This window comes from Manihot esculenta, chromosome 3, assembly GCF_001659605.2.
Source record: "Manihot esculenta cultivar AM560-2 chromosome 3, M.esculenta_v8, whole genome shotgun sequence".
Lineage (NCBI taxonomy): Eukaryota > Viridiplantae > Streptophyta > Magnoliopsida > Malpighiales > Euphorbiaceae > Manihot > Manihot esculenta.
In genome coordinates, this window is record NC_035163.2 from 22650830 (window position 1) to 22790910 (window position 140081).

The window sequence follows — 140081 nt, forward strand, 5'->3', positions numbered from 1 at the left end:
GACAGATGTAAAAATAACACTTCGCCTTTGACAGACGAGCTTAGCAAATGAGGAGATGATAAAAAAAACTTTTAAATTTTCAAACGCCTCCACACACTCTTCTCTCCCACACACATAAAAATTTATTTTTGCTTTTTAAGACTTTAAAGAACGGAGACGCCTCCTGGTCAAGTATGATATAAACTAGCCAAGAACTGTGACCCGCCCATTTAATTTTTATATATCATTTATTGATTTGGGTATCTTCATGTCTTAGATAGTTTTAATTTTTTTTCGAGTTTGCTTCTATGCCTCTTTCGAAAACTATATACCCTAAAAATTTTCCTACCTTTATCCCAAAGATATATTTTTCAAGATTAAGCTTCATACCAGCCTTATTTAGTACGTCAAACACCATTTGGATGTTACCTGAGTGATCTTCTAAGGACTGGCTTTTCACTACCATAACATCTACGTATATTTCAACTGTTGTTCCCACTAAATTGTTAAAGATGTCTGACACTAGCTTTTGATAGGTCGCCCCTGCATTTTTTAGTCCAAATGGCATCATCTTGTAACAAAAAAACTCCTTCATCGGTGATGAAAGTAGTTTTTTTTTCTGCATTTTTAGCGTCCATCAAAATCTGGTAGAAACCTGAAATAGCATCTAGGAAAAAACCACTGCATTTTTCAAGATAGATTCTACTAATCTGTTAATGTATAGGAGTGGATAGTGATCTTTTGGACATGCCTTGTTTAAGTCGATAAAGTCCATATACATCCTCCACTTTCTGTTTACCTTCTTAACCAGTACTACATTGGCGAGTCATGTAGGATATTGGACCTTATCAATTCTGCACTTAAGAGTTTATTAACCTCCTCTTTAGTCACCTACTACCTCTTCAGTGCAAACTTTATTTTCTTTTGTTGTACTGGTTTTATTGTCTCGTCGATAGACAACTTATGGGTGATAAGAGTCGAGTCAACACTTGTTACATCTTTCAGAGACCAAGTAAAAGTGGTCACTTTGCATTTTAGCAATTCTATTAAATTATGTTTTATTTCATCACTTGACGCAGTTTTAAATCGTACCTTTTCATCGATTTCTAGCTAGACTTCTTTCAATGTGTCTTCTAACTCTGGCTTTGTGTGGGAATCCAGTTTTTTCAACAGATCGATGGGCATTGTCGCCTTTTCGAGGTTCTTTATGGAGTGTTTTGTATCATTCCTGTGCTGATTTCTGGTTGCTTCGAACAACAGCTAATCCTCCTGGAGCTAGTAGCTTTAGACACATAGCACTTTTGTTAATAACTATCCCGTGATAATTTAAGACTAGGCGACCAAGTATTAGGTTGTAGGCGAGTGGAACATCAACCACTGGAAACTCTGCATACATCTCCGGCTTGTGTTTCTCATCACCCAACATAAAGGGGAGATTAATGTTCCCTAATCCCACTAACGAGTAGGAGACCTTAGCAAGGTTATTCTTGTCTAATCATAACTTATTAAAAACATCTAAGGTGATGAGATTGACAGAGCTACCTGTGTCGACCAAGACCCGCCTCACGTCATACATGTTTAATTGGACATTGATGACTAACGGGTCATTATGGAAAAACCCCATTGCCCTACTGCAGGTCTGAACTTTATCTCCTATTTTGCCCATAGTTCCTGCTCTACAAACAAGACATCTTTAGCGACACGCTTGTTCTTTCCCATGCCATCATTAGGGCCTCTTGCAATCACATGTATGATCCCCATGGGTTCACTGACAATGGTATTTTCAGGAATTCTTACCTCAAACTTAGGTCTCCTCTCCTCTCTATCTTTTTTGGCGAACTTTCGAAGCGTTTCGTCTCTTATCAATCTCTTGATTTCGTTCTTTAGCTGCTGGCATTTCTCCATTGTATGCCCGTAATCTTTATGGAAATGACAATACTTGGTCCTATCTCGTTTGTCGGCTTTCTCAGGATTGAGCTTAGAGAGTTATCTGACCTCTTTATTATTTTTTCTGATCCATATTAAAATGTGTGTCCGTAAGTCATACAATAGAGTGTAACTCTCATACTTACCTCAGTTATCCCTTCCTCGAGACACTGGATAATTCTTGCGGACTTCTTCATATGCTGGCATATTCAGCTTCTGGATTTGCTTTTGACTCGTCCTCTTATCTTTTCTCTGCGTCTAGACTTCTTCATCAAGCCTTATATACTTTTTGAGCTTTATCCATAAGTTGTTGATAGGTAGCAACAAGATTTTTTATCAATAAATCCATGGATTTAATGTTGTAAGTTCCCTTTTTCAACGCCTCGCATACTATTTTATGATTTAGTTCTTCCACCTATATCGCTTGAGTATTGAAACGTGAAATGAAACTCCTTAAAGTCTCACCCTCTTCTTGGCGGATCTTTCGTAAGTTAGAGAAGAGTTTTTTAGGAGGAATATAGGTGATAATTCTGATTTTAAACATAATAGCAAATTGAGTAAAATTTAGAATAGAACCTCAGCTCAAATGTTGGTACCACTTCTAAGCCAAACCATTGACGTCTTGAAACTGCATCGTTGCTCTGAAAATCACCAGGTGACTCCTAAGGTCTGTTGTTCTATCATATTTGTCCAAACTTGACTACTTGAATTTAGTAGAGAAGATTTCTACTAGGATTTCCTCTGACAAGGCCAATGCATTGTCCAGGCCATAGTCATCCTCTTACTCCTTTTAGTACCTTTGCACGACACAGATCAGCTTACAGTCGATATCTTTTGGAGCCGCATCCGATGACTTCTCATCCTCCAGCTTAGCTTTCCTTTTGGATTGTGTTTGGATCACTTCTGTCAGAGTCTTTGGGGTCTCGATAGAAGCTTCCTCCCTTATTATGGGAGCCATAAATGAGGTATCCTCCTGAGCCTTATACTGCTCGAGAGTTATTTGCAGTTTTTTAATGTACTGGAGTCTGCACATTATTCAGGTTAAGTTTCGTCTCATTGACCATCAATGGTGTGTTTTACTTACTGCCAGGAGTAGAAAAAATGCCCCTTTTGTAATACCCGGCTAGATTCCGGCATCGGAATCCCTACTTTCCGGCGAAATCTCCGTCAGAATCTGAAATTCAAAGATGCCGGAGCCTTCTAGAAGGGTGAAAGGTGTTTTCTAAAATGTTTTCACATGATTTTATGGTTTTAATGCAAAAGAAATTGAGTTTTGAAGAGATCAGAGTTTTGAAAGAAAAGGCCATGGAGGCGGAACCCAGGTTCGGCCGCCGAACCTCAAGTTCGGCCGCCGAACATAGGGGTGTTTCGGGAGCTAGTTTGGCTTCCGAAGGTGTTTTGCTTAGCCACCTATAAAAGGCCCCCAGACCGAAAATGGGCGAGTTTTCACCCCATTCTCGAGCTAAGGTGAGTTCATGCCCTCCTTTGGTTGATTTCATGTTTTTCCTTTAACCTCCCAAGGTTTTTATGAGTTTTATCGTTGTTTTGAAGAGTTTTAAATTTAGATTAAGATTTTGGAACTTGGAGACCTTCGGAGCTCTTGTCCTCCACATCTCCACGTTCGGGTCGCACCAACCCTCGATCTTCAAGAGGTAAGTGTAGATCCTTGCCTTCCTTTATGTTTTAATGAAGTTTTAAGAAGTTTTGATGCTTGTGTGTGGGTAGATGTGCATGTTAGGGTTTATGTGGATTTTATGCCCAATGTATGTTTATGTGATATTTGTGTTGGGGGTTTAAGCTAGTTTATGCCCTATATGCATGTGGGAGTGTGTATGCATGTTTGGAAGAGAGCATGTGAGGTCTTGGGTTGTTTTGGGGTTGGTTTTGCTTGTGACAGATTCAGACCTGCCGTTCGGAGGGAACCAAGTTCGGCCGTCGAACTTGCATGAGAGGCAGCCTTTGGCCGCCTAACATACCCCCGAAGGCCAGGACTTTCGAATCTGTTGTGGGGTTTCGGCCGCCGAAAGTGCCCCCGAAAGTGCCTGACTTTCGGATCTGGGAGAACCTTCGGCCGCCGAACCTGCCCCCGAAGGTGCATGGCTTTCGGCTCTGGAAGGGACTTTCGGCCGCTGAAGGTGCCGCCGAAAGTGCCCTGTCCAGCCCTTTCTTGGGAGTTTTCTATGCATGTTTTGGTAATGTTTTGGGGGGGGTTTTGGGGAGTTGTTTATGAGTTATTTTGAGTCTTGTTAGAGTGTGTTTGGTCCTTCATTTGAGTCCACCTGTGTAGGATCGGACCCGAGGAACCGAGGAGGCCAGCAGTGTTAGCTGTTGTAGAGTCAGTCCAGCGTCTGCCAAAGGTGAGTAGAACTAACTAATCAGATGTTTTAAGCATGTTCACGCATCATGAATACCAGGTATATGTATTAGGTTGCTTGCATTAGATTTTACAAAGATGCTGCATTGCATAATTTGTTGTTGATGTGGATGGACCGAGGCGATACACTAGCCCTAATTATGATATGTTAATGAAGTCCTGAGGAGTCCCACCGAGGGCCGAGCACCATGATGATAATGAAGTCCTGAGGAGCTCCTTCGAGGGCCGGGCATAGATCAGAGGGAGTTTTGGGTCATGTCCATCCGTGATGTGAAATGTTTGATCTATGACGCATTCCATGATAGCATATAATTTATTAAACTGTTTTCCCTGTTCTGCTCACTGGGCTTTCTAGCTCACCCCTCTCCCCTAACCCCAGGTTTGCAGGTCAGAGGTAGTCCAGGAAGACGTCAAGGGTAAAGGTTATGGCTATGTAATAGATTAGCAGTGGATATGTGATGTAAAGTAGTGTAAGATAGAGATATGTTGTAAGAATGATTTAATGTAGTGACTTGAGGATTAGTTGTGTGCTTGGCCCTAATGTATGGTTAATCCCTTCTTATACATGATTAGTATGTTATGTTTTTAATAATGTCATATGAGAAACCAGGCTTGACTTATGTAATGTTGACCACACTAGGGCTTTGATGAGGGCTCTGGTGTGGGTTATATGTTTATAGTATATTGTATGTTCAGGTCAAGCTTGGTATGGTAAATGTTTTAAAGTTTTCATGGAATGTTTGATCATGTGTGGGATTATACCAGTTATACAGGATGTATGTTAGGCTTGCTACGGGTCCCGGCGGCCTTAAGCCGATCTGGATCCTAGCGCCGGTAGCGGTCCGGTTTCCGGGTCGTTACACCTTTGTTGACAGCAGATTTAGCAGCAGCTCGTGAATGTTCATCCATTTGGGAGAAAAGAAGGAAAAGTGAATAGGAATTCGGATTTAATCCAAATGAATAGGAAGAATTCAATGGAGTTCCTGGCAATGGAATCAAATGATGTGGCCGGAAATAGAGTTGACTGCGATTGGTCGATCTATAAAAGAGAATATGTGAGGTGGTTGGCGTCTATGGGTAGTCAATCCGATACTCAAGTTAGTAAACTAATAGAATGGACGAATGTAATGAATTGCTTTTAACTTATAATGAGTGTATAAGAATGCGTATCTTGATCCCTGTATTCATTAGTTTTTATAATATAAGAATATGAAGTTGGTTACTAACTCTCATAGAAATCTGACTGACACTGGCTAGTAGATAGAAAATCTCATATTTGTAGATGTAGCGGGGATCTGCTATATTATATCCACTAATGGTAACTTTTCATGAACACTCGATTTGCTCACGAGAGGGTGAGTGTCGGTAAAGAATTGAGTGTTACAATATCCTGGTTGTCCTTTCTATAGGTAAAACCTTTGCGATCGTATATCAGTTTATCAGATTATTGCTACATGACTTTAGTTTTATAGTAAGAGTTTGTAATCTATTTTGAACAATTATTATGTAGTATCAGAAATAATAATAATAAAAAATAGTAAGTTTCATTATTATTTTTTAAGCATATGGTTAATTATTTATCATCTAAATAAATATTTTAATTTTAAATTGATTAATGCTAATATTATCAATAAATTTTTCAAATATTTAAATTAATGGATTTATATTTTATTATTTAGTTGCATATATAAGTTCTATTTGTTTATTTAAATATTTATTAATTTTATAAACTTTATAAATTTCTCAAATAAACAAGATAATTTTAAAGGGAGCAAATCAATACTACACATTCAAATTTCCACAGAAGTTTATATCTTGTTATTATTTTATTGCTCAATGATATAAGTTAATGTTGAAAGATACAAGTATAGAAACTCTATTAAAAATAAATATAATTAAAATTTAAAAAAATTAAAAGATTCAAAATTAAAAAAAAAAAAAGAATTGTTATGATTGCTTGCTTAAGAATAATATTAAGATTTTGGAAAATTAATTTAGTAATTTTTGAATTAAATTGTATTGAATTTTAAAAAGTTAGATTAAATATTAAAATTTTAAAATTTTTTATAAATAAATATTGTTGTGGTCGAAAAGAAAGATAATGTGATCACTCAATTTAAAAAAAGAAGACATAAAAACAGACGAGTCACTTTGATATTTAAATTAATAAATTTTTGAATAAAACATAGAAGAAAACAAGTCACTCCGAAATTTTTAAAGAATGGCAAGTATAAATAAAAATCTTCAACTTGATATTTTTAATTAGAAAAATATTTGTGCTATACACATTTATAATATAAATTTTTTAATTTACTATTTTAATTTTAATAATTATTTATATTTTAATTTTATTTGCTCTTTAAATAATATTAATTTTTTTATTAATATAATTATTATTCAGACTTTTCATTTATTTTTTATTTACTTATATGATAATAATTTAGTACTTCTGTTAATTTTTAATTTTCTAATACTTTTTAAATTAAATATTTATATCAAACTTTATATATGATTCATCATGATTTTAAAAATTTTGATACAAATATTTAATATAAAAATTCTTAAGTGTATTTTTATATAAAATTAAATTGATAAGTTCTTATATATAATCAGCTAAAATGAAATACTTGTATTATGCATAATACTATTATATGTTTTCATTGAGATATATTCTGAAATTTATTTAATTTTTTAAATAATAATAATAATAAAATTAATTTTTATTTAAACGTTTCTAATTTGATTAATTGTGTTAAGTTGTAACAATTTCTAATTCAATAAAATTATAAAGTTGAACTATTCTAAAATTTAATTTATTAATTTAATAAATTATTTTAAAATTAATTAATAATATTTTTGTACTCATTATTTAAAAATTTATAACAATTAATCCCTTTTATTTGAATATTTAAGAATATAATATAAAAAAATCACTGCAGTCGTAAATTCTTGTCCTTGTAGCAAACAGTGCTTATTTCTGAAAACTTTTTACAGATCTTTGTCCCATTGATTAAAAAATGTTGAGATGCACAGGATTTTGTAAACTCGAGCTTTCCATAGCATCAAAAGGCAAATTCAAGCACAATGACACAGCAGAAGAATGTGATGAGTAGAAAACACAAGCCTTTGTTCAAGGAAATACAGCGAACCATTATCCATGAGAGGTCCATTGAAGAGCAGCAAAAAATACCTCAAGGACCTGAAAATCAGGTTGGTGGATGGTTAAACACTACTCTCGCTTTGATCAACCACCACTAAGTTGGGAAAAATAACTATGCCAAGCCATGAAAATAAACTGAAAGCTGACATGAGTTGATGGATAAACAAGGGGCAGACAAAAGGAAAAATCCAGCTTCACGGACTAAGTCTATGTATAATGTTAGTTCTTATCTATTTATTTTGTGAACTTTGCAAAGTAGCGAATGCTTTTACCATTATGTTATGGCCGTTACCGGCTTGCTTTGTTTATCTGTGACTGTGACTGCAATTGAGATACATGCTTCAGATTTTAAGCCTTTCACCACCTGAAAGGCTTCAATTGGATATCTCACCTAGAATTGATTATGCAGCAAGATCCACTGCTAGCTCCTTCACTAGCCTTCTTAGTGTATAAGCAGCCTCTTTGATCCCCTTACTAGCAGCTGAAATGAAGTGCAAGTTCCACATCAAGAGCAGCTGCATGATAAGCACTCAAATGTTAAGAGAGATATAGTTGGTGAGCGAGGAAGAGGAATTTAATTGAAGGGGAAGATTCCCATTTCTGATTAGTTGAACAACAAGAAAAGAATAACTAAATATCATATATTTTACTAGAAGTTATACCAAACAGGGAATACAGACCTCAACTTTTTTCTTCTCCTATTCCCAGTAGCCAATATAGAAAGGCATTTATCAGGAACTCTTATTGTTGATGAAACCTGTTACAAACCGTTGGATACCAGCAAAATCGGATACTATGTTTACATTGAAAAACTTGCCGGGATTATTGTTTTCCATGTAATCTACAAGAACCTTGCATTGCTTCTCCCCATTTGTCTGTAATAAGAAGATAAGGAAATAAGATGAAATAATGTGAAGCAATAAACTCTAGGATAGCCCAAAACACCAGTAATTTAACAAAGCATTAGCAAAAAAGATGGGAGAACTAGAAGAACATTGATCATGTAAATTTCCAAATTTCAAATTGTCATGTTCTGAGATTACCTATGATGAATGATCAATAGAATCAGCATAATAGATCTCACGAAGAAGATGATGATAGAATGAATTTTCAAGAACTTATTTTTGCCATTTTTTGACTTGGGGGATACATGAATAACATAATAAAATTAAGGCCAAAATCATTATTTAGCCCTCAACTATATTGGGGAATACACTTTCAGCCACTGAATTTTAACCGAGATAGATTAAGCCAAATACCTATGTGAAATTAGACAATTACCCTGATCATTAACGAAATTAGAAATAAATCACATGCTGTTAACTGAGAAAATCAAATCCTGGACCCTAAATCACTTTCCCACACAATCCTCTCCATAAAGCTTCCAGAAAGTCCTTTTCCTAACTCCATCAGTAATTCAGCAATCTGTTGCTCAAAAAAAAGTTATTTTAATTTGATTTTGTACTTTTTTTTATTAGCAATTTGATAACAAAATCGGAAAAAAACAAATCTCTCCTTTTTATTTCTTAGTAAAAAAGAATGCCAGTGCCAATTTAGCCTTTCAGCGCCTCTAAGAAGCTTCCTCATTTGCAAGTATGTAAATGGAGGAGAATGAGCAAAACTCACCAACCCAACAGCTGCAATCCCTCTCCACCAACTCCTCCAATTGAAATTGAATTCTAATTAATCATTCTTTCCCTCTCTCAAACCGTAACCTAGTTGTCCAATTGGTAGTTTTATGTTCACGATATTTTGGTTCTTGGGATTCAGGATGATTCCAGATGAGAGGTTTCAGATCATGAAGAGTATTGGACAATAGTACATTCAAAGGAATGAGCTCTTCCGTCTTCTCTCCAAAATGCTCAAACTCATTTGCTATGATGGATTCGAGCTTTCTGGGAGAATGCACATTGTCCAGGTACTTTTTTCACTATTTCCTCAGTTCCAAACTTCAATCATTTAATTTTAAAGTTCTCTTCTTTTAGAATGATGCTGAAAGAGTTTTTTTTTTGTCTTCCTCGTTTATTCTTGATTGATCAATATGATGGCAAAGAAACATGAAACATGATGCTGTCAAGAAGAAAGCTTTGACAGCATAACAGGAGTTGCTGGAACCCTTCTGATTTCTCCTTCTACAATTCTTCTCCTTCATTGTTGTATTCAAAACACTAGGAGGAGAAGGAGCTTCTAACCTGAATTCTACATCTAATTATCAGGCATTATTATCACGTGATGAATAAGGGCTTAATTGACTAATTTTGCATAGATAAAGGCTTGATTGATCCTAACTAAAAATCGGGGGCTAATGCTCACTTCCCCAATAATTGAAGGCTCAATTGTTTGTTTGGACTCAAATTTAATCAACTAAGATATATCAATATCTAACTGTTAGAGTCTGTACATTCACTATTTATCAACTTCCTAAACAGAATAACGCATGTTAAGTTACAGACAATTTGTTTAAGAATGACTACATCAGCTAATTACATGAAGGTATAAAAGAAAAATACACATGCAAATCTAATGAAACTATGTTGATCCACAATATAGCAGACAAAAGCACATTCTTGAATGTAGGAAACCAGATACAATACCTCAAAAACAAAAAAACCTCCAGGTTTCAACATTGAAAGAACTCCATTGCAAAGATGAAGAAGATCATCCATACCACTAACACCACCATCTAATGCAAGCCTCGGTTCGTGTTGACCAACTTCAGCTTGCAACCCAGAGATATCATCACTTGGTATATATGGGGGGTTGCTCACAACACCAGCAAGTTTTCCTTCAACATCCTTTAATGGTTCAAACCAAGATCCTTTTCTTACCTCAATCATATCCTGATTTGCACATAAAAATACAAAGCCTAAAAATGACAACAGATGATGAACTCTAGCAACTGGTGTATAAAAGAGGTCAAATGAACAGTATACAACAAAACAAATGAACTATGATTTTCTAGTTGATAGCTAGCGCAGTCCTTGCTTGTAATAAAATCTTAAGTTGTCTCACTTTTACATTTCGTGCAATATACATAATTATTGCTACAACATTAACTTATCTTCTCTGGAAAAAAGACATTATTTATTGTGTTCTGCTCATAGCATTGTTTTTCAGGAACAAACTACAGCGAGAGGTGTCATGAGCAGGACCATAGTCCGACCAAATGAGCTAGTCCTGGGTGGTACGCTACAGAAAACTTTGAATTACCCTGATTATTACATCATCAACCAATGAAGTTTTCATTTCAAGGCTGAAAATTTGCTACTTCAAGCCAATAATTTCTTGCTCTCCCTGTTTGCACTTGACCAGAACAACTCAATCAATTAAGTTTGTGTGTATATATATGTATTTATTATATCTGTTAGACATTCAACATAAGAAAAGATAATAGTTTATTATCATTTCCATAAAATTACAAAATGCAGGTTGCACATTAAACCTTGCAATTATAATAAATTCACTAACCTGTAGGCCATATCTCAGGACATTATAAGTAGCTACAGCAAGTGCCACTGGGCTTAAATCAGTGGCAATTACTTTTCCTTTACTTCCCAGAATCCTCCCAATACCAATTGCAATAGCTCCACTACCAGTCCCCAAATCTGCCCACAAACCTTCTTTTGACTCTCCACTAGCCAAGGCCACATCTTTCACCAAATCAACAATTAATTCTGTTTCAGGCCTTGGAATCAGGACCCCTTCTTGTACGCTCAAAACCAAATCCCGCCAATGCTCACACCCAACAATGTACTGAAAAGGCCTCCTCTCTTCAATCCTCTGCCTCCAAAGAACATAAAGTTCATCCAAAGGTGCCTTTAGCCTTACATCCATCGCATAATTTTGACTACCCAATTGATATATTAGTGAGGGGTCTTCAAGTGAGTCTTCTAACAGCCATCTGAGTTCTCGACGGAGAGAAGTTGAGTCTGGGCCGTTGTCTAACTGAACAAAAGATGCCCCAACTGAGGAAGCAAGGTTTTTGGCCCAGTGATGCCATTTGTGTAGGTCTGAAATAGAGGTTGAGAATCTGGGAGGGCGTAAAAAAAGTGGGGTTGTGGGTTTCAGAGAAGAAGGAGATGATGATAGTGAAGCAGAGCATATAGGCCTGTAGAGGCTGGCATAGAGAGAGGGGATACGCACCACAGAACATGCAGAAGAAATTAGCTTCATCTTTCTCACGCTCTCGTTTGCCCTTCTGTTTGGCGAGAAAGAAAGTAAATGCTGAAATTCTTTTGTATAAATAAGATATTTTTTTTAAATAATGAAAAAATTATCTTGTTTAATAAATTTACAGTTTTTAAATAATGAAAAATTTTCACATATCATAGTAAATTGATCTCTCTACTAAATTACAATAATTTATTCAAGGAGGTTGCTTATATACATTTTCTTCATGCTACAGTGATCACTGTCTATCTATGCAGTGGCGGAGCCCGAGTTTCTTTTGATAGGGCATTCATTTTCCTTCAACGCATTTTTCGATTGTTAGTAGACACGTTCTCTTTGCTATATCTTCCCTCCGCTCATGTGTCTATGTATCAAATTGATTTTTGCTTTAAAGCAAGTAAATTTTCAAAATTCTTATAGCCCACCTTTTGATAAAAACATAAACATGTAAAAATTAATTTATTATCATAAAATAAAAAAGGACAAATTATGCAATGAAGATCATACATTGCCCTGATCTTCCAATGGAAAATTGAGTAGAATAAAAATAATTAATAAGAATTTTATCTGCTAATTAATCTATAATATCTACACCATAAAATCAGATAACACAACACGCTATACCCAATAATAAAACTCAACATGACACATAAATTACTCCTTTTGTGAATCTCTTAGACCTTGCTACTTTAAAGATCCACTTCCTTCAAATTCCAGTCTCTTTTGTCAACTCCACTGCTACTTCTCTTTGGATGATTCGACTCTTTTCTATTAAATGAGATCGTACAAATCAATTTTAAAAATTTATAGTAATATTTATATAAAAAATTAATTAAAAAGAGAGGAGTGTCTACAATTTTTTTAATGGCACATTATTATTATTTTTTAATTGAAATTCAATATGAGAAAATTTAGAAAAAAATAATGAAAAAAAAAAGAAAATTTTAGTATGTAAGATATGGGAAGAAAAAGAAGAGAAGTAGATGATTTAGCACACCAAATTAATGTTTACTAAACTAGGCAAGTTAGTCGACAAGAGCCATTGTAGTTTGAAGGCATATTGACTTGGGCGAGCTTTCGCAGATTGAGAAATGGACTAGCTTGACCTGGTTATGCTTCAATTTTCATTTGTGGAAGTGGGATTTTTGGTAGGGACTTGGAAAGCTAAGGGAGTTGCAAGAAAATCCAAGAAAGAGAGAGAGAAAAAAAGAAAATTAGTTGCTTTGCGAAATATTTCAGGTGTGCTGAACATTGATTGTATAGAGTTGGCACCACCATCTCCCCACCTGAAATAATAAAAATAAAAGTTATTGTTAAAATTTAAATTAAAAATTATTATTTTTTAATATAATAATTTAAAATAATAATAATAATTAAAAATAATTAAATATTAATAATAACGAAATATATTTTATTTTTAATACAAAGGAAAATTTTAATTTATACTAAGTGTGAATTTATATGATTTACAAATCATATTATTTATTAATTTATAATAATTTTAAATAATATCTTATCTTTAAAAAAATATATTTACACTTTAACCATTTTTAAAACTTAATGTAACAATAATTAATTATATTATTGATGAATATATATTATTAATGAGAAAAAAAATAAATAAATTATTATTATTTTTAGTTTTGAAAATGTTAGTACTTCGCTATTGAATATACACAGTAAATCAAATTATATCATAAATCAATTCCAAGGGATATTACACTTGAATTAGAGATTTTAAAAGAATGGTTTGATTTCTTCAATTAATTTTGTTAACATCTTTAATCCTTTCGTTTAAACTTATTTTTTGTTAGTCAAAACAACACTATCTATGAAAAAATTTATTCTATCAGGATTTTTTTTTTTTTTTACTGTAAACCAATTGAATAATGAAATATGAATTTATTTTAATTTTTTTTTTTTAAAATAAAGATAATGTGCTTCAAATGTGCATTGCTTTTTATGTTTTTTCTCCACATGTGTTATACACTAATTATACCTTTATAATAAAATCTTTTTTCATTTTAAAAAAATACTCCATATCTTTATAATAAAAAATCATTTTTCACCATTTAAAGATTTTATTAAGAGTTTTATATATAAATTTATTAATATATTTAAAGATTTTATTAAGAGTTTTATATATAAATTTATTAATATATTTTTTTAAAATTAAAAATTAAATAATAAAAATAAATTATTTTATTGAAAATTATTTTTTTATAGAAACATATTTTCATAAAAAATATTTTATATAAAAAGTATTTTTCAAATATAAATTATTTTCTATAAATAAATAAATCAACATTTTAAGCTTAAAATAGCTGAAACCTAAACGCTAAAATTTTTCATGTTAGTTTGTTGACTTAGAGATTGTTTGGTACCAAAATTTAGGTTAAAATACACTTTTTGTAAAAAAAATTGAAAAAAAACTGTTTTATTATTTTGATGTGTTTATAATTAAATTATATTAAAATTAATTTTAAATATTTTTAATTATTATTTTGAATAAAGATGTTTTCTTAACAATATTTTCAATATTAATATCAAATGGGTAATTATATTTTATAATATAAAATATAAAACAATAAAATAGTTATAACTATTTTTTAATATATATTTTAAAATAACATTTTTTTATAGATTTTTTAAATTACAATAATAATTAGCATAGTTTGCAAAAAAAATAAATTTAGAAGATAAATTAATTTAAATTACAATAATAATTAGGAATGGGTTGTAGAATAGGCTTACTGTGGGCTTTAATCTTTGGGTTTGATCTTCTAACGGAGTTGTAGGTATAACATCAAATATTTTTAAATACATTTTAATTATAAGAATTTTAAAATAATAAAATCTAATTGTTAAAATTTTTAATAGCAGTAGATTTATTTAACATGGTGTTTTTTTTTCTGTTAAAAAATATATTATACATATTAATTTAAATTATTATGTTTTAAATTAAAATCTTATTTGTTAATAATAAAAGCTCTTAAACAATTACTTTTAAATTTCAGAATATTTAAAATACATTTTTTTCAGAAAAAAGCTTCAAACTAATTCTTTTAGCTTTTAAAACATAAATGACAAAACAAGCATTAATTTTTTTATTAATAAAAAATTCAAAATTTCACATATGAGAAAAAAATATTTATTGCATCACTAAAATGCCATTTCCCCAAGTCCACAGGGGCGATTATGCAATTTTATTTTGGATTTCCTCGCTCAAAACCCTATTTCTCCCTCTCCTGCATAAAACCCCTAAAAACCACCGACTTCCTCCTAGGGTTTCTCTCAGAGAAAAGGAAAATGGCTACTCACCTCTTCACTCGCTCTCTACTCTGCAGGTCGACCTCCGCCAACAAAGCCCTAATCCTTTCTCTTCTATCTCGCTCCTTCTCTTCCCTTCCGACACCTTCTCCTGCCTCTCGCTCTTTCTCTCTCCTCCGTTGTCTCCGCCCCCTCTCCGCTGCTGCCAGCTTTTCCTCCTCTAATCTTTGTCATGCTCTCACGACTCGGTCCTTCGCGACCCGGACTACGACGTCCTCGATTAATGATCCGAGTCCTAACTGGTCTAATAGACCTCCCAAAGAGACCATCTTGTTGGATGGATGCGATTTTGAACATTGGCTTGTGGTTTTGGAGAAACCAGATGACAACCTTACTAGGGATGAAATCATTGATAGTTATATCAAAACACTAGCTATGGTTGTGGGCAGGCATGTTGCTTTTCTCCCAATTTTAAATTAATGGTTTTTGTCATTTTGGTTGGTGAATTGGTATTCTCCGTTATTTTATTTTATTTTATTTTTAAAGAAATTGTTAATGGTATCTGGTTTCTGTAATTGGAAAAGGTATAACTTTTTCTTTTCGTATCTGTAAAATTGTGGTCAATGATCAATGTTCTCTTTGTTTACAGGCAAATCAATTAGCTTTTCTCTGTTCTTAGTGCATCAGTTGTTTTGATTTTATAGGTTTAGATTTTAGACTCTTTTTTGTTCATTGACCAGTAGGCAATATTGTGCGATTAATTGCAATAACTATATTCCATTTTGCTTCGTGCCATAAATTTGGAATAATTTACAGAGAGTAGCTATTCCACGATCAAATTTGAATAACTAGTTCACAAATTGTTGGAATTCAATTTTTTTATACCAACTCCTTTCCACTTGTTTCTATTATGCGAGTTTAATGAAGCTTTACAGTTATATGCTCTGAAATATGGGGTAAAAGAGAAACCTGACTTCATTAACATTATAGTACACTTTTGGTTGAAGATTTATTTTGGCAGATGATATTGTCGCCGTAAATAGTGGTGGAAATTTATGTGAAGTCTTTGTTCCTTCCTTACTGATATTTGACAACTTGCTGTGTTTTATCCGATCCATCATATCTGTCTCCCTCCGTTTGTTGTGTGGTAGGGCCTATTGACACTTTGGTATGCATACAACTTTAGTGGTAGTGTTATTGGCTAATGTTGCTGCATATCATCTTTGAAAGCATGTTTGTATTCTAGCTTACAACTAGCAGCTCAATTTGATGTTTGGGGTCACAATATTAGACTCTTCCTTTAAAGGTTTTTTTTCAAAAATTATTGTCACTCTATCAGTGGAGCCCATGAGTCATGCTTTTTTTTTTGTCATGGAAAGTATAGGAGATCTTGTACTTTATTCATTCAGTGTCTTGCTATGTGCATGCTTGATATCAGTTTATGTGCTAAGCAAAGTGGTCTGGCTAGTCATAATAAGGTGTTTTTTTTCTAAAAAAATATATTTTGTAGTGAGGAAGAAGCAAGGAAGAAGATCTACTCGGTTTCAACTAGATGCTACTTTGCTTTTGGAGCTCTTGTGTCTGAAGAGCTTTCTTATAAGATTAAAGGTATTCTATCTTCCAACTGTCCAATTTATGCTGTTACTGTTTGTAATGGCAGTAGTTGAAGGATGTCTTACGTATTTCTTCCTTCTACTCAGAATTGCCCAGGGTTCGTTGGGTTCTTCCAGATTCATACTTGGATGTTAAGAACAAAGATTATGGAGGTGAGATGTTTTCTTTTAATGAGTTACCAACCTAATTTATGTTGCTGTATTCAGTATAGTGACTGTTCATCATAAAATTGAAGACATCTGGTGCATAGTTTCCTTTTTCCTGGTTTTAAGAAGACTATTATTGTCATGTGAATTGTTTTTGCAACGAGGTTCATATTTTTAATGCCCTTGCTTTTAACTGAAATTAAGAATATTTTGTTATTCACTTGTTTGTACTGATATTCAAAAATTGAGTCTAATAATGTTGTGACAAAGACATGGAAGTTAAAGTCAGTGGAACTTTGTGGATAGTGCTTTACAAATTAAATCATGGGATGAGGCTGCCTTGATGTATTTTGACAATTAGGTCTTCGGTTTGTTGTTTGTTGAAAACACAATGCTCGGTTTATCTTTACTTACATAGACTAAATCCATGGCTCTTATATGAGGCATATGCCTGACATGAAATGGTGGTTGGCTGCTTGCTTTCGCTGCTTTTTATTCTTTTTTGAGAATACAGATACATGGGGCATTGCCTGCATCTTGGCACCTTAGGGTTTTTGCTAATTCTTTTTCCTGAATTACACTTCTAAAATGTTTTAAGCACTAGAAAAGGCTAGTTGCTTTAGTTCCTCCTTTTCCCTCTACCTGGTGAAACTAATTCCGCAACATGTAGAATCTCAGACGCATAGTTTCTTTTGTTTGTTGTTAGCTATTATCACTCTTTAGTACATAATGTGAGCTTTATGGTGCATTTGTTATAGGGGAGCCATTTATTGATGGCAAAGCTGTTCCTTATGATCCAAAGTACCATGAAGAATGGATAAGGAATAATGCAAGGGCAAATGAGAGAAATAGGCGCAACGATAGGCCTCGTAATTTTGACAGGTCAAGAAACTTTGAGAGGAGGAGGGAAAACATGCAGAACCGAGATTTCCAGAACACAAGGGCAGCTCCAATGGATAATCAGGGCATGCAGAACCCTGCATCCAACATGGCTGGAATGCCACAGAACAGTGCGAGTGGACCAGGAGGTCCACCCCCACCACCGCATAACAACTACATGGGCGGGTCACCCCCACCGCCACAAAACAACTACATGGGCGGGTCACCCCCACCGCCTCAAAACAACTACATGGGCAGGCCACCTCCACCCCCACCAAACAATTACATGGGTGGGCCACCACCACCACCGCCACCAAGCAACTACATGGGTGGACCACCACCACCGCCCCCAAACAACTACATGGGTGGGCCGCCACCACCACCACCTCTTAACAACTATATGGGACCGCAGAACACAGGAGGAATTCCTCAGAACAACTATGGAAACTCCTCACCCAACAATGTGGGAGGAATGCCGCAAAGTCCGGGATGGTCTAGTAACATGCAGCAGAACTTCCAGGATGGCCGCAGTGATGGAGGCATGCATCACCAAGGTACACCATCAAACTACCAGAATAACTACTCTCCAAATAGGGATGGAAGCTTTCCTGGTGGAAACCCCTACAATGCTTGAATGATCTTTGGAAGACATTAGGCATGTGGTGTAGATATGCAATGAGGAATTAATTTTTCTTTTCGGAAATCTTTCAACCTAATGGTCTTAATATATTCAGTTGTCTTAACGATGTAGTGATAATTAGTTATCGTTTGCTTTATCTTGTGTTGGATGATGAATTAAACATCGTACGATTTTAAGAATAGAATTGAACCTGTTTTCTCCATTGCAACTTGGTTGTGCTATTATGTAATGCATTGCTGTGTGCACTTGGTAATATCTTTTTTTTTTTTTCTTTTTATTTGTAGTTTTCCTTTGTATTGATTTGAAGGGTTATTTGAAAAGTTGTATGCATGGGTCGAGTCCTGAACAGTAATGAAGGTTCAAATATACTACTAGAGAGGTTCATGATTAATACATTCAAGATGCTGCTTTGTCAATTGTGGCTTAGCTCAAACCATGAAATCAAGTAGATTTTTATGCAAAACTCAGAAATCAAAGGGCTTGTTTTGTCTTATCCAGATAACACCTGATGACCTGAAGGCGGTGGACTGGTTATGGATTCATCCTTCTATCTTGCCAAATATTTTATTTATTTTATATTTTCAGTTACATGTCTCTCGTTGTTGTATTTTTTTTTACTACGGACAATTACAGGCATGCATGCTAACTGGCAACTGCCTACTGCATGCTAACTAATTGTTTGCTCATGCGTGTTGTCTGAAATAATCAGAAAAATCAGGTGCAAATAAATTGTAATAGAATCTAGCTTAATTAATTCTCTCGCTAATATGAAAAAAAATAAGAAACTAATTATCTTCAGTAATTAGTTAGAAATGATATGCTTAATTGTCATATTGTGCTTATTTTTCAAATAAGAAATACATCTGTCATTATATAGAAAGCCAAATTATTATTAGATCTTTAAATTTTTAAAAATTAACTATTTTCTTAAATTACTTGATTAAAATATTTTTATATTTTATAAAATTAAACTGTTTAGTTAAAAAAATGATAATTAATTTATTATCTTAATTAGAGAGATTAAATATATGAATAATTAAATAATTGATATTATTAAAATTATGAAGATTAAATGATATAAATATTAAAAATAAATAATAATTTTTAATTGATTTTATAAAATATAAAACATTTTAATCAATTAATTTTAAAATATAAATAAACTAATGGATTTCTTAAAATATGAACAAAAGTTTTAAGTTGAGGGTTGAATTTTATCTTTTAAAATAAAATCTCTAATTCCACTCATTTCATAAAATTTTTTATCTAAACACATTAAAAATTCAAGTTCTAGCAGAGTAACAAGAAAAAATTTATATGAATAAAAATTTACAAATTGAATCAATTTGCCATATAAAATATTGAATATAAACTTTTGTTTTTCGTTTAATCTGAGTAATTTAATCTATTATCTATAAAAATACTATTTGATTTATTTATATATATTTAAGAATTTTTTAATTTAAATAATCTAACTCATTACCTAAAATTATTTTTTTTCTAGATTTAGAATTTATTTTCTGAAAAAAAAAATCTAAATAAATCCATTAAATAATTTAAGCATTACTCATAAAACTCTTTTTTCAAAAAAATTAAAATTTACTTCTCTAAACTTAAATAGTTTAACATATTTAATATCATAAATAGAGATAAATAAAAAGAATGACCACTTTTTAATAATAATAATGGTGTATAAAAATAAATTAATTAATGACTGAATGGCTTACAAATATTTTTCAAAAAAATCAAATAAATATTTAGGAGTTGAAATCTTTGAAAATTAGAAATAAATTTTCTGAATTGTAGAGGAATGGAGATGGACAGAGACATATGAATGATGATAGTTTCTATAAAAATAGGATTAGGAGGTGAGAATTTGATTTATGGAAGAATTATTATAGATTCCTAATATTTTTAAAAAATTAAAATCAGTAATTTATTTCTATATCAAAATTATTTTATTAAAATATCTCTATATTTTATAAAATTAAATTATTTATTTTATTTATTAAAAAAAGTTAATTAATTTGTTTTAGCTTTATTCAGTTGAGTGCGGAGTGCGAATAAGAAACTTTGTTTAACCAGCTTTCTAAAATATCTCTATTTTATTTTATTTATTTACTCATTTGCATAGGCTAGGATTATATATTAATAAGGGGAAAATATCTGAAATGTATATGTTTGGCTTTATTAATTATTTCCTTTCTTATATCCGACGTTTGCACTTACGTTTATATCCTATATAAATTATTTACTACTTGTCAAGCAAGTAAAATTATTTATTAATTTGTTTACAAGAAAAATAAATAAATAAATATTTATGTAGTTTTCTTTGTGTCCTGAGTCAATAACTCTTATCTTCATGATGACACTCAATATTTAATTTTCTTCCTTTATATAACTTCCTTCTTTTGTTTAAGCTTTGAAGCATATTTGTATGATATGGATTCTCAAAACATTGTCCTTCCGGTGAATTCGGGGCATGCTGCGGATGTAATTCCGGTGACTGAGAAGAAAAAGAAGAGAAGAAGTTGGTTTTTCTTGTGTTGTTCTAATGTGGAGATAGACTCAGAGCAAGATGTCAAAGAGAAGGCACTTGAGCTTTTGAATGATGATAATAACAGCAAGAGTAGATGTTGTTTCATGTCGTGTTTTTCCAATGTTGAGATGTATCAATCGAAAGAGGGCACCATCAGAATCAGGAACTCTGTTTAATTAATAAAAGGTGCTTTCTTCACTGTAATTGATTTTTTTTTTCTAATAATAGATTAGAGTGGATGATGTATTTAAAATATAGAATTGATAATAAAGAACTGGTGGCACTTATAAATTTAGTCTGATAATAAGTGTGTATTAATAAATTTAAAAATTTTTAAATTTTTTTTGTTTCGATTATCAATTTTATTTAAAAAAAATAATTAGAAAAATATAATTCATGTGATAGTATTGTTTTTTATTATTTAAAATATAAAAAATTTTAATATGTTAATTAATATAAAAATTAAAAAAGACATAGAAATAATAAATCATTTTTAAAATAGCAAAATGAAATTTTATAATATAAATAATATTTTTATTATTAAAAGTAACATTTTATTATTTAAAAAATAATATTATATCAAGTGAGAATTTATTTAGGGGTTGAATAAAAATATGTGAATTTAATTGGTTAAATTTAATTAAATTTATATAATAAAAAAATAATAAATATATTAAAAGACAAAGTCATGATACAGAGTCACAATGATAGAAAGAGGCCGAGCCCTCCAAACATCCCAACTTAAAACAGAAATAACAGTTTTTTTTTTTTTTTTTTTTTACTAAGATATTATAGTGGTTTAATATTTTTAAATGTAATTAGAGAAAAAAATTCATAATAATCATCGTCAAAGTTAATAGAAAATTTTCAACAGAGCAATTATAATAAGTTAATAAAATGGAGAAAATTAAAGTAATGAATTAAATTAAAACTATGAGACATAATAAATAATAATAAGAATGTATTATATTCTAATTATACATAATAAAAAACTAATGCATCCTATTCGCCGAATGCACATACATCAAATTAAAATATCGCATCCTATTGGCCGAATGCATATACATCAAATTAAAATATCATTCGATAAATCAAATTGAAAAAATTAAAAATCAAAATTTTAATATTTATATAAATTGAATCAAATAAATTTTGAGCAGAAATCAGATTGAACTGATCTGATTTTCAATTTGATTCGGTTCGATTTAAATTTTTAATAAATTTTTTATTTTTATTTTTTATTTTTAATATTTTAAAATTTAATTAAAATATTTTAATTTTATTATAATCTAATCTCTTTATATTATTGAAAATAATAATAATATATTATTATCATTGATCAATTCAATTTAATTTTTTTAATTTTAATTAAAATTAAATCGAATTAAATAATTAAAAATTTTAAAATTAAAAATTAAAATTTTAAATTAATTCAAATTCTATTGATTTTTTTTAATTTCAACTTAGATGGGGTTAAATAAACTTTCCGTAATTTTCACTAGCACAAAAACTGAGGCTATCTACAATTCTACATCTCATGCAACTCAAACAATCCACACCAAGAAAACAAACTCATCTTCCTACAAAATGGGCTGGCCATCAAAACTAAAAATCCTCCGTGTACCCAAGAAAGTTCCTTTCTCTCTCTCTCTCTCTCTCCTTTCAGCTCCTTCTACATTATCATAATCCGTCATCAGCTTCTATCCAAGACATGGGTTCACAGATTCATGTAATGTTTCTTCCCTACATGGCTCCAGGCCACATGATGCCAATGGTAGACATAGCTAGGCTATTTGCTGCACAAGGTATAAGAGTCACCATCATCACCACCACCATGAATGCCATTGGATTCAAGAATTCCATTGAAAGGGACGTCGAATCTGGTCGAAACATTTCCCTAGAAATCCTTCGTTTTCCTTCTGCAGAGGCTGGCTTGCCTGAAGGCTGTGAAAACTTGTCATCCGCACCAACACCAGAAACGACGATAAAACTCATCCATGGCATTGAGTTGCTTGAACCCCAGATTAAGATTCTATTTCGAGAACGCCGACCTGATTGTATTGCCTCCGATTATATCTTCTGGTGGACTATTGACGTCGCTACTGAACTTGGAATTCCAAGGCTTGCATTCAGTGGTAGTGGTTTCTTCAATCTCTGTGTTGCCAATAGTATTGAATATTATCGACCTCATGATTCTATTGTTTCTGAGACGGAAACTTTTATGGTTCCAGGCTTGCCAGACCAAGTAGAAATCACAAGATCACAGCTGCCGGATCTTGTGAAAAGAAGGACAGAATTCTCTGAATTTTTTGATAAGTTGAAAGAGGCTGAGAGGAAGAGCTTTGGGTTGTTAATGAACAGCTTCTATGAGTTAGAATCAGCCTATTCTGACCATTTCACCAAAGTTACAGGAATCAAAGCTTGGCATTTAGGCCCTGTAAATTTGTTCAGAAGTGTTAATGATAATGCCCTCAGAGGAGACAAGGCTACTATCTCCGAGCAAAGATGCCTGCGTTGGCTTGATTCCAAGGAACCAAATTCTGTGCTTTATGTCTGTTTTGGAAGCACGGCAAGGTTCAGCAAGGCTCAGATATTAGAGATTGGTAATGCACTTGAAGATTCAAGCTACTCATTCATCTGGGTAGTGGGAAAAGTCCTGAAAGAAGACAATAATGAGGATCATCAGCAGCAGGAAGAGTGGTGGTTGCCTGAAGGATACGAGGAGAAATTGAAGGAAAATGGCAAAGGACTTGTAATAAAAGGATGGGCTCCTCAAGTTTTGATATTGCATCATCCAGCAATCGGTGGATTCTTGACTCACTGTGGTTGGAATTCTATTCTTGAAGGGTTATGTGAAGGTTTGCCAATGGTCACATGGCCGATTTTTGCAGAACAATTTTACAATGAGAAGCTGGTAACCCAAGTGCTAAAATTTGGAGAACCTGTCGGAAATAAGACATGGAGAGTGTGGGCGACTGAGGACTCGACATTGATAAGCAGAAGCGAGATTGAGAATGCAATAAGAAGAGTGATGGGTGATGAAAATGAAGCAAAAGAGATGAGAAAAAGAGCAAGAAGATTAGCAGAATGGGCTAAAATGGCAGTGGAAGAAGGTGGATCATCTTGCAATGACATGAAATCTTTAATTGAAGATATCAGAATGTTTAAACGCTTAACAGAGAAAACAACAAAGGAGAGTTAAGAGAATCTTTCATATCACTAGAAGAGCTAGAGAACACCATCAACAAGTAACTGCACCTTGAATTTGTGACCTGCAAATTAAATAGGAATTTTTTTGGTTGCATTAATGTTCATATTGGTCAAAGAGATGAAATTTGCAGGATTTCGTGCAAAAGATAGAAAGAAAAATCACCTTTGGTGCTAGACTCTGTTGACCATGAACTCATATATTTGATCTGACAAAATCTCTTAATCATACAATTCTGTGGTGCAATTTATATTTTGTTCATGCAAATGATAACTTGTTCAAGTCATGATTTTTTTTTTCTTTAATATGTGTATCAATTGAATTAACATGTAATGGAAAATGGGTAAATTGTATCATACATCTCTTATTTTTAGAACTTATCTTGTATGAGACCAACCTAGTAATAATTTCTATTGTAATTAGCAGTAAATAAAAAGAAATTGATGTTGTGGTATTTTGCACCAAACAAAACGGAATGAAGAAAAATAATGGAGTTTTAAAAATTTAATGGTAAAGAAAAATAATGTTGTTGCAATCAATTTACAAAATTTAAAAGGATAAATTATAATTTAGTCTTGAATTTTAATATAATTAATAGATCAGTTCCTATATTTTTAAAATCAAACACTTAAATTCTTCTATAATCAGTGAATTTAAATCAGAGATCCTTCTATTCAAAATTATGTTAGTCAATGGGAGAATTAATATTTTAAATGCTTAAACTACCTTAATGAACACTTAATTTCTGTTAATATAGGTAAAAATAAATTATATTATGTAAATTACATTTTAGTTTCTAAATTTTAATATAATTAATGGATCGCTCTGTGTATTTTTAAAATTAAGTCTTTAAATTTTTTATATTCAATCCATCTAAAACCGCAATTATTCTATTCATTATAAACGGATGTTAAATTTCTATAAATATAATTTTCTTACTCAGATATTCTTTGCAAAGTCTACAGCCAAATTGAAAGTATTTGGTACCATATAAAATGTCTCAATTTGTAAGCTTTATTTTTTTCTAAAAGTTTTTAAAGTTATCAGGTAATGAAATATTTTAATAATGAATGGAAATTAAAAGGTAAAAGGTGTTAAAAATTAATTAAATATGATAATTTAAATAAAAATTAATGGATTTTAAGTGTTTTTTTAAATAAAAAGTTACGGCAAAAAAAATTTATCATTAAATATTAAAAATTAATTGTTAAAAATTATTAATGATTATTTTTTTTACCATTAAGTCATCATTGGAGATTTTTTATTAAAATTTTTTAATGAAAATATTATATATTAGTCGTTAATGCTAATTACTGTTAATAATGTGTACTATAACAAATTAGTTAGTTGTAGTGAGACGTTTTATTTTATATAATTTTGAGTTTTAAATAAAGACTATTATTTGTTATTTATTTTTAGTATTAATTTAATTTAATTTTAAGTAAAGATAAAATTCATGAAATTCGTGCAAATAAAATTATAATGTGGTTATAGTTGTGAGATTTTTACTGTATTTAAATAATATTTTTAAATATTTCTGACCAATATTTTTATCATGATTGGACAGTGATTAGTGTTATTGAGACTGATATATATTATTTTCTTTCTTTTTAGGAAGTAACTAATCTTATAAGTTGTGATATGTGAGATATAGGTACTTATTTTATAAATAATTGCAATGAATTTATCCGTATGAAAAATCCATATAGAAAATAATATATGCCTATAAATTACTTAAGTGATGGTTGTACAAAATTACTTAAGTGATGGTTGTACAAGTGATTTTTGACTTAAAATTAATAAATAATCTTATATATAAATTTTTGTGTTTTGATTAATTTTACAAAATTTAATATATTAGGAATTATACAAAAGTGTTTATGTGATTGAAATAAGATTTATCACCCTAAATTAAATTAGAGAATATCCTATTTATTCTATATTAATTAGCACTAATCATAAAATTCTTGCCTAAAAGAGAATAAAATTTCAAATTGAATGAAATTAGCAAATGAGATTTGAAATTTCATTTAATCAGTCAATAACTAATACATGAGAACTAATATGATTTAATATTACAGATACATTTCATACATCAAATGTTAAATTAGGATATTTGTAATGAAAAAAATATGAATTGCACTGATAAACTATGTACCGAAAAGATTAAATCAAATCAATTTTGACATTCTAAATATTTGGATGGTTTTGATATTTTATTAGATAATTTTATATTAATTAATTAGTTAATTATATTTATTGTAAATATATTTAAAATTTAATGAGTAACACACATAAAGAATTATATAAGAAAATAAGATGAAAAATTAAATTTGTAACGACCCGGAAACCGGACTGCTACCGGCGCTAGGATCCAGATCGGCATAAGGCCGCCGGGACCCATAGTAAGTCTAACATACATCCTGTATACCTGTTAAATCTCATATATGATCAAATATAAACATAAAACTTTAAAATTTCTCTTTCATTTACCAAGCTTAACCTGTGCATGCACAACTCATAATCATAACATTAAACCCCACACTGGAGCCCTCATCAAATGCTCCAATGAGGTAACATATCAAACATTAAGCTTGGTTTACATGAGTATCATTAAAACATTTCATAGATCATGTGCAAAAGGGATTAACCAACATACTAGGGTCAAGCACAACTCTAATCCTCAATAAACATCATTACATTACATTACTGTACTATACATTATATTACTGTACTATACTTTACATTACATTACTTTTATGTCTACATCTAGCTATTACATAAAACATGACTTCTTTACTCTTGCTGACTTCCTGATCTAGCCCGTACCTGTAAACCTGGGGGATTAAGGGAATGGGGTGAGCTACTAGAGCCCAGTGAGCAGAATAATAAAACATTATATTTAAAATTTATACTTTCATGAAATGCATCACATCACAAACAATTCACATTAAGGATGAACTTGTCACCAATAGCCCTCTACATGTCTAATAGTGCCAGAACGTAGAATGGGTCCTAGTCTTTCTCTTACATAATATAGCATAACATTCCAATGTGTCAGGGACGTAGAATGGGTCTTCCTGGACTTTCTCTTACATAGTGTCAGGGACGTAGAATGAGTCTTCCTGGACTTCCGAACCATATCATCATCATATCATATCATACCATACGAAGGCTAATGGATCATCCAATGTTCATCCACATCAACATCATATTATGCAATGCAACATATTCGTGAATTCTAATGCAAACAACCTAATATATCTCATTGCATTCATGATGCGTGAATCATGCTAAAACTTTTATTATTTGCTTTGAAACATAAAGAGTCATTCTACTCACCTCAGGCTAGCTCTGAAAAGACACTGAAGCAGCTATCTCACTGCTGGGGTCCTCGGTTCCTCGGGTTCGAACCTACACAGGTGGACTCAAATGAGGGACCAAACATACATGAACATGACTCTAAACTATTCCCCAGAAACCCCCTAAAACACCTTAAAACAATCATAGAAAACATGCAAATGAAGGCTGAACAAGGCACCTTCGGCGGCAGGTTCGGCGGCCGAAGGTCCCTCCAGAGCCGAAACTCAGCCACTTTCGGCGGCACCTTCGGCAGCCGAAAGTGGTTCCAGAGCCGAAACTCATGCAGGTTCGGCGGCACCTTCGGCGGCCGAAACTCCCTTCCAGAGCCGAAAGTCTAGCTTTCGGGGGCAGGGTTCGGCAGCCGAAAGCTTGCCTCCACAGGCAGGTTCGGCGGTCGAAAGTCCTTCGGCTGCCGAACCTGAGTTCTTCCAAAGGGCAGAACTCAGCCTCCTCATGCACATTTTGCCTCCCAACCCATTCAAACATGCATTTAGCTATTCTACAACATGCATACACAAGCCAATAAGCATTTAGGGGTCTCAAACTATCCTAAACCCCAACACAAACACATAAAGCAACTCAAATAACAAACATTACCCATAACTCAACATTAACCCTAACATGCATTTCTACCCCCATAAACTTTCATAAAACTTGTTTAAAACATACAAGAAAGGTAGGATCTAAGCTTACCTCTTGAAGATCGAGAAGAGAGACGATCCTAACTTGGAGATGGGAGAAATCTAGCTCCTTGGGTCTCCAAGCTCCAAAACTTGATCTTAGCTTCAAAAATCTTCAAAACCAAGTTAAAACTTGAAAGATTTGAGGAAAATCATCAAAACCGACCATGGGAGAGCATGGACTCACCGTTGGCCGAAAATAGAAGAGAAAGCTCGCCCATTTTCGGCCATGGAGCCTTTTTATAGGTGGCTGGCCAGGCCACCTTCGGAAGCCGAAGGCGACTCCAAAACTCATGCATGTTCGGCGGCCGAACATGAGGTTCAGCGGCCGAAAGAAAGCCACTTTCGGAAGCCTAACATGCCCCCTAAACCATCCCATGTTCGGCGGCCGAACTTGAGGTTCGGCGGTCGAACCTGGAAATGCCTCCATGGTCTTTTTTCATTCAAAACTCAATTTCTTTCTTTCTTAAAACCATAAAATACATGAAAACATTTTATAAAAACATGATTTTCCCCTTCTAGAGGTTTCTGACATCCGAGATTCCACCGGGCGGTAGGAATTCCGATACCGGAGTCGAGCCGGGTATTACAAAATTAAGTAAAATTTTAATTGCATATAAATTGATATTGAAATAAAATTGTAATTTAAAAGAATAACAATTTTAATCTAATTAATAAGTAAAGATTTAATTAAAATTATCTAAAATTTATATAGTTTGTTTATTAAAATTCTGTATTATAATTGTAATTTATTTATTTAAATAGTTAAATAAATATTATTATACTGAAACTCTAGAACATTCTATGAAAACCTATACCTCTTAGTAGATAAACACTATTGAGATCCTCTAGAGAAGGATGAGAGATAACGCTCAAAACTTTTTCATTCCTCAATTTCCTAGAACTGTTATGAGATCTTTCAATTGCAATTACGTGTGAATATTATTAGAAATTGAATATTTGGATAGTCACAATCCAAAATCGGATATTTGAATGATTTATAGTATGTCACAATCCAATTAAAATGAATGATCTTGTATTTTGGAATAAAAAAAATAAAAGATATTATTTTCTTTTTAATAATATTATTTTTTTCATTTAAATACGATTTATGTTAGTAAAAATTTTTATTTTTTTATTTTTTTTCTATTTTTAATCCAATTGAAACTTAACAATTACAATGATATTATAATATTAATTATGATTAACAAAATATAAATTTATCATTATTATTAAAGTTTTAACGTCTGAATAAAAATTATCATTAAAATTTAAATAAAAATATTATATTTTATATAATAATTTTAAAATAATGATAATAATTGAAAATAAGTAAATATCGATAATCATTGAGTACTTAATATTTTTAATAAATAGAAAAAATTCAATTTATACTCATTATAAGTTTACATTCTTTATAAATCATATTATTTATTAATTTATAATGATTTTAGATGATGGAAAAAATGTGTACTACGAGAATATTTTATAAAAGTTATTAAAATTTAATATAATAATAATTAATTATATTATTAGTGTTATATATATATTATAAATAAGAGAAAGTTAAATGAGTCGTTATTTTTTTATTATTAAAGCTATATTTTTTATAGTGAATAAAAAATTAAGTGTTTAAATTTTAATAGATAAAAAAATAATGGATAAAATTAAAGTCTTAATATTTTAATTCTAAAGAGAATAATAAAAATATTTTTATTTGCCATATTAGAATTGGAGTTTAGATGAATAGATTATATAAAAATTTAAGTGTTTGGTTTTGAAAATATAGAAATTTATTTGTTAATTATATTACACTTAAAAGAACTAAAGAGTAATTTATGTTTATAATATTAAATTCTGAATAATAGAGGTGATATATTTTTTTTAATTTTTAATTTTTCATGACTATAATTAAAAGATTAAATATTTTTTTAAAAACTTAATGATAAATATAATATAATCTTTATAAATTTTTATTAATAAATTAATTCTTTTAATTTAAAATTTTATATTTAAAAAATAAATATACTTTTGTTTATTTTTTGTCATAAATATTTATTGTAAATCAATTTCTATTATAATAAATAAGGCAATAAATATATTTAAATTTGTTATTATAAAATAATTAAATATTTATGCTCTAACACTATTATAAATATGTGTTGACTAACAGAAATATTTTATTAATTAAATAAAATAGTAATGATTATATTGTAATTTAATATTTTTTTAAAAAAATTTAATTTAATTCTTTGAATAACCGCGTGAGTAAAAGCTAAACATACATTTCATTCTTCACTCAGAAAAACGTCGTGAGAGTGATTATGTTTTTAGTCCATCATGAGTGTTTGTTTTAAAAAAAATATGAATAATTTTAATTTTTTAGATATGACCTATTAATTTATAAAATTTTTACTTAGATTGAAATTAATGTTATTAATTTTAAAAAAAATTAAAATATTAGTAATATTTTTTATTATTAGATTTTGTTATGAAATTAAATATTTAAAATAATAATAAATATCCACCTTATTTTTTAACCAATTAAATAAAAAAAATTATAATTATTATAGATTATTTGAATAAAGAAACGACGACGTTGAGAAGTCGCCTAATTTGATTACTAATAAAATAGCGATAAAACCCTAACTTTGTTGGAAAATTACAAACCAAAACAGCTATAAAATCCTATTGTTATAAAAACTCTTATTCCAAAACACTCCTTTTTCTCTCTCTATCTCTGTATATATGTAAAGCCCAGCGGCTTAGCCAAACTTACCGGCCATGATCATCGGTGATCATTGATGTCCCTTAAATTTTCCCATTCCTGTAATTCAATATCTCCCTGCTTTTCCTTTTTATGTCTCAATTTTTGGTCGCCTTTCATGCGTTGTGTAATGTTTGGTTTTGTTTTGGTTCAGTTCTAGTGTTTATGAGAGGTGAGTTTCTTTCTCTACTTTTGTCAAAAATTGTGTTTTGATATGTTTATTGCTCGCCTGGATTTGTTATGTTATTTTTACTTCTTTTATGTGCATTTATGTTCTGTAATATAGTACAATTGATAGCAAGAAATGGGGAAATTTGAAGGGAAAAGAAACTGTGGTTGAATGGGATTTTATTTAGCTCTGATAAATTGATTAAGTTGATTTCCTAGTGGGATTTTGGTCATATCAATGCTGGTACAGTCATTAGCGAGAAATTTTAACTTCAAGTTTACTTGTAATTTGATATGCCTTTGTATTTGGAGGCTTACAATCTTGAATTTGGCATGAGAGGCTTTTCCCCGTGGGCGTCTGATGTAACTTTTTCCTTTTGGGAGAGTTTGATGCTTATTTTGTTTACCAGTGTAGCTGATAAAGTTGATTGTATAAAGGTATTAAGGGGGAAGAATTAGATTTTTGTTTTATGTTGTAGTGTATTTTGTTCTAAGGATTTGGTTGAACTGAATACAGTATAGATCTTATGTTGGTTTCTTGAATCAAAGTAGAACAGAAACTCTGATAATTTTTTTCTTTGGCATTGTTTTGAAAAGGTTAGGACTTGTGCATAAATGTTCGGCCATTGAATCAATATCTTTCACCTTGATCCAAAGGTTGTGATCCAATGGTCTCACTGCCGTTGGGCTACCTGTCTCTACCATACGGATATGAACGTACGAAAAATATCAGATATCTGCCCCATGCATAACGACTATTTAATTCCCTTCTCCAGTACGCGTGTAAGCAAGCCTGCTGTATATGTGGGCCGGATATCTCTTCTTTTACAGGGCTTCATTATAGATCATAACGTAAGGGGACGGGCCCAAGGGAAATCCAACCTCGAGGTCGGATGATCAAGACCCAATCCTCGTGGCCAAGTGATCCAGGCCGGCCTGTTGAAGGAACATTTTGTTCTTTGGGTAGAGGCTGTCGTTATGGGTCTGACCTTATACCGGACTGAAAAAATTCATCAGTCATAAGAAAATAATATATTATTATCATTGATCGTATAAAAAATAATATATTATTATCATTGATAGGTTTAATTTGATTTTTTTAATATTTTTATTAAAATCGAATCGAATTGATTAATTAAAAATTTTAAAATTAAAAATTAAAATTTTAAATTAATTCAAGTTGGATCGATTTTTTTTAATTTAAACTTTAGATAGGCGTAAAGAAATTTTCCGTAATTTTCACTAGCACAAAAACTGAGGCTATCTACAATTCTACATCTCATGCAACTCAAACAATCCACACCAAGAAAACAAACTCATCTTCCTACAAAATGGGCTGGCCATCAAAACTAAAAATCCTCAGCGTGTACCCAAGAAAGTTCCTTTCCCTCTCTCTCTCTCTCTCCTTTCAGCTCCTTCTACATTATCATAATCTGTCATCAGCTTCTATCCAAGACATGGGTTCACAGATTCATGTAATGTTTCTTCCCTACATGGCTCCAGGCCACATGATGCCAATGGTAGACATAGCTAGGCTATTTGCTGCACAAGGTATAAGAGTCACCATTATCACCACCACCATGAACGCCATTGGATTCAAGAATTCCATTGAAAGGGACGTCGAATCTGGTCGAAACATTTCTCTAGAAATCCTTCGTTTCCCTTCTGCAGAGGCTGGCTTGCCTGAAGGCTGTGAAAATTTGTCATCCGCACCAACACCAGAAGCGACGATAAAACTCATCCATGGCATTGAGTTGCTTGAACCCCAGATTAAGATTCTATTTCGAGAACGCCGACCTGATTGTATTGCCTCCGATTATATCTTCTGGTGGACTATTGACGTCGCTACTGAACTTGGAATTCCAAGGCTTGCATTCAGTGGCAGTGGCTTCTTCAATCTCTGTGTTGCCAATAGTATTGAATGTTATCGACCTCATGATTCTATTGTTTCTGAGACGGAAACTTTTATGGTTCCAGGCTTGCCAGACCAAGTAGAAATCACAAGATCACAGCTGCCGGATCTTGTGAAAAGAAGGACAGAATTCTCTGAATTTTTTGATAAGTTGAAAGAGGCTGAGAGGAAGAGCTTTGGGTTGTTAATGAACAGCTTTTATGGGTTAGAATCAGCCTATTCTGACCATTTCACCAAAGTTACAGGAATCAAAGCTTGGCATTTAGGCCCTGTAAATTTGTTCAGAAGTGTTGATGATAAAGCCCTCGGAGGAGACAAGGCTACTATCTCCGAGCAAAGATGCCTGCGTTGGCTTGATTCCAAGGAACCAAATTCTGTGCTTTATGTCTGTTTTGGAAGCACGGCAAGGTTCAGCAAGGCTCAGATATTAGAGATTGGTAATGCACTTGAAGATTCAAGCTACTCATTCATCTGGGTAGTGGGAAAAGTCCTGAAAGAAGACAATAATGAGGATCATCAGCAGCAGGAAGAGTGGTGGTTGCCTGAAGGATACGAGGAGAAATTGAAGGAAAATGGCAAAGGACTTGTAATAAAAGGATGGGTTCCTCAAGTTTTGATATTGCATCATCCAGCAATCGGTGGATTCTTGACTCACTGTGGTTGGAATTCTATTCTTGAAGGGTTATGTGCAGGTTTGCCAATGGTCACATGGCCGATTTTTGCAGAACAATTTTACAATGAGAAGCTGGTAACCCAAGTGCTCAAATTTGGAGAACCTGTCGGAAATAAGACATGGAGAGTGTGGGCGACTGAGGACTCGACATTGATAAGCAGAAGCGAGATTGAGAATGCAATAAGAAGAGTGATGGGTGATGAAAATGAAGCAAAAGAGATGAGAAAAAGAGCAAGAAGATTAGCAGAATGGGCTAAAATGGCAGTGGAAGAAGGTGGATCATCTTACAATGACATGAAATCTTTAATTGAAGATATCAGAATGTTCAAACGCTTAACAGAGAAAACAACAAAGGAGAGTTAAGAGAATCTTTCATCACTAGAAGAGCTAGAGAAACACCATCAACAAGTAACTGCACCTTGAATTTGTGACCTGCAAATTAAATAGGAATTTTTTTGGTTGCATTAATGTTCATATTGGTCAAAGAGATGAAATTTGCAGGATTTCGTGCAAAAGATAGAAAGAAAAATCACCTTTGGTGCTAGACTCCGTTGACCATGAACTCATATATTTGATCTGACAAAATCTCTTAATCATACAATTCTGTGGTGCAATTTATACTTTGTTCATGCAAATGATTACTTGTTCAAGTCATGATTTTTTTTTTCTTTAATATGTGTATCAATTGAATTAACATGTAATGGAAAATGGGTAAATTGTATCATACATCTCTTATTTTTAGAACTTATCTTGTATGAGACCAACCTAGTAATTATTTCTATTGTAATTAGCAGTAAATAAAAAGAAATTGATGTTGTGGCATTTTGCACCAAACAAAACGGAATGAAGAAAAATAATGGAGTTTTAAAAATTTAATGGTAAAGAAAAATAATGTTGTTACAATCAATTTATAAAATTTAAAAGGATAAATTATAATTTAATATTGAATTTTAATATAATTAATGAATTAATTTCTATATTTTTAAAATTGAACATTTAAATTTATCTATAATCAGTCTCTCTAAATCAAAGATCTAACTGGAGAATAAATATTTTAAATGTCTAAACTACTCTAATGAACATTTAATTTTTATTAATATAAATAAAAATAATTTATATTATGTAAATTACATTTTAGTTCTTAAGTTTTAATATAATTAATGGATTGCTATTGTATTCTTAAAATCAAGTCCTTAAATTTTTTTATATTCAATCCATTTAAAACCACAATTATTCTATTCATTATAAATAAAGTTAGTGGGTGGTCAAATTTCTATAAATATAATTTTCTTACTCAGATATTCTTTGTAAAGTCTACAGCCAAATTGAAAGTATTTGGTACCACATAAAATGTCTCAATTTTTAAGCTTGTTTTTTCCAAAAGTTTTTAAAGTTATTAGGTACTGAAATATTTTAATAATGTATGGAAATTAAAAGATAAAAGTGTTAAAAATTAGTTAAATATGAAAATTTAAATAAAAATTAATGAAATTTAAGTATTTTTTCAAATAAAAAATTACTATAAAAAAATTTATCATTACATATTAAAAATTAATCATTAAAAATTATTAATTATTAATGGCCATTTTATTTCTATCATTAAGTGATTTTTTGTTAAAAATTTTTAATGATAATATTGTATATTAGTCATTAATGCTAATGTGTACTACAACCAATTAATTTGTTGTAATCAGACAATTTATTTTATGTAATTTTGAGTTTCAAATAAAGATTATTATTTGTTATTTATTTTCGGTGTTAATTTAATTTAATTTTAAATAAAGATAAAATCTATAAAACTATATTACTGTACAAATAAAATTATAATGTGGTTATAGTTGTGAGATTCTTACTACGTTTAAATAATATTTTTAAATATTTCTGATTAATATTTTTATAATGATTGAATAATGATTAGAGCTATTGAGACTGATATATATTATGTTATCCTTTTTTAGGGGAGTAACTAATGTTATAGGTTGAGATATTTGAGATATTTAGAATTAATATGTATGTGTTTATTTTATAAATAATTGCACTGAACTTACCCATATGATAAATCTATATAAAAAACAATATATGCCTATGAATTATTTAAGTGATGATTGTGTAAGTGATTTTTTGACTTGAAATCAATAAATAATATTATATTTGATTAATTTTACACATTATTTTGGTTCGTGAGTAATAAAAATCGAATATATTAGGAATTATACAAAAGTGTTTATGTGATTGAAATAAGATTTATCATTCTAAATTAAATTAGAGAATATTCTATTTATTCTCTACTAGCACTAATCATGAAATTTTTGCCTAAAAGAGAATAAAATTTCAAATCGAATGAAATTAGCAAATGAGATTTGGAATTTCATTTAATCGGTCAATAGCTAATACTTGAGAACTAATATGATTTAATATTACAGACACATTTCATACATCAAATATTAAATCAGGGCATTTGTAATGAAAAAATATTAATTGCACTACTAAATCATGCACTGAAAAGATTAAATCAAATCAATTTTGACATTCTGAATACTTGGGTAGGCTTGACGTTTTATTAGACAACTTTATATTAATTAATTAGTTAATTATATTTATTATAAATATATTTGAAATCTAATGAATAACACACATAAAAAAATTACATAAGAAAATAACACAAAAAATTAAATTAAGTAGAATTTTGATTGCATGTAAATTGATGTTGGAATAAAATTGTAATTTAAAAAAATAATAATTTTAATCAAATTAATTAAGTAAAGACTTAATTAAAATTATTTAAAATTTATATGACTTGTTTATTAAAATTTTGTATTATAATTGTAATTTATTTATTTAAATAATTAAATAAATATTATTATATTGAACCCTAGAATTTTAGTATGAGAGAGCATCCTATGAAAACCTATACCTCTTAATAGATAAACACTCTTGAGATCCTCTAGAATTTATAGAGAAGACCGAGAGCTGAGACTCAAAACTTATTCATTTTTCAATTTCTTAGAATTATTATGAGGTTTGCCATTAGTCAGAGTTCAACTGAGATAAATGATCTTATATTTTGGAATAAAAGAAAATAAAAGATATTATTTTCTATTTAATAGTATTGCTTTATTCAACGCGATTTATGTCGGAAAAAAATTTTATTTTCTTAGTTTTTTTTGCTACTTTTAATCCAATCGAAACTCAACAATTACAATAATCCTTCGTTAAAATTATAATAATAATGACAAATTTATCTTTTGTTAACTATAATTAATATAGTCATAAAAATTTAATAACGATAATAAAAATTATTATTAAAATTTAAATAAAAAATATTATTTTTTATATAATAATTTTAAAATAATGATAATAATTAAAAATAAGTAAATATTTATAATAATTGAGTACTTAATATTTTCAATAAATAAAAAATTTAAATTTATATTGATTATAAGTTTACATTATTTATAAGTCATATTATTTATTAATTTATAGTGATTATAAGTGATGAAAAAAATATGTACTTTTATTTTTAATCATCAACACTCTATTCTTAACGAGAATATTTTACAAAGATTATTAAAATTTAACATAATAATAATTAATTATATTATTAGTGTTATATATATATTATAAACAAGAGAAAGTTAAATGAGTTGTTATTTTTTTATTATTAAAGCTATATTTTTTATAGTGAATAAAAAATTAAGTGTTTAAATTTTAATGGATAAAAAAATAATGGATGAAATTAAAGTTTTTTAATATTTTAATTTTAAAGGGGATAATAAAAATATTTTTACTTGCCATTAAAAGGAATGTTAGAATTGAAATATTAGACGAATAGATTATATAAAAATTTAAGTGTTTGATTTTAAAAATATAAAAGTTCATTCGTTTTGATTTTAAAAATATAAAAATTCATTGGTTAATTATATTACACTAAGAATTAAAGAGTAATTTATGTTTATAATATTAAATTTTGAATAATAGAGGTGATATATTTTTTTTAATTTTTAATTTTTCATGACTATAATTAAAAGATTAAATATTTTTTTAAAAACTTAATGATAAATATAATATAATCTCTATAAATTTTTATTAATAAATTAATTCTTTTAATTTAAAATTTTATATTTAAAAAATAAATATACTTTTATTTATTGTAAATCAATTTCTATTATAATAAATAAGGCAATAAATATAAATAAATATATTTAAATTTGTTATTATAAAATAATTAAATATTTATGCTCTAACACTATTATAAATATGTGTTGACTAACAGAAATATTTTATTAATTAAATAAAATAATAATGATTATATTGTAATTTAATATTTTTTTAAAAAAATTTAATTTAATTCTTTGAATAACCGCGTGAGTAAAAGCTAAACATACATTTCATTCTTCACTCAGAAAAACGTCATGAGAGTGATTATGTTTTTAGTCCATCATGAGTGTTTGTTTTAAAAAAAATATGAATAATTTTAATTTTTTAGATATGACCTATTAATTTATAAAATTTTTACTTAGATTGAAATTAATGTTATTAATTTTTAAAAAAATTTTAAAAAATTAATAATATTTTTTATTATTAGATTTTGTTATGAAATTAAATATATAAAATAATAATAAATATCCACCTTATTTTTTAACCAATTAAATAAAAAAATTATAATTATTATAGATTATTTGAATAAAGAAACGACGACGTTGAGAAGTCGCCTAATTTGATTACTAATAAAATAGCGATAAAACCCTAACTTTGTTGGAAAATTACAAACCAAAACAGCTATAAAATCCTATTTTTATAAAAACTCTTATTCCAAAACACTCCTTTTTCTCTCTCTATCTCTGTATATATGTAAAGCCCAGCGGCTGAGCCAAACTTACCGGCCATGATCATCGGTGATCATTGCTGTCCCTTAAATTTTCCCATTCCTGTAATTCAATATCTCCCTGCTTTTCCTTTTTATGTCTCAATTTTTGGTGGCCTTTCATGCGTTGTGTAATGTTTGGTTTTGTTTTGGTTCAGTTCTAGTGTTTATGAGAGGTGAGTTTCTTTCTCTACTTTTGTCAAAAATTGTGTTTTGTTATGTTTATTGCTCGCATGGATTTGTTATGTTATTTTTACTTCTTTTATGTGCATTTATGTTCTGTAATATAGTACAATTGATAGCAAGAAATGGGGAAATTTGAAGGGAAAAGAAACTGTGGTTGAATGGGATTTTATTTAGCTCTGATAAATTGATTAAGTTGATTTCCTAGTGGGATTTTGGTCATATCAATGCTGGTACAGTCATTAGCGAGAAATTTTAACTTCAAGTTTACTTGTAATTTGATATGCCTTTGTATTTGGAGGCTTACAATCTTGAATTTGGCATGAGAGGCTTTTCCCCGTGGGCGTCTGATGTAACTTTTTCCTTTTGGGAGAGTTTAATGCTTATTTTGTTTACCAGTGTAGCTGATAAAGTTGATTGTATAAAGGTATTAAGGGGGAAGAATTAGATTTTTGTTTTATGTTGTATTGTATTTTGTTCTAAGGATTTGGTTGAACTGAATAAACTATAGATTTTATGTTGGTTTCTTGAATCAAAGTAGAACAGAAACTCTGATAATTTTTTTCTTTGGCATTGTTTTGAAAAGGTTAGGACTTGTGCATAAATGTTCGGCCATTGAATCAATATCTTTCACCTTGATCCAAAGGTTGTGATTCTTTTGCACTCTGAATCTTTTCTACTCTCAAAATTCGTAGAAGTTGATTTCTTGAATTTTTTTGTCTGTTTTTTTGGAAACTAGAGATTTACTCTTGCCTTTAGGTGTTCTGGGTGTATCCAAGTTATTTTCATTTTGATATGATTATCTTTTTGAAATTTGATAACTTTATCTATTTGGAATTGGGCTATGTGTCCCAATCCTTGCAGATTAAGAGTCACTGTTGGCATTTAGCATAATACGCATATAATGGATTTAAAATCTAAAGGTATAGCCTGGGTTGGCAACATCTACCAGAGGATTGAAACGATGTGCCATGAAGTGGATAACATTGTTAACCAGGTATTTGTGTTTCTTTTCTTTTCTTTTTTTCTTTTCCTGCTTCCCCTCTGGATTCTAGCCTTGATCATTCTTCTGTCATTCTTGCCGAGAAGTTTAGTGGACATATTTAATTGAACAAATGTAACTTACCTCTACTTGCATCAATATTATATACATGTTTTGGCAAATCCTCTTATACTTGAATTGCTTTCTTGTATAGGATACTGTTCAATATGTTGAAAACCAGGTGCACACAATGGGCCAGAGCATGAAAAAATTTTATTCTGATGTTCAAGGTTTAATTCCTCCTATAGGAGATCCAGTGAAACCTGAAGCTCAGGCAGTGGTCCTAAAAGCAAATGCTGCTGTTAGTACCTGTATTAAATCAGGAATTCACATTGAGGAGGAAGACTATGGATATACGTCTCCTATAAAGCAGTCACTTGTGGAGTCTAGTGATTTTGATACTGTGGAGAATCTTCCCATAAATGATTTTGATACTGTGGAGAATCTGCCCAGAAATGAACTTAGGAGATACCATGTTGTAAATCAATCAAATACTCCAACGTTTGGGGAATCCCTTGAGGCGGTAGAGTCTGACTCTTCTCCAGGAGAAGTTGATGATATTTCAACCAATAATGATCATAGTGTGCACAAACTTGTAAACCAATCTACTTCTCCAGCTTCTGAGGAGTCCCTTTGGGGAGTAGGATCTGACTCAGCACGTGTAAAAATTGATGAGGTTTCACCCAGTATTAAGCTTACTATGCACCACCTGGTTAGCCAATCAAATACTTCAACTTCTAGGGAATCCCTTGAGGAGTCAGAATTTGACTTTGCTCCAACAAAGTTTGATGATGTTTCAGCTAATGAGAACTCTGGTTTTAGGATGAAAGAAATTGCAATAAATGATAAGTCTAATGTACCTGAGGTTTCTGAGTCATTTGATTCTCTTGAGAAAGAATCATTCAAGGCATCACTGTCCGGTGAATTCACTGGTTCTAATAATGAAAGTACATGTGTTTCTATGTCTGAGGTTTCACCTGCAGCTTCATTGCATGTAGAGGAGTCCCAGTCCCCTCAAAAGGTGGAAATGGTTTGTTACATCCCTGCAGCTGCAGATGACTCTGACTCTCTGTCTGTTGCCACAAGTGGTGTTGTTTTGTCTGAAATGGATTTTTCAGTTGCCTCCTCCTCTGGTTCCATATTCACAGAACCTTGTACTCTTTCTGAGAATTCATTTAATGCAAAAGTAGGATCCAATGGTAATCCTGGTAATGTTGATGGTCATGATTCAGATAATTCTAATGTGCTGCTGTCTTCAATGTCTGCTTCAGTTGTATCCATTCATAGAGAGGTAGCTGAGGCAGTATGTACCTGCTCTAATAGTGTCCTGTCATTGGAATCAACAGGTTGGTGTTCCCCATTCCTATTTTATGTGATGCAAACTTTCTCTGTTTGTAGAAAAGATGCCTCCAAATGTGATTATATGGTTATTTTATCTTAGTATGTGTCTTGGATTGTCACTAGGTATCTGGGAATGCAGATAAGGAGACTTGTGCTGTGTTTGTGTACATTATTTTCAAATGTGAACTAAAAAAACTATGTGAAAAAAAATGTTGACTGTTTTCTGGTGAGACATCTCTAGAGACAATAGATCTGCATGGTTTACTATTGTTGAGACAATAGTTTTGTGAATAAAAAGCCCTGTTATTATTGACTTGCATATAAAATTTTATTGGTTCATTAACCTGGAATTATCAGTTTTAAATAGTTGTTTACTTGGTGCGTCTGCATGCAAGCTCAGTCATCTCCATGCATGCTTGTGTGTGCATGTACACTTTAGGCATGTTTTCATAGTCAATGGAAACTGTTGCAATCTTAAACAGAGCAGCATGATTATTTCCATGTAGCAACATCCTTGAGACATGGAGAAACATGACCTTGTGCTGCAATAAATGACAATCATATAATATTCAATCTTCTGTGTGCTTGCGACATGTCATATGCATCTTGTCTAGTAAGATTTACATATAAACAACTGGATATGGTTTTGATGCACATTGCATGGAGCATTTAATTTTATCTGTGACTTGTCAAGGTCATCCTATGACTGTTTCTGAGGTGTAGCATATTGATGCTAATGTGTCCTACATCTTAGAGATACTCAGCATATTAGAATTCATTTAACATCCTTGACTTCCACATTTGGTGATTTTGATGTGTTGACTTGCTTGTGTTATGTTGTTTTTTCTTATCTTTGATGAGCTTTCTAAGAAGAGATCATAAATGACACCTCTTTCATATGTTGAAGGTGTTATCTTCTTACTAATCTTAGAACCATATGCAGAGTGCTCCAATTACTCCAGTAATCTTAGTGACGATATAACAGACTCTGAAATGGAAACCATTGATTTGTTTGACAAGATGAAGCTTGAGGGCAGTTGTGTCTTTGTGGACGACAGTATGCTTTATGAAGTCTCTCGTAGAACCTGCAAACTCAGATCGTACAAGGTTTTATCTCCATCTCTGTCTGCATATTCATTTATGATTGTGTTGTGCTTAAAGGGCTGCGTCCTCTATACATTTTTTGCGTTTTTCTCATTGTTCCACTGAACATGAGGAAGAAGGAAAGGATAGGATCCATACTATATTCTTAAATATAAATTACTCTAGAAATAAAAAAGCATAATTTTCTGCATATCTAGCTAAAGTTGTACTCATTATTTGACAAGTTTAAGTTTGCAATTTGAGCATTGTTTCACTTTTATATCAAGTAGTTCTAATAAGAACAAAGATGTTCATGAATAGTTTGGAAGCACGTTACAGTAAGTTCTTTATTTACCTATATAAGCAAGTATACTGATCCCCTCTTGATTTTATTTTCATAAGAAAAAACTCCTGGATGTCTTTACATCAAAGAAGAGGTTAAGCAAGGAGTACGAGCAATTAGCAATTTGGTTTGGGGACCCTGATATGGAGGTCAGCCAAGATACATTGCAGAGTCAGTTGCAATCTAGCTCGACTGTAATTTTGGACTGTGACTATGGAACACATCATATCCGTGACTCTGAGTGGGAGCTTTTGTAAATAACTTGAGAAGTCCAATGTCAATTACAACCACTGGTTGAACAGCCTATTGCTCAACGTTAAGCAAGTTCAAGATGATCCCCTCCTTGTGACTAGATTATAGTTGATGCCTTCTACTTCTAGTATATAAGTACAGAATAATAATGCAGAAGATGATAGTTCATCAAAATTCTGATATGATAACTTGCTATAAAAATTTAACTTCTTGGTGGTTCTTGCTCCAGTCTCAAGCCAAAAATTGCTTTGACTAGTTCTTAAAGTATCTACATGTAAATACGCCTTTGAGAATCAGTTTTTCGTTCTGTTTTTTCTCCTTGCTAACAAGTTACAAAAAATTTTGATGATTCTGTAACAAATATGCGTACAAAACCTCATTCCATGTATCAGGAACTCCTGGTAAACACCAGTGAATACAATCTGCAAATTTTTTGGGATCAGATCTTTGCTCCTTTGTTAAGAGCTTTCCCTTTCTTTCCCCGTAAATTGTTGTATGAGCATCTTTCCTATACTCTGACAACTGGGTAATATTCAAAAGCGTCACATTGATTTTTAATTGTTGTAAGATATCACCAACTATCTTCATGATCTGGAGATTTGAACCTGTTCCCCAATATGGTCCTTTAATTGGGTAGGATTCATTGAAGCAGTTCTCGTCACTTCCAGGATTCCATTCCCAGCTCCTACAATAGAACGTTTGTTGAGTTTCTCTCAATAAAAATAGGAAGTTCTCTACCATAATCACTGTGCTACAATTACAAGTTCAATGACTCTTTAACACTTTAAATTTATGATATTTATGTAAAGGAAAGAAAAAAAGAGAGAAGAAAGAAACAGAGAATTTTGAGTCTACTCACCACAAGTGTGTTGGGGACATACTCATGAAGAACACCTTCTGCTTCTGAGTGTCAATGTTGGCTTCTAACCAATTTGCCCAAGTTTTTAATGCCAACTCATATGCGGTGGTGACGTTATATTCTTGAATATCATCGACTGATCCATAACTGAAACAAACACAATATGGTTAATAAAACTCTCACAAATATTAAAAAATCAAACAAACTGAATGGATTGAATCCTTACGTGGCGTTGATGAGAGGTTTGTACATCCACCAGACATAGCTTTCAAACACCAAAAAGTCAACTCCTTCCCAGCTCATGCCATGCTTAGCTATGGAGTCAAGATTAACGAGCCTTTTTAGCACAGTGTGATTCGTAGCATGATCTGAAATCGACTCCACGATGAAGGGAGCCCAATAATATTCGATCGACGCATTGAACTCCTGGAAATGAAAAACACGAACATGTTTAATTATAATCATCCTTCTTTCCAAGATTCAAGTTTCATTAATCATATCATCCAGACATACCTCAGCTTTGAAGATCTTCATTGGCGGAATCCTGTGAAAAGATTTTTTCCCTTCAGGAATTGCAGATTGCACCATGCACACCATTGATTCAAATTGGCCTCTCTGCACTGAGTCTCCTATAAACATCAGCCTTTTCCCCCTCAAGACGTCCAGCAGCTTCAGTGGATCAAACCTGGGTGATCATACATACCCATGTCTGAACCATCACTACTATGTTTTAGCGTTTATACAGCAGTATTTTAGCAGTGGTCATAAAATTGTTATTTTAATACTATTAAATTAACGGTTTGACAATAATTTAAAATTATTATAAAAAAAATTCAATTATTAATTATACACGATGATATATTTTAGTAAATTTATTGTAGAAAAATAAGTAAATTATTATTTTATCCGTTAATAACGGAAACAAATATAACCGTTGACATATGACTACCACTGTTTTAGACCTACTTTTATAGTAGTCCATTTTGAGTTATGCAGGAATTCAAAACTTGAATACTAGACTAAAAGGTTATCTGCATTTCATTCAATAGAAATAAAAGGAAAAAGGTGAAATGACCTTGGCAATTTGCATTGGTGAGGCTTCCATCTCCAGTTCTGGTAGAAAGAATCAGGCCTACCATTTCTTTGGCAAGTGGTTTGTTTAACCAAATAAGGGCAGCTTTCTTCTGAATAAAGAGGATGAGATACATTGTCCCACACCCACTGCCCTTGAAACACATTGCAGCCTTCTTCAAACCGATCTTTAGGCAAAACAAAGACTGGATGTTGCCTTCCATTATTGTTATATACTCTGAAAATATGGCTGTGGTTGCTCTTTAGATTATCTAGGACCAATCTTGCAGTTCCAAGAACAAGAATGGAAGCTAATGCCACAGGGAGAAGGGATTGAATCCGGCGATCCAGAGAAGACTGGATCATGTTTTGGGTTAAGGTTAGTGATTGGAGGTGGAGCAAGGAGAAGTGGGTCTGTGTGTGAGTTAGCCATTTTTAGAGAGTTTGTTGCTGTTGGTTGGTGAACTCTGTGAATGTTTATCTTCATATTCAAGTCTTTTGAGGAACACTCCTTGCAACCACCAGTTGGTGTAAGTTTTTTTATTTTTTTAGGTGAAGTGTTCACTTCCTTAATTGTAAACAGAAAATATAAACTTTTTCTTCGTATTTAAATTCATATTAAATAATTAAATTAATCGAGTGAATCACTCTCTCTCAAATTTTAATAGTATTTAAAATAATAATTTACTTAAAATTCATTTTTTATTTAAAAATTTTCGTACTAAATCTATGAAATTTTCAGATTTTATAGATTAAACTACATTATTTAAAAATTTAAAATCATCATTAATAAGTTCTGTATTTTGTTTTAAATTTCAATAAATCTTTAATATTCTTAAACAAAAAATATAAAATTCTTAGATTCCAGCAAAGAACATTTATTATCAAAATATTTAAAGAGTTTTTTTTTTTGGTAAATTACTATAAGGGCTATGTGCTTCATCAAAATTAATGACATAGTCACTATTTCCTAATTATTTAATTAAAATATTTTTGTATTTTTTATAAAATTAAAACTTTTAATTATTTTATCAAATAAAATAATGAGTAAAAGATTCTGAAGTGGTGTTTTTTGTGATCATCGGTTCTCTTTCCGAAGCTATTATTTTGAGAACTAGACTTTCAAGGATATCAATAGGTTTTTAAATGAGTTAATTGTAAAAAAATTTGTAATTTTGATTTTATTATAAATATATTATATTTTCTTAAATTAAATTTTAATTTTTAAATTACTTCAAATATATTTAATTATTTAATTATTATTTATACTATTAAAAAATTAATAAAATTATAACGTCATTTAACATATCAATATCAACGTACACCAGCAAAATTTAAAATTAATTTTCAAAAAAATTTATAATTTATTTTTATTATAATTTTATTTTATTTTTTATATTTTATCAATTAAACTCTATTTTTTTAATATCTAACTAAATGAAACTATCAGTATAAAACTTACAAAATGTAAGAAAAATATATTTTTTTATAGTTAAATACATAATTTTATTAATAGACTATAAAAAATATTTTTTTATATAGAGGATTTCATTTAAAATTATATTATTTTAATTAAAATTATAAAATTTAGTCAGTAGAATAATTATATAAATATATTAACAATTATTAATTAGATATTTATAGTAGTATTTAGTTTAAAAAATTTTATAATTAGATTTTAATTTTAAAAAATATTAATTTCACAATTCAATTTATTATATAATACTACTTTAATAATGATATTAAAAAATATTTATTACTATTTGTGATTTTTAAGTATGTAATTTTCAATTATTTATAATATTTTAAATTTTATAATTATTTTTATTTTAATTATTTAATAATGTTAATTTTTTAAATAATTTATTAGATATTTACACATAAATATTAGTTTAATTTTGTATTTTATATTATTTATTTATATTTTAATATTTCTTCTTATAAATATATAAACCATTTAAAATTAAACTATAATTATAAAACTTTTTATAAATATAATATACTGTCTAATTAATCATTGTTAATATATTTTTATAATTATTATTATTTTTTATATTATGTGTTTAGTTATTAATAATTATATAAATTTTTTTTATAGTTATACTTTAATTTTAAAAAGTATATAATTTTCAACAACTTAATTTATCATATAATATTACTTAAATAATAATATTAAAAAGTTACTTATTATAATAGTTTTATATTAGTTATCTGTTATTTTTATAATAGTTTTATATTAGTTTTCTTGTATTTTTAATAATATAATTTTTAAGTATTGTTTAAATTTTATAACTTTGTATTTAGTTTTTTTTTTAATAATATATGAAGTTATTTATAAATTTACTTAACGAACTAGTTCACGATTTTATTTAAATGAGTCTGCTCCTAAGCCTATTCAGCGAGTTTATTGCGAGCCTGCTCAATGAGCCTAAAAATGAATTAATTCATGAGTTTTAACGAGACAAATACTATTGAGCTAAAATTCGACTCGTTTAGGTGATAAGTCTCAAAATTAAACTCAAACTCGGCTAGTTTAAAAAATAAGTCGAACTCGATCTAACTTTTATCAAGCCGAATATCGAGTAACTCACGTATAACTTGGTTCATTTACGCTCCTATTTGAGGTAGTCAAAAGTCAAAGCAAAAATGCTATAGACACTCTACAAAAATCTTGAAAACGCAATGATACTAATTAATCCGTTAGAAAAAAAATTAATCTGCTAGAAAAAAAATTATCATGATTGATAAGTACGTATATATAGAATGTATAAATGATGAATTTGTGATTATTTATTCATATACATTTACCTTTGGTACAAATTATGATATAGTTGTAAATCAAAAACTTTCATTGTAATACCCGGCTAGACCCTGACACCGGAATTCCTACTTTCCGACGAAATTTCCGTTGGAATCCGGAATTTTTCGGATGTCAGAGCTTTCTGGAAGGGTAAAACAGAGGTTTTTTTCAAAATGTTTTTACATGTTATGGTTTTAAGAAGAGAGGATTTGAGTTTTGAAAGCAAAGGCCAAGGAGGGAAGAATCCAGGTTCGGCCGCCGAACATAGGGCTGTTTGGGAGGCACGTTAGGCTTTCGAAAGTGGCTGCCGAACGTGGAAGAGTTGCGGGAGCAACTTTGGCCGCCGAAGATGATTGACCGGCCACCTATAAAAGGCCCCTTGACCGGAAAATGAGGGAGTTTTCTCTCTCTTTTCGGGTTTAGGTGAGTTCATGCTCTCCTTTGGTTGTTCTCATGCTTTTTCTTCAAATGATCAAACATTTCCATATGAAAGATGTGGAAGAGGCAAATGTGAATTTGGGAGTTAGAATCATAAGGAAGAATGATAGTCCAATGCTATCACAAGAGCATTATGTTGAGAAGTTTCTAAGGAAGTTTGGACATTTTAATGTCAAATCAGTAAGTACCCATTATGATCATAACTGTCAATTAAAGAAAATTAGAGTCTGTTGCATAGATCAAAGAGAGTTTGTTGCATTTAGTGAATTTCTTATCAACACCATCTATATTAATGCGTTGTGATTGTCAAGCTTCAATAGCCATTGCAAAGAATAAAACTTTCAATGGTAAGAATAGACATATTCGTCTAAGATATAATGTTGTTAAGTAGCTGCTGAAAGATGAATTATTTCCATTGATTATGTAAAGTCAGAAGTAAATTTGGCCAATTCTTTGACTAAATCTTTAGAGAGAAAACTAATAGATAAAACATCGATAGGAATGTGACTTAAGCCAGTTTGAACAGTGATGGTAAACATCGAGAGGAATGGGACTTAAGCCAGTTTGAAATTAACAGTGATGGTAACCCAACCTTTGTGATTGGAGATCCCATGAAAAATGTTCATATGGATAATAACAAGTCACCTGTTAGTTCTGATAGCACTATTTACTGTTGTCCCTTTCCATGGTGTGAGAAGTGCTAAACTGCATTAATGAGAGGATGAGATGAAAACTCTTAATGATATTCATATCTCTTATGGGTGATATATAAATTGCAGTATACACTTGATTATATCACCTATATAAGTGTGGAGTGGTGCCGTTTCTATGAGATTGTGGCATAATCTCTAGAGCACTTATGAACTACCAGGCGCGCGCATGGCCCATTAGCGCAAAACGGCATTGACAACAAGATTTGTGGAGTGTTATGAGATTGATGAGAAATTAACATACAAAAAAGAGTTTTGGTTCATAGAAATAAAAGTTTCACCAATTACTCTGTATGTTAAGTCTTATTAATCTAGGTCTGGTTCATAGTCTAAAAGACACTAGATTCGAAACATACACACTAAATTTCTAAATCCAGCAAAGAAAATGTAACAGCCCGAAAACCGAAATGCTACCGGCACTAGGATCCAGATCGGCTTAAGGCCGCCGGGACCCGTAGTAAGCCTGCTGTGAACTCTGTGTACCTGTGAAATCCCATACATGATCATACATTTTCTGTAAACATTAAAACTTTTCTCTATTCCAAGGCTTAACCTATGCATGCACTATCTCTGTACTGTAAAACCCCTGCTAGAGCTCTCATCTTTGCTCTAGGCGGGTCCAATCATATACTGTTAAGCCTGGTTTTTCATACATCTACACTAAAATCATTTTCATAAGAGACCATGTATATATAAAAGGGATTACAACTCATAAGGTCAAGCATCATCTAGACAATATACACTATCTGTTACAAGTACATGTCCACACTAGCTATTACATAACTCTTCTCTTTATCTGTACCCTGCTGACCTCTCTGGACTCTGTACCTGCAAGACTGGGGTTGAGGGAGAGGGGTGAGCTATACTAGCCCAGTGAGTAGTACATATAAAACATGTGATAAAACATGATCTCATGGAATGCATCACAACACAAGTAAATCACATAATCTCAGACGGACTAATTCAAAATTCCCCCACAGTGCCCGGCCCGCGAAGGAGCTTGATACGGATCCAATAGGGCAAATTTCTAACAATGGTGTGGAGCAAACTTATGTCATTCAAATGGATCTAAAAGGAGTTCAAAATCATATTCATATGATCCATATATATTTGGGGCGTGCTTCAACTCATATGGGACAGATTTGGTGCAACACTTGCAATCATAGGCTTAGAGAACCTAATCAAACCTATGGGCTAAAACTACACAAAGGGAAGCCTAAAGTGAAGATCAAGTAAGGTTTTTATGAAGATTCAACTTTGTTATGATGGGCTTGCTATGTTTTATTATTTGAACACTTATTTTATTTTAGCTTTGTTTGGGCTTGTATTCTGGCCATATTTTATCTTTTAAGTTTTAGAGTGTTGGGCCATGTTTTGAGCTTATGTTTTAATACTTATGTGTTATTTTAGTGTGTGATTGGGCTTGGGCCTTATGTGTTTAAGTCAGGCCCAAGAAGAGTGTCTTAGTGTAATACCCGGCTAGATTTTGGCATCGGAATCCCTACCTTCCGGCGGAATCTCTGCTGGAATATGGAATGTTGATGGTGCCAGAGTCTTCTAGAGGGGTAAAATGTGATTTCTAAAATGATTTTTACTGATTTCATGGTTTTAAATGAAAAAGAAGTGAGTTTTGAAAAGAAAAGACCAAGGAGGTTTTTACCAGGTTCGGCCGCTAAAAGTGAAGTTCGGCCGCCGAACATGAGTTGGTTTTGGGAGCGCTTTTGGCCTCCGAAAGCTATGTTTGAACAAACCAGGTTCGGCCGCCGAACATGGGGGGGTTTTGCATGCACATTAGGCCGCCGAAGGAGGTTTGGCTGGCCACCTATAAAAGCCCCTCAGACCGAAAAGGGGCGAGATTTCTCCCCATTCTCGAGCCCAGGTGTGTTCATGTCCTCCTTTGGTCATTTTCATGTTTTCTCTTCATCTCCTTCATATTTTTATGAGTTTCATGGTTGTTTTGAAGAGTTTTCAAGCTTAGATCAGACTTTTGGGAGCTTGGAGACCCAAGGAGTAGTTTCCTCCCATCTCCAAGTTAGAGCTCACACAAACCCTCGATCTTCAAGAGGTAAGTGTGGATCTATGCTTTCTTTTACGTTTCATGAAGTTTTAAGTGAGTTTTAAGAGGTTTTGATGGTTGAGTATGGGTAGATATGCATGTTAGGGTTTATGTGGGTTTTATGCCCAATGTATGATAATGTATGTTCATGTGATGTTTGTGTTGGGGTTTAAGTTAGTTTTCAAGCCCTTTGAGCATATGGGAGAGAGTATGCATGATTGGGAAAGAGTATGTGAGGTTTGGTTTGTTTTGATGGTTTTGGCCTATGTGGGTCATAAACTATCAATGTATGTTTTAGATGTTGTTTTTGGGAGTTTAAGCTTGTTTGAACTCCTTTGTGCATGGTTAAGGATGTATGCATGTGTTTGAGAAGTTGGGTGTTTGTTTTGGGGTGTATGGAAGGTTTGGGAGGCTTGAAATGCACAAAGGCTGAGTTCTGGATGAACTCAGGTTCGGCCGCCGAAGGTGGTTTCGGCCGCCGAACCTGCCTGAGGATGCAGGGATTGGCCGCCTAACCTTGCCCCCGAAAGTTGAGTTTTGGCTTGAAAGCAGACTTTCTGCCGCCGAAGGTAATGTTCGGCCGCCGAAAGTGCCTGACTTTCGTCTCTGGAGAGAGGGTTCGGCCGCCGAAGGTGCCGCCGAAAGTGCCATGTCCAGCCTTTTCATGAGTATGTTCTATGCATGTTTTGAGGATGTTTTAGGGGGTTTTTGGGGAGATGTTTATGTCTATGTTAGAGTTGTTTGGTACCTCATGTGAGTCCACCTGTGTAGGATCGGACCTGAGGAACCGAGGTGTTTAGCAGTGTTAGCTGCTTCAGAGTTAGTCCAGAGCTAGCCAGAGGTGAGTGGAACTAACCCTTATATTTTAAATCAAATGTTTTCAGCATGTTCAAGCATGTTCATGCATCATGAATACCATGTTATACAATAGGTTGTTTGCATTAGAATTCACGAATATGATGCATTGCATAATACGATGATAATGATGTGGATGGATACTGGATGATCCTCTAGCCCTCGGTATGTTATGACATGATATGATATGGCATGTACGATATGATATGAGATGAGAAGTCCAGGTGTGGCCATATCGCCCCTGGCATAGAGCATGAGAAGTCCAGGTGTGGCCGTATCGCCCCTGGCATAGAGTATGTGAAGTCCAGGCGTGGCCGTATCGCCCCTGGCATAGAGTATTGTTGACTTGTTATGGTACGAGATTGATATGTAGAGGGCTATTGGTGACAGATTCATCCTTGAGGTGATATATTTGTGATGTGATGCATTCCATGATAGCATATGTTAAAATGAACTGTTTTCTTTCATGGTTTCTGCTCACTGGGCTTTTTAGCTCACCCCTCTCCCCTAACCCCAGGTTTGTAGGGTCAGAGATAGTCAGGAGATCAGCAGGTTACGTCCATGGTCATGTTTATGTAATAGAATAGTAGTGGACATGATGTAATGTAAAGTTATGTAAGGATGTAAAAGAGTTATGTTGTAATATGACATTATGATATATGTTCAGAGTTATAGTATTGTGCTTGGCCCGAGTTGGATAATCCCTTTGTACATGAGTTTTATTTTATGTTGTTACATGTGATGGACCGAGTTTGACACAAGGTATGCTGACCCTAGGGGTTCTATGAGTTCAGTCATAGTGCATACACAGGTCAAACTGGTTAAAGGTAAAGTTTTAAATGTTTCATGGATATGTTTGATTATGTTTGGGATTATACCAGCTGTACAGGATGCATAGTAGGCTTGCTACGGGTCTCGGCGGCCTTATGCCGATCTGGATCCTAGCGCCGGTAGCGGTCCGGATTCTCGGGTCGTTACAGAATGGTATCAGAGCCCTAGGTTCACATGGTAGGACCTATGGTGTGTCGGGCTCATAGAGGTTATAGTAGGGCAAGCACAATAGGAAGATCATGTCCACTAGGATAGGATATGGAGTCCTGCCTTGTATGATGATGTGAAATGCCATGATGATGAGCATGTGCATTAATGCTATGATATGTATGTTATGTATGTGATGCAGGTTCATGTGTTTCCACATGAACCATAAGATGCTAATGTTTATGTGTTATGTTATGCTTTCAGAAGTCAAGATGAGAGGAACTCGTCGATCTGCGAGATTGACTGGAGCTCCGCCAGAGAATGAGGGCATGGATGCCCATTCCCCTGCTCTGCAGAGGGCAAGATCTTGTAGGACGATCAGGGAAGGTACATCAAGGGACCCTAGAAGGTCTTTTGATGCAAGTCGGAGGAGATCAGTTCATGAAGGTATGTCAGCGGTTGTGATGGAAACAGAGGAGGATAACCAGAGAAGAGATAGTAGTTTGGGCATAAGTATGTCAGTAGAGGATATGGGAGAGTCCCAAGGAGGCACTCAGGCCTCGGACTTTGTTCCACCACAGTATCCACCCTACCCGCAAGGGCCAAGGTACCCGATGGGAGGTACATCGGATTTTCTTTAGCCATAATCCATATCCCACCTTTATGCCCTATCCTCCCTTTTACCCACAGTACCCCATGTTTCCATCCTCACCCTTTTTCCCAGGTCCAGCAAACCCTAACCCAGGGGATGCTGCACCTCCTCCCCCACCTGCAGAACCAATAGTCCCTGATGTCCGGATACCCAAACCTGGTTCATCAGTTGGGGGTAAAGTAAAGATGACAGATTCCCTCAAGTTGGATGCCCCCAAGTTCGAAGCAGGCGATGACCCTTTTGAGTACCTCAGAACGGTAAAGATGATAACAGATGAGCTAGGAGCAAGTGACAGTAGAGCCATTCAGATGGCAGGGTTCACATTGAAATGCAAGAAGGCAAGGGAATGGTTCAAAAACTATGTGGACCCAAGGTTGGAGAGCTTATCCTGGGAGCAGTTTGCCAATGAGTTTACAGGATGGGCTTTTCCAGATAGTTCCAGAGAACTGAAGATGATTGAGTTTGAGCAGCTAAGGCAGACGGAAGAGATGAGCGTAGAGGAGTTTACGGACAGGTTCCTGGAGCTGTTGCCGTTTGCAGGACAAGGTCTTGACACAGACCTGAAGAAGTCTAGGAGATATGTTATGAAGCTTCACCCCAGGTATTCCTCGTTGGTTCAATCAGCAGAAAGGGAGAGTTTCCATGCTATAGTGGATATGGCACGGAGAATGGAGGCTAGTGCCATCATCCAAGGGACGGTTAGGCAGTCTGTGGCACAGTCTTCGGGACTCCAAATCCCGGGGACAAGTGATGTTAATCTCTCCCCTCTAGGCGAGGCTGTCACAAAAAGTAAGAAGGGAGACAGAGGTCTCAGAAGATCTAAGAAGAACAAGTTCTGGAATCGGATAAAGTCTGGTCTGGGATTAGGAGGTGGCTCGAGCTCAGGCACAGAGGTTGCAGAGTGTGCAAGGTGCGGTAGGCCGCACAAGGGAGTCTGTCGGTTTGGGACTACAGCATGTTACAGATGCGGCCAGGAGGGGCACATAGCTCGCGAGTACCCTAAGGCAGCTTTTATGACACCGTCCCATCAGACAACTCCAGGCAGTATGGCTCAGCCATCAGCTCCAGTCATGTTTCAGGGCCGTGGTAGAGGCGGAGACAGGGGGACAGCCCCTTCTTCAGCAGGTTCCCTAGGTGAAGGTCCATCAGCTCCAGCGCGGATCTTCGCCATGACTCAGCAGGAGGCTAACACATCGAACCCGATGGGATCAGGTAATCTCACTCTGGTATGTTCTGATGTGTCTGTTTCATGAACCCTGATGTTTCTCTTTTCTTTGTTTGCTTATGAGCCCTTGTGAGGTTGGGTTGATAGCTTATGGGTTAGAGTATCCCCTTGGGGTCAGTGCACCCAAGTGTGATCCATTTGTGGCAGAGTCAGTCTGCCGGTATAATCAGAGTATATGTTGTGAGTAGATGCCTTCCAGCTGACCTAGCGGTTCTAGATTTGACTGTTTGACGTCATTCTAGGGTTGGATTGGTTCTTCTACTAGTGGTACTACCTAGTCTGCAGAGACAAGGTAGTCAGGTTCAGAGGTAAGGATGGATCAGAAGTAGTCCTTAGAGGGGACAGAATAGGGATACCTAGAGGTTTAGTATCAACCCTATAGGCTCGTAGGTTGTTCAGGAAAAGTTGTTAGGGGTTCTAACTCTTCTGTGAGAGTATAGCAGTCAGGTTAGGGAGCCCGCCTCAGTGCCCATTGTTAGAGAGTTTAGATGTTTCCCCCGGACGAATTCCCAGGACTACCACCTGTCAGGGAGATAGAGTTTAAAAATAGAAGTAATGCATGGAATTGGACCAATCTCTATCCCTCCCCACAGGATGGTATCAACAGAGTTAAAAGAGTTATAAGGATCAGTTGTAGAGTTGGTAGTTAAGGGTCCCCATCTGACTGAGCACTTCGCCTTGGGGTGTTCCGAGTGTTGTTATGAGGATGAAGGATGGACCCCTAGGACTTCGTGTCGACCACTAGTCGTTGAGCAAAGTCACTACCAGAACAAGTATTTGTTACCTTGGATCGATGATCTATTTTAAGCCAGCTAGCAGGAGCTGGTTGCCTTTCCAAGATAGATCTGAAGTCTAGGTACCATCAGTTAAGATCAAGGAAGAAGATGTACAGAGAGCAGTGTTTAGAACCAGATATGGGCACTATGAGCTTCTAGGAATGTCGTTCGGGTTAATGAACGCCCCTACAGCATTCATGGATCTCATAAGCAGAGTTTTAATTGATTTCTGGATCACTCCGTTATTGTCTTCATTGACGGTATCTCGGTGAGTTCCAGAAATGCGAAAGAGTATGCCCATCATCTGAAATCAGGATTGCAAATCCTGAGAGAACATGGCTTGGATGCCTAGTCCTCCAATGCAAGTTCTGGTCAAGGAGCATATCCTTCTTGGGTCATGTGTGTCGGAGAAAGAAAAGTGAAGTAGACCTGAGAAAGTTGAAGTTGTAGCTAACTAGCCCAGGCTCCTTGTAGTGACTAAGATCAAGAGCTTTTTGGGTTGGGCAGGTTACCTAATGGAGGTTCATTTAGAACTTCTCTATAGTTGCCACTCCTATGGCCAGATGGATCAAGAAGAACCAGAGGGTTGTGTGGTCTACTCAGATTGAAGAGGGCTTTGAAAAGCCAAAGGAAATGTCGATGTCAGCACCAGTGGTGGCTCTGTCCGCCAGCGATGGAGATTTCACAGTGTCCTGTGATGCGTCCCGTGTGGGACTAGGTGGTGTGTTAAGGTAGTGTGGCAGGATGATTGCTTATGCTTCTAGGTAATTGAAGAAGCATGAGTTGAATCATCTTACACACGATCCAGAGATGGCAATGGTAATACTTGTACTCAAGATGGGGAGGCGATATCTGTATAAGGTATGAGGACAGATCCTTACAGATCGAAGGAGCTTGCAATACATCTTGAGTCAAGAGATATTAATTTCGTCAACGTCAACTGATACAACTGTGAATCTAAAAGTAATAAGCCTTGACATGGAGTGTAGCGAAGAAAACCTTAAGTGAGTATGCTTTAATTTTTGTAATTTTTAACTAATCAAATCAAAATTTCTTTTTTTTTTTTTGTCGAATAAAAAATTAGACCAATTGATAAACCGATTCAGGGAGCGGTTCGGTTAATTTACTCAGCGGGCGGCACAGATTCATCCACTCCATAAATAGGTAGCGCCCGCTCCTCGAGACTATCGAACACACATTCTTAGCTATTAAACCCTCTCTGGCATCCCCATTTCTCCACCTTACCGTCGTCGGCAAATATCAAAATGAGTTCACTGTTCAGATCTGTAAAAACCCTAAAGAATTCTTCTTCACACCTCCTACGCCGTGGCTACGGCTCGGAAGCCGTTCCCGAACGGAAGGTCGCCGTTCTCGGTGCTGCCGGAGGGATCGGTCAGCCACTTGCTCTTCTCATGAAACTTAATCCCCTCGTCTCAAATCTCGCTCTCTATGATATTGCTAATACTCCTGGAGTCGCCGCCGATGTTAGCCACATCAACACCAGATCTGAGGTTTATATCGATTATTTCTTTAGTATTGTTATTTTCTTTGCCTTTCGTTTCCTTATTTCCTTATTTGTTGCTCTTCTCCATTGCTTAAGGTGTTTGATTAGTTTAGTTCGTATTCGGGTTTGCCTATTGCTAGTCGCTTCATTTATATACTTCTGGGTGTCTTTTTAGGGCTGAATCTATCAATTCTGGTTATTCATCAGCATGTGTTTGATTATTTTTGTTATAGTTTTCATCCCCTGCTTGTTAAAGTTGTTTCATTTTTATTGTGTTTAACATTGTTTATCTGTCTTTAGAGTTGAGCTTATCTATTAGGCAATTTATTTTGATTCTTTCTGGTGGTTTCGTTTTATGTTTTTTTTTTTGGGAACTCTTAATTGTTATAATTGATTTTTCTGTCTTAATGTGAATTTCAGTAACATTTTTCTTTAACTCTTTTACTTTAGGTTAAAGGATACATGGGAGACGCGGAACTAGGGAAAGCCTTAGAGGGATCAGATGTTGTGATCATTCCAGCTGGAGTGCCAAGAAAGCCTGGAATGACCCGCGATGATCTCTTCAACATCAATGCTGGAATTGTCAAGGGTCTTTGTGAAGCAATTGCTAAGTACTGCCCCAATGTGAGTTTTTAGGTCCATGTAAAACATTCCACTTTTATGGTGCATGGTTTGGCTATTTTGATGTTTGATTGATTTATGTTTTATTGGATTTGATGGCCTATGAATGACAATTTGCTAATTGATTTATGGAACAGGCACTTGTTAATATGATTAGCAACCCTGTTAATTCAACAGTGCCTATTGCTTCAGAGGTTTTCAAGAAGGCTGGAACCTATGATCCCAAAAGATTGTTTGGTGTAACCACCCTTGATGTGGTTAGGGCCAAGACTTTCTATGCTGGGAAGGCTAAAGTGCCAGTTGCAGGTTCTCTTAAGCAACACTTGTTGGTTAATTTTTTCAATTGTTATATCTATACATATCAGTTATTGATATCCGAACAGTTTATTTTATTTCCCAAAAAAGAGAGAGAACGTCATGCATGGATATAAATCTCAGTTGCGGGTTATGGAAACAAGCCTATAACGGCTGTAACATAATATGGCCTATTGCTAGGCAGATTTTTCAAAAATATTTGCAAATCATAGAATGAAGAGATGTTTAAGGATATGAGTACAATTATGATACATAACCAAATAATGGGCATAAATACAACAAATAAAAGACATTAATTCAATAAATTGTTAGACAATTAAATGTAATCAACTTAAAGCTAAAATAATATATAGTAAATAATAATTCTTCATGCTATAAGTTTAATAAAAGAAAACTAGGCATCAAAACATAATTTTCTTCAACAAATAAGTAGACAACAAAAACAGAAACAGAGATAAATAAATAAATTTTTGAAAGACATAGATGTGTAGAACTAGAAAAACAGTCTATAGTTTTAGCTTAACAGAGAAGTGAAAGATTTGTATGTAGGTAGTTAACTCTTGTGAAAATTTGAGAGAGAAAATGAGATTAATAGTTTAAAACACCCAAAACCAGAGAAAAAAGGTCAAAAGTTGTTGCTTCTGTCTGGTTAATAAAAAAAAAGTGAGGTAACGAACTGTTACCACTATTTAATGGTAAATACCGCCTTTACCATTGAGTAACGGGCATAAGGGCCACTACAAGAACAAATTTTCCTTTGCCTTCAAATAACAGGTGTAACAGTAATAGGAACGCCAAAAACCTATAAATAATGCCTTTATTTAATACCATGCATTCTTGTGTTAATATGATGTAAACTTTCTTATGTTATGTGTCAGCTATTGTACATGCTAATTGGTGTGTGGATTTCTTGCATTTACTTTGGCCTTTTGTGTTGGTTTGCAGGGGTTAATGTGCCAGTTGTTGGTGGCCATGCTGGCATAACTATTCTCCCATTGTTTTCACAAGTATGTTCTTGTCCATTCTTCCCTGCACCACTGTTGTAGTCGTATATGTGATTATTTCTAGTTATGCTAATGCTGTTCACATGTAACTTCTTTATTTATTTACCTGTAGGCCACACCAAAAGCTAATCTACCAGATGAAGAGATTCAAGCTCTTACAAAGAGAACTCAAGATGGAGGGACTGAAGTCGTTGAAGCAAAGGCTGGAAAGGGCTCTGCAACTCTGTCAATGGCGTAAGTTTGTAATTTGACTAGGTTTTTTTTTTTTCTCTAGTTTTACTTACTTTTTATGCTTTGGGTTGTTTAAAAATGTTGCACTGTTGCTTCCTACTGAAGTTTGGTGCCATTTTGTTTCTGGATGTCCAATAACCTTGCCAGGATTATTTTTGGATAGCTTAAATTTACATGTATTTATGAAACCATGATTAAGACTTGAAATTGGAGAAGTGTTGATTAGATGAAACTGATGTGAGCTCCTATGTTTCAGTTGTCAGATTAGGTTATTAATGGGTAAAGTGATTGGATCAGAAGTTTCAAATCTGATACTGAGCTGGAGCTTATATAAACTTTGAATATCTGTAGCCTTACCCTTTCGTTTCATATTCTGTCACTAAGTTATGAATGTAACCTAACATGAAATTGAACATTTGATATGTTTTGAGTGTAGTTATTGACTTGTTTTACGTAAGATTTTTTTTTGGCTTAGCGTACTAATTAATCTTTAAGTTTTACCATTATTATTACTTTGGTCCATGTATTTGGGAAAATATATTTTTGAATCCCTATAATTTGCCTCCATAAAAATTAAGGCCTGTCCATTTTAAATGGATTTTTCTTTTGCTCAAACTCTTTTTCATTTCTAAATTACCCTCTCCCTTTCTTCCCCTGTTCTCTCTCTCTCTCTCTCTTTCTCTATGTTTATTTCTCTATCTTCCTGCTTCTCCCCTCTTCCTCATTGGTTTTTAAATGCCATAGCCTACTCATTCCCTGGAAACAACAAGAGCATGCAAGCATGGCCAGACCAGCAACCCAAATTTATCATCTTAACACTAAAACAACCTCTAAATAATCACTCTCCTTTTAATTCAAAGAAACACCAGAAATGAAATTGAATACAAAATCCAATTGGATGGCCACAAAATCAATCTACAAGTGCTATTGCGGTCATTCATAATTCACTATAATTAAAAAAAATAAAAAAACCCTTGTGCTTGGGCTTTTCCTCGCGAACATCAACAGTTGGAGCAGCATTCAGATTCAGGCTGGAACTAAGGTTGATGAGCTTCAACATCAAGGACTGGATCCTGGAAGTCGGATGATTTTGGAATGGGTAAAAAGGAGGGTTGTGAATTTGAAAATCTTCGTGTGCTACGTATGGGTTTAGCTTCATGTGTTTTGAACTATTTGCTTCCATTGAACATCTTGTAGCTATAAGTTGAATTTGAAATTGATTTCATAGATTCGAAGTTGTGTTGGTGATTTGGGAACGAATCAATCGGGTGGATTGGTAGTTTGGTACTCCGTGCAAAGGGAGGGGGAGGGGAGGAAAACATGGAGGGAGAAGGGTTGAGACCTCTGGGAGAGGGAAGGGGAATGGAATTTTAGTATTTTCATATATAGTTAATGGCTAAATGGATCTGAAACGGGAAGTGGGATTTTAGTATTTTCATATATAGTTAATGGCTAAATGGATCTAAATGCCCGAATGACTTGTTTGTTGATGGGAGATTACATGGACTACATCTATTTCTCAACATACAAGGGCCAAAATGTTAATAATGTTAAAACTAATAATAAATTAGCCTTTTTTTACTTGTTTGTTGATGGGAGATTACATGGACTAAATCTATTTCGCAACATACAAGGACCAAAATGTTAATAATGTTAAAACTAATAATAAATATCTTTTCAATGATCCTACCTATGATTTGAATGGTTTTAGCATAGGCACTCATTGTAGATTGCATCATAAAGAATTTTGATTTGCATTATCTACTTTTGCTTGGTTTTGCTATTCCCTCTCTTCAGTGCCCACTCGTCCCCATTCATGTCTCATTGTCCCTGCACCTGCTCTAGTTGAACAAATTTGTAGGCGTTAACCTGTTTTATGGGGTTTTGCAGCTATGCAGGAGCCATTTTTGCTGATGCTTGCTTGAAAGGACTCAATGGGGTTCCAGATGTGGTGGAATGTACCTTTGTGCAATCAAATGTTACTGAACTTCCTTTCTTTGCTTCAAAGGTGATTTGGCTTGACCACGAGAGTCGACAATACATTAGAAAAAATAAATTGATTGGTTTGTGTGGTGGGCAGATTTCCTTTTTTTCCTCCTCCTGCTGATGCTTTTCTCCTTTTGCCTGTCATTCTTTCTCCAGTGTTATCTTGCTTTGAAGTGCATGATATTGTGTGCGCGTGTGTATTGAGTTTGAACCGTATTTTTTAGAGTCACCCTTGTGATTTAGGAATGCTGGTTAATGTGTCTTGCATTAGTTTGTAACTTTGTATTGATTGGTAGTTCTCTGGGATGCACGGCTGCAAATATTGCACGAGTTGCAGCACGTTTAAGCACGTTTATTCCATATTGCGTTTGCAGGTGAGGCTCGGAAAGAATGGTGTGGAGGAAGTTCTTGGGTTGGGCGCTCTCTCAGACTATGAAAAGGAAGGGTTGGAAAAGCTGAAGCCTGAGCTCCTAGCATCTATTGAGAAGGGAATCAAGTTTGCCAACCAGTAATTGGATCGATGCTTTTTGGCTAGAGGCCATGTGTTCCTTCAATGATAAACAGATTTTTGCAATTTTATTTTTGCAGTGTTGTATTCATTGTTGCCAATAGCACCGGCTTTTCTCTTTAAAGTAGGGTAGGCTTTATATGGACCAAACTTACTTTAATAATTCCCTGTAGAATGCTGCAGGAAAGAGAAAATTTTATTACTAATTTAATCCAATTTAAGAATATTTGAGGGGCAATGCGACTTGCCTGAACTAAGTGATGTATGGAGAATGACTTGATAAAGACTTCTGGTTGAAGTTTCTTGCTCATTGACCTCTGGCAAAATGAATTATTCTAAATGAGAAGTAGGATCAGCAGTTGCATGGTGAATAAGAAGGGTACCATGTAGATTTGATCAGTTTAGGTGAGAACTGCTCCATAACATGCAAAATTCCCTTTCATATGGGACGCCGGATGACTCTACCAGTTTAGCTCTTTGAGGTTTGAGCTATTTTTTAAAGCAAGAGTTCCATAATATATTAACTATTTAGTAATTTTTTTTCTAAAAGAATAATGAAAAAAATATTTTTAAATTATTTTTTATGAAATAAATATGGTTTAATATTAATTTAATTATTTATATTGTATTCTTGTATTATATGGGTTTCAGGTGCGAGATTCCGAATCACTGCCTCTGATGAAAACTCCGGATACTCTTGTCATATACATATTGTTAAGATTAAAAATTTTTGGACTCAGATTTAATTTAACGGTACGTAGATCTGAATAAATCTAATCTAATAAGTTTTAGGTTTTAATTCTGGATACCTATTTCAACAAAAAAAATTAGAAATTTTTAGAAGAGTTGCAGAGAATAAATATAAATTTCTTTCTCTATATGATAGCATACAAATGTCGAGTAGCCAAACAAGCTTTGTATATTAAACATTAGTTAGTTGCCGTAATTTTAACTTTTCATATCATTTATTTTTTTAGTTAAAAGTGAAAATAAATTAATCACTTTAGTGTTTAATTTTATAAAATATAATAAAATTTGTCTAGTTTTTTATTTTTAAAAATAGGGATTAATTAAATAGTTATAATAAAATAGAAGAAATTGATAATAATTCTCTCAAATTGACAAAGCTGAATGCATAATTTACCTATTATATATGTATATATTAAAAAAAATAAATTTTCCCTCAACTTTAGTTTCATCGATCACCAACGGGAACACATATTCTTATGTGGCGACTTCAAAAGAAATGACTCATTCTTCATTCTTTTTCACACACACATATACACAATAGCATTAACTTTTTCATAAGTGACTTATTTTATTAACAAAATAATATTTAGAAAAATAACATATAGTTATCGGACCTGTCCAATACTTCCTAACCTAAAATGAAACATGCCAAGCTGTGTATATGAAAGTTATACATATGCTTAATGATGTTGTGGATCAGGTCCTCCAGGTGAGAGTCTCCGAGGGACTACCACTTGAATAAGCCTTCTCCGGTTTCTGAGCGCACGTAAAATATGAAAGCTGTCGATCTTTCTGGGCATGAACAAAATTTTCTGATGAGAAAGATGATGAGCATCTAAAGTTTGTGCGAGCATCAGTGTAATGACTATGATGACTAGAAGAAGACTGCTTGGTTTTGACAAAGAAGCCATTCAATATATATATATATAGGCTCTAAGAAAAAGAGAATAAGGAAATAGCAAGAAAATGATGAAGTGCAGTAAGAAGTAGTACACATAGCCTCCTTTATACATGTATACCACACTCACAAAGAGAGATCATGGGATTCTGCATGCTTTGTCTGCTTGTGGTTCTCAATAACTTGAATTCTGCTGTTCTGTAATCTTAGAATAGAAAAGCTAGACTAACTTCCAAGAATATATGTTAATATATACATTGTCTTCTTTGTGTGCACTGCAAAGCTTAGACTATATGACAGAGCATACCTAAATGAGGCAAATATATATAAATAAAATACCACAAACAAGTTGGATTTGTTTCCATAATAAAAATGATGATGGGCAAATGGGCCATGTGATCAATGTGGGCATTGTTTTGTCCTTTTCAATGAATACATTACATATATAATGCATTTCTTTAATCCCTTTTGCTTATGCTTCTTTTTCGGCTGTAGTTTTTGTTTGCTTCATAGCTTTAAGCATCAGCTAGTCTTTACATATGATATTAACAATTTAATCATAAATTAAATAACTTAATGCTAATTAATGACCGCTCGTTTCACCAATTCAATATGAAGCCGAGCCACGATGATGGTGTTAGCCCAAAATTCACAAAATTTCTTAAGTGAGCCGATCTAGACCATTCGGCCTTGAGATCGGGTCTCTCTTAAACCCTAATTTCTTCACTCCAGCCCGGGTCATGAGACTTAGCAGGAGAGGGGACAACCAGCCCAACCACCTAACAGGTCTGTTTATACGCGTGTCAGAAGAAAATTAAATGACCGTTTAGTATGAAGCAGACGTTTGACACTTTTGTATATACGTATCCGTATGACAGAGACAAGTGGCCCAATAAAAATAAGACCGTTAGATGCACTAACAGATAAAAGAAAAAAAAGACTAAAGGGAGAGGAGCACTCTCCTCCTAAACCAAACTTACTCAACTACTGACAACCCTATTTTTTGTATCTCAGATCATCACTGATTAATAAAATTATATAAATTATATTTACAAATATTACAACTAAAAAAAATTTATAATATATAAATGTGAAGTAAAAAAAACTGCTCGCTTTATCATCTTTTACCTCATTATTTAATGAAAATAAAAGAAAATTTGGAAAAAAAGAATTCAAAGAAAATGAAAGAAAAAAATAAGAGAAAATGAAAATAAAATGATTTATGAGGTGAGAAAATTAAAAACTAAATAATAAATTACTTATAAAAAATTTAAAATATTTTTAAGAAATTAATTAGTAGATATTTTTATTAAATTAAAGGATTAATTAATAAATTTTTTATATTATTATAGAGATTAAATAATAAAATATTTAATAATTAAAATTAATTAAAAGATAAATTAATATATTTTTTAAAATTTAAAGAATATTTTAATTTATTTTTTAAAATTGAGAAATTAATTAATAAATTTTTTTATATTTTAAAAATTAAATAATAAATTTATTTTATAATAATAAGATAAATTTTTTTATAAATTAATTAAATAAATATGTATTTAAAAATATGAATTTAATTGATGAGATAAAATTTTAAAATTTTTAATAATGATTTAGTAAAAGTTATAAAAAAAATAATGATTTGATAGAATGTCTGATAAGAAAATTAATATTTATAATTTTAATTTTAAAAATATTTTTTAAGAATTAGTAAAAATAAAAACATAATGAGTAAATTTTATTTTATTTTTTATGAAATAAAAAATAAAAAACCTTAGCGATAAAAACGCGCCGTATTGCTGAAGTGAAAGGAAACAACTTCTGGACAAAATAATGTTGTATTTTTATCTAAAATTTTGTAATCAATTTAGCAACCTATTATAAATTATAAATTTATTATTAAATTTAATAATGAATTACTAAATTTACACATAATTATTAATTTCTACAATTCAATTAATTTTTTTTATAAAAATATAAAGTTTTTAAATTTAGCTATCATAATAAAATAAGTTTTGTTAGAAGTTTAAATAATTATAAATTAAAAGAAATGAATTAGATAATGGTTAACTTAATTATTTATTTATATATACCACCTTGTCTGTTTTGTGAGACCAAACAGTAAATATAAGAGGAAGAAGCAGTGCATGAACAGATGAAATGATGGGCGATTTTAATTAAAATGAAAATATTGATGGGTGGGTGGTGGAATCTTTTATTTTCCAATAATGCCTACAGTGGATGACAACGCAGAATGCATGAACAACCAAATTCAATAATATATAAATATTCAATATTTTTATAAATAAGATTTAAAATTTAGTTTTTATAAATAAAATAAATATTTATTAAAAATATTTTATTTATAAAAATTAAATATTTGAATATATGAAATATTTTTTCATTAATTATTTTTTTTTAATATTTAAAAAAATAAAAAGAACACGAAGGGCCCTTGGCTTGAATGAGAACGACCCTTGTAAACTTGAACCGGAAAAAAGGAATGTGAACACGAGAGAATGCGACTCTTCATTCGTTGGGCAGACTTTGACCCTTGATATATTAAGAATTTTATTGGAAGTCAACTTATATATTTATATATTTTAATATAAAGTTTATTCGCTTTACATAAATTTAATTTAGAAAATAAATAAATAAAATTAATTTTTAAAATATTAAACATTTTAAATCGAACTGCAAATTAATTTAAATTTAACTTAATTTTTTCATAGAATAACTTGATAATAATTCATGAATTCCTATAAAATTATAGATAATCTTCATTAAATGATTGCATAGTATACCACCATTATCTTCTAAAATTTCTCTGAATAAGACACGACATAATGCCACTAACCATAATGGAACATGATAGAAAAAACCTAAAGAATAACTGAAGCTTCGTCGTTTTGTTTTGTTAGGGTTGAGAGAGAAATCAAGACCAATAACGTTTTGTCTTTTTCCATATTAATTAAAATAAAAGAAATATATACTGCCTCTGACCAAGAACTCTCTTAACACTATATATATATGAGAAGTCTCTAGCTATCAAAAATGCTTACGTGCAGCCATTTTCAGACAATCTTAAAACAAAGACGAGAATGGTGCGTAATAATCTGAGGATATTGTTATATCTTCTCCTGGTTTTGCTTTTATTTTCGAGATTGGAAGCTCGTCCAATTCATGATCAATTATCAAACGAAAGAAGGATTACTAGTCTTTCATTGATAGAAAGAGCCAAGGAGGTGTTGAGTGAAAGCATGAAGAGGCAAGAGATGATAGGCGGTTTCAATCAGTCGCTTAGGCGTAGCCCTGGAGGTCCTGATCCCCGCCATCACTAGCTTGTTTATCTCTATATGATCCTTCTTCTATGGCTTCTACATAGCTGCCACTACCCTTGCTATTGGAAGAAAGCTGTCTGTCTCTCTGTGTCTCAATAAGTCGGCATTTTGCTCATTAGCTTCATGAAAAGAAAATCGAAAACTGTTAAATTGCAATTTTTAGCAAAAGTTAAGAAGATAGTTTTGCATTTTGCTTTTATTATGGTCTTCGGCTGGTGAATTTAGGGGTGAGCATTCGGTCGGTTCGGTTCAAAACCGAATCGAACCGAATAAATCGAAATTTTAGTGTTTATAAAAATCGAACCGAACCGATTTTGATCAGAAACCGAACCGAACCGAACCGGTCTGATTCGGTTCGATTCGGTTCGATTTGATCGGTTTCAATTTTTAATAATTTTTTATTTTTTACACTTTATTTTAATATTTTAAAATTTAATTAAAATATTTTAATCTTAATATGATTTAATTTCTCTGTATTATTGAAAAAATATATTATTATCACTAATCAGTTCGGTTCGATTTTTTTAGTTTTTTTCTGATTAAAATTAAACCGAATCGAAATAACTAAAATTTCTAAAATTAAAAATCGAACCAAATTAAAATGTATAAAAAATCAAACTAAATTTTTAAATCAATTCGATTTAATCAATTTTTTCGATTTGAATCGAATACTACTCACCCTAGGTGATGTCTTTTTATTTCTTTTTCATTTTAATTAGATTGAAGCAAAAAGTCTTATATACTACAAGAATTTAGCTTTTTAACGATAAAATAATAATAACTATTTTTTTTTCGTTAATAATATATATAACAGTGAATAATGTAATTAATTATTATTATATTAAATTTTAATTATTATTGTAAAATACTTTTATTAAAAATGAAAATATTAATCGTTAAAATGTAGATATATATATATTTTTTAAATTTCATATTAAAAAGAAAAAGAATAAACTATCAGAACTATTATTTAAAATTATTATAAATTAACAATCAATATGACTAGTAAATCATATAAATTTATGGTGAGTGGAAATTAAATTTTCTCTTTTTATTCGAAATATTTTGTTTTCAATTATTATTAATATTTAATTATTATCACTATTTTAAAATTAACATACTAAAAATCATAATTTTTTAATTTAAAATTTAAATTTAAAATTTTAATTTAAAAATATAAATTTATTATTTGAATAATCTTCTTAATATTTATTTAATATTTAAACATATTATTTTAATAATTCTTATTTTAAAATTAATTTAGTGGTATTTTAATTAATTTAGATCTTTATTTTAGATTTTCTTAATGAATTTTAAAATTAATTTAAAATAATAATATAATATATATCCTTAATTAAAAAATAAATTATAATTATATTTTTTTAAAAAAAATTTAACTAACTAAAATTAATTTAAAAAATATAATTATAATTTATTTTAAAAATTAAATTTTAAATAATAAAATTATCAATTATTTAAATAATTAAATTAATTAATTTGTAAATAATTTAAAAGCTTTAGAGCATTATTGAAAATCTCATTATTCTCTCTATTCCAACTTTTATATATATAGTATAAATATATTTGTAATATTTTATTAATTGGGTGTTTATTCAGAGATTGTAGGATTAGTTTTGTAAAGAAAAAAATTACTACTTAGTTCTCATACCTCTTTATTTTAAAAAATATATTAAAATATTTTTAATATTTTAAAAAATTTAAAATATTTTCGATATAAAATCACAAATTAATAGATCTTTTAAAAATTTGAGAGATTAATTAATAAATTTTATAAAATTATAAGAATTAAATAATAAGATATTTAACTATTAAAATTAAAAGAAGGATTAGTAAATTTTTTAAAATGTTCGGAATATTTTAATATATTTATTAAAAATGAAAGTGTAATTATAGAGTTTTTTAATAATATAAAAACTAAATAATATATTTTTTAAATGTTTTGAGGTCATTACCTAATCTAGAACAGGACATGAGGTGGGCTTTTAAGTGGCTGCTCTTTTTAGGTAGGATCCATGCTCCAACTAGGCTAAAAAATTCATCTGCAAGGCTCCAAGCAAAAAGCCTATAGCATTTGTAATTAATTAGTCACTAGTTGATGAAAGAGAAAAGAAAAAAAAATGAGAATGAGACAGTAATGTTAGGTCTAATGCGTCAAAAGCAAATGGAATTGTACAACCAAGTACAGATCCATTTGCTTTTGATGCATTAGACCTAACATTACTGTAAGCAAATGGAATTGTGCAACCAAGTACAATTGGGAACAAGCTGAAGACAACATGAGATACTGTCTATTTCACATTATTTAGGTCATATCTAGAGAAAGCCAACAAAAATAATTGCTGTAGTTAGACGGTACTTGTATTGTTAGGTAAATTATTTGACACCGTATTAAATTTTAAAAGATACTATAACGTCATTTGAATTTATTCATCGTCACTGTATATTTCAAATAAGATTAATTTTTATACGTATTTAAGTGTATGTTAATAACAAAATGTTAAAATTATTATAAATTCCATATTTAATCGTAATTTATAATATTAAATATAAACATTTAATGAAATACTTTTATATACAATATTTATATATAATATTTTATATAGTAAAAATTTATTTATAATAAATATTTATTATATAAAATATATTTATTATTATATAAAATAAACATAAAATATATTTACTTTCAATATAAAATTTAAATTAAAGGATTATATATTTTATTAATATAAAATTTTAGGATCATATTATAATTTATCATTATAAAAGTAAATTTATGTAAATATTTAAATTTTTTTATAGAATAAGGCTTAAAATTTTCATTATAATTATCTATATTTTTTTTATTGTACTCATTTGAAAATAAAAAATTTGTTCATACTAATTTTATTAAAAATTATTGAAAGTGGATTGTATAATAGAATATGAGATAAATTGATAATTTATATTGAAAAATATATTTATAAATATTGGTAATAAAGTTATTATTAATTTAATTTAATTAATAAAAAATAGATAAATTTTAATTTAATTATAATAGTTTTTAAAATCTTGTAAAACAGTAATCAGTAATAATTAATAAAAAAACTCATTTATATTATGATAAAAAAAAAATCTATATTGGCCTTTAAAGTATAGTTTAATAATTATAAATCGACTAGTACGTGGTATAATTATCTAGCAAACGAGTTAAATTTAAATATGAAATTACTCTTCCATATAATAATTCTTTTTATTTTTTCATAATTTTAACTTTTAATTGATTTTTTAAATTCGCAATTACTATTACATAAAATATATTTCACAAATTTGTAAGCTATTCACTCCACAATCCAAGATAAAACAAAGCTCAAACCTCTAATATCCATTTAAAATCTATTCTTCTTAAAACTCTACAGTTCTGAATTTGAAAAAACAGGAAAAATTTTGCAAAGTAAATAATAGCCATATCAAGCTACAAGTTAAAGGGTCTCTTGCCTTATTTTACACACAGCAAGCCAAGTTCACACCAACCTCAAAGGGACAACACAAGATAAAACAGTCTTATGAGTTCATGGAAATCTGCTAAGCTATGATCTTTCAGCTTGGAATCAATGAACCAGATGAGCTACCAACTGTAGCATTGGCTTCTCGGACGGCTTGATTATCAACAGTTGCTGTGTTAGACAGCTTTTGAGCTTTGGTACTTGCTTTCCCATTTGACAAAGCAGGTTTGATTGATTGTGTTATTTTCATCTCTGATTTGCTAACTTGCAAGATCTGGCCTTTCTTTGGGTTACTAAGCTGAGAATGAACCCGAATCTCCCATGGACGAGCAGCAATCCAGCGCTCCTTCCAGCTCCAACCCCAGTTTTCCTTGCCAATGCTGTAATATGCCTGGCCTAGATACTGGGTAGGATTGGCTCTCCACTGCAAATCAAAAGGACTTGTTCAGACCTTCAGTGGAATCAAGTTGAAAGAATCAAGGATGCAAAAACATATTATCACAGTTGGTGGACCTGATGAGAGAAGGCATATGCCATTGCTCGCTCACGCTTAACTGCTGCTTCTTCTCTCTGTTGGATCCTGAAAAGGATTTCTTCCATGGTATCAGAGCTGCCACACCATTCCACCTGTTAGACAAGTTAACCCCACAATTAAGAAAATGAGGACAATGGTTCCTAAATTGTAACAGTAATAGCTCAGAAGCACTCCCTATTAAGTTATGCCCGCTAACATGTGCAGCTTAAATAATCTTATATGCTTTAATGATAAGTTCGACTTCTGCTAAACTGAGATAATATAAGTTTAAAAGAGCTTGAACCTTCAAGCAGCTTAAAGCAGGTAGTCTTTCCAAAAATTTGGAGTTAGCTTCTTGTACTTAACCTTCTATGCACCAATTTGTGTTGAGCATTCAATTCAATTAAAATGAGGTTACTTGAAGGAAGTGGGAAAGAATGTATTTACACTCAAGTGCCCTAGAAAATTTGTAATAGATGGGGTTTCATGTGGTCTATAAAACACTCAGGAGTCAGGACTTCTAAAGACCAAGCCATTAGCTAAAGCAAGTGATTTTAAACTAAAAGGGGCCCCAAAGAGATGGCAAAGACTTGCCAACTTTGGTTGCATGCCACTATTTAGTAAATTAGGAAATAAAAGCTATAACGCCAGGTAGATAAAAGTCATAAGTACCTCCAGATCATGCAGCTTGGCCTCAAGTTTTAGCTGATTTTCTAATTTCTTTTGCTTAATCCTGCCTTCTGTGACCATATGGTGGCGGCGAGCTCTAATCTGAGCCTGTATATTGCTCCAAGAATGTATATAGCTCAATGTGCTTGAAGCTTGCTTTTGAGTATCATTGCAATGAATCAATACATTAAATCTCACTACTCCTTTCAGACGGCGCATAGTCTTTTTTGCCTGAAAATGATCCAGCCAGATCATTCTATTAAGGGATGATATAAAACTTCATGATGCCTGAATTAGGGGAAAATATAATGATCCCAAAAGGGTTATGTTGGGGGTTCAAAGACAGCAGGAAAATCAGTATGGGTGTTACTGGGAGAGCATACGACTTAAACAGGGCAAGTGAATAAAGTGTACTTGATATCAATTTGCTCACTTAACATAAAATAGGATGAAGTCATAGAAAGCCTCAGTACACACTATTACTCTCAAAATTTCCTAAGTGCTCTAGTGTTAGCTATTCCAATGAAATATTTTGTCCCACGAGACCTCGTAGGCTCGTATAAATGGACGATTAATATTAAGAAAGAGCTACAATATGAAGATTGGGAAATGATATTTGTTTCTATGAGGGAAAACAACGCAAACAAAACCTAGAAACTATGAATAAAAAGAATGCACACTCATGCATATGCTTCAATTCAGCATGATATAAATTATATTGCAGAACCTAACTGAGATCATAGAATTTTTTTCCCCACCAACTATGCATCTTCCTTTTCCGAGATCAAAATTATGGATCTTTGACATTAATTGCAGTATAGCTCCATTTACCTTATTAATCCTGTTCAGGTTACTAGCAAGTTAAAGCAATTAGCCATCCTATATCTATTTTTGCCAAGTAAAAGCTAATTGAATTCCTCTGAAATTTCATACTCTCTATTCTTTCATCTTGATTGATTAAATATTCAGCTTACTACAAGTTTCACCAGAATAATCTGCGAGCAATAACCATAGCAAAACACCTGCATGCAATTGCTACTTTAGTATAACATCAAAAAGAAGAGATTGCATCCATGTTTTTGTCCTAATACAGTTTGCATCTTCTATCTATTTCTGTGAACTTGTATGTTTTATATGCAACACAAATTAATCGTCCACAAGGTATTAACTAATAGGGGGCAAATAACCACTGGGTTACTAGTTTAGTGTTCATATTCACACATTGATAAATTATACCATATATGCTCGAAACGCAGTTTGAATCCGGATAGCTGCCCTTTGTTCAGCTGAAATTCCAGGAACACCATCGCTTCTCTCTGGCCTATCATTGGCAGGAGCAGGACTATTTGACTCTCTATGAGAGTTGGAAGTTCCCTCAGAGTCAGACCCATTTGTTTTTTCATTAGCTGAGTGCACCTGTCTCAAATAGGTGCTATAGAAAAATTAGATTAAGAGCAAAAAAAAAAAAAAAGAAAAAAAACAATTACACATGTGGTTCAATCTTGCAGAATTAGAATTCTTCATAGCCTACCTTCACCTTTTTGGACCTATCTACCTTGGTTTTCCTCAGGCTAATTAACGACCTAAAACAGTCTCCTGAACCCATTTTGTAAGCTCAGGGTATTGATGTTTTAGTGTAGAGACCAATGTAAAACTGCCACAAGGAGATGTCCACACTGATCAGAATGCATTTCATGTTCAAGCCTCACGAAAATGTTTTCCAGGAAAATAATTTCCACATTTTCCCGGGAAAAATGTTTTGCAGGAAAACAAAATTATGCAATTAAACATATAATTAAATACCCACTAGTCAGATAAACATAAAACTAACAAAAATAAGAAAATGTGATGAAGAGGATGAAAAGGAAATTACCAGAGAAGAAGAAACAGTAACGCATGTTCTTGACTGGTGATGCTGGGTCTGAGAAGAGGGGATGGTGAAGCAGCTGTAGATATAATTATTAAAAAAACAATAAAAAGAAGAAGGCGTGAAATATAAGAAATGCCAGAAAGAGAGAGGGAATGTAAAATCAATCCCCCATGAAATTCCATGAGTGACAACCCAACTACACTGAAGCTGGTATTTGAGCTTATGGAAGTTGAACTATCAACTACAAGGAGGCATGTCATGAGGTGTTGCCCAGGCCATCGCCCATTCAATTGGTGCTGTGCCATGATCTGGTGGTTGATGGGCCACGATCGCTTCAGCAGTAATTGAATTTTGATGCTGTTAAGGAAAAAAATAATAATATAAAACAATTGGTCCCGGCGGGGCTCGAACCCGCGACCTTCGGCTCATAAGACCAACGCTCTAACCAACTGAGCTACGGGACCTTGTTGATATATAATGACCCGTAGTCTTATTTAAATTAAAATTTCAGTTAATTATAAAAATTAGCAAATTCACGGATTGGAAAAAATACATTGAAATTTTTTATCAAAATTCTTCGTTAATAAATGATTATATGCTAAATCCCTTGCTTTACGAAAAATTAACGAAATGAAAATAAAATTATACTGCATTTGGTAGACTGTATTACAATATAATGCAATCAATTTTAATAAAAAGCTTGATTGTATTGTATTACTAGTTACCAAACATAGCTTAATGAAATTATTCTCTGAGCGGATAAGAAATAAAATCAAATTTCTATAAATAAATAAATATAAATGAAATAATTATAATTTAATCTGCACGTCACATATCTGTAGCTGATCATCATCATCTAATCCATAGATGGAAGAGTTAAACGAAAGCAAGAACAGAAATTGGTAAAGAGAATCTTATTAGTAGATCCTAAGATGGGCTATCCTTATATTTTGTGTATCTAACAAAACCTTGGCATTATAGCAGTGGTGTGTCACGGTGGCTCCACCATCCTTAAGGGCCACCACCGACCAGTGTGGTGGTGGCTGGCTTTATTCAAGCAGTTGCTTTTAGGTAATGTGGGCCCTTTCTGAAAGCTGGAGATAGTATTGCTCATTGCGCATAGCAGAAATAAGGTTCCAAGTCTCAATCTACACCTCTCCAATTATTTTCTCGTCTTTATTTTTCATTGGGTGTAAAGTTTCCATATATATCATTATATTATGTGGAGAAATTAAATTCATAGGCAATAATCTGTTTTTATGGATTTATTTTATTTTAAAATTTAAATATCTTTAATTTAAAATTTAATTAAATACAAATTATCATTTAATCTCAATAATATAAAAAATGAATATTTACAATTTAGTCTTTGAATATTGTCATTATTAACAAGTCAGTCTCTGTATTTTTAGAAACCTATTAAAAAATCCTTATATTTTCTTTCCGTCAACGAAATAGCCCTTCCGTTCTCTTTTCCGTTAAAATTAGATAGATAAAGGAGGAGAGAGAAAAATTTTAAAATCTAATTTTACCCTCAAATAAAATTCTTTATTTAGTTCTTAAATATTGTTATTATTAACAAGTTAATCCTTACATTTTCAAAAATCTATTAAAACGTTTTTATCTTTTTTCATATCTATTAAAACGTTCTTATCATTTCTTTTCGTCAATAAAATAGTTACAATCTTTTCTCATATCTATTAAAACGTCCTTATCGTTTCTTTCCATCAACGAAATAGTCATTCCTTATCGTTTCTTTTCGTCAATAAAATCGTCCATCCCTATATTTTTAGAAATCTATTAAAACGTCCTTATCGTTTCTGTTTGTCAACAAAATAGTCCCTATCTTTTCACACATCTATTAAAATGTCCTTATCGTTTTTTTTGTCAACGAAATAGCCCCTATCTTTTCTTTTCTCCTCCTCCTCCTCCTCCTCCGAAAAAGAATGAGAAGAGGAAGAAGGAGAAGAAGAAAAAGAAGAAAAATAAGAAGAAAAAGAAGAAGAAGAAGAAGGGGAAGAAGGAGAAGAAGGAGAAGAAGAAGAAGAAGAAAAAGAAGAAGAAGAAGAAAAAGAAGAAGAAGAAGAAGAGAAAGAAAAAAAAAGAAGAAAAAGAAGAAGAAGAAGAAGATGATGATGAAGAAGAAGAAAAAAAAGAAGCAGAAGGAGAAGCAGAAGCAGAAGAAGAAGCAGAAGAAGGAGGAATAATTGATAAAGAAGAAGGAAGAATTAATGAAGAAGAAAAGGAAGGAGGAGGAGGAAGAGGAGGAGGAGAAGGAAAATAATGGGAGGTAATTTAGTTTTTTACTATATTTTTAACGGTAAAAATAGACGGAATGATTATTTTGTTGACGGAGAGAAAAGATATAAACGTTTTAATATATTTCTAAAAATATAGGGACTGACTTGTTAATAATGATAATACTTAAGGACTAAATTATAAATCTCCCAATAAAAAACACACTAATTAATTCATCAATTTTAAAAAATAAATTTTAAATATTTTAAAAAATATAATAATTAATTTTTCAATTAATTTTATCATTAAATATTTTATCATTTAATTTCTATAATTTTTAAAATTTTATTAATTAATAGCTTAAAATTTTAAAATATTTATTCATTAATCTTTCCGCATTATAAATATTTTCAAAATTTTTATTATTTAATCCCATAATAATAATAATAATAATAATAATAATAATAATAATAATAAGCCTTCAAATTCGAGTTGAATAAGTCCATGGAGGATAATATCTACCCGTGACTATATGTTGATGCCAACTCATAATTTCCACGTACACACCTATTCAATGATAAGGATATAGTGGTTGCTTAAAAAGGGATGGGAGGCCAAAAAATATATTTTATATTTTTTATGACTTTATTATCACCATCCATATTTTAGAAAAATTTAATTTAATTTTTAAATATTACCATTATTAATAAATTAATTTTTATATTTTTAAAAATTTATTAAAATATCATTATATTTTTTTTCTTTATCAATCAAATAATTGTTTTATTTATTTTTACCAATAAAAATATAAAAAAATCAAATTATCCCATCATTTTCATTCTCCTCGTCTTCTTTTTCTTCATTGATTCTTCTTTGTCTTCTTTTTTTTTTATTCTTTTTTTTTTAATTTTTTTTAATTTTTCTTTTTATTCTTCTTCTATGAAATTTTTCTTTTTTTTCTCTTTCATCATTGTCTTTCTTCTTTTTTTTTGCTTTTTTTTCTTTTTTTTTTCTCCTAATCATCTTTTTCTTTTTTTTTTCTTTTTTAAAGAGGAGGAGGATGATGGACTATTTCGTTAACGAAAATAAATGATAAAAACGTTTTAATAAATATGAGAAAAGATAATAACGTTTTAATATATTTTTGAAAATATATGAATTGACTTGTTAATAATAAAAATATTCAAATACTAAATAAGAGATTTTATTTGGGAGTAAAATTAAATTTTAAAAATTTTCTCTCACAATCTTTATCTATTTTTAATGGAAAAGATAACAGAAATACTATTTTGTTAATGGAAATAAAAGATAAGAACATTTTAATAGATTTTTGAAAATGTAGTGATTAACTTATTAATAATAGTAATATCCAAAAATTAAATTATAAATCTCCCTATATTTTATGATATCCATAATAATAATATGTATTTTCTTTTTTTAAAAAAAAAATACATTTTGAAATATTGAATGTATTAAGTATAAAACATATATAAATATATGTCTTGAACATTTTTTAACCCATCAATTTTATCTCTTTATTTATTATGAAATTAAAAAAATAGGTAACACAAACTCGAACCTAAGTTTCTAAGTGACTTACTTATATTTTTAATTTAAAATATTTTAAAATTAAGTTAAATACACTTAGATTTCATTTATTTTATAAAAAATATTTTTTATATTTTTTGAAGTTTTTAACCCTAAAAAAATTAACTAATAGAAAACATCTTCTTAATAAAAAAAATTAAATCATTTTAATTAAAAATAATTTTCGCTTTCAAAAAACGGAAGTCAGTTTTTAAATTTTAAAATTTTCAATAACATATGTTTATATAAATTTGTCAATATATTTTATTTTTAAATTAAAATTAATTAATAAAAATATAAATTATTTTTTAAAAATATTATTTATTTTTTAAATATAAATTATTTTCTATAAATAAATGAAATTTTAATAATAAATTAAGTTTGTGAGTACAATTTAAATTTAATTTAATATAAAAATCGATATTATATATATAAATGTAGAGAAAGAGGAATAATGGCATTTTCTAAAATGTCCATAATTACTTAATATTATTATAATAAAATCTAACTTTTAATTGATTGTTAAAATTTAAAATTTAAATTTAAATTTTATATTAGTGATATAGTTTATGTAAATATAAAATTAATTATATTTATAATTAAATACTCTTTAATTAAGTTTTTCTTATAATTCAAATAAAAACATTACTAAAGTATTTGAAAATTCTATCTGATTTTTTAAAAATAAATTAAAAAATATTTTATTTTAAATTAATAAAATTATTAAAATTATTAAAATAATATTTGTAATATTAATAAATATAAAAATAATTTAAATTTTATATTAATTATAGATTTTATACACATTTTCTTTTTTTTTTGAAACTATATATATAAGTTAACATATTAAATCTAAAATATAATTTTAGATTCTCTAATTTATTTAAATGTAAGAATAATATGATTACTAAAAAAATATTCTTATATTTTTAGTTATTTACATTATTTAAAATTTAAAGTTATTTGTAAAATTTATTATTTAAATAATTTTCTCAAAATTTCAGGATATATAATTACAATAAAATTATATATTCAGGACATGTATTATTAGAAGAATAATTTCATATATATTAAATAACATGAAAAAGTATTATAAAAATAATAAATGTTAAAATCACTAATTCATGAATATTAAAATAATAAATTCAAATTTAATTGATTGATATTAAAGGGTTATTAAGATAATAAAATTTAGAGTAACATATAAAATTTATTTTTCATATAGTTAATAAATTCATTATTATAACTCTATTTTATTTTAAAATTTTTTTATTAATTATTAATTTTTTAAAAAATATTTAAAATATCTCTTAATATTTAATAAAATTTAATATTTTTAAAATAAAGAAACCGAGTTTCTTAATTTTTCTTTATTATCTAAATTAGGAAATTAAGAAATTTTAAATTAAGAAAAAAAATTAAGCTTTATAAGAATTTTATATAGTATAACATAAATTTATGTAGAGTAATATTTATTTTCATAAAATAATCATACCTTATTTGTTCTATTTTATATTTTATATTTAGCCATTTTTAAAATTTAACTTATTTGTTCTATTTTTAGTATTCATAAACTTATTGGATTTAAGGAGTTTAAAATTTTATCTCATTACTAATCCATACAAAATTAACATTTTGGCAAAATTTAGTAGTGATTTTTTCAAATAAAAATTGTACTTGTAAATTAAATTAAATAAAAAATTAATTTAATTTCATAATTAAAATGAATAATTCTAATTTTTAAACTGCTAATTAAATTTAGTAATAATTAATAATAATTAAGAGCAAACAGTTTTCAGTTCAAATCGAAAAAATTAATAAACAGGATTAATTTAAAAATTCAATTATTGATTTTTAATTTCAAAATTTTAATTATTTTAATTCGATTCAATTTTGATATGAGAAAAATAAAAAGATTGAATCGAATGAATTAGTAATAATAGTATATTATTTTTAATAATACAGAGATTAGATTAATAAAATATTTTAATTAAATTTTAAAATATTAAAAATAAATAGTAAAAAATAAAAATTTATTAAAAATTTAAATTAATCAAATCGAATGGAATTAAACAAATTCAATTTAATTTAATTTTTATCAAAATTAATTTTTATCAAAATTAATTTTATTTAATTTATATAAATACTTAAATTTTAATTTTTAATTTATTTAATTTTAAACTAATTAAATGTTTACATTAATAATAATAAAATGAGCCGAGTTCGAGTGGACGAGAGAAATTGAATAAAAAAATAACGCTACTAAATGAAGCTCTTGTCCGATATACGATACGACCAAATCTCGTAAACATCAGGATAATATAAACTTTTTTTTTTTTTTCAACTTTATGAATATATGATATAAATTTATTTATTAAAAATATAAATATCAGTTTTAAACATAATATATTTAAATGTATAAAATAAATTAAATTTTTTATAAAAATAATAATAAAATCATTATTGGGGTAGAGAGGAAAGAGGCCCAAACTGCAAAGCCTGCCACAGATAACCCAAAATAAGCAAACAAGCAAAGGTGATATCAGCTTCTACACTGGCCTTAACCCCTTATAGAACCCACTCAAGCACGCGCACACTCTTCCCTTAGAGAGAGAAATTAAGAGAAAAGCATCCATATATCATCGGAGTGGTTCTAGCATTCAAAGCAGGAGAGTGGAGCGAGGTTTTGGCCGATAATTCAGACACAAATATATATATTCTTGCTTCTTTAGATTTGTTTTTTATTGCATGGTTTTTAATTTTTTTCTTTCTTTTATTATTGTTACAAATTAAATTTTAGTAACCAACACAAACAAAGATCGAGACTTCCTTTTGTTTTCACTTAATTTGTGTGTTATTTGTATTTATTTTCACTTAATCCGAAGCTTTTTCAGATTCTCTCTTTTCAATCTTTCTTGCTGAAAGATTGGCTATGCTCGCGGGGTTGTTCATCTGCTCTCACAAAGATTTTTGGTAATTTTTTTTTTCCTTTTAACTTGGTTCTTGAAATTCCTCTATCTTTTGCAGTTGTTATCTGTAAGATTTTGTTTTCAAACTATGCTTTCTTGAAATTCAAGATTTGGGTGTGTATCTCACTTTTTTTTCTCTCTCCAAATCTTTGTTTTTTCCTTTAAATTTTCTCTAAATCTTGTTCTTCAAAACAGAAATGGCAACATAACATAGAACCAATCCTTGAAATCTTTGTCTAATATGAGTTTGGTTTGAAATTTCTTTTGAGTAGTGGTGTTCATTTCAAGAGAGGTCCAAGAGGATCCAAGCAATTGGCAACGTGCATAGTTAGCATGCAAATCAAGATTTAGATCTTTCTTTTACATCTTTTTACAAATGGGTTTGGATTGTTGAAAATTCTTGCATTTACAAGATTTAGATGGAAGATAACAAGAATGGATCAAGAAGAAGAAACCCAAAAGTGTGGCAATAGTAATAACAATGGTGGTGGTTGTGGTGTGAACATTGGAAATATAGGTAGATCATCCAAGAAGCAAAAGCAAAAAAAAGTTCCACAAAGAGGTCTTGGTGTGGCACAACTAGAAAAGATCAGACTAGAAGAGCAACAAAAGAAAGATGGATCTACAATCTTGACATCAGCATCATCATCACCACCACCCCCCAAGCCTTCAAATCTCTCACCATCAGTTCCAATTCCAAATTATCAATCTTATTCAGCTTCATCAGCCTCATCTCCAAATTCAATACTTAGGCCTCAAAACATTGATACACTTGTTCATTCTTTGGGTTGGCAATCAGTTTCTGTTCAAGGGCATGGAAATATGCCTAAGCTTTGGAATTCTTGTGACTTTAATCTTGAGAAGGACACTGCTTATGGGATTCATCCTGAATTGAGTTTCAGGTCCAGTTTCAATTTGCCCTTTCAATCCAATTCCATTTGGCCTCTCCCTAGCTTGATGCAAAGAGCGCAATATCAGCCACCTCTTCCTCCTGCTGCTGCTTCTTCAATGGTATGCTAGATTGATTCTTATCTCAGAAAATTAATTGTTGTATTTTTTTTTTACTTAATTGATTTATAGAAATCATGTAGGTGAATGTCCCATCAAGTTCATCATCATCTCTACAAATTTTGCATGTGGAGCTCCCTTCAAACCAAAGTTACTATGGGAACTATACACCTATTTGGCCAGAGGAAGAAAACGTGAGTTAAACTTCTTTTTAATTAGTTTTTCAGCTTAGAATCAATTAATTCACTACTAATTTTTAAGCAGAAAATTTTCTCCTTTGAAATTAATGGCTTTTCTTAAAATATAGTTAATTTATACCCAGAATTTATGATGATAATAGTTTATGTGAAGGTACTGTTGCATTTGCTGAAAATTAGGATGTAATCTAACAAATGAATGGCTCTTTTTTCCTGTTTTCTTTCTGTTAATTGGTGAATTTGTTTACTTTGTAATGCAGGTGGTTGGCCTGAAGAGGCCATATCCATTTGCTCTAGACAATCCTCCAGGGCCTTCTTTCCCCTGCAAGTTCCCTCCTGTTGTTCGCCCCATTGGCAGATCAGACGAATCAGCTTCATTTGCCAATGGAGGCACATTCAATTTCATTCCTGCCAACTCTAATTTCAGGTTTACCTTTATTTGATCTTTTTGCCATATTTCATCATTCTTTAGTTGGATTAGAACAAGAAGCGAGTTACTATAGTTATAAGAAAAAACCATAATGGATTAAGCTTCTGTGTTTTTCAGAGAAGGTCCTTCATGTTCTAATTCAATCTCAGAGCCTAAGCCTAATTCCAAGAAAATCATAGATGGGTTTTCCAGTGGAGATTTTCTCACATTAGGCCTTCCTACAGCTACTTCGACACGTCCAAATTCCAACTTGAAGCCACCTTCAGCATCTCTTGCCATCCGCAACTATGGAAACTTTGATTTTGATTCACTGCCTTATCAAGTGAGGATGAACAACAACCTAATCTTTATAAACAGTAAACTTTTCTTTATTCATATATGCTTTTCATGATTTGTTAAAGGGTAGCATGGAAGATCCAAGTATTGAGCAAGAACCAAGTGTACCAAATCAGCTGCAGCATTACTGTAGCTTCCTGCCACCAGCAACTGTGCAAATTGGGCAACCAGCAAAGACCATTAGCAATTGTAGTGGTGATGAAGTAGTAGAAGAAAATCTTGATCTCAGTTTGAAGTTGTAAATCATTATACTAGATTTTTTCTCCCCATTATCTATGATGTATCAATGGCAGGCCAAATATTTATCTCAAGACAACATATATACCAGAAACTACTGATAATTATTACCATTGTACTTTGATTTTTCTTTTTCAAATAGAGTGAATTTACATTAATAATCTAAGTTTGGATTCTAATAATTGTTTCTTGAATGGATATATGAAAATTTACAATGTTAAATCTATGTGGGTGTGTGCAAAAACTGGATGAGAAAGCTGAAGTGTGAAAGAAAGAAGGGAGATGTAGATTTTGTTGTTGGGGGTTGAATGATTTTGGGATTTTGATTTTGTTGTTTGGTCTGTTTTGGGGAAGGGGGTGAGTGAGAAAAGGACTTTGGAGTTGTTGAGCAACAAACTTGTGCATGTGCGGCACTGGGATCTGAGTACAATTTGTCTTGTCTTTGTTTTGGTGGGCTCCCCTTTATGGTTTTTTGCCATTGGCAACTTTTAGCAAGCTCATCCACCTCCTTAAACTAATGGCCATTTTCTTTAAAAGGTCTATAAAACGCGTGATGTGATAGGGCCTTCTTAAACTAATCGCCATTGATGCATATCGAAGCTTTAAAACTATAAATGCGAAACAACATTGTTTGAAAAACTTCGGATAAGAAATCGTTACATTTCACTATCTAAGCCTCTTAGCCGCCCCACTCCCCTACTTTATCAACACAGGGTCTTGATTTCAAGGGTAAAATGGTAAATAATCCATTTTTCCACTAATTATCCATTTAAAAAAAATATTAAAATTTAGCACTTTTATGAGAGCTAATTTTCAAAAATAGTAATCAATAATATAAAAAAAAGTAATTAAAAAATTTATGAAAAATTATATTTATATTTTAAATTTTATTTTTAAACAACAAAACTGACCGTTTAAGACTATTTATGATTTTAATCAATTAAAATATAAATATATAAATTTATTCTGTATAAAAACTATATAATATATATATATTTATATTTTGAATTATAATTTTTCAATCTACTCTTTTTTTTTTTCTAAATAAATATATAAATAGAATAATAATGATAATAATTTTGTAATAGTATTTGTCAGCTGATGAGAAGATCCTCCTTGCCCACATGGTGCATGGTTTGATGGTTTGATGGTGCTGCATTGCTTTTGTTTGTCTCTTTTCGGTTCTGTTGCTTATGCAGTTTCTGTAGCCTCTCTATTTCCTTCTTCAATTCCTCTTGGAGAGCTGCCATATTTCCATTCACAAATATTCATGAGCCACAAGTCATGAATATTTTATTTTATTTATTTAATTATTTATGAATAATGAACACATGATCTTACCATCTTTGAAAATGTTGTCTTGAGCCAAAGCAGCAATCATTTGCTTTAGAGCACTGTTATCAACATTCAAAGCCAACCTTTGATGGTCCAGAAACGCTACTCTTGGTGACAATGCTGATACTTCCATCTTCAATTTTCACATCAAACATATTTTTATTAATAATTAATTATTTTACGTCAATTGATCTTCAAAAATTATAAAATAATACCAATATTTACATGCAAGGATAAATATTTTCTTTAAAAAAAATCGATTAAAAAATAACTTGAAAGAAGGTAATTCATGTACCTGTAATGTCGTGACACTCCGCTCAAGCTCTGAAATGTATTGTAATTTCCTCGCTCTTGACCTTTGAGCAGATTTACGATTTGCCAAAATTCTGATAAATAACGTATATAAAATTGAATAATCTATCGAAAATATAAAAATCATTTGAATATATATTTATAAATATTAATGTGGTAATACGATATACTGTATAATTTTCCCCCAAAATCAACTCTCACTGCACAACTATTGTCTAGTTTAAGACATTTTAGTACGTGGGTAGTTACCTCTTAACCCTTTTAGGGTCGATAATGGTAGGGTCGCCATTAGGAGATGTGGGAAGCTGTTGCATTCGTGGTTCTTGCTTGCATGTGCTCTTCACCTCCCCAGACTCAATCTTGTCCGGTTGCTGCTTCTTTTTATATTGTTGATGTTGATTAAATCCCACCATTGGTTTATCATCATTGTTACTGTTCTGACCGGACGCTGTTGATGGGTTCGACAACGACATGTCGTCGGAGTAAATGGACATGAGCTGCTCGTCATCTAGCCTGTCGAACTCAAAATTGCTGGAGATAAAGCCATTTGAGGAAACATAATAATTATTATTATCGTTGTTGTTATTAGTCTGGTTGTTGCAGTCCTCGTCCAAATCTTGGAATTCAAGATTTGGGTGTGTATCTCACTTTTTTTTCTCTCTCCAAATCTTTGTTTTTTCCTTTAAATTTTCTCTAAATCTTGTTCTTCAAAACAGAAATGGCAACATAACATAGAACCAATCCTTGAAATCTTTGTCTAATATGAGTTTGGTTTGAAATTTCTTTTGAGTAGTGGTGTTCATTTCAAGAGAGGTCCAAGAGGATCCAAGCAATTGGCAACGTGCATAGTTAGCATGCAAATCAAGATTTAGATCTTTCTTTTACATCTTTTTACAAATGGGTTTGGATTGTTGAAAATTCTTGCATTTACAAGATTTAGATGGAAGATAACAAGAATGGATCAAGAAGAAGAAACCCAAAAGTGTGGCAATAGTAATAACAATGGTGGTGGTTGTGGCGTGAACATTGGAAATATAGGTAGATCATCCAAGAAGCAAAAGCAAAAAAAAGTTCCACAAAGAGGTCTTGGTGTGGCACAACTAGAAAAGATCAGACTAGAAGAGCAACAAAAGAAAGATGGATCTACAATCTTGACATCAGCATCATCATCACCACCACCACCCAAGCCTTCAAATCTCTCACCATCAGTTCCAATTCCAAATTATCAATCTTATTCAGCTTCATCAGCCTCATCTCCAAATTCAATACTTAGGCCTCAAAATATTGATACACTTGTTCATTCTTTGGGTTGGCAATCAGTTTCTGTTCAAGGGCATGGAAATATGCCTAAGCTTTGGAATTCTTGTGACTTTAATCTTGAGAAGGACACTGCTTATGGGATTCATCCAGTTTCAATTTGCCCTTTCAATCCAATTCCATTTGGCCTCTCCCTAGCTTGATGCAAAGAGCGCAATATCAGCCACCTCTTCCTCCTGCTGCTGCTTCTTCAATGGTATGCTAGATTGATTCTTATCTCAGAAAATTAATTGTTGTATTTTTTTTTTACTTAATTGATTTATAGAAATCATGTAGGTGAATGTCCCATCAAGTTCATCATCATCTCTACAAATTTTGCATGTGGAGCTCCCTTCAAACCAAAGTTACTATGGGAACTATACACCTATTTGGCCAGAGGAAGAAAACGTGAGTTAAACTTCTTTTTAATTAGTTTTTCAGCTTAGAATCAATTAATTCACTACTAATTTTTAAGCAGAAAATTTTCTCCTTTGAAATTAATGGCTTTTCTTAAAATATAGTTAATTTATACCCAGAATTTATGATGATAATAGTTTATGTGAAGGTACTGTTGCATTTGCTGAAAATTAGGATGTAATCTAACAAATGAATGGCTCTTTTTTCCTGTTTTCTTTCTGTTAATTGGTGAATTTGTTTACTTTGTAATGCAGGTGGTTGGCCTGAAGAGGCCATATCCATTTGCTCTAGACAATCCTCCAGGGCCTTCTTTCCCCTGCAAGTTCCCTCCTGTTGTTCGCCCCATTGGCAGATCAGACGAATCTGCTTCATTTGCCAATGGAGGCACATTCAATTTCATTCCTGCCAACTCTAATTTCAGGTTTACCTTTATTTGATCTTTTTGCCATATCTCATCATTCTTTAGTTGGATTAGAACATAAAGCGAGTTACTGTAGATATAAGAAAAAACCATAATGGGATTAAGCTTCTGTGTTTTTCAGAGAAGGTCCTTCATGTTCTGATTCAATCTCAGAGCCTAAGCCTAATTCCAAGAAAATCATAGATGGGTTTTCCAGTGGAGATTTTCTCACATTAGGCCTTCCTACAGCTACGTCAACACGTCCAAATTCCAACTTGAAGCCACCTTCAGCATCTCTTGCCATCCGCAACTATGGAAACTTTGATTTTGATTCACTGCCTTATCAAGTGAGGATGAACAACAACCTAATCTTTATAAACAATAAACTTTTCTTTATTCATATATGCTTTTGATGATTTGTTAAAGGTTAGCATGGAAGATCCAAGTATTGAGCAAGGACCAAGTGTACCAAATCAGCTGCAGCATTACTGTAGCTTCCTGCCACCAGCAACTGTGCAAATTGGGCAACCAACAAAGACCATTAGCAATTGTAGTGGTGATGAAGTAGTAGAAGAAAATCTTGATCTCAGTTTGAAGTTGTAAATCATTATACTAGATTTTTTCTCCCCATTATCTATGATGTATCAATGGCAGGCCAAATATTTATCTCAAGACAACATATATACCAGAAACTACTGATAATTATTATCATTGTACTTTTATTTTTCTTTTTCAAATAGAGTGAATTTACATTAATAATCTAAGTTTGGATTCTAATAATTGTTTCTTGAATGGATATATGCAAATTTACAATGTTAAATCTATGTGGGTGTGTGCAAAAACTGGATGAGAAAGCTGAAGTGTGAAAGAAAGAAGGGAGATGTAGATTTTGTTGTTGGGGGTTGAATGATTTTGGGATTTTGATTTTGTTGTTTGGTCTGTTTTGGGGAAGGGGTGAGTGAGAAAAGGACTTTGGAGTTGTTGAGCAACAAACTTGTGCATGTGCGGCACTGGGATCTGAGTACAATTTGTCTTGTCTTTGTTTTGGTGGGCTCCCCTTTATGATTTTTTGCCATTGGCAACTTTTGGCAAGCTCATCCACCTCCTTAAACTAATGGCCATTTTCTTTAAAAGGTCTATAAAACGCGTGATGTGATAGGGCCTTCTTAAACTAATCGCCATTGATGCATATCGAAGCTTTAAAACTATAAATGCGAAACAACATTGTTTGAAAAACTTCGGATAAGAAATCGTTACATTTCACTATCTAAGCCTCTTAGCCGCCCCACTCCCCTACTTTATCAACACAGGGTCTTGATTTCAAGGGTAAAATGGTAAATAATCCATTTTTCCACTAATTATCCATTTCAAAAAAAATATTAAAATTTAGCACTTTTATGAGAGCTAATTTTCAAAAATAGTAATCAATAATATAAAAAAAAGTAATTAAAAAATTTATGAAAAATTATATTTATATTTTAAATTTTATTTTCTAGACAGACCGTTTAAGACTATTGATGATTTTAATAAATTAAAATATAAATAAATAAATTTATTTTATATAATATATATATATATTTATATTTTGAGTTTTGGGTGAATCTGAATTCAGACTATATTTTATTAGATTTTTTTTCCAAAGGTATATTTTGTTAGCATTAGTAGAGAAGAAAGCCGAGAGCCGCACATATAGCTAAATTGAAGATTCTGGAGATTCTCTTGTAAATACAAAGCAATGACTCATAATGGTCTAAAGAATCCAGAAAGGTTTACGGGTACGCCAAGGGCCATATCTTACCTGCATCTTCGTGTTTAAGTTTGAATCAGTCAAATTCTTCTTCATCCATTATTATTACTTTTTATTTTTTAATTATATTTAAATTTTATTTATTTATGAAAAATAATTTATATTTAAAAAATATTTTTTAAGTAATAAAAAGGAGGGGTAATGTCTTAGAAGTCAGTTAATCGAGGCAGAGAAGATGCTTAGGCAAGTTCTCATTGCAAGAATTTGAAGTTGTCAAGCTGTGGAAATATCAAATTTATTTATTTTTTTTTTTAAAAAATAATTAAAAAGTCAACAACTAGCTAGTGGGACTAATTAATAAAATAAATTAAAATTCAGAAACCGAGTAAAATTAATATAGAAAGATTCCATATTCTTTGTGATTTGCTACAACTGACTTGGTCCTATGACTGGTGCTATGCTATGCAGATTCAATTACTTAGGATATGAATAAAATTTTTTTTCTTGTGCTATTCTTTTATTAAAGATAATATTTTTTTTTAAATGATGATTTCTCTGGGATAATTATTAAAATAATATTTTTTTAAAAATTATTTATTAAAATAGTGTGAAACAATTTACAAACTTATTGTTTGTTTTCGAAAATACCAATCAGATTGGCATTTTTGATAAATAACGAAAATATTAATTCAATTGGATTTTCAGTAATAATGTTTCATTATCCGTTATTTTAAAAATAAAAAAAAATAATACTCATAAAAATGCCAATGAAATTATTATTTTCAGTGGACAAATTGTTCCGGCAGCCCTTATTACGGATTTCTCAATAGTTTTCGTGTAAATAATAACCTAAATAATAATTTATTCTTCTAAAATTAAGGTTAGGAAATTTCTAACGAGAATTTAAGAGAGAAAAGTCAGAGGTAATTATTTTTCCTCATGATAATTGGTCTTGCTAACTAACAAAAATCGAAAATCTTTGATCGTGGTTGGGAATTTTTTGAAAAATATTTTTTAAATATAAATTATTTTTCATGTAAATAATAACTTAAATAATAATTTATCCTTCTAAAATTAAGTTTAGAAATTTTCTAAAGAGAATTTAAGAGAGAAAAGTCAGAGGTGATTATTTTTCCACATGATAATTGGTCTTGCTAAATAACGAAAACCGGAAATCTTTGACGTGGTTGGGAATCTTTTTGCAACAACAAAAAAAAAAAAAAAAATAATAATAAAGAAAGCAATTGGAATTAAACAATCGGGCAGGGTTAACTTCCCTTTTCTCATAATCTATAAATTATAATAATTAACCGTAATTAATATTGTATTGCGTTTTTGAAACATTGCATTCTTTTTTTTTAAAAAAATAAGAGAAAAAAAGATTTTTTCAGATTTACTTAAATATATTTAAATCAAATTAAATTTATGAGTGGATATATATTATTCTATTAAAAGTTAAATAATATATTATTAAATTATTGGTAAATTAATAAATTTTAATGTTTTTAATATGCATTGAATTGAAACATAATTAATAAACAAATAATTATGAAAAAATAAGCACAAGGAAAGTGTAAAAGTAAAAAAAATAAATATGATTAAATATTTATATTTTTATTCGATAGTTAAATAAAATCAATTTAAGTTTGAATTAAATAAATTTTAAATTTAATATAATATCATGTTTTAATGATAAAATGTTTTTTATAATTTAAAATATTAAAAATTTAATATTTTAATTAATGTAAAATTTTAAAAAAATTACATAGAAATAATAAATAATTTTTAAAAATTATAAAAATATTATTAAAAAATAATATTGTATTAGATGAGGATTTGTTTGGTTAGGTTTAATTGAAAGAAAAAAATAGACTGACTTTGAGGAAAAAAAGAGAGAGTTTAATCGGGTTTATTTCTGTAAAAATGAAGTCGCATGGAAACGAGGGAGGTAATCACAGGAAGGGAGGAAATTCAAGTTTTCCTCGGAGGATTTCCGAATGAAGTTAATTCAAAGTTGCGGATAGGACTCCCAAATTTGGGCGGTTCAAATAAGCGCAAGCTGCAATAATTCTCCGGGGAAATTCCAAAGTTGCTTCCTATCCTGCCAAATTTCTAATATTGTTCTTTTGCTCAATTTTAGTTGAAATAACAAAATTAATTCATTTGTGCTATTTGACATTCTAATCATATTTAGTTTTACCAATTCAACTTTTTTCTTTTGTCTTTGATTCCCATTTGTCTTCTAGATATTTGTGTTTTGTTCTATTAGGAAGGAAATTGGCTCGGATGCTAGGCTAGCATTAGGCTTAACAAAATATCTCAGGTAAAAACGCTTGCTAAAGCTTTTGAGTGGCTTCTGCTTCATTTGATAATTGTTGATGTGTTTGAGCAATCCTATTAAAAGATAGTATCGCTTAGGGCTTGTCTGGTTCAATGATTGGCAGTCATCGGCCAAGACTCGAAGCTGATTCAAAAAAATTATGTTCATTTTATTTTCCAACTTATTTACTTTAATCGAGCTAGAGAGTTGCACTTAGCACGTATATGTGATAGTACCCCATTTGAATAATATTAATAAAAAATTGAATTAAATAAGGAAATCACTTGACTACATGCAATCTCTATACAAATTGCTTATTTAAAAAATGACGGACCCTTGAGTTATTATTTTAGCACCATGTGGCAACTGTACTATTCTTTTTTTTTTTTTTTCTGAGAATACAAATATTACAATTCTTGATGTCGACTCAAGCCAAGAAAAGAGGAGGAAAATCTTAATCTTGACCAAGGACTATACATACATGTACATATATATTGGAGAGTGCGTATGTAGATAGGAAAAGAGACCATTAATGGACATAATGCATACTTTTCAATTCTTCTCTTTCTTGGCTTTAACTTTGTTATGGACCCCAAGTGCAGCAGCCGAGGGAAGCACCAGGGCGAAGGATAGTAACCCTGTTAAAGGCATCATTGGTGCTATTATAGATGAAAGTTCTCGTATTGGTAAGGAAGAAAGAGTAGCAATGGAAATTGCAAAGGAAGATTTTTATAGCTACAGCAACCAAAGTTTAGCTCTGCATATAAAGGACTCTCAAGGGGATCCCGTCCGAGCAGCTCTAGCAGGTAAGGAAGCATCATTTTAAATAGAATTGGATAAATATCTGCAATATGATAAACTAAAGCAAGCTCTTGAATATGCATTTGCAGCTAAGGAACTTATTGGCACACAAGAAGTGAAAGCCATTCTAGGACTGCAGACTTGGGAAGAGGTGTCAGTAGTTGCTGATACCAGCAGTCAAAATCAGGTTCCAATTCTTTCTTTTGCTGACACTATTCCGAAATGTGCAGCGGAGAAATGGCCTTTCCTACTCCAAGCTTCACCAAACAAATACAAACAAATGAAAGTCATTGCTGCAATTGTGCAGTCATGGAATTGGCATCAGGTCACTGTATTATATGAAGAATCCATGGCAGGTGGAGTCATACCACATCTTTATGATGCCCTGAGAGAAGTAGGTGCAGAAATCAGGCAAGTTATTGGCCTTTCTCCTTTCGCTGCTGCTTCTTCCTTGTCTGAAGATCTTGAAACTCTTCAAAGAGAAGAGTGTAGAGTCTTTATTGTTCATACCTCCTTATCATTGGCTGCACGCCTATTCGAAAGAGCAAACAAATTGAAGATGATGGAAACGGGCTATGTATGGATCATTACAGACCCCATTACAAGCCTTGTCCATTCAGTTAATGCCTCTATCATCAATTCTATGCAAGGAATTGTAGGAGTCAAAAGCTACTTCCCTGAAACAGGAGAATGTTTTCAAGATTTTTACAAAAGATTTCGCAAAAGATTTAGCACACAATATCCTGATGAGGATAACAATGAGCCAGGAATTTTTGCAGTGCAGGCCTATGATGCTTGCCGGACAATGGCTTTAGCAATCAATGAAACTAATCTTGGGGACCAGGAATTATTGGCAACAGTTTTGCATACCAAATATCACGGCTTATCTGGAAATTTTCAATTCAGCCATAAAGTGGCTATGGTGAATACATTTCAGATCATCAATATAATGGGAAAGAGTTATAGGGAACTTGGGTTTTGGTCAAATGACTCTGGCTTCTCGAAGACCATTGGTGAAGGTGCTAATTACAACTCTTCAATGAATGAACTGGGCCAAGTTTTCTGGCCAGGGGCACCTCAGTATACACCAAGAGGATGGTCTTTGCCTACAAGCACCAACCCACTAAGAATCGGTGTCCCTGTCATGTCAGGTTACACAGAGTATGTGAATGTGCAACAAAATCTCTTGGGAAATAATTTGTTTTTCTCTGGTTTTGCAATTGATGTCTTCTATGCTACACTAGAACGCTTGCCATTCTATTTGCCATACAATTTCATTCCCTTCAATAGAACTTACGATGAGCTGGTAGAGCAAATTCATCTAAAGGTAAGATACAAACTTACTCATTCTGCTCATTTTGTGATCCTTATTTAGTCAGGGACATTGGGTTGTGTCTTTTCTGCACTAATTTTGTAAACGTGACATTAATATAGAGGGTAAATTAAATCTTTAAAATACAATTATCTTCTATAATTATGTATAACTTTGTGAAAATATGAAATTAATCACTATATTTGGAACTTTAATTTCATCTACCAGAATTTTGATGCAGTAGTTGGAGATGTATCAATAGTTTCCAACAGATATAAGCATGCGGAATTTACTCAGCCCTACACTGAAACAGGATTGATGCTGATAGTTCCCACTCGATCAACATCCTGCAATGCATGGTTATTTATGAAGCCCTTCACAAATTCCATGTGGGCACTAATTGCAGCCATAACTGTCTATAATGGTTTTGCTGTTTGGTTGATAGAGAGAAATCACTGCAATGACCTCAGAGGCTCCCTCATAAACCAAATAGGAGTCATTCTATGCTTATCCTTCACCACTCTTTTCTCCTTGCATGGTAAGAAGGACTTTTTTTTTTCTTTTCATTGCCAAAGCATTTAAGAATATATAACTAACTACTGTTATTTAATGTAGGGGAAAAATTGCACAGCAATCTATCAAGGATGTCAATGGTAGTATGGTTGTTTGTGGCACTAGTCATAACACAGACTTACACTGCAAACCTTGCCAGTGTGCTCACCGTCCAGAGGCTTGAACCTACAGAAGTAGACGACAATTCAATGGTTGGATATTGTAGAGGTTCCTTTAACCAAAAGTATTTGGTTGAAGTTTTAGGCTACGATGAAAAAAGGTTGCGGCCTTATTCCAGAATAGATGAATATGCACAAGCCCTCAAGAACAAGGAAATTGCTGCTGCTTTTCTTGAAGCTCCTCTGGCGAAAGTGTTCTTTGGAAGATACTGCAAGGGCTTTATGCAAGTTGGGCCAACATACAAAGTTGGAGGATTTGGATTTGTAATCTCTCTTTCCTTCCTTGAAAATATTGCAGCTTATTAGGCTGTTTCAGATCAAGAAAGGAACTAATCAGTCTTAAATTTCATATGCTCACAGAACCTTTCTATTCAAGCTGGCCTTTTCCTGCATCAATCAATCATAACATGAACTAGAGCAAGAAAAGAATCATAGGTTCAATACAAATTAGATAAGTAGATGTAAAGCAGATTATTGGATAGGCACTTCATGTAGATCAGCTCTAAGTATACTGTAAAATGTAAAAACAAGTAATTGCACTACTTCTGTAAGACCTTCCAAGAAAACTAATCAAGCATTCGTGATTTCTGTTTCAGGCATTTCCACGAGGGTCTCCATTATTAGCTAGCATGAATGAAGCTCTACTGAAGGTATCAGAAAGTGGAAAGCTTCGAGAGCTAGAAAACGGAATGCTTGCATCAAACAAGTGTAGGGACAACGATATGGAATTGGAAGATGAAAATCCCAGCCTGGGGCCCAACTGCTTCCGAGTACTCTTTATAACAACTGGAGCTACATCATCACTTGCTCTCGTCTCCTATATTTTGGTTAAAGGTATTTGTATGCTGGAACACAAATCAATATGGAAACTGATGTTGGCTGTTATGAAACACTGGCGCTTTCAAAAGAAGCATTTCACTGGAAGAGTAAGCAATGCTGACCTCCATGGTAATTCCACCCCAGATGCATTACACCCAGTTTAGACATCAAATTTTAGAAATTCTTTTTCCACTTTGTACATCATGAATTCAAATTAGCAATATGTACAAAGCTACACCAATATATCTAATAACACACTGACCTTTGTAATGGAAATACATGGGCGCTCAAGGGAAACAGAGGTTCAGGATCCTGAACCCTATGTCACTAACTAGCATTCAAGGCTTAGTTTTTTGGTTTGAAGTTGGATTCAGGTTCACGTCGACGTGCTTGCTTCCAGTACCCTGTTTTATTAGGTCCAGTAAACTTGGTCCTAGAAGGTTTGTACGAGTTGAGCTCTGGTGAGCTCAATCTCCTCTTGTTTCTTCATAATGTGATTGAGCTTGGCTTGATTTATTCTGTGCGCACAAATTAAATCCAAGCCTGGCTTATTGAGGCGACTTCGGTTTAGTCATTAGCGGAGTCTGCCGTCAGTTATCATTATTAATAGGAGTTAGAGTCCAACTGCGAGAGATGCTATTGTGATTTAAGGAAGTAATTGTCTAACACTGTATACTAAATAGTAATTAATTTATGAAAAAAAAAAGTGGAATTAATAAATTTTGGATTACTTGTATAAAACATAATAAATATTCTTTAATGAATAACACGAAGAATATTGTGCGAATTATTTTTTTAAATGACTATAATATTGAACGTGTGTATATTTTTTAAATGAATATGAATATTGTTAAAATTAAATTATTATAATTCAGTTTAGACTGCTCAATAATATGATTGAATGATTTAGACTCAAGTCATACCACATTTTATATTTTATCATATTTTGCATATCATGCAACATAAAGATATTTTAGATAATATGTGGATCTTAATATATTTTAGATAATAAATTAAAATATTTATTATTTTATTATATAAAATAAATTAATTAAGTAGAAATAACTATAAACTCACTAAATTTTTTTTTCACTTGTTATAATGTAATTGGTAGAAAGTACTACAGATGTATTGTATAATTTTTCAATCTACTCTTTTTTTTTTCTTTCTAAATAAATATATATAAATAGAATAATAATGATAATAATTTTGTAATAGTATTTGTCAGCTGATGAGAAGATCCTCCTTGCCCACATGGTGCATGGTTTGATGGTTTGATGGTGCTGCATTGCTTTTGTTCATCTCTTTTCGGTTCTGTTGCTTATGCAGTTTCTGTAGCCTCTCTATTTCCTTCTTCAATTCCTCTTGTAGAGCTGCCACATTTCCATTCACAAATGTTCATGAGCCACAAGTCATGAATATTTTATTTATTTAATTATTTATGAATAATGAACACATGATCTTACCATCTTTGAAAATGTTGTCTTGAGCCAAAGCAGCAATCATTTGCTTTAGAGCACTGTTATCAACATTCAAAGCCAACCTTTGATGGTCCAGAAACGCTACTCTTGGTGACAATGCTGAAACTTCCATCTTCAATTTTCACATCAAACATCTTTTTATTAATAATTAATTATTTTACGTCAATTGATCTTCAAAAATTATAAAATAATACCAATATTTACATGCTAGGATAAATATTTTCTTAAAAAAATTCGATTAAAAAATAACTTGAAAGAAGGTAATTCATGTACCTGTAATGTCGTGACACTCCGCTCAAGCTCTGAAATGTATTGTAATTTCCTCGCTCTTGACCTTTGAGCAGATTTACGATTTGCCAAAACTCTGATAAATAACGTATATAAAATTGAATAATCTATCGAAAATATAAAAATCATTTGAATATATATTTATGAAAATTATAAATATTAATGTGATAATACGATCTACTGTATAATTTTCCCCCAAAATCAACTCTCACTGCACAACTATTGTCTAGTTTAAGACATTTTAGTACGTGGGTAGTTACCTCTTAACCCTCTTAGGGTCGATAATGGTAGGGTCGCCATTAGGAGATGTGGGAAGCTGTTGCGTTCGTGGTTCTTGCTTGCATGTGCTCTTCACCTCCCCAGACTCAATCTTGGCCGGTTGCTGCTTCTTTTTATGTTGTTGATGTTGATTAAATCCCACCATTGGTTTATCATCATTGTTACTGTTCTGACCGGACGCTGTTGATGGGTTTGACGAGGATGGTAGCATCGACAACGACATGTCGTCGGAGTAAATGTACATGAGCTGGTCGTCATCTAGCCTGTCGAACTCAAAATTGCTGGAGATAAAGCCATTTGAGGGAACATAATAATTATTATTATCGTTGTTGTTATTAGTCTGGTTGTTGCAGTCCTCGTCCAATGGTGTTGTACTTGTCTCAAGAAATGCGATGGAATCGTTTATACAACGGCGATGAGCGGCTCGTCTAGTGGACGTGAAGTCCGAAAATTCATCAACACAGGAGGGTTGATGGGTGTCAACGACGGCGGCGGCGGTGTGAGTATTAGAGAAATAATTAGACATTGTTTGAGGTGGAAACAATGGAGGCCAATTTGGGGTGACAGTGGGTATTCTGGGAGGCAATTCAGCCATGCTATAATCTGAAAACCTTAGAACACGGGTAGATATTGTATGAAAATAATTTTTCCAGATGGGCGTGTCCATCATATAAAAAACGTAGAGCATGATAATATAAGGGAAACAAAAGGGAAGAAATCCAACAACTGAAAGAGAAATTCAGTATCCAACAACTGAAACAGAACAGACCAAAGAAGGCAAAGAGTACAACCACCTAATAATGATTTAGAAAAATTAATCTTTGGCTCCTTAGAACACTGAGTAGTTAGGAGAGATCAAGAAAAGAACTAACTAATACCGGGAAAAGCTTGGTGGGTATTCCTATAATCACTCTCAATAATATATAAGGAACGAAGGAGATATAACTGTACGAGAGAAGCAAAGCCCAACAAAAAAAACAACATGATGGTTATGTTTTAGTTCCATGTCTTAATTTTTTCTTTCTTTGAAGATTTTTTCTATTAGGTATTTTTCTAAGACCTAGAGGTGTGGGAGGAGAAGGGTGGAGTCGGGGGCTTTACTAGAAAGTCACCAGCCGCCGCCGCCATCAGCAGCAGCAGCAGCAACAGATTATCTAATGCATTGTTTCCCATACAAATCATTAATTGTAAATTATTTATTTATACTAAACTTTAAAACTCTATTAATATATAAATTATTTATTTCAACGGTATAAACATTTAAATTTATATAGTTCAGAGGAACTACTTGAAGCATCTCATCTCTAAAATGGCTATTAACGGATATAAGGTATTGAAACCGTTGGATACTTTTTATCTTTTCTGGTGTTGGTGTTGCGATGGAGTTTCTAAAAGTGCAGGTCTTATTTTCCATGGTTGAAGTGTTGTTCGGAAGCAGTATGCTTTTTCCTGTGGCTGCAAAAGGTGATTAATTTTTTGGATTTATGACAGAGCGATGATAATTTCTAAATTGGGTCGTTAGTTTTAGCTTGGGTTAAGGTATTTATTATTACATCTTTGAGCCTTTTGTAGTTTATATTCTTTCATGAAGTCTTCTTTCAATATGTAATGGGTTTAAACCTTCTTTTATCTGATGAAGTTAATCAACCTTAGATTGAAAAAAAAGGGACCACTGAACCATTAGCTATTAGCACAATAGCACATGCTTCTGTAAAGTAAGGCACTAATTAAATAGAACTGAATTTCTTGGGAGGTATTTGATTCGAGTCGTTGGATACAACCGTTAATTGCTAAATATTTAAGTTTAACCATTCATAACCTTAACAAACAATAATCCCAAGTCATAGCAGCACTGCTGAACGCTGGCCATGCAGAACACAGAAAAACAACAATTTCTATAGTTCAATATAATTTATGTTCCTTTCAATTATTCCTTTCTGTATATACATGCTGCACAGTGAACAATTGAGCAGAAGGAAAGCTCACGCCCAGTATTTCTGTTTGATGATCACATTTGAGCCACAATACATTCAAGTTCCATGACCATGGCGTCCATTTTATACGCCATTGCTGTTAGCATCTGCTCCATGTGAAAAATGGGATTTGAGTCCAATCCAACACTGGTAATAATCATGATCCACAGATGGGGACTCAACTGCCCATTTGCAGATTCTGGGGATTAAAGCTGATTCAAACATGAAAGCCATTGTATTGGTGATTTTATACGGTCCTGCATCATTCCCCTGTGCAATGGTAGCCTGTGAAGCAAAATACAGTGTTTTTAGATCAGGACAGTTCATCAATTACCACCTTAATGAATTGTTAGATAGTTAAAATATTCAGAATTGCAGCAATGCATGGACTATGGACATTGAAATGAGAGACTTCTTAAAATTTATACTGATTACAGAAAAGACAATTGATTTACGTTCGCACCAGACCCCAAGAACATCAGTTAGCAATATGAGGTTGTTCCGAAGTCACCATGGCTTCAGAACATGGAGAGAGAGAGAGCCCCAATAAAAGGTGATTGCAATTGGCGAATGAAGCTATCTAAAAGACTTGTACCTCATATGTCTTTGTATCAGGACCATGTGGAGTCATGCAGCTATGAAGACTTGCACCACCTGGGAGGAATCCATCGGCTTTTGCCTGAAAATGAAGCAGAGAGCAAGTACAAAATGAATTAAGTCTCCTCCTTAACCAAAATTAAAGCACTAATGAACTGAACCAAAACCGAAATGAAAATATCAAAGAACAAATTGGAACTGCAGTATGTTTCCAGTTATTAGGGAGACCGCAAACCAAAACCAGAACTGCACATCCAAGGATTGGTTATAAACAAATAATAATAATAATTGAGAATAGTGGTTCACCTCATATCCACCATAAATCAGGCCCATAAATTCACTCATACAATTGCGATGGTAATACGGAGGTCTGAAAGTATGCTCAGCAACCAACCACCGAGGAGGAAAAACAACAAAGTCAATCAACGCCACTCCAGGCTTATCAGTTGGTGCTGTCAGAACTGAGATATATAATATATTGCAGAAATTCAATTAATAGATGAAACATATTTTTACCCAAAATGACGAAGACTGGGAAGGTGAAAATTCGATACCACATTATCTACCTGTATTTATTGATGGATCACTATGATCAATCAACACAGTATTATAGGGGCAAAACTTTTTGAGATCATACTGCAGATAAAAAACAGTTACCAGTTTGAGATCAAATAAGAAAGTTGTCTGTGTGTACAACATATTAAAAACTAGAACTCGTACTATAGTGGCAATCACTTACTTTATATGGAACATAATTACCATGCCAGGCAACTACATTGAAAGGAGAAAAATCCTGTTTTGCAGTAAATAGTTCTCCACCAAACTTTTGTATGATAGTGTATCCTGGACGAGAACACTCCTCAAACCAGGCCTTAGGAACAAGAAAATCCCTTGAAGCAGCAAGACCATTAGCACCTAAATAAAAGAAAATTTATTTCTACTTTTGCATTTGAAACCTATATAATGAGCCTATGCTGTTTGTCAGCAACATCTCAATAAGAATTAGTTACCTATTGGCCCAAGATCAGGAAGCTGGAAATGGGTACCATAAATCTCAGCAACATAACCACGTGATGGACCATCCGGAAAATCTACAGCAAAACGGAATCCTTGAGGTAAAACAACAATTTCACCCGGAGAGACTTGCAGCTTTCCACATTCAGTAGTGATCCATAACCCTGTACAACTAGGACAAAGTATCAGTAACAATAGCATCTCAACTTTTCAATTCTCAAGCATGTTGATAAATAATGCACTACACATGCACAAGGAGAAACTAGAAAAAAAAAGTAACACGTGAAAATATAAGATGCAGATGCGCTATCAGATCCTGAGTAAGCAACCCAAGTAACTAATAAGGACATAGAAAGTAACAATCTTGTGAGCATCTGGAATTAAATAACGTTTTACACACCAAAATACAGTAGAAGGTAAAAAGCTTGCATAAGAAGTGAGGAATTTAGTAGCAATATCACTTCAACTTGCTTGGGCATGCCATCGTGTTAGCACAAGAATTGACAAATCTTTTGGTGTCAAATGTTTACAGACCTAGGAATTTGAGTTGGCTAAAATTGGCTTATTAACATGCCCAAGAAAGTCGAGTCTCGCTGTTCCCATCCATTTCAATCCTCTCTTCCCTCAAAATGGTAGCATTTTTGGCAGCTCTGGTTGGGCCCTTGTCAATTAGTCCAACTCCGAACCTGTCTGGCCTTGTAAGCTAAGCCAGTTTAGCACTACTTCAGCATAAACAAACACCTCAATGTATGATTCCCACGCCAGAATATGATTGCTAGAATTATAAATTATTTGAAAATTGAAAATTGAAAATTTTTCCAAGTTAAGGATGGTTACTCCTTACTGATATTAGAGCTTTACACACACCATAGGCAACAAAGTTCTTTTAAACAGAAAACAGAAGAACTTTTACATATATAGACTCCAGAGATCAAGAGCTATAGCCAAAAGTACAATGAACCATTGTCCTCCTATAATTATCCAGTGCACAAAAATATCTAATCTATATGTAGGTGACTTTGTTTTTATCTGTCAAAAACATTTGTTTTATCTGTCAAAAACATGAATCAATAAGAACATAGTTCACTCTGGACTAATGAAGAACATACAAATAGTTCACTCACTCTGCACTAATGAAGAACATACTAATAGTTCACTCTGCACTAATGAAGAAAATACTAATCTTAATACCCTTTTTATTAAAAAGTTAAACCGAATGTAACGAACTAGAAATTCACTGTTTCATAGGAAAATCATGACCGAATCATGTTAAGTCACTCACTTCCTTGCTGGGGAACTATCAAGAAGTCACCATCAGCATTGCAGAAAGCACAGTTTTCCATCGATTTGTTAGCTGCGTACCTACAAACAGAAAAAAAATATATATAGAAAAAATATTTTTTCTGCCTGTTCATATATATATATATATATATATATATATATATATATATATATATATATATATATATATATATATATATATATATTATATAAAGCTTGAAAGATGATGAACAAACTTTTTGGAAGATACCAATTACATGTGAATAGCATATCCATGGCGGAGAAAGGAGCTACCAGCCCCACAAACTGTGTATAATCCATCAACAAAATCAGTTGGGGAGTCGGGGATATCCACAGGCTTCCACCGCAGCTGAGTAGGCGTTGCACAACTGTTTGTCTTGTCAAATTCGCTCACTAGCTTCCCATTACTTGGAATCCGAGGCTTAAACGGTTCATGGGTAACCGATGGTTTAATTCGATATAGCCAACTTCCCAAAACACAAAGAGAGAGAATCAATAACCAATTAAGCCATGATCTAAAATTTGATGTGGCTGGTCAATCTTGTACCATGGAGCATCAAATAAAGAAGAATAGAAAAAAGGAACCTGCGTTGATTAAGCTTGCGAGGTGAAGTAAAGGAGGTCCCAGAGAACTGCTCGGCGTAAAGACCATAAGGACACACAAGAGGGCTATTCTGGCCATGAGGCAAGGCTCCAGGGATAGCCTCCGACTCGAAGCTGTTGGCGAATCCTGATTGGTAATCGTGGTCGTCGGAGGGGAAATCACGGCCATCGGTTTTGTTGACCCCTTGACGATTGTGGTGGTTGGAGCTTGTCTTCTCCGGGACGCTTTGTGCATTCTCCATGATGGAATAAGTAAAGAAACGGTGTTTTTGGCGGGTCTCTGATATAGGAAAGAAAGAGAGGAAGAAAGAGAGAAATTTCAGCGGGGCACTGCCACTTAATGAAAAATTAATTAAAGTTGTATTTGTATATTCATTCAATGTGAATTTATTAATTTAAATTTAAATATAAAACTTATTACAATTTTAATTAAAAAGGGAAAAATTACTTAAACCTAAATCTACAGTGGCTAAATTTATAGTGAAATTCATGATTTTATTCTAAATTTAGGTAAAAATAAGAATTTTCTAACTAACTTGTCAATTATTTATTAATTAAACATAAACATGTATATTAAAATTATTTTTGAAATTAAAAAAATTAATATTTATATGTATTTTTATCGAATTTTTTATAAATATCAATTCAGATGCATACATACGTTTCTGGAAGAGAGAAAATGATAGAGATTGTGACGTGGCATCAGGATAAGTTTAGGCGTAACTATCACTCCTACTCCTCGAGAGTAGCACTTCACCCTAACATGGGAAGACAGTCCACATGGCTTGCTCAGATTGGATAAAATTGTATTCTATTCTTACTCCTATTTTTATATGTTAAGTGGTGCCGTTTTATATGATTACTTGACTTTTTGTATAATAAAAAATTATTTTATTATTAAAATTTTGTATAATAAATATAGAATTTGAATGTGATATATGTTTAAGTTGATTATTACTCCAATTAAAATCCAAAATTTTAAATATAAAATATTAAATGAGGTGTTCTATGTAATTAATATTTTATCATCTTAAAGAAATACTATATATTTTTTTTACATAAATAAACTTTAATTTTTTGTTAAAATAATAAATTTTCGTAATTAACTAATTTAAATAAAATAATATTATTTTATAAAAATTTTATAAGGCTATTTGTAAAATTACATTAAATCATCTTATTTTTTATAATAAAGTAAATTATCTTTTAAAAATAAATAATCATTATACTCACAAATTTAGACTCACGATAAATATATTTAAATAAATTTAATAAATTTAAAATTTTATTATTTAAATCTCCGATCTCTAATTAAAAAATATGGTAAATAATATATAAAATAATAAGCTAAGTTTAGAAATTTTTCTAAATTTATATAATTAGTATATAAAAGAATAACGTAACTTTAAATTTATTTCTAAATATAAAAAATCGTTATCCCCTATTTAGATGGAATATTCTGAGAAATTTTAAATAAATTATTTTTCCTATTTTTGTGTGTTAATTAGGTAATTAATTTTATTGAATTTTTATAAATATTGATTTTAGTTTAAAAGTAAATCAAAATGATCAAAAAATTTTAATAATTAATTTTACTAATACTATTTATATCAAAATTATTTAATAAGCCCTCCAATCTTAGAAACTGTAATTTTTATTTTATTTTTATTTATTTTACTTTTAAATTTGCTTGTATTTTTTTAATTAAAAGCCAAAATGAGGTTTTATTTATAATTAATATTTTATCAACTTAAAAAATACTATATATTTTTTATATGAATAAACCCAAGTTTTTTGTTGAATTAATAAATTTTTGTAATTAAATATTTTACATAAAATAATGTTAATTTTACAGTAGATAAATTATAAAATTTATTAAATCATCTTATTTTTTATAACAAAGTAAAATTTACTTTTTAAAGGCAAATAACCATAGAAAACATGGTATTTATATCAAATTACTTAATTATTACTTGAATATTGAAAAATGTTTTTCTTTGCTTTTTTTTTAAATTTTATTTTTAGATTTACCTGTGTTTTTTAATTTAAAAAAAACTACTTTTAGAATTTAATTTTTTATTATTATATTTGTTTTCAATATATTAAAATTTTATAAAAAATTACAATCTTAATTAAAATCACAAATTTAAAATATGGAAATACTAAATGAGGTGTTACTTGTAATTAATATTTTATCATCTTCAAAAATACTATTTATTTTTTACATAAATAAACTTTAGTTTTTTGTTAAAATAATAAATTTTCGTAATTAGATAGTTCACATGAAATAATATTACTTTAGGAAAAAATTATAAGATGAATTATAAAATTACATTAAATCATATTATTTTTGGTAACAGAGCAAAAGGTACTTTTTAAAATCAAATAACCATAGAAAACATGGTAAAGGATATATAAAATAATAAGCTAAGTTTTAAAAAAATTTGAATTTATAAAATTAATTATTCCCAATTTGAAATGAATGGTTTTGAAAATTTTCAAATGAATTAAATTATTAATTCTTAATTTTTGTGAGGGTTGATTTTGAACTAAAAATAAATCTTATAAAATTTTCATATCAAAATCACTTAATTAATCCTTAATCTTAAAAACTCTATCTTTTTCTTTCTTTTTTATTTTTTTATTTTATCTTTAAATTTGTTGTATTTTTTAATTACAAATCACTTCTTTTAAAATTTATTTTTTAATATTTTAATTTATTATAATTTCTTTCAATTTAAATAAAATAATAAATTATATATATATATATATATATATAAAATATTAATGAGGTGTTATTTATAATTAATATTTTATCATCTTAAAAAAGTATTATATATTATATATATTTTAAATGAATAAACTCTTAAGTGTTTTTGTTAAATTAATAAATTTTCGTAGCTAAATAGTTTTACAAAATATTTATGTTAGGAATTAATTATATTAAATTATCTTATTTTTAGTAATAAAGAAAAAGTTACTTTGTTTAATACCCATAGAAAATATCGTAATTAGTGCGTAAAATAATAAGTTAAAAAAAATTAAAACTGTTTTTCTATTTTTGTGTTTTATAAAATTAATTATATAAAAATTTAATTTAATTAAATAATTACGAGTATTGATTTTGAATTAAAAGTATAAATGGAAGACTTCATCAATTTTAGTTCATCTTTTGCTAACCTAGTTCCGCGTTGGCTAGTGGAGCAAGTCTCTGAAGGTGCGCTAAAAGCTCACCTTCACCAACCTTCCCGATGATTTCTAAGCTGATTTGGAAGGAGATCAGCAGATGAAGATTCAAGAAAGAAGGTTTCTTTCCATGCGTCGGCGCAACTCTTTCCTTCAAATTTGTTGTTGCATGTTTCTTCATTTTGAAAATGCAGTTGACCTTGGATTTCTTTTTCTCCATGCTCACTACTATCTTAAAAAAGCAATCAAATTATTGCAAACAAGCTAAAGAACAAGGCAAACAGAGAAACGTAATTTCTACCAACTCTGGCTCTTCTTTTCACTCTCATTTCTGATTATGCATTAAGCTTAATGCCCAAATCTCTCTCTTCCTTTCTCCCTCATTTCAATTCTCAACTCTGCTTCCTTTAAAAACTTCTCTTCTCCGAACATCCATATATTCAAAATATCATAAAATGGGATATACACAAAATCACATCAAAGGAAAAGTTTAAATAAAAACTCATCCGAACATTGAAATAAAATATTAACAGGGACTGGGAGTTGATAATAATACAAACATGCAAATGCATAAAGAGTGCGTCTGTACAAATTCTGATAAATACAGGACCAACAAATAAAAGATTCACAGCGACTGTTAGTTTGTATTATCTGCATGTCAATGTACAAAATACATACCAAAATACCAATTAGAGCACAAAGAACAAACACCAATGCTCTGAATGACCATATCAGACCATCACCCCTTTCCTATATTTATTTTATTTTATTTTTATTTTCTGGAGGGTGAATTACTGCTCCTATACATCCTTCGTTTCTGCAGTCAATGCTTCAGATTTGCATATGGGGCAGACATTCTTCACTTGCAACCACTTCTTCAAGCAATCTGCATGGTACTCATGTCCACACTCAAGACTTCCAATCTTCTCTTGATCTTTGTATTCATCCTGAATGAGTCCCAGCAGAGTAAATACTTCTCCAAAAATGAGTAAATCAAATAAAATTCACAAGTTTCCACTCAATCAATATAGCTCTCTAAGTACCTGGCATATAATGCAAGAATCAGTTTCTTGATCCATACAAGCCATCTCTTCCAGATTGATCGACATTGGTGATAATGAATATGTTCGTATCTTTAATTGACTTCTGATTGTTTCCTCTGATAATCCAGTGCTCACATTGCCAATCCTCTCCCCAAGTGCAAGAAGCTCCTGCAGTAAAATTAGAAATGTTTGATTTTCAATATCTATTGCTTTCATTTTTCCATATCATTCATATTCCTTCTGATTATTTCAGTTGTGAATGCTATCAAGTTTTCCATGGTAATAAATAAAGAGGAAGTATTTCAATTTCAGACTTACCTCATAAGACATGTCCTCTATATCCAAGCGCATGTCACTGTGATGGTCAACATAATTCTCTAATTCATAATAATCAGTGAACTCTAGTAGAGCTACCCCCTGCACATATCAATTGATATGTCTTAGTCTCTTCAATAAATAGAAAATACAATGTCAATCAAGTATAGTATATATATCATCCAAGCTAACAATAATATTCTTCAAAATTCAAAAAACAACCACTTGTAATGAGCATTTATTGAAATAAAAGTGAGAGGTAAGGAAGAAACATTACATCAGTTGGCAAGACTCTAAGATGAGGAACATTGCGGTGTCTTATAGATGTCTCAGATACAAATCCCTCACGGTGAGGTCTGTATATTCTAAGGCCAGTTGGCTGGATAGGTCCAGGATGCCTAATACCTATATCCATACCATCCTGAGATGGATTCACATTGGTCTGCGAGACATAGCTTGTTGGACCTCGAAATGAAGTAGGGGGAAGAACATTAAGATTGTGGCGTCTCATTCCTTGAATAGGAAGTGACAGGTGATGAAAATTGTGGTGTCGGAGATTGGCAGGAGAGGGATGCAAGAAACTTGTGTTACTTCTGTTGCCAGACAGATCATGATAACGTTGCGGACTCATGCTTCCAGACTCAACCCCACTGAAATTGTTCCCTAAGAGAAACAAAACAAGTTAGCAAGTTCATATGTTCAAGTTAATATGATACAATTAGTCTTCAATTGCACCCTAGAGTAATTAACCTAAGTTTCAGATTAAGATAAAATTGCACCAAGAAACCAAAGAATATAAAAAATAGGAAACTAAAAACTACCATGCATGTAAGTAATTGCTGGGTTATGGCTCCATGCTGAAGCTCCTGCATCACTGGAAGCATTGCTCAGCTGTTGATCCAACCATGGAGAACCAGATGGCTGAAAGGGCTGACTCATATGGTTTCCTTGAATAAAGTGATTTTGATTCTGAGCCAGAACAGGATCCAGCCCTGTAGCACCTAATCTGTTCCTCACACTTCTATGAGATCCCACTTCCCTGATTGATGAAGTACTATTCCCTCTGTACTGAGGTGGGGCGAAAGGTGCAGCATCCATTAGAGTAATCCCATCAGGATGTCTAGTATTTAAGGGGGTAGTTGAAGAACTAGAGCTGGCTGAGGCATTGAAATACTGGAAATTCGCTGGGTTGCCTTCAGCATTCTTTCTCTTGTATGAACCTCTGGCATTATCCATGAAGTGGCTGTTTGTTCCAAACGCATCAGCAGAAACTCCGATGACTCCATAATTGGTGGAAGATGGTAAATGATCACAAGACCCATGACTCAAAGGAAAACCAGAAGATGGGGTCATGTAAGGAACATAGAAGCTGGATGCTGCAACAACACCCAAATCAAGATTTGGAGCATGATGCTGAGGATGATGTTGAACACCAGGGTATTGTGGCATCCCATAAAAAATAGCGTTGTCATAACACTCTGGTGGATGACGGGAATCAAGATTACTTGTATTCCCTGAAGCTGTAACCACTGTCTGAATATCAGGTTGTGCAAAGTTGGTTACACCCCCCAAGAGAATGCAGGGCTCAGGATGTAGATAACCCTGGCCTTGCCTATCCATTTCTAGATCAATCTGATTAGTGCATAGCATGTTTCTTTGACCCATAGTTCAAGTTATCCCTGCTTCCAGAAATGATATTCACAAGATCAAGTCCCTATTAGTTGGGAATAATAAAGGAAGAGTACTCATGCAAGAGTTGCATATAACTATTAGAATATAAGACATTGATTGTTTGGCAATACAAACAGGATGATGTGTGTACACAGACAATTAAATATGCAAATAAAATAAGAAAGTGATACAATTTCAAAGTTCCTTCACATGTTGCAACATAGATGGCGAATGGGAATGCAACAAGTGACACCAAAAATCCCATTTCCTCATTTTTAAATCACCTATAAATTTGCGCATAGCATCTAATGCTAGCAAAAGTTGAGAAGTAGACAGTCTTGAACATCAATGAAGAAGAAAATTGTAGATAATAAATAAAAAGTACTTCTCCAGAAATACAAGTGTATAACAAACTTCAGAGAGAGATTTTCAATGTCTCTTCAAATGTTCCACTTATAAGGTTTAAATAAAAGAAATGGAATGCATAAGACCAATAATCCCATTATTCATTTTCATTTCTTTCTACAGCTACACTGGACAAGGGCTGGTTCAAAACCAGAATGGAACTAGTAGTTTCGGTTCCAGGACAAAGATAGATATTTTCTTTTAAAAAATTGAAAAAAAAAAAATCAACTGTTGGATTTGATCAAATGCAAGCAGAGCGGAATCACCCAGGGGGATCCTGCAGTTCTGATTCCCCTAAAGAAGCCTTGAACCAGACCGAGCAGTTCAACCCATTGGCCAGGCCTCGCGACAGATCATTCAATGGTATACCACGTCAACAATATCGATACAAAATGGCACATATAAGCACCATTCTTGAGGGCAAGGGGAAGGACTTGTTGGAGTGAACAAAAAGAGAAAAGCAAGAGAGTCCAAGAATGTAGGAGAAGATCCAATCTCCCAAGATAATTATTCAACGTAAAAAGAATTACTCCGGAGGGAAGATAGTTTACGTGTGGTTACCCATTCATGCCAAAGATTGGTTCAAAACTTAAAAGTCCATTTCAAATGTTCTACGTGGGGCTTCAACGGTAGTTGAAAGAATTGAAACCTATGTTCTAGGTAATGACTTTGATCCATTGACAATATGGAATATAAGTGCAAACCTCTTTGCTTTTTCTACATCTGCATGGGAGACATGTTACAGGTCATCTTTGACAAATGACATAAAAATATGCTTTAACTTTATGCATGAGTAGGTCATAACATATCTCTAGCTCCAAACACTTGCAGGCCCAAATTTTCGAAGACAAAGCACAACTAGATGAAAAACAAAGCCTACCAAAATATTCACGCCGATAAGATTGATGCAGAGAATGAAATGCTTAATAACCAAACAATACTAATATTTGTTCTCTTAATTTGATCTTGCATATGCCAGGGACCTGTCATTTGAAAGCTATGATGTCTTAAGAATTTTGTTGCGATGCTTAGAGTTCCAATTGTGATGCCTCAAAAACTCCCACCTTTACTTAGAAGTTTTGATCAATTCAGTTGAAATCAAGACCTCAGCATTATGTCCTTAGAATTGTCCAATGAGGAATAGTTCACAGAACTTTATTTTATTGTCTTATGGTTGTCAATTTGTCATGAACCTCAAATCTCATTCGGACATCATAGGAACTCAGGTGAAAGAAGAAAATTTCCTACCTTTTGTTTCAATTCTTCAATCAGTTTTAAAAATAATAGCATTCCCTCACATGATAACATAGAAGTTCCAACATCACAATCTTACAAGAGTTCAAATCAAATTACTTTACCCACCTCAATCACAACATAATTACTGTTTCAAGTTAATTACGTGTATATCTGATACAATCTCATATATATATATATATATATATATATATATATATATATATATATGTCACCGAGAAACACAATCAAAAGAGGGGCATAGTCTAACTAACAGGAATAGGTTGCCAATCCTTCATTCTCACCCCCCCCCCCCCCAAATAGCAACCACCAATCCATCCTAGGAGAAAAAGATCATAAATGAGCCAAGTAGAACCAACAAAAACAAATAAGGCAACATGAGAATAAACAAAGAAAAAAAAGTATACTATTAATTTTATCTTCAAAAATTGAGATCCTAACTTCAAAATTACAATAATCCTAAAGATACCCATTTAGCCTGTGAAAGAAGAACGCTAAAAACCAACGGCATTCTACTACTAAAAGCAATTTTAAAATAAAAATATGAAAATAATCCCACCCCCACCCCACCCCCCACCCAAAAAAAAAAAAAAAAGCAACAATCAATATATGTGTCATTCACCATCAAAACTTACCAAAAAACCAGAAATTAAAACAGAAAAGGAAAAAACTTTGAAATATCTGCAAATAAAGCTGCAAAATTTACAAATGGGTAATAACAGAAAGAAAGAGAGGGGGATAAATCGGTACCTTTTGAACATTAAACAGAGTAGAGCTGAAGTTTCACCAATGGATAAATTGCGACAGAATACCTGGAAAAAAAAAAAAAAAAGAGTTAAAAGGTCTGCTTACCAAAAACTAACAAACAAAAAAGAGATTAGATAATTGAAATTAACGGCCACAATGCAATCGGTTGAAACCCTGGCTTTCAAAACACAAAATAAAAGCTAGAAAATATAAAATAGAAAACAAAGAGAAGAAAAGCAAACCAAAATTAAGGAACTCTGAGAGATCTCCCGCAGAAATTCTGAGAGCGCGACAAACAGAGGAAGGAAAGAAGGATGGAAGGAAGGGCACTCAGTTTGGATTTCCCCTTTCTAATTATTTTATATATACAAATTATAAGAAGCAAAACTCTGTTTTCCTTGTTTTTTTAACCGTTTTAATTACCAGTGAAAGATGGAATTCTATTTAATAACCGCCACTGAAAAAGAAAAATTAAGCCTCTATTTTTTTTTTTGAAAAAAATTAAGCCTCTATTTATTCCGTAAAAATATAAAAATAAAAAATATTTTTATATTTTTATATTTTTTTTAGCATTTATAATATTTAATGAAATTAATCAATGAAAATTTTTCTTGTAATGAAGAAAAAGTTAAGTTTTTTCCTGAGTTTATTTTGGTAAAATAAATACAATATAAATTTCAAAATCAACATTATTTCTTTTGCTAATTATTATTTTTAAATTAATTGATAAATTTTTTTAATAATAACAAAATAAAGTAATTACAAAGCATACTTATTTATTTTATTATGTAAAAGAAATAACGTTGATTCTAAAAAATTAAATTTTATTTTTTACTTATAAGACGAATAAAATCATTCTGACATTAATTTAAAATAATAATAATGACAATAATTAGAAATTTCAATTAAAATTATGGTTGAGAATTAACAGGAATTACTTTTAAAAACTTTATATTATTATTTTCTTAAAAAATAAACTATTTTATATTGCATTCCAATATTTAGGTATATTTTAATTGAGAAAATTGATGAATAAATATAATTGAACATTAATTAATTTTAATATTGAAAAAAAGTATGTTCTTTGTAAAATAATTTAGAATTTTTGTTAATTGATTAATTTTAATTAAAATTTAAATATATATGAAAAAAATCTTAAAATTTAAGGAATATTAACTAAATTACCTCATTATTGACTTTTTATTATGTAAAAAAAAAAGAAAAAACTAAATTTAATATTGCGAAAATCTAAAATTTAATTCAAATCAAATTAAGTTTATTAAAAAAATTCAGAATAATAAAAAAAAACACAATATTAGAATTATAAAATGTAAATTAAAAGATTTTAAATTTTTTCAATTAGATTTTATTTTTAATTTGTTGTGGTTGTGGATATATAGAGATACCATATACCATAAAGCCAGAAGGCATATTCTTGGCAGCCAATAAGAAAGAGGAATATATTGAAATTTTCTTTTTGCTGTTATTATTTAAAAATTCTGAAAATTATGTGAAATTCATCATTTTGAAATTTTATTATTTAATTTCTATATTATAAAAAAATTTATTGATTTTTTAAATTTAAAAATATATTAAAATATTTTTAAAATTTTAAAAATATAATAATTATTTTTTATTATTTTATCTATTCAATATTTTATTATCTATTCAATATTTTATTATTTAATCACTTTAATTTTAAAAAACTCATTAATTAATCATTCAATTTTATAAAAGTCTTAATATTTTAACTTTTCCTATAATATTTAATTATTGAAATTAATAAAAAATTAATTAATAATTTTTTTAAAAAATTTCGTGAAAATTATAAATATTAATTTTCTTATTACATATTTTACCAAACCATTAGTTTTCTTTATAATTTTATTAAATTATCATTAAAAATTTTAAAATTTTATCACATCAATCAAATTTATATTCATTTAATTAATTTATAAAATATATTTTTATTTTATAATAACGAAAGAAATTTATTATTTAGTTATTATAATATAAAAAATATATTAATTAATTTTAAAAAATAAATTAAAATATACTTTTAGATTTTAAAAAATATAAATACTCATTAATTTTTTTATTAATTTTAATTATTAAATATTTTACTATTTAGCTTTATAATATAAAACATTTATTAATTATTTTTTTAGTTTTATAAAAATATTTAATAATTATTCTCTTTATATTAAAAATATTTTAATATTTTTTAAAAAATTTATTATTTAATTTTTATATTATAAAAAAAATTATTAGTTTATCCTTTTATTTTAAAAAATATATTAAAATATTCTTAAAATATTAAAAATATATTAAATAATCATTTCATTAATTTTAACTATTAATTATATGATTAATTTATCTAATAAGAAAATTAATTAGTTAATTGCCTAATTTTATAAAAATATTTACCAATTAATTCTTTTATATTACAGATATTTAAATTTTTTATAATATTTAACTGTTTATTAATAATTAGTTGTTTTATATTATAGATATTTAAAATTTTTTATAATATTTAACTGTTAAATTTAATAAAATAGTTAAATTAGTAATTTTTTTTAAAATTACAATAACGTTTTATATATTTTTAAAATAAATTAGTTAATATATTTTTTATAGTACATAAATTAAACAATAATTTTTTATAATATTTAATAATTAAAATTAATAAAAAATAATTAATAAATTTTTTTAAAATTTTATAAATATTTTAATATATTTTTTTAAATAAAGAAATCGATTAATAAATTTTTCAATATGAAAAAATTAAATAATAATTTTTTATTATAATATATATAAATATAATTTTTTATTATTTTTTATGTATAACCATTTATATAATTATTTATATTTTTATTGTATTATTAAATAATATATTTAAAAAATATTTTATATTTATTTTTATACAAATAATTTTAAAAAACTGTTTTTAAAAGTAAATAACAAAACAAATATATGAGTCTACTGTGATCATTCGGTCAATCTAATTTGAAATTGAAAAATAAATTAAAAATTAAAATTTTAATATTTATTAAAATTAAATCGAATCGATTTTAATTAAATATTGAATCAAACTGAATTGATCTGATTCGATTCAATCCAATTCAGTTTGAATTTTTAATAAATTTTTTATTTTTTAAACTATATTTTTAATATTTTAAAATTTAATTAAAATATTTTAATTTTAATATAATCTAATTTCTTAATATTATTAAAAATAATATACTATTATTACTAATTAATTCATTTTAATTTTTTCTAATTAAAATCAAATCAAAATTTTAAAATTAAAAATTAAATCAAATCAAAATAAATAAAAAATTAAACAAAATTTTTAAATTAATTTAATTCAATTAATTTTTTTTTTTAATTTAAAGTGAATACTGCTGCACCATCATCATGGTTTAGACAATTAAGGTTTTAAAACTTTTATTAAAAATAAAAAATGCTAAATGTGACAGTCTATTATTTTATATTAATTTAGTCAAATATACACTTATAACTGTCCATATATTATTTTATATTAATTTATTAAATATTTAAATTATAATTATAATTTATTAAATATTAAAATTTATAATAATTATAATAATTAAATACAAATTAACTATATAATTAATAATTTATTAAAAAATAAATAGTTTGACTTTTAATTAAATGTATTTAAAATTTTATTAATTAAATTAAATTTTTTATAAAATAATAAAATTATATTCATTTAATTTTATTAATTTATTCATAATATAGTTAATAAAATTTAAAATATAATAATAATAATAAGTGTGATCAATTTTATTTTTTGTAAATTATAATAATATAATTAATTATTATAATTTTTATAAATTCAAACCTTATAATTTTAATTTAAATATTTACTGTGTTACTCTCAACAGCATAAAGTGTTTATATTTAACTTATTTAAACTTAAAAATTAAAATTTTAAAGGGAGTAGTAGCCATTAACAACTCTGACTTAAGTCCGGAAATTAACAGTGGTGCGTTTGAAAAACGATAAATAAAAATATAATTTAATACATTCTCAAATTTAATTTAGTGATAAATAAATCTTGAAAAATTTTATATTTTATTTTTTTAATTTTTATTTTAAAAAATTTTATAAAAACTAAAAATAAAATCATGAATTTTCTTTGCCAAAAAATAATAATTATGATTTTGAGAAGAGAAATTGAGATGGTCATGAATTCAAATCTTAAAGACTAAATAATTCAGTTCTTAAAATGAATTTTGAAGACACTCTTTAAAATAAAGATGCGCTTTCTTAAAAAAAAAAAAAAAGAAAAAGGTAATTGTGGTGTGAGTGCGAAATATAAGGATTAAGGTGGGTCCTACGCTTTCTGTGCACCTCAACGACAATCAAAATATGGCTCATGCCATGTTCTGTTTAGCTCTTATCCACGTGCTCCCTTATTCTCTCTCTCTCTCTCTCTCTCTCAATTCTTCTGCTCTAATTGAATAATTCCTTATATATTATATTAATATTAAATATTATTTTTTTCATCTCATAATTTTTATTTATTTTTTTAATTATATTAAAATTATTATAATTTTTTAATTATAATAATATATAAATTAATTATTATAATTCTATTTAATTTTATAAAAATATCTTTAAAATATTTTTTAATATTTAATAAAATTTAATATATTTAAAATAAATATAAAAATTATATTTTTAATACATAAAAAATAAAATAAATAAAAATTATGGGACAAAACAATATTAAATTTACTGTAATAATTATATAAATATAAATGGCCTACTTTTTATTCATAAAGTTAAAACCTAAATTTAAGAGTGGGCCATATACATAAAAAGGAATATGTACAATTCATGCATTTTGTTTTTTTGGAAGGTTGCATGAATTTGACCTAGTTTACAGGCAGGACTCAATTAATTGGATAAAAAAAGGCATTTTATCCAAATTTCAGCATACCTACTTCTTAGTTCTTACCTTATTCTGTTTTCTGATAGGATATATGAACTTTATTAGTTATTAATCTTCATTATAAAGTTTGGAATGGATGGATTCATTGGGAGGGATATTCCTTTTCCATCTCTGCAAATTTGGGGTGGTCACAGGGCCTACGCTTTTAGCAACTTGGTTGATAATAGAATCTAACAGCACATTACTCATGAAAAAAGCATCAACGTTTCTTCATCATCCAGCTTACAATTTCCTTCTAATGGCACCTTACGGCCAGAATCTTTCACTATTTGTGCCCAAAATACAAGAATGTGCTGGCTTTTGTCCATTTCAGACGCCAACTACAGGCACCATCTCTAACTTCTTTTACTTCCTTTCTCCTCCATACTTGATTAACAGATTAGGATCAATGAGCATAACCTTTGCTATTTCCATTTCCTAAGATTTTTCCAAATTGTCTTTTTTATTAAAAGCATGGAACTGTGAACATACCACAATAACACAAAGGAAGATTGTAAACTTAACAAGCATTTTATGCTTGGCGAAAGCATACTCTTTAAACATTTTCTTTCAGCATAAGCAACATTTCTTGTATTGAAGACCAACATAAAATTCATTCATACCAGCTTTCCTTAATAACAGAACACCAATAGCTGTTTTCTGACTTGGCATGCTTCCAGAACAAAACTGAAGCAATGCAATTCCAAGTGTTCCTGCATACTTTTTCTTTTTTCTGTTTTTTTTTCATTTTCTTACTTTTTTTTTTAAATGGAAAGGGTGGCTGGGGAATAAAAGTTATAGTTTACAAATATAAGGGTTCAATGTATGAGGAAAAATAAACCAATAACTACGCAATGAGCAACCTGCTTACTTGCGAGCTTCAGATTTTTTCTGTTCTTTGGCTGACAGAATAAATGGAACTGGTGTTAGTTTCCAATGGAAGAAAATAAAAAGCATATGTGATACTAGCTCTAATCTTTACTCATCATCTAGAACCATACCAGCCTTCTCTTCTTCTCTTTTCTTGGCAGCTTCTGCTCTCTGTTGTCTTATTAGGGCCAAGCGCTCTGCAAGAGTGATGTTAGATCAGATTGATGTAAACCATGAAAAAAAATTAGGATGGTAAAATTATGCAGAGGAAATTAAATCACTAAGCCAACAGGCAAGCTTAAAAAAAAAAAAGAATAATGAAGGCCAAATAGATGCTTGTGCAAATCGAAGATGATGCCGAGGAATCAGAAGGTAAAAAAACATCCTAAAGAAATTAAATCAGAAGTGAAAACATACTAAAGAAATTAACTTATCATGAATAGTGATGCAACAACGGCTCAAGTAAACAGCAGAAATTAGTTACACAAATGACGTAAAACATAAGTTCATTTTACTGATCTTTGTCAAAAATTTTAAAATAGATTAAAAGTAAAGCAATGACTCGATCTTCAAAGAGCTTCCTGATAAAAGACAGTTGATAAAAAAAATCTTCTCAATTGCTTAATCTTCATTAGCCCATCATAGTGCACTAACAGAAGGCATCGTGACAATAGCTCCTGATGCAGTCAAATACTAGATTTAGGAATTATTTTGATTTAATTTTTCATAGTAAAGATAAGAAGTGTAGCTGTTTAGGTTTCATTAGGAAGTAATAATTCTATTATTTAGAAATGCTTACAAAGCTATACTATGTTTAGCATTTTCCTAACTACTGTTGTTTGTATATTCCTAATTAGATTGGTTTAATATTTTTCTTATCTAGGGATTTCTAATCCTAATACTAGAAGAACTAGTTATCCTAATATAAATGCCTAGGAATTTTGGTAGAGAGCTTATTAGTATTGACATTGATAAATGAGAATTAAGAAACAATTCGATACTTGTTTCTCTTTACTTTTGAGTGTTCTCTGTGTTCTACAGCAATTTGGTAATAGAGCCTTTCATTCATTTCCTTGTGGAAATTACCCAAAGAATACATAAGAAGCCTTAGCCTTTTACAATGAACATTTCTTCCTAGCTACTGTTCTCCTTTTCTCTATTTTCCTTTAGCCATCCCCATTGCTCTTTCTCACAACTTTTGTAAGACTTATGCAAGCATGGCCACTGCCATCACAAATCCACCACATCCATTTCTAATGAGTTGAATCATATTTTGACATTAACAGGCATGAAATAAAGCCTCAGTTCTATAAATGTAAGTCCTTCTGAACTGCTGCTTAAGGAGCATAAATGGAGAATTAAACTACATAGAAGTCCAGATGCACCTTGGACAGGTAATCCATTGGTATTCATAAAGCGTCCAAATTAAAGTAGGATAATACACAACAAGCCCTCAGGCATATGAGAACTAAGGACGACAAACCCTGGGTGTGTTACATACGACTAACCACAAATTGGGCGTAGAGCAGCATGCCTTCGGCAAGTTAAGGGATCATTAGACATGGCCTGGGCATGTCAACATCAACAAGAAGCAAGCTATGTCAAATTAAGGGGATTGTGAAGAATTTTTGGAAAATGAGTAAGAAAAACTTGAGGAATTTATCTCAAGGAAAGAAGCAAATCAAGCCATGGAGATAATAATGGCATAACATTATTCTAATTCTCGTGCTCCTACTGAGTTGAAGATCCTTTTAACTGTGGCAATGACTGATTTTATATGTTCAAGTGTTTATTAGGATGCAAAGGAAAGAATCAAGTTTATTGTTTCATCATATTATCACCATCCAAGAAGATAAGGTCACATGTTCTCCAAATTCTTGATTTTTCAGCACTACAAAACTCGAGATATAGTTTTCTCCAACTAGGGGATACTGATTCAGTCAAGAAAGACAGATTTAAGAATTATTTGAGTTAATGTTTTCATCATAAACTTAAAATTTAGGTTTCTATTGTCTAGAAAATTTAACTATGAAGTAGTATTTATAATATTTAGGAATTCTATTATTATTTAGGAACATTTAAACAGTTTTAATAGGTTTGGTATTTTCCTAATTAGTGTTGTTTTATATTCCTAATTAAGTGATCTAGTATTTTCTTATTTTAAGGTTTCTGATCTTAATAGAATATGTATTTAGGTATCGCAATAGAGACTTATTATTATTGAAATTGACAACTGAGAATTTAAGAAAATTTGAGGTTTATTTCTCTTCCCCTTTGAGTAATCTTTCTACATTGCTCTCCTCCATAATTTCAGGGCAAGGATTTCCAAGAAAACAGCTCAATCTGTCCACTTACATCAGCCAAGGAATTCATGAGCTGTTTGAAGGTGTCTGAGCTTTTCTAGAAAAGCAATAAACATTACTGCAACAACTTAACAACCACCTAAGAGTTCTGATTCAACATGACAATTCATTAAACACTTGGCGTTCAAATGTCTCCAACTTGACTTCCACTGTGTTTTCAACTTCCCAAAATGGAAAAAAAATTCAAATAATAAGTATTGCAAAGAAAAAAAACATTTAAAATTTTCTCCTTTCTCTATTTTTGTTTCTTATCATAAAAAATGAATTTTGAAAAGAAATAGGGCAAACTTTTGTCGAGAAACTTCCAAATTAAACTAATCCTTGAACTCAAGTAACAAGCGGGACGCGTTCTCTCATCAAATGAATTTGAAATCCATATTTTACTACCATGGATACATTTGCTATTGTTACTCAACGACTTTTTCATCCTATGTCATTTTCATTTGAAACCTAACTGTCGCTCCTTTATTGTTAGTGTACTTTTGAAAGGATATGCTAAGGGCCATATGAGGAACTTCGGCTATAGCTGATGGTATGCATCACATACCATCAAGCATCACCAATAAGTAAAACATCTTGAGCAACAAAATAATGGCAATTTGAAATAAATGAACATAAAGGAAGTCACATTTACAATATGAATCTTGGCAGTTTACATCAATAAATATGAAAAGTATTGAAACAAACTTCGACGATATGTTGAAAAAAGGACATTTTGTTGTCAGTGCATGATAGTTACCTAAATCTTTCTTTGATTGTTCAGTTTTTCCTTGTTCCTGCAGCCTCATATATCGTTCATGAGCTTTTTGTTTTTCAATCTCCTCTCTGCAAACAAAAGTATTGAAAAACAACGCAACAATGGAACATTCTCATCACTACTTTATAGCCTGGTTAAAAAGAGAAGACAAAAACAAAAGTAACAAATCTTAGCAAATCAACCATAGAGCCATGCTGTTTTATTTTTTGTTAAAGAACATGCAAATGAAGAATTTTCTTATGCTGTCAAGAGATGGAAGTTTGTTATCATAACCAAAATCCTGAACCAACAAATAATCCAAGGCATTCAGCAAGTCCAACACAGTCAAAAGAACTAAAATTTAATTGTTTAAGTCTCTGCAAAATGAAAAAAAGGAATGTTTGGATAACTTAGTATTACCCTCTACTTGAAGGATAAAACCATATTGGAACCAATTGCATATGCATATTGCAACCAATAAAAATGTTTGGCTACCACTCACTATTTACGTGGTTACAATATATTATGAGTTCTTAATATAAGTTTCTATAAGAAAACATTTTCCTTGAAACAAATATCTAATTTCATTGCCATTCTGCATATGTAGTCATTGTTCATTAGTATAATTTTCATTGTTAGTTGCTCTCTCAATTCATTGGTGAATGAATTAGTGAACTATGATTCTAGCCGGTACCTTCCTCAATAGGGAAAAAGTACAAATGAACTCCTCAACTCTTTATCAAAGTTCACATAGGTCCCATTTGACCTTTTTGGCCAAATAAAATCTTGAATGTATTTTAAGTCCAAACTAGTCCTGAGTCCTAACCTAATAAAATATTTTATTTTCATAATAAATATATCATTTTCTTTAGTTCTTAATTACTCATTCATTTACTATCTTTATTCTTGAATTTTATTTTTATTATTTATTTTGGTCTTATTTTAATTAAAATGCTTTTGTTTTAATCAAACATACTATGTAATTTTAATATTTAAAAATTACAAAAATGATATTTAATTATTATAAAATAATATTTTATGAGGTTAAAATTTCTTTGGACTTGGTTTAGGGTTTTATTTGACCAAAAAGGTCAAATTAGATTCATTTGGACTTTGATGAAAAGTTCAAGGGCTTATTTGGACTTTTTTCCCTTCGTCAATATGACATCTGGGATTATATCAACCAAATATATTTTTCATGGTTTAAAAACAGTCTTCCACAAGCTGACTCAACACAAGAAGGACTCACTCAGTCCTTGTGCTCTTTCAACACTATGAATAATTCTTGTCAATAAATCAGAAAGATTTAACACAATAAGAAATAAAGTTGATGCTTGTGGTTCCCTCCCAAACCAGAGGGAAAGGGAACAGATGAGTGTTGCATAAGAATACCATGATAGATTGAGCATTTGAGTTGCAAAAATTTAACGTTAAACATGCAGGAGCTGGCCTATCCATCTGAAACGACACATTACAATTTGTGGGGTATGGTGCATACCATCAAGACCCAATTGCTAACCTTAATAAATTCAGCAAAGTAATACATATAATTTTCATAATGATGCAGTTAGAATGAAAAACAAGATTATTAAATCAACATATAGAATGTTTATTTGAAAAATGAAGCAGTTATCAATTGAAGTTGAACAGTAATAAAAAAATAAAAAATAAAAATCATTAGAAGCAACAATGAAGGCTAACCTTTCACGCCTTGAGAGTTCAGTTGTTTTTCCAATCTAGAAACAATTAAATTTTCATTACTAAACACATGTAGACATCTATAAGCAAAATACTGAAGTAACATTGCAATCAAGAACATATGCCAAACTTACATCAACATCTCTAGCCTTCAAATTCTTTGGTTTTACTAAATTAGGGTTCTCAATCTCAATAAGTCCCTGGGCACCTTTGCGCTTCTGCCAAAATTTCATAATAATTCCGAGAAAAGAAAAAATACTTTGTGAGAAAATATGAAAGAGATAATCGCTTAACTGTGATAAACCAAAAAGTAGATTGACTTCAGATTAAAAATAACAAGAGAAGAAAAGTGTTTTTGAGAAAAAAGAAAGAGAGAGTTTTTTAATTATGATAAACCAATGAGCAAATTGACCTCAGATTAAAAATATCGAGAGAAGAAAAAATGCTTTTTACAAAAAGGAAGATATAATTGCTTAATTATGATGAACCAAGTAGTCAACTTACCTCAGATTCTTCTTCAACTTCCTCTTCAGACTCATCTTCTACCTCCTTTCCAACTTCTTCCTGTTCCTAATACATAGAAGAAGGTTGCTTTTCATGTAAAAGAGCTTTCATCACATACAAACACACACTTAAATTACAGTTGTTGCTCAGTGCATAACCAATACAATTGGTCACAAACGCATATATAACTGCTTGGTGCTTCATTAGTTTTTTCTCAAGTGGCAATACATGTATTCAGGAACCAAAGTATCAACATGCATCGGACTTGTATTCTTTCAAGGATCCAAGATCAAGGGGGAGGGAGGAGACAGGAAATTGATCAAATTCTAATTTTCATATTGAAAATAGTAATTAAAGGTGGAAACCAGGGTAATCATCTGCAATAGTTGAAATCCAGCAATAGTCAAAATTCAGGAGAATGATATAGGGCAGGGATTCTCATCTCAAGCAATTATAGACATGCAATTGCATTTGTCTAGTGAAAGAGGAAGTTGTCACTAGTCAATAATGCCAATGGAACTCTTGAAACACCGCAAAAATATTTCAAAGAAAATATTGAAGAAACATAAAAGAAACCATAATAATAATATAAGTTTTAAACTGCAAAACTAAAAGTTGAAGTGAATCCATTAAATCAGAAGGTCGACTATTTATGAATGTCAAAAATAGCAGCCCAGAAAAGCAAATACCTGTTTAAAAGTACGCGGACGAGTTGAGGTACCTGCAACTGAGATTGTTCAAAGTTGAGAGAATTGCACACAAAATTAGTTAATATCTCATGAAAAGTTTTAAGTATTCAATCAAATAAAACAACACTATCTGATTTTTTTTTTTAGTCAAAACACTATCTGATTATAGTTTATCTAACTTGGAAGGCAAATTTTCTCAACAGCCCACTAAAAACCCAATCAAATTCTTCAGACGAAACCATATGATAAATATCTCCCACCAGCACATCAAGGGAACAAGGTTCCTAATTACTAAAATAAAAAGCAAAATACGTATCATCCCAAATTTAAAATTCACAGGGAAACTGAATAAGTCGCTGCAGTTGCACGCTAAATTTCATGAAAAATAAACATATCAAGAAAAAACATTCTATCAAATTATCAATAGCCATAAAAATTGATGATTCACGTAATCTGGGGAAAATTGGGAGTTTAACAAAATCCATATTTCAAGACGACTCCAGCAAACAAAATGGCAATAACATCTTTAAAAAAAAATAAAAATAAACTGAAATGGCGAAAACAGATACAGATCTGAGATGATCCCAAAAAACAAAAGCGTTACGATTTGTGGAGGGAGGAGTTTAATACTGAGTTCTTCAGGGGTGGAGAAGTGGCGATGGCCGGTGGGCTTGCCCTTGAACTTTCCTCTTCCCATGTCTCTTCCTCTAGTAGAAATCCAGGAAAAGAGAAATGATGCCCTTTGATCTTCAAGGGCTCTGTCTGTCTGTCTCTCTCTCACACGCACACAGAGCACTCTGCTCTTGAGAGATTCACTGCACTGCCCTTATAGCGCCCTTTTTGGACGCACCCATTACTACTACTACTGTTTTCTGTTAAATTTCACGCGCTAATAAATTTTCTCTATCCGTTAGAAATATTTAGCCTGTCATACTATTAAGTTAATTATTATTAAATTAAATGTATTTATATTATATTTTTTTTATTAATTGTATATAATCTTAATATAAATATTTAAATTAATTACTATTAAACTAGTTTAATATGAAATTAAATTTATCATTATTTAGGGAAAACAACTTATATATTTTAAAAAATATTAATAAATTTGTATAATTAACTTCAAAAAATACTTTATTTTTTCTTTAAGAAGATATTTAAAAAATTATAAATGGTTTTGGTTTGATTTTATAAAAATTTTAATTAAATAATAAATAAATAAATGTTGTAATTCATCATGCTACTTATCATTGTATTTACTACAACTGTATTAAATTAATTCATTATTAGAATAACAAATATTTTCATCTGACATAGATATATGTTTACATATATATATATATCACAAAAATAAATCACCAATTATAAATTAAAAAATTAATTAATTTATAAAAAATAAATTTAAATAAATTATTACACTATTATAATATTTCTTCTATTGTTTTTATTTCTTCTTTTTTTTTAAAAAAAAAAAAGATAGCAACTCTTTTCAAACATTTTAAGTTTTAAACAGATTGAGAATATCTTTAAAAAATAAAAAGTTGGAAAGATATATCAACCATTTTCTAATAAGATTCAGGCTTTGAGATGATGGTGAGAAGTCTAGACCACTAGAATGGCAGTTGATGCTGTTGAGATTAAAAAGCTACGAAAATATAATCTTTTGGAAGATGTGATCCCATATGCTCTCTCCACTGCTTCATAAAAGCAGCATATATTCTAATTCCAACTTACCCATAACTTTATTTTTTTACATATAAATATTGTAGCATTCTAACATTCGACATATTATAAATCGATAATAGTAAGAATGATAATTATCTTTGTAATTCAAAAATTAAAATTTTTTAATTTTTTACATACCAAAATTATCAGTTAAATTAATTTCATAATAGTTAAATAAATTCATTATATAAAAAATAAAATGCATGAACATTCTATATAATTATTACGGTCTATATAGATTATAGAAATGGATTCGTTCGACATTCAACTCAATATAAATTAATCGATCTATATCGACTACAAATTATATTATTTATTTATATAATTAAATTATCCGACTTCAACCAAATTATATTAATTTTTGTATCATAGATTATGAAAAGAAAAGATAAAATTGTGCTATTGCATATGGGATCTATGAAAGAAAAGATAAAGTTGTGTCCTCGTGGGATTGAGACTCATAGAAGAAGACGATGGATATTGTTCTCCCGGTTTTTGAATAAGAATTTGTTTCAGGATTTTCAATTTCTTTAAGTTTCATTTTAATTATAAATAATAAATATTTTAAAATTTGGAAATAAAAATATAATATTGTACAAATAATAAATATTTTAACATTTGGAAATAAAAATATAATATTGTATAAATAAAAATTTAAAAATATTATTATATTAGAAATTTTCCAAAAAGTAAACTAATTTAAACTATAAAATTCTAGATTAAATGAAATTATGCTTACTTGAATTTAAAGGGAAAAGCTAAGTGCAACACTCTTATTTTTAAGAGTAAATCAATAAAAATAAAAAAAATAGTAATTTATACTTTTTGAGATCTAACAAAATGAACAGTTTCGTTTTTATTATTTTAATAGAAATTTATAAAATTTTATTTTATTAAATTTAATATTAGAATATAATAATTTAATTTTTTAAATTTTACTTTTTTCTATAACAGTTTAATTTAGTTAATTTTAATATTTTATAAAAATTTAATTCTTATAATTTTAATATTTATAATAATTATTTTTAACTTAAATTAATTTTTTTAATTAATAGTTTAACTAATAATAAATTTAATAAAATAAAAATTGAGAGAGTGAATTGTTTACTATTAAAAAAGTAAAGATTAAATTGTGGGTTTTAGTGGAATCTCAAGGATTATACCGTAAATTGCCCAAAAGAGCGACGGCGTCGTTTGATATGGTATCTTGATAAAAACGTCACGTTCAGGGAAAAGTTGCAGAAAAATGGAAAAGCAGCAACAGAAGAAGAAAAACCCTAAGCAGCAGCAGTTACCGCTCAATCCCAACTGGGCGCAGCTCAAACAAGTATCTCTTTCTCTTTCTTTTAATAAATGTAATTTTCCTGGGCATTCTCCTTGTTATTTATTATCTGAAATCAATGTTTGCTCATGGCACTTCTCTTGGTTTATGCAGACGCTTAAAAACCATGGCTCTAGGCCTTCAAGACCCTCAAATAGTTCAATCTCGGAAGCCCAAAAATCTATATTAGGTAATATTTGTCATTGGACGGTAATTGAAGAAGTTTTTGTTCTCTCCAAAGATTTTTGTCAAGCAACAATGAGTCTCTTTTGCTGTATATTATGATTTTACTTGGTTGGATTTTCAAATTAGAGGGTTTTGTGCCTCTCTTGCTAGTTGGTTGTAATCATGGGACTGGATTTTTTTTTTTTTTTATTCACAAGTGCAGTATTTTACCTTCAGAAGCTAATTGATGACCATCCTTAATTTTGTTCATTATTTTTTGAGTATTAGGTTGGCTTTTGATTCTTGATTTTAAGTTCATTAGATTACTGCTTTAGAAATCTCCACAAGTTTGGCTTTCAACAGAAAGGGAAGAGAGAGAGAAAACACTTTGAGTTTGTAAGATGACTGATTAATCACCTTAACTTCTAACATTACTTGACTTGACATTTGACTTTCTTTTGCAGGGAAGCGAAAAGAGAGACCCAATGAAGAATCTGATGAGTCTCAGCTAAATCCTCTCACTCCAACTAATGATGATTGCAGGTGCTTCATGTTGTGGCATGTCAACATTTCATGCTAAATAAGAATATATCTTTGTAGCACTTCAGTTAAGAGAATGAATTGTGATAGATTTAAGACTATTGTTTGGGAATACACTTTTCTTTTCCTCTATTTTTATAAGGTCACCATAATTTGGTGTATTGTCATTCAATTTGTTTTTAACTTGTGGATGCTCTAGGTTCCATTGAAAATGATGCTACCTCTTTAATTCTGCTGGTGGAAGTAAAGAGAAATGAATTGCACGATTTTTTTAGTCTGTTCTTTATTTATGTTAGTGCTATTCCAATTACACCTTGTCTTCTACTCATTCTCTTGTTTCAAATATCCCTCTTAGCTAACCAATTATCTCAGTCTGACAGATGTGATAGCCATCGATTGTGAAATGGTTGGCATTGGTCAAGGAAACAGAAGCGCTCTTGGACGAGTAACACTGGTATTCATTAGTTGTATTCCTTTTATCTTTTATGCATTTGTTCTTCCAGGTGCTTCTTGTTTTACATTGTTACAGTGTGATTCCAGTTTAACAAGTGCATACTTGGGAATTGGAGATTCACCCTTGCTGATTATATAATCAAATAATGCACAATAAACATCTATCTAGTTGTGGACTTCATGTTTAGTTCATAGTTGCTTGTATGTGTGTGTATATATATGTATGTATGTATGTATGTATGTATGTATGTATGAGGTAATAGTAAAAAGTAAATATCACAATTTAGAACAAGGAAAAGAAATCAAAGACAGAAACAAAGTATTTTTAGCCACTAACGCCAGTTTCATGTTTAGTCATCTTTCTGCAGATTTTTGTGCTTCAACTTAAGTAGGCTTTTGCCTCCATATACCTTTAAGTATGTGTTACACTTTAGCATGATTTGGCATTGCCCAACCTTCTTTAAAAATTTTTTAGGGAGGGGGAGGATTCCTAGTTTACTCTAAATGCACATACATAGTCCAGGCAATTGATCCATAGTTAGGCAAATCATCCTTAATCCTGAGTGGTAAAAGTCTGGCCCACTAATCCATTACCTTTTTATCAGTCTCCTTAGCTCAAGGATATTGCATGTTCTGCAACATGTAGTGTGCAAGTGAGACTTAGGATGCATATGGTGGAAATTAACATTATCTGTTTTGGAACTGTCAAGATCTTGATATTATTAGGTTTATATAGTTCTAATATATCCATGGTGGAATTAACATTGATGAAATGACATTGCTTCAGTTAATGACAGGTAAATCAGTGGGGAAATGTTATATATGATGAGTTTGTTCGCCCAATAGAACGTGTTGTTGACTTCCGTACAAAAATTAGTGGCATTCGACCCCAGCACTTGAGGAAAGGTTGATATTTTTTCTCATCTACTTCAAAATCATCAGCAAGTTGATAGTGGCATAATTTTCATCAGTCCTTTTCTCAGCGCAACCAAATAAAACTATTCTTTGTTGTGCTTCATACCGTCAGCATGTTTTTGAACATGAGAATTTGATTTTATGAAATTTGTAAAGGTTTTCTAAATTTACAAATCTAATTGTGCAAGACTCCATGGTAATATGCGATGGAACGCGATGCATGACATCAGAATAAACCTGTTTCTTAAAATATTGGTGATTAGAAATAGTATTGTAATTATCATTTGTAAGAAGAGTGTGTTTATACCTACACTGGAAGTTACAGACCACCTTGTTAATAATATGTTGATCAGTTGATGCTATTTGCAGCAAAGGATTTCACAACTGTTCAGAAGAAAGTTGCAGAGATTATTAAAGGAAGAGTTCTTGTGGGCCATGCCTTGTCCAATGACCTTAAGGTTTAGTACATCTGATTTTCTGAGTTGGTTGTGTTGACATGATTCTCCCCCCCAAAAAAGTACTTGACTTGTGAAATTAATGAATATGAAGTGCATGTTTTCTTTCTAACAGGCATTGCTATTGAGTCATCCCAAAAAGGACGCGCGGGATACTTCAGAGTATCAACCTTTTCTCAAGTACTACTCTTCACTAAACTTCGTTACTTCTTGAATAAAATTTGCCATAGCATCAACATAGTTTTGCATATCATATGATGGATATTAATAATGAGAATTGGTTAAGCAGGGAGCGACGCAGAAAGGCCCTTCGGCATCTTGCAGCTGAATTTCTTGGTGCAAAAATACAGAATGGAGAGCACTGCCCGGTAAGTTCTTTAGCTTTGTGATGGTGGTTTCTCCTTCTATTTCTGAAGTTTATTTCAAATATGCATCTAAATTTGTTCTATGCCTTCTAATTTATCTATTTAGAGCAAGGCTATCAATTTCATGACTCCAAGCTTGACTCAAGTACTTAACCTTCTTTTTTGAATTGATGTTGTTTCAGATAGAAGATGCTAGAGCAGCAATGCTGCTATACCAGAAAAACAAAAAACAATGGGAGAAGGGAATGAAAGATCAAATGAGACTGAAACAAAAACAGAAGAAGCGCAAGCACAAAAAGAAACCAAAAGTCACCCCGGGAGTTAACAATGTTGCTACTGCATCATAGCATTTGCCGCTGCTGACATATCAGGAGGTGCTTATACGAGTTGAACTCTACTTGGCTGCGATCCAGTAGCTGAGCTTCCGAATGGTTGTGTGAAAGAAGAGGATGCAGCAGTTGACATTTTATCATTCAAAGCATCCAGGGAAACGCATGATATCATGCATTTAAGTAACTGATTTGTTCACATAAATGTTGTCTTTTTGACATTGTAATTTTAATGAAATATAAACTTTTAAGACGTTAGAGCCAACTGAATATAGAGTTTATTTTTAAATTGGTCCCAATAATATCATCCTCCACAACGTTAATCGCAGACAGAAATTTTGAGCATGATGCTAAGCAATTGAGTTGCAAGTTAGCAGCTAATAATATATTTTATCATTAGTCTATTGAGAGTTTAAATAATGATAAAGTATAATTACTTAAATATATAAAGCATATAATTTAATTAATAATTTTTAAAATATAGAGTAAAATTATAAGACACTTATATTTGAATTGACAGTTACTTTGATAAAAAAAATTGACAATTAAAATATATTAATTGACATGTCAATGGTAAATTAGTCATGCGTGTGATTGAATCATACACTCCAATATAATTATTATCATTATTATTATTATTATTATGTTTACATAAGAGCCGAGCCAACAATAGGCAAGGCGCTTTGTTATCCAAAATTTTTTAAATTATTTAGAAGTATTTAGATAATTTTATATAATATAAAAAATTATTATTAAATTTTTACATGTTTAAAAAATTTATTAATTAATTATTATTTTAAAATTATTAAATTAAAATATTTTATATTTTAAAAAAAATAAAATTTTAATTTTTTATTCAATAAATTTTTAACGATTTTTAATACACATGCTATTTAGTTAATGTAATTTTAATCGTTGCATAGTCCTTTCATTCTCTATTGTTTTTAATTTAAATAATTTGGTACTCATTTTAAACTTTCTATTTCAAGTCTTTTATAATTTTTTTTTACTTACTCATTATATAATTTAATTTCAACCTATTTTTATTATTAAAAAGTGATAATTTTTTTATTTATATCAATTAATCACTAATATATTTATGCAATTAAAATTATATATTAAAATATAAATTTAGAGAAAATAAATTTATTTTTTTTAAAATAAAAATATTTTATGAGTAAAGTTAGATTATTTAATGGATTTATAGACTATTTAAATTTTTTTTAAAATTTAAATTTAAAATGTATAATTTAATAGGTAATAAATTAGATAATTTAAATTTAAAAATTTTAAATACAACCATTTCAAAAAAAAATTTAATATAAATAAGTAATTTTTATATTAGACTATTCAAATTAAAAAATTAAAAAATTATTTCTATAAATAATGGTTAGAATATTTAAATTTTAAAAAATTGAATTTTAATAGTATGCAATATATTAAATTATTATGTATTTAAATATTTTTTTTATGATTTTATATGCCATAACTGTGATAAAAAAAAGGTTTTTTTTATAATAAATATTATTAAAAATTGATGAGGTACTGAATGATTAATTAGCGATCTATATTAAAATATATACTTGTAAGTAATGATAATAAAATTATTATAAATATATTTAAATTAGTGAAAAATATATAAAAATAATTATAATTTAATTATAATATTTTATTAACTTTATTAAAAAAATCTTATGAATATTTATTTATTTTATGTATTTTATTTTTTGACAGCTTATTTAAACTAAACTTTTGAATTAAATTTCAGCTGGTTTGCATGTATCTTACTATAATTTTTCTTTGAAAATTTTACAATTAATAGTTGTAAATATCTAACTTTACATTGCCCTTTTTATAACAAAGGTAACTTTAGATTTTTTATTTAAAAATTCTCAAGTCAGAATGAACCTTTTTTTTTTTTGGTAATTCTTCCATATTTTTATTAATTTATTCATTGAATTATGCTATTTTCTTAAAAAGAAAAAGGAAAAAGGAAAAAGAAAGCGCGAGAAAATACGACGGCGTTGACCGGAAACCGTTTTGATTATTTGATCTTTGTAACTGGGAGCGAAGTGTCCAAGGAATTTCAGACTATAAAAACCCTCCTAGTTCTCCATTTCTCTTCTCTTGCTCTCTTTCGATAACCGGTGCTCTCTTCTCTGCTCGGATATAGGTACGTTTTTAATTTTGTGTTTCTGGATTGTTTAGCTTTCTCGAATTAGGGTTTTATTTCTTTTCTTCAAATATTTAGCTGGTTATTTTGCTTTTTTAGAACCCTAGTTTTTTTCAGTTAATTAATCTCGTTTACTAACGCATTCTTGGTTTTTCTTGCTTGTCTTGGTTGTATACTGCATTCGCTTCAACTACGTCATCTCTTCCCTCTTTCTATTTATGCTTTCATCAGAAATCGTTTAGTCTAGTGTGAGTTTGCTTTCTGAGAAAAATTATGAAAGTAAAATAAATAAGCATCTGGGCTTGTAGGTTCATCTTAATCGGCTTTCTTTGAGCTGCCTACATTTATTTAAGGAGAATTTACAAAGAACTATCATTTGGTTTAGTGCCCTTTTCACATAGCATCTTGTGGTTTAATTTAATTTGTAACAAGAAGGCTGTTAGCAAAATGAGGCTGCACCATTAAATATTGTTAGCAAATTATGATTTAATACTTGAGGTTTAGCAAAACGTTTAGTTTAGTCCCTATATTTTAAAAATAAACCTTTTTTTTTTTTACACAAAATATTAAGGGCAAATGGGGGAAATGGGGAAAAGGAAGTCAAGGGCAATACAAGACGTTGAAATTTAATTTTCTGATTTCATGTTTATTAAATTCTTTATTTAATTTTCATTTTATTATTTTCTTTCTTTCAATATAAGATTTGAAATTTATTAAACATACAAGAGTTCTTGTATGATTATATATTTTAGTAATCAATTTGTAAAAATATAAGTATGAGGTTTGACTACAAAACGTGAGGTTTAAATCAAGTGACTTTTTTTGTTAATAGAACAATGTTAAGGATTAAATTTAAAAATATAGAGACTAAAAAGTAGGTTTCAGCGGACCTTAAGGATCAAGTTGTAATCTATCAGCAATATTTAATAGATTTAGAGGGAAAAGCAGCACTTTGCTAACGATGTAAAACCATAAGAGCCTTTTTGTCACAGATTATGATAGAGAATAGGACTTTATATGTAAAAATTCAACACAGAAATAAACAGGAAGAAATTGGAGGAGGAAGACTTGTATTGAAATGATAAGAACAGCCAAATAGGTCTAGGAGATAATTCTCTCCAAGCAGGAAAAGTTCCAGCTCCAATTACAATAAAAAAACACTCAATAATCATCTATTTCCTCCTTATTCCTTTTTATAACTTTTCTGGTACTCATGCCCACGACATGCTGTTGCATAACTAACTCTGGCCTTCCTAATTCTCTGGTATCTTCTTTGATCTTCTCGAATAAATAGCCATGTGCTTCTGGCCCTACCTTTTGGTTGCTTGTTTGTATCAGATTAAGTCGCACAAATCCTTCTTGACAAGGCTCTAAATCACATGTTATATGTATATGTGTGTGTGTGTGTGTTTGTGTGTTGTTCTTTCCCCTTTATTTTGTCATTTGAACTTGTTACATCACACGGTTGTTGTGGGCTCAAACTTGCAAAACTTACCAAACTAAGGTAGAGGAAAACCGTTTTTTCTTTATATTCTAGTGATGCTTTAATAGTTATTGTCTTCCATGTGTGATGGCTAAGATGCATTCTACTGACCTTGAGATTTCATGATTGGTATGGTTCAGATTTGGTTGAAAAATGGGAAAAAGGAAATCAAGGGCAAAGCCTCCACCTAAGAAGCGAATGGACAAGCTTGACACTGTATTTAGTTGTCCTTTCTGCAATCATGGGACGAGTGTTGAATGTCGCATGTAAGTTGCTTTTGTTTCTGAAGTTGCTTTTGTTTCCGATCTCTGATAGAATTCACAAAATTTGCCCGTGTTGATGGGAAATTCTGTGAAAGAACATTTGGTTCCCAATTGATATTTCACCCCAACTTTTGAGGCAATTCTTCTTTTCTTTTGGTTGAATGTTTAATATTTACATCCATGATACTCTTTATGTCTCTTGAAATTCTTTTAGCTTAAACATTATGTTATGATGGAGGAACATTAGGAAGAAATGTGGTATATGAGGTCTGATATTCTCAAGTGTTCAATCTTATGGTCTCATACAGTCTTTCAGAGTACAAGGGAAATTATGAATGAGGTGCTAGCTAGATATTGGTTTTGAAGATAAAAATCTCATATTGATGAAATTATTTTCAAGTGTCTAACATTTGCATATGCAAGGAATATTCTTCCATTGTTTAAACAGAAAGGGAAACTGACATTATCTTGTATAGATGTTATGAACCCAGGTTCTTACTCACAGAAAAGGACAGATATTAGAGAGGAGATACAGAAAGAAAGGAGAGAAGGAATGGAAGAAGAGAGAAAGGAGGAATTCTGCATTTGTCATTAGCTTTTGGAATGACAGAATACAAGTAAAACGCTCTCTAATTCCTACTTGTTAGCTGTAACAGAATAACTGCTCTACCACTTCCTGCCTATTCAGTTCATCTCCTTCTAGTCAACGCCTATTCATAACATTCCCCACCTCTTGAAACTATTCTTGTCCTCAAGAATGAGTAAAGGAACTGACCATGCTTGTTAAATCTGACTGGCTGCCCCAATTTATGAGCAGAAAAATAGGAAACTGAGGAATTGATGTCACTCTTGTTGGTAGTTTCAACATTTTAATGCATGAAATCCTCCCTTGACAGAATGGCATTTTCTTCTTCTGCCTCCACATTTCAAAATGCTTTCTCTTTGAGTATTGCATGCCTAGATGGCCAGAACGCCAATATACTATTCCCAAAATTCCAATACTCTTTTCTACACCCATCTTCTCCAGAAATTTACACATCTCCTTGATTGGAAATATTTTCGATAAAAATACCATTGTTTTCAAAAACTACAACGATTCCAGCATCAAGAAGACTACCTTCAATATCACTTTGATTATAAGCACAAAACCCAATTTCTTTCCTTGGAGAAGATCCCTTCTTTAAAGTGTTGCAATCAGTAAGTCCCACCCTCGTCCCATGTTTTTCTCCTTAAATGTTTCCAAACTCCAATTCTTGAGATTTTGAATCCATGAGGGAAGCTTAGAAAAGTTCTCATTCTCAAAATCCTGTTTATTCTCATTGGTTGCACCATTGACATCAATAGATTCTTTGCCTTAAAAGTAATTGATTCAATTTTAGGCAATATTTGATAAAATTCCATCAGAATTAAAAGGGTTTCCAGACTACCTGGATCCATTGAGTGAGGGCTAACGAATTCCTTAGGAGTGAGTGTGTAATAGCCCTTTGCTCTCAAATCCTCTGTTTTCCATTCTTTTGTTTTCTTCTTTAGGCTTTTTTTCTTCACTGTTACAGATTCCCTTATCCTTATCCCCCATCATAATATTTGTAAAGGCTCACAATTCTTCCTGTTATGCATTTTGCTTTTCGGTGTTCTTCCTCATTTCCTCCTTTAGTAATTAGTCCATTCATCCCTTCTTTGAGTCGCTTGACATTCTTCTGCTTGTTTTCTTGGAAACTATTTGTTCCTCCAATTTCACTGCTCTTTCCATCACTTTGCTAGCTGTAATTCCAACTCCCTAGAACTGAAAATTAATTCAGTACCACCAAATGAAATTTCAAGAAAATAATGCAAGAATTTCAAGGAATGAAGTAGATGGTTGAAGAAGAAAGACGGCTTCTAGAATGGAAAAAACAAACCCTGATTCCTAGGTTCTTGGAAAAGGGAAATCAGACAGGGAAAATATAGGGATAAAGAATCAGAATTTTGAGGAAGAGAGAAAGAAAGAAAGGGTATTTTGCTGAAGAAAAGAAATACAGAATGTTTATTTTAGGCATTTTCCGGAACTTCCAATTTGTCAGGGGGGGGGGACCCTATTTTGAGGGTTCCAGAGGAGGAGAGAAATTAAGGGAAAAAAAGAAAGAAAGAAGCTATTGCAGAAAATTAGAGCAGGAAGAAATAAATATGGATTTCAAGAAAGAAAGGAAGTAGAAAGAGAACAGATTCTGCCGAGAAGAAAGAAACAAGACTAAGATACGGAAAAGAAGAGAAAGAGGAGGGAAGAAATTTCGGGTAAAGAAGGGAAGAAGTTAGAGGGAGAGAAGGAAGAAGAAAATGAGAGAGAAGGTGAACTGAAATAGACCTGGAATTTAGCCCTCCAATTCGTTGGCTCTGATATCAATTTGTTATGAAGCCAGGTTCTTATTCATAGAAAAGAACAGAAATTATAGAGGAGATATATAGAGAAAGGAGAGAAGGAATAGAAGAAGAGACAAAGGTATCTGCCATTCTTATAGCTTTTGGAATGACCAAATACAACACTCTTATTTATACCAATTCCTACTTGTTAGTTGTAACAGAATAACTGATCTGCCTCTTCCTGCCTGTTCAGCTCATCTCCTTCTATTCAACTCATCCCCTATTCATGACAGTAGACCATTTTAATTCTCATTATTGTGACAAAGTAATGTTATAGCCATAAACACCTAGATGGTATAAATTTAATGATGACATTTCTAGTTCTCTCTATTTTGTGTTTTAAATGCTACATCAAAATTCCAATACTGAGTCAGAGACTTTAGGGGTGCAATGGTAGAAGGGGATAGTTATTAAGGATGCAGGGTGCACTAAGATACAAGGGGGGTCATGGAGCATAGATAAAAAGGTGTAGGTGTGCACTGAATCAAGTGTGGCAAAAAAGTTATTGTTATTTTAATTTTGGTTTTTGATCATATATGCTAAATAAATTGTTATCTTTTATTTTATTTTGTTGAAGAGTAGTTCTGTTTTATGATAGTATTGGTAGTATGACAAATTTTATTTATATATTGATATGGTATATTTGGACTATGGGTACTATAGTAGTTTATTTCATTTTATTTTATGTTCTCATAATCTAGCCAAACACATTTAAGAAAATTGAAATTAAAACCAAACAAAGAATGTTATATTTCTAATATTACTTTCCTAAAAGCTAATCTTCCCTAGAAAGTGATTCCGAATGGGAATGCCAAATTCCAGCAACCAACCACCCCAATGGGGGGAAAGGATGCTTGTATTCTCCTCAGCTAATTGGTATTTAGATTTAGTTGAGTTGAGTTGAGCTGTAGGTGTCAGAGGTGGGTGCTATTTTGCTTAAGTTGTGTCCTGATCCATGGCATATCCATTGTTCTCAGAATAATTTGTTTATTTTCACTTGCCTTCAGTGATATGAAGAACTTGATTGGTGAGGCTATATGTGGGATTTGCCAAGAGAGCTTTAGCACTACCATCACAGGTCTGGCATATCTTCTATCTTCTGGATTCCATATTGAATATTGTAAAACAACATTAAGACGCATTGCTTCTAAGCGATTTACAAAGTTTGCATTTAAGGAGATCCATGATTTCAAAAAATGCGATGTCTGTTATCACGTTATGCATACATAATTCCTCATTGACTTCTAGTGGACTTTGCAGTGTCAATATTATTTGGCTGGATAATGAACAAATATATGATGTTTCAGTTGCCCGCTAGTTTTTATTAAGCTAAAAGAATCTAGAGATTTGGCTTGGTTACACTGTTGAGGCATTTGGACCTGGTTTAACGCAGTTATGGTTAAATTCTGAATTGCTTGTACCTCTGCTGTCTAGGAAATGAGAGGAGTGCAACAACATCATATTTTTAGTTGTATGACAGATTAGCGTAAGCCTATTGGGTTGTCTTGATCTGGACAGAACATTAAAGATTACAAATCCATGGGAAAATTTATAGTGTTAGTTTGTATCTGACAAATTTACTGATATGATTTCAGAAATTTGGTGGAGAGTTCTGCTTATTTTGTTGCTTGGATTAGTTCTCTCTCTCTCTCTTATATTCATTTTCTGTGTGTCCTTCCTTGCAAGTTCTCAAGAAGTGTGTATAGCATGAACATTCTGTTTCCTACGATGACTGCCTCTACTTTTCTTGTAATATATGTTGGATGAACTAATAACTATTTTCTATGTTAATGTTATTTGCAGCTTTAACAGAGCCCATAGACATGTAAGTTGAAATGCACATGCTTTGGTTGGATTAGATATAGTATAATATTTGATAGCCACTTCTACTCAACCTGAAGTCTCATTGACGACGCAGATATAGCGAATGGATTGATGAATGTGAAAGGGTGAACAACCTTGAAGATGATGGTGCTTACAGAGCTGATTAGGTGGTTTGTCTGAGAGAAAGGCTTTAAGAAGTCATGTGGGATCCAATCACAAGGACCCTTTGTTTTAGTTGTGAAGTCTACATACGTATGTATAGTAACTATTGGTCCATCCTATGCCTTGATAACATATATTTGAGTTTTAAGGATGAACAACTTGTGCTAAGCTGGCTTTGGTAATAAAAGTGGATAAACTGATGTGCTAGGTTCTATTCACTTGTACAATTATCTAATATTTTAATTCATACTCCATTTTTATTATTTATGATCATTATTAAGATCATCTAATATTTTAATGTTACTAATTCATTAAATTTTAGTTGATATTATCAATTGATATTTATTCATTGAGTAATTCTTATTCCAGAAGTTAATTTTATGCATCTCCCAATTTGTTTCTTCTAGTTAACTCTTAAATAAATTTAAATCATAAATTATAATACATTTTAAAATTCAAATATAATTTTAATAATTAAAAACAAGATGATCATATTTATTTTTTAAAAATTTGTTATTCATTTTCTCCTTCCCGTTTTTATGTATTGTATATATTATAGATTAATTATAAACCATATATGTAGATTATAATTAAAAATTAATTAAAGAAAATAATATGTAAATAAAGAAGCTGAAAGAATTATATCACGGCAATGAAAAGATAAATAGAATGAGAGATTTTGAGACTTTTGAGTATGAAAGAAAGCGAGGAGTGTTCCATGTGATATTTATTTAGAGAGAAGCACTCCAACAAAAAAAAAAGTCAACTATAAAAGTTTAGTGAAAAAAAATTAAAAATTATAAAAGTTTAGTGTAGCATGGTGATTTGGAGAGAAGTGCTCCATGCTATATTGGTGAGAAGTGCATCAACCATTACTAATTATGCAGTAGGCAGAAGTGTTTTACAAATTGATAGTTTGAGAGAGGTACTCCATCATAGAATTTAAAATTTAAATTTAAATTTTAAAGAAATTTTGAATTAAGGAAGAATGTTGAAATTTTAATTTAAAATTTTAAATATTTATTTTGATACTCTATTATTATTTTTATTATTCAAATAAATTATAAAATTTGTTAAAAATTTCATTTTTAATAAGAGAATCCTTAATAGAATTAAGTATTCAATTCTCTACTTTTCTTCTACCTTTCCTTTTCTAATATTATGACTCAAATTCTCAAAGATCCCATTTCTCATGATGCGGGTTTTTCAGGCAGGAGAGGGCCTATCAGAAGTACTGGCTTTTCATACTGCTGCGCAAGGTATTCAACGAAAGGACCCTCGATTTCATACAAGTCCTAATTGCAATAGCATCACTTTGTTTCTTGCTTGCAACCAATCGCTCATAAAATGACATCCCACTCCTAGACTCCAAATACTTCAGCTTCCGCAGCCTCATCGGGCCGTGGCACCACTTTGGAAGAATGGTAACCTGGAGGTGTCTGCATCATCTCTTCAAAAGCCATGCCCTTAATCATCTTCCTATAAGGCACCACACGAAGAGCTTTTAAAGCAGCAGATACGATACTATACGAAATGAACCTGAAGGCTGAAGCCTAATTCTTGACCAAAAGAAGCAACCTAGAAGGCAAAATCATAGAGCACAAACTGAGGCTTGATAGCAGCTAAAATGGGTTTAACTTGATCTTTTGTTTGGTCTATGGCTGTGCAAAGATACTTCTGAAGAGAAAAGGGTATGTCGGCAGATGTTTCAGTACCGAAAGGAAGATCATCCACATGGGAGATGATCAGAGGAAAGAAGTGAATGAGATTAGGATATAGGTTGATATGTGTTAGCTTCGGCGTTGCTCCGATGGGCAATAGAAATGAGACTGTATCCTCTTTTAGCAAGCTTGTTGGCCAGGTGAAGGTATGGTATGAAATGCCCATAAGTAAACCATGGAAACATGGCTACATGATTTGAGCTCATAGTGTTTGCCATTGATTTTCCAAGGCCTAAGTTTCTCATTCAGATAAGCTAAGCATGGGTACCTATTATATATGAGGGAAAATTCTTAACAATTTTTTTTTTCCGAGTATCATTAACCTACTTAAATATTTCATATAACTCTATATTACGTTTAACTATATATAAATTTAAAATAATAAAATATTTAAATTTAATATTATATTAAAATTTGTAAAACTCTAATCAATTTTATCACTTATAGGCGGTCAAACTCCCTTTTAATAAATAAGTTTGAGTGAAAATTAAATATTTTTTAACACCAAAACTAAAAAAAAAAAACCCGAAACAACAGCCACAACCTAGAGGAACTGGAAAGAAATCAATGTTCCTTCCCTTCCTCGCGGACCCAACATCAACATGGATGGATGCAGCATGATAAGCTCAGAGAACACCATGAACTCCTCATCGTTATAAGCCATGTATGGTCAGAGCACTCGTAAAAAATCCAGAGCACAATGAGATCTTCAAACCCTAGAATACCAGCTGTGGTATCATCAAGACCAGCTGGTGCTCAGCTGCATTTTCTCTTCAGTTTCTAAACCATTGCTCCTGCAGATTGTCGGTTCTACAACAGCGGCGGCTGCATGGTTAAGACTCGGTACCATCTTCTCTTTTGATACACGTACCAGGTGTTATAACTAAGAAAATAACTAAAACACTTGAACAAATGATCTGATGATGTTGATACATATAGTGAGCTTAATATTTTTTTGTATACTTGTAATATGCTTTTTTTTTCAAAATACTATTATTAAACAAGTGGCTTGTATGTTCTAAGTATCTTTTTTACAATAATATACTTGAAAATTGAATTTAAAATTTTCATAAAGGTGAACGAAAAATAATTATTTTAGATCAGACAACTTTAATACTAAATGAATTACTGCATTTTGATATATATTTTCCCCCCTTTGTTCTTCTAATATATTGTATGTAAATATGAAATAAATTAAAACACAAAGATCTTACTAATCAAACTAAAATGAATAGAATCTATCTACAATAATTATAAAAAGAAAATCCTAGTGGAGGGAATAATTAGTTAACAAGTTCATGCATACTTTGTATAAATTTATCAACATAACCAGTCATAAACCCATTGTTTACCAGCATATCCCTCCATTTTCTGTGATTCTCCTTCAGCCTTAAACTCGTTTCACTGCCTTTATCCATCACAGACTTTATGGATTTGCTTACGTTCTCCTTGGAAAACCACCCACTCTCCTCTCTCACCACCTCCACCGCCACCTGCAACTCTTCAGCCATGAACCTTGTGTTCAAGATTTGGTCACCCAAATGTGGCACCAATACTATTTGACAATCACTCATCAAAGCTTCCCACATTGATCCGAACCCACAATGGCTCACAAAACATCCTACTGATGGGTGCTCTAGGACCTTTAACTGCTGTACCCATCCGCCCCAAACCACTCCTCTACCTCTAACTCTCTCTTCGAAGGCTTCCGGCAGTGCTTCTTCCACCGTCGAGGTACCCACCGGTGGCTTTAAGGCCACTAAAAAGGGCAAACCTGTTAATTCAAGCCCTAGAACCAGTTCTTGAAACTGATTTTTCTCTAGAACAATTTGACTTCCAAATGCACAGAAAACTACTGAACCTGGTTGAAACCCACTTAGCCATTTAACCCACCGATCCTCTAGTGGTATTTTAGGCGGCTCCGGCAACACAGGTCCGGTTAGAAACACCCGCTTTCCATATTGACTCCCAATGTATTCACAAAATTTTCCTTCGGTTTCATCGCAAGTTCTCATAGCTAAAGCATCACTTTCTTTCATTGCTTTGGAGATCCTCTCGTGAAACGTTATTCCCTCACCGAAAGGCTGAGATACAAATAACAATGAGCGCACTTCATGGCCACGAAAAACAATAGCCGACGAAGGATACCCGGTGGGTGGCACTAACAACTCAGCCTCGGTAATGGGTCTGTCTTTAGGCACATTACGTGCAGGAACTAACACTATTGCAATGGCTGCAGCCGAAACTACAGAGTAGTTAATGGCCTTAATGCCAAACGCTTTGGTTATCTCCGGCACCCAATGGGCTACATCATAAATAATCAACTTAGGCTTGGTGTCACGTACTACCCTTTCGACTTGGTCGCGAGTACGATCCATAGCTGCAGCAAGCAAATGAACGAATTGGATGGGTATGTCAGAAGCGGTCTGGGTGCCGGGAGGGAGACCGTCGACGTGAGGGACGGTGAGAGGGTGGAAGGTGATGAGATGAGGATAAAGATTCAAGTGTTGTAGTTGTTGTATAGCTTTGTTGGGAAGCAAGAAGGTGGAGGAGCAACCTTTCTCTGCAAGCTTGTTAGAAAGGTGGAGGAATGGAGTCATGTGGCCAAAA

At 31.1% G+C, this 140081-nt stretch overlaps 17 protein-coding genes and 1 non-coding gene across 26 annotated transcripts in view; 9 read left to right on the top strand and 9 right to left on the bottom strand.

Annotated features, from left to right (window-relative positions):
• Positions 1-7201: 7201 nt before the first annotated feature.
• Positions 7202-11659, bottom strand: LOC110610711 (release factor glutamine methyltransferase). 3 transcript variants are annotated; one of them, XM_021750759.2, is made up of 5 exons: positions 10908-11659; positions 10034-10279; positions 8120-8314; positions 7831-7954; positions 7202-7478 (listed from the first exon to the last, which is right to left on the bottom strand). In XM_021750759.2, exons 1-3 carry the CDS (start codon positions 11610-11612, stop codon positions 8171-8173), a joined length of 1095 nt encoding a protein of 364 aa, XP_021606451.1. In that variant the 5' UTR covers positions 11613-11659; the 3' UTR covers positions 7202-7478; positions 7831-7954; positions 8120-8170. The 3 variants fall into 3 exon arrangements, with proteins under 3 accessions (XP_021606451.1, XP_021606450.1, XP_021606449.1); XM_021750758.2 differs by having other exon boundaries at positions 7712-7954; XM_021750757.2 differs by having other exon boundaries at positions 7202-7954.
• Positions 11660-14809: 3150 nt separating this feature from the next.
• On the top strand, positions 14810-18366 carry LOC110611717 (multiple organellar RNA editing factor 8, chloroplastic/mitochondrial). Its single transcript, XM_021752116.2, has 4 exons — positions 14810-15328; positions 16390-16487; positions 16580-16645; positions 17398-18366. Exons 1-4 carry the CDS (start codon positions 14919-14921, stop codon positions 18150-18152), a joined length of 1329 nt encoding a protein of 442 aa, XP_021607808.1. The 5' UTR covers positions 14810-14918; the 3' UTR covers positions 18153-18366.
• A 3743-nt stretch (positions 18367-22109) lies between these two features.
• Positions 22110-24285, top strand: LOC122723381 (scopoletin glucosyltransferase-like). Its single transcript, XM_043955514.1, has one exon. It carries the CDS (start codon positions 22409-22411, stop codon positions 23897-23899), a length of 1491 nt encoding a protein of 496 aa, XP_043811449.1. The 5' UTR covers positions 22110-22408; the 3' UTR covers positions 23900-24285.
• A 6383-nt stretch (positions 24286-30668) lies between these two features.
• On the top strand, positions 30669-42804 carry LOC110611812. 5 transcript variants are annotated; one of them, XM_043955293.1, is made up of 6 exons: positions 38263-38508; positions 39102-39161; positions 39380-39512; positions 39712-40903; positions 41842-42005; positions 42384-42804. In XM_043955293.1, the coding sequence occupies exons 3-6, from the start codon at positions 39420-39422 to the stop codon at positions 42579-42581; spliced, it is 1647 nt and encodes a 548-aa protein (XP_043811228.1). In that variant the 5' UTR covers positions 38263-38508; positions 39102-39161; positions 39380-39419; the 3' UTR covers positions 42582-42804. The 5 variants fall into 5 exon arrangements, with proteins under 5 accessions (XP_043811231.1, XP_043811228.1, XP_043811229.1 ...); XM_043955294.1 differs by having other exon boundaries at positions 39107-39161; XM_043955296.1 differs by lacking the exons at positions 38263-38508; positions 39102-39161 and adding an exon at positions 30669-30887.
• LOC110611573 (scopoletin glucosyltransferase) lies at positions 32111-34003 on the top strand. The gene has a single exon (XM_043955297.1). The coding sequence runs from the start codon at positions 32215-32217 to the stop codon at positions 33829-33831; it is 1617 nt and encodes a 538-aa protein (XP_043811232.1). The 5' UTR covers positions 32111-32214; the 3' UTR covers positions 33832-34003.
• A 102-nt stretch (positions 42805-42906) lies between the features above and the next one.
• On the bottom strand, positions 42907-44931 carry LOC110611813 (protein trichome birefringence-like 31). Its single transcript, XM_021752308.2, has 5 exons — positions 44511-44931; positions 43949-44120; positions 43662-43861; positions 43436-43582; positions 42907-43261 (listed from the first exon to the last, which is right to left on the bottom strand). Exons 1-5 carry the CDS (start codon positions 44870-44872, stop codon positions 42907-42909), a joined length of 1236 nt encoding a protein of 411 aa, XP_021608000.1. The 5' UTR covers positions 44873-44931.
• An 11232-nt stretch (positions 44932-56163) lies between these two features.
• Positions 56164-61475, top strand: LOC110611797 (malate dehydrogenase, mitochondrial). The gene is made up of 7 exons (XM_021752281.1): positions 56164-56507; positions 56951-57124; positions 57259-57427; positions 58382-58443; positions 58553-58674; positions 60562-60679; positions 61032-61475. Exons 1-7 carry the CDS (start codon positions 56262-56264, stop codon positions 61167-61169), a joined length of 1029 nt encoding a protein of 342 aa, XP_021607973.1. The 5' UTR covers positions 56164-56261; the 3' UTR covers positions 61170-61475.
• An 8032-nt stretch (positions 61476-69507) lies between these two features.
• On the bottom strand, positions 69508-73029 carry LOC110610971 (protein IQ-DOMAIN 10). Its single transcript, XM_021751053.2, has 6 exons — positions 72711-73029; positions 72369-72491; positions 72074-72253; positions 70841-71068; positions 70168-70281; positions 69508-70078 (listed from the first exon to the last, which is right to left on the bottom strand). Exons 2-6 carry the CDS (start codon positions 72441-72443, stop codon positions 69749-69751), a joined length of 927 nt encoding a protein of 308 aa, XP_021606745.1. The 5' UTR covers positions 72444-72491; positions 72711-73029; the 3' UTR covers positions 69508-69748.
• A 68-nt stretch (positions 73030-73097) lies between these two features.
• Positions 73098-73171, bottom strand: TRNAI-UAU. Its single transcript has one exon. It is a non-coding gene; the product is annotated as a tRNA-Ile (tRNA).
• Positions 73172-79057: 5886 nt separating this feature from the next.
• Positions 79058-86293, top strand: LOC110610681. Of its 3 annotated transcripts, none has more exons than XM_043955528.1 (6): positions 79058-80409; positions 84767-84869; positions 84950-85060; positions 85324-85490; positions 85612-85816; positions 85896-86293. In XM_043955528.1, exons 1-6 carry the CDS (start codon positions 79937-79939, stop codon positions 86070-86072), a joined length of 1236 nt encoding a protein of 411 aa, XP_043811463.1. In that variant the 5' UTR covers positions 79058-79936; the 3' UTR covers positions 86073-86293. The 3 variants fall into 3 exon arrangements, with proteins under 3 accessions (XP_043811463.1, XP_043811462.1, XP_021606412.2); XM_043955527.1 differs by lacking the exons at positions 84767-84869; positions 84950-85060; positions 85324-85490; positions 85612-85816; positions 85896-86293 and adding exons at positions 80593-80703; positions 80967-81133; positions 81254-81458; positions 81538-81870 and having other exon boundaries at positions 79077-79505; positions 79774-80512; XM_021750720.2 differs by lacking the exons at positions 84767-84869; positions 84950-85060; positions 85324-85490; positions 85612-85816; positions 85896-86293 and adding exons at positions 80593-80703; positions 80967-81133; positions 81254-81458; positions 81538-81870 and having other exon boundaries at positions 79077-80512.
• Positions 86294-89150: 2857 nt separating this feature from the next.
• On the top strand, positions 89151-93477 carry LOC110610431 (glutamate receptor 2.7). The gene is made up of 5 exons (XM_021750349.2): positions 89151-90342; positions 90427-91664; positions 91878-92187; positions 92265-92644; positions 92977-93477. The coding sequence occupies exons 1-5, from the start codon at positions 90069-90071 to the stop codon at positions 93361-93363; spliced, it is 2589 nt and encodes an 862-aa protein (XP_021606041.1). The 5' UTR covers positions 89151-90068; the 3' UTR covers positions 93364-93477.
• A 946-nt stretch (positions 93478-94423) lies between these two features.
• LOC110611575 (basic leucine zipper 34) lies at positions 94424-96867 on the bottom strand. Its single transcript, XM_021751964.2, has 4 exons — positions 95229-96867; positions 94954-95044; positions 94666-94792; positions 94424-94572 (listed from the first exon to the last, which is right to left on the bottom strand). Exons 1-4 carry the CDS (start codon positions 95933-95935, stop codon positions 94424-94426), a joined length of 1074 nt encoding a protein of 357 aa, XP_021607656.1. The 5' UTR covers positions 95936-96867.
• A 249-nt stretch (positions 96868-97116) lies between these two features.
• On the bottom strand, positions 97117-101065 carry LOC110611576 (homogentisate 1,2-dioxygenase). The gene is made up of 9 exons (XM_043955329.1): positions 100719-101065; positions 100370-100600; positions 100114-100193; positions 98828-98995; positions 98557-98732; positions 98384-98453; positions 98124-98278; positions 97816-97899; positions 97117-97505 (listed from the first exon to the last, which is right to left on the bottom strand). The coding sequence occupies exons 1-9, from the start codon at positions 100976-100978 to the stop codon at positions 97305-97307; spliced, it is 1425 nt and encodes a 474-aa protein (XP_043811264.1). The 5' UTR covers positions 100979-101065; the 3' UTR covers positions 97117-97304.
• Positions 101066-104441: 3376 nt separating this feature from the next.
• Positions 104442-109747, bottom strand: LOC110611286 (probable E3 ubiquitin-protein ligase ZFP1). The gene is made up of 7 exons (XM_043955381.1): positions 109600-109747; positions 109361-109422; positions 106102-106959; positions 105558-105943; positions 105284-105382; positions 104966-105133; positions 104442-104869 (listed from the first exon to the last, which is right to left on the bottom strand). The coding sequence occupies exons 3-7, from the start codon at positions 106943-106945 to the stop codon at positions 104723-104725; spliced, it is 1644 nt and encodes a 547-aa protein (XP_043811316.1). The 5' UTR covers positions 106946-106959; positions 109361-109422; positions 109600-109747; the 3' UTR covers positions 104442-104722.
• Positions 109748-114905: 5158 nt separating this feature from the next.
• Positions 114906-122057, bottom strand: LOC110611289 (28 kDa heat- and acid-stable phosphoprotein). Its single transcript, XM_021751512.2, has 8 exons — positions 121811-122057; positions 121181-121218; positions 120492-120557; positions 120122-120205; positions 119991-120025; positions 118293-118378; positions 115322-115387; positions 114906-115222 (listed from the first exon to the last, which is right to left on the bottom strand). Exons 1-8 carry the CDS (start codon positions 121875-121877, stop codon positions 115188-115190), a joined length of 477 nt encoding a protein of 158 aa, XP_021607204.1. The 5' UTR covers positions 121878-122057; the 3' UTR covers positions 114906-115187.
• A 2058-nt stretch (positions 122058-124115) lies between these two features.
• LOC110611287 (RNA exonuclease 4) lies at positions 124116-127737 on the top strand. The gene is made up of 9 exons (XM_021751511.2): positions 124116-124232; positions 124341-124416; positions 124856-124934; positions 125304-125385; positions 126182-126290; positions 126669-126757; positions 126870-126934; positions 127044-127122; positions 127302-127737. Exons 1-9 carry the CDS (start codon positions 124152-124154, stop codon positions 127464-127466), a joined length of 825 nt encoding a protein of 274 aa, XP_021607203.1. The 5' UTR covers positions 124116-124151; the 3' UTR covers positions 127467-127737.
• A 1727-nt stretch (positions 127738-129464) lies between these two features.
• On the top strand, positions 129465-135962 carry LOC110611290 (transcription elongation factor 1 homolog). Its single transcript, XM_021751513.2, has 5 exons — positions 129465-129621; positions 131245-131370; positions 134772-134842; positions 135568-135589; positions 135683-135962. The coding sequence occupies exons 2-5, from the start codon at positions 131258-131260 to the stop codon at positions 135753-135755; spliced, it is 279 nt and encodes a 92-aa protein (XP_021607205.1). The 5' UTR covers positions 129465-129621; positions 131245-131257; the 3' UTR covers positions 135756-135962.
• Positions 135963-138754: 2792 nt separating this feature from the next.
• Positions 138755-140081, bottom strand: part of LOC110610592 (UDP-glycosyltransferase 79B6) — a 1513-nt gene continuing 186 nt past the window's right edge. Inside the window, exon 1 of the mRNA XM_021750578.2 lies at positions 138755-140081. This exon is cut by the window's right edge and continues 186 nt beyond it. Coding sequence (XP_021606270.1) covers positions 138755-140081 — 1327 coding nt within the window.

What these genes read in the sequence shown, in the direction of transcription:
- LOC110610711 (XM_021750759.2), bottom strand. Translation starts at nt 11,612, where the DNA reads ATGAAGCTAATTTCTTCTGCATGTTCTGTGGTGCGTATCCCCTCTCTC. An exon ending in TCCTGAGATATGGCCTACAG is followed by an intron (nt 10,280 to 10,907) that starts GTTAGTGAATTT and finishes TGTGCAAATCAG; the next exon opens with GATATGATTGAGGTAAGAAA. An exon ending in GAGGTTTTTTTGTTTTTGAG is followed by an intron (nt 8,315 to 10,033) that starts GTATTGTATCTG and finishes TTCTTATTACAG; the next exon opens with ACAAATGGGGAGAAGCAATG.
- LOC110611717 (XM_021752116.2), top strand. Translation starts at nt 14,919, where the DNA reads ATGGCTACTCACCTCTTCACTCGCTCTCTACTCTGCAGGTCGACCTCC. An exon ending in CTAGCTATGGTTGTGGGCAG is followed by an intron (nt 15,329 to 16,389) that starts GCATGTTGCTTT and finishes TATATTTTGTAG; the next exon opens with TGAGGAAGAAGCAAGGAAGA. An exon ending in GCTTTCTTATAAGATTAAAG is followed by an intron (nt 16,488 to 16,579) that starts GTATTCTATCTT and finishes CCTTCTACTCAG; the next exon opens with AATTGCCCAGGGTTCGTTGG.
- LOC122723381 (XM_043955514.1), top strand. Translation starts at nt 22,409, where the DNA reads ATGGGTTCACAGATTCATGTAATGTTTCTTCCCTACATGGCTCCAGGC.
- LOC110611573 (XM_043955297.1), top strand. Translation starts at nt 32,215, where the DNA reads ATGGGCTGGCCATCAAAACTAAAAATCCTCAGCGTGTACCCAAGAAAG.
- LOC110611812 (XM_043955296.1), top strand. Translation starts at nt 39,420, where the DNA reads ATGGATTTAAAATCTAAAGGTATAGCCTGGGTTGGCAACATCTACCAG. An exon ending in CCTGTCATTGGAATCAACAG is followed by an intron (nt 40,904 to 41,841) that starts GTTGGTGTTCCC and finishes AACCATATGCAG; the next exon opens with AGTGCTCCAATTACTCCAGT. An exon ending in GCAAACTCAGATCGTACAAG is followed by an intron (nt 42,006 to 42,383) that starts GTTTTATCTCCA and finishes TATTTTCATAAG; the next exon opens with AAAAAACTCCTGGATGTCTT.
- LOC110611813 (XM_021752308.2), bottom strand. Translation starts at nt 44,872, where the DNA reads ATGATCCAGTCTTCTCTGGATCGCCGGATTCAATCCCTTCTCCCTGTG. An exon ending in CACCAATGCAAATTGCCAAG is followed by an intron (nt 44,121 to 44,510) that starts GTCATTTCACCT and finishes ATGATCACCCAG; the next exon opens with GTTTGATCCACTGAAGCTGC. An exon ending in TGAAGATCTTCAAAGCTGAG is followed by an intron (nt 43,862 to 43,948) that starts GTATGTCTGGAT and finishes TTTCATTTCCAG; the next exon opens with GAGTTCAATGCGTCGATCGA.
- LOC110611797 (XM_021752281.1), top strand. Translation starts at nt 56,262, where the DNA reads ATGAGTTCACTGTTCAGATCTGTAAAAACCCTAAAGAATTCTTCTTCA. An exon ending in TTGCTAAGTACTGCCCCAAT is followed by an intron (nt 57,125 to 57,258) that starts GTGAGTTTTTAG and finishes TTTATGGAACAG; the next exon opens with GCACTTGTTAATATGATTAG. An exon ending in GGCTAAAGTGCCAGTTGCAG is followed by an intron (nt 57,428 to 58,381) that starts GTTCTCTTAAGC and finishes GTTGGTTTGCAG; the next exon opens with GGGTTAATGTGCCAGTTGTT.
- LOC110610971 (XM_021751053.2), bottom strand. Translation starts at nt 72,443, where the DNA reads ATGGGTTCAGGAGACTGTTTTAGGTCGTTAATTAGCCTGAGGAAAACC. An exon ending in ATAGGTCCAAAAAGGTGAAG is followed by an intron (nt 72,254 to 72,368) that starts GTAGGCTATGAA and finishes TATTTGAGACAG; the next exon opens with GTGCACTCAGCTAATGAAAA. An exon ending in CTGCGTTTCGAGCATATATG is followed by an intron (nt 71,069 to 72,073) that starts GTATAATTTATC and finishes GATCATTTTCAG; the next exon opens with GCAAAAAAGACTATGCGCCG.
- LOC110610681 (XM_043955528.1), top strand. Translation starts at nt 79,937, where the DNA reads ATGGATCAAGAAGAAGAAACCCAAAAGTGTGGCAATAGTAATAACAAT. An exon ending in CTGCTGCTGCTTCTTCAATG is followed by an intron (nt 84,870 to 84,949) that starts GTATGCTAGATT and finishes GAAATCATGTAG; the next exon opens with GTGAATGTCCCATCAAGTTC. An exon ending in CCTGCCAACTCTAATTTCAG is followed by an intron (nt 85,491 to 85,611) that starts GTTTACCTTTAT and finishes TGTGTTTTTCAG; the next exon opens with AGAAGGTCCTTCATGTTCTG.
- LOC110610431 (XM_021750349.2), top strand. Translation starts at nt 90,069, where the DNA reads ATGGACATAATGCATACTTTTCAATTCTTCTCTTTCTTGGCTTTAACT. An exon ending in CGTCCGAGCAGCTCTAGCAG is followed by an intron (nt 90,343 to 90,426) that starts GTAAGGAAGCAT and finishes ATGCATTTGCAG; the next exon opens with CTAAGGAACTTATTGGCACA. An exon ending in TAGAGCAAATTCATCTAAAG is followed by an intron (nt 91,665 to 91,877) that starts GTAAGATACAAA and finishes TTCATCTACCAG; the next exon opens with AATTTTGATGCAGTAGTTGG.
- LOC110611575 (XM_021751964.2), bottom strand. Translation starts at nt 95,935, where the DNA reads ATGCTCTACGTTTTTTATATGATGGACACGCCCATCTGGAAAAATTAT. An exon ending in GACCCTAAGAGGGTTAAGAG is followed by an intron (nt 95,045 to 95,228) that starts GTAACTACCCAC and finishes GTTATTTATCAG; the next exon opens with AGTTTTGGCAAATCGTAAAT. An exon ending in AGACAACATTTTCAAAGATG is followed by an intron (nt 94,573 to 94,665) that starts GTAAGATCATGT and finishes GAAATGTGGCAG; the next exon opens with CTCTACAAGAGGAATTGAAG.
- LOC110611576 (XM_043955329.1), bottom strand. Translation starts at nt 100,978, where the DNA reads ATGGAGAATGCACAAAGCGTCCCGGAGAAGACAAGCTCCAACCACCAC. An exon ending in TCCTGATCTTGGGCCAATAG is followed by an intron (nt 98,733 to 98,827) that starts GTAACTAATTCT and finishes TCTTTTATTTAG; the next exon opens with GTGCTAATGGTCTTGCTGCT. An exon ending in TGATTTATGGTGGATATGAG is followed by an intron (nt 97,900 to 98,123) that starts GTGAACCACTAT and finishes CTTCATTTTCAG; the next exon opens with GCAAAAGCCGATGGATTCCT.
- LOC110611286 (XM_043955381.1), bottom strand. Translation starts at nt 106,945, where the DNA reads ATGGGTCAAAGAAACATGCTATGCACTAATCAGATTGATCTAGAAATG. An exon ending in AGCAATTACTTACATGCATG is followed by an intron (nt 105,944 to 106,101) that starts GTAGTTTTTAGT and finishes TGTTTCTCTTAG; the next exon opens with GGAACAATTTCAGTGGGGTT. An exon ending in ATTCTTGCATTATATGCCAG is followed by an intron (nt 104,870 to 104,965) that starts GTACTTAGAGAG and finishes GGACTCATTCAG; the next exon opens with GATGAATACAAAGATCAAGA.
- LOC110611289 (XM_021751512.2), bottom strand. Translation starts at nt 121,877, where the DNA reads ATGGGAAGAGGAAAGTTCAAGGGCAAGCCCACCGGCCATCGCCACTTC. An exon ending in CTCCACCCCTGAAGAACTCA is followed by an intron (nt 121,219 to 121,810) that starts GTATTAAACTCC and finishes GAACAATCTCAG; the next exon opens with TTGCAGGTACCTCAACTCGT. An exon ending in GAACTCTCAAGGCGTGAAAG is followed by an intron (nt 118,379 to 119,990) that starts GTTAGCCTTCAT and finishes TTTTGTTTGCAG; the next exon opens with AGAGGAGATTGAAAAACAAA.
- LOC110611287 (XM_021751511.2), top strand. Translation starts at nt 124,152, where the DNA reads ATGGAAAAGCAGCAACAGAAGAAGAAAAACCCTAAGCAGCAGCAGTTA. An exon ending in AGCCCAAAAATCTATATTAG is followed by an intron (nt 124,417 to 124,855) that starts GTAATATTTGTC and finishes TTTCTTTTGCAG; the next exon opens with GGAAGCGAAAAGAGAGACCC. An exon ending in CTCTTGGACGAGTAACACTG is followed by an intron (nt 125,386 to 126,181) that starts GTATTCATTAGT and finishes AGTTAATGACAG; the next exon opens with GTAAATCAGTGGGGAAATGT.
- LOC110611290 (XM_021751513.2), top strand. Translation starts at nt 131,258, where the DNA reads ATGGGAAAAAGGAAATCAAGGGCAAAGCCTCCACCTAAGAAGCGAATG. An exon ending in ACGAGTGTTGAATGTCGCAT is followed by an intron (nt 131,371 to 134,771) that starts GTAAGTTGCTTT and finishes ACTTGCCTTCAG; the next exon opens with TGATATGAAGAACTTGATTG. An exon ending in CTTTAGCACTACCATCACAG is followed by an intron (nt 134,843 to 135,567) that starts GTCTGGCATATC and finishes TGTTATTTGCAG; the next exon opens with CTTTAACAGAGCCCATAGAC.